At 36.5% G+C, this 137,056-nt stretch overlaps 20 protein-coding genes, 2 long non-coding RNA genes, 1 other non-coding gene and 3 pseudogenes across 33 annotated transcripts in view; 18 read left to right on the top strand and 8 right to left on the bottom strand.

Annotated features, from left to right (window-relative positions):
* Positions 1-7,394, top strand: part of LOC106371701 (indole-3-acetaldehyde oxidase-like) — an 8,748-nt gene extending 1,354 nt beyond the window's left edge. Inside the window, exons 2-10 of the mRNA XM_013811795.3 lie at positions 2,487-4,121; positions 4,339-4,598; positions 4,681-4,890; positions 4,977-5,195; positions 5,331-6,302; positions 6,391-6,486; positions 6,558-6,656; positions 6,740-6,929; positions 7,017-7,394. Coding sequence (XP_013667249.2) covers positions 2,487-4,121; positions 4,339-4,598; positions 4,681-4,890; positions 4,977-5,195; positions 5,331-6,302; positions 6,391-6,486; positions 6,558-6,656; positions 6,740-6,929; positions 7,017-7,246 — 3,911 coding nt within the window. The 3' untranslated portion in view covers positions 7,247-7,394. The remainder of the gene's footprint in view (positions 1-2,486; positions 4,122-4,338; positions 4,599-4,680; positions 4,891-4,976; positions 5,196-5,330; positions 6,303-6,390; positions 6,487-6,557; positions 6,657-6,739; positions 6,930-7,016) is intronic.
* Positions 7,395-7,551: 157 nt separating this feature from the next.
* LOC106371698 (5-methyltetrahydropteroyltriglutamate--homocysteine methyltransferase 3, chloroplastic-like) lies at positions 7,552-13,491 on the bottom strand. Of its 2 annotated transcripts, XM_048743082.1 has the most exons (17): positions 13,332-13,491; positions 13,149-13,258; positions 12,947-13,006; positions 12,618-12,859; positions 12,167-12,364; positions 11,736-12,089; positions 11,574-11,661; positions 11,350-11,477; positions 10,849-11,240; positions 10,613-10,776; positions 10,464-10,544; positions 10,230-10,396; positions 10,041-10,146; positions 9,711-9,961; positions 9,431-9,632; positions 8,969-9,349; positions 7,552-7,958 (listed from the first exon to the last, which is right to left on the bottom strand). In XM_048743082.1, the coding sequence occupies exons 5-16, from the start codon at positions 12,292-12,294 to the stop codon at positions 8,984-8,986; spliced, it is 2,427 nt and encodes an 808-aa protein (XP_048599039.1). In that variant the 5' UTR covers positions 12,295-12,364; positions 12,618-12,859; positions 12,947-13,006; positions 13,149-13,258; positions 13,332-13,491; the 3' UTR covers positions 7,552-7,958; positions 8,969-8,983. The 2 variants fall into 2 exon arrangements, with proteins under 2 accessions (XP_048599039.1, XP_048599038.1); XM_048743081.1 differs by lacking the exons at positions 12,947-13,006; positions 13,149-13,258; positions 13,332-13,491 and having other exon boundaries at positions 12,167-12,896.
* LOC106371699 (inactive protein RESTRICTED TEV MOVEMENT 2-like) lies at positions 7,666-8,796 on the top strand. Its single transcript, XM_013811793.3, has 2 exons — positions 7,666-7,904; positions 8,036-8,796. The coding sequence occupies exons 1-2, from the start codon at positions 7,814-7,816 to the stop codon at positions 8,728-8,730; spliced, it is 786 nt and encodes a 261-aa protein (XP_013667247.2). The 5' UTR covers positions 7,666-7,813; the 3' UTR covers positions 8,731-8,796.
* A 2,555-nt stretch (positions 13,492-16,046) lies between the features above and the next one.
* On the top strand, positions 16,047-18,891 carry LOC106421269 (annotated as a pseudogene).
* Positions 18,892-19,411: 520 nt separating this feature from the next.
* LOC106369766 (protein argonaute 9-like) lies at positions 19,412-24,639 on the bottom strand. The gene is made up of 22 exons (XM_048743080.1): positions 24,488-24,639; positions 24,004-24,143; positions 23,519-23,925; positions 23,268-23,404; positions 23,092-23,189; positions 22,927-23,024; positions 22,680-22,842; positions 22,475-22,591; positions 22,291-22,398; positions 22,128-22,190; positions 21,937-22,050; positions 21,638-21,821; positions 21,421-21,536; positions 21,190-21,333; positions 20,954-21,096; positions 20,799-20,864; positions 20,652-20,715; positions 20,463-20,574; positions 20,301-20,374; positions 20,061-20,155; positions 19,949-19,980; positions 19,412-19,808 (listed from the first exon to the last, which is right to left on the bottom strand). The coding sequence occupies exons 2-22, from the start codon at positions 24,139-24,141 to the stop codon at positions 19,633-19,635; spliced, it is 2,649 nt and encodes an 882-aa protein (XP_048599037.1). The 5' UTR covers positions 24,142-24,143; positions 24,488-24,639; the 3' UTR covers positions 19,412-19,632.
* Positions 24,640-26,965: 2,326 nt separating this feature from the next.
* LOC106371696 (F-box/WD-40 repeat-containing protein At5g21040-like) lies at positions 26,966-29,178 on the bottom strand. Of its 2 annotated transcripts, none has more exons than XM_013811789.3 (2): positions 29,045-29,178; positions 26,966-28,876 (listed from the first exon to the last, which is right to left on the bottom strand). In XM_013811789.3, the coding sequence occupies exon 2, from the start codon at positions 28,793-28,795 to the stop codon at positions 27,194-27,196; it is 1,602 nt and encodes a 533-aa protein (XP_013667243.2). In that variant the 5' UTR covers positions 28,796-28,876; positions 29,045-29,178; the 3' UTR covers positions 26,966-27,193. The 2 variants fall into 2 exon arrangements, with proteins under 2 accessions (XP_013667243.2, XP_013667244.2); XM_013811790.3 differs by having other exon boundaries at positions 26,966-28,871.
* A 41-nt stretch (positions 29,179-29,219) lies between these two features.
* Positions 29,220-30,603, top strand: LOC106371697. Its single transcript, XM_013811791.3, has one exon. It carries the CDS (start codon positions 29,358-29,360, stop codon positions 30,399-30,401), a length of 1,044 nt encoding a protein of 347 aa, XP_013667245.2. The 5' UTR covers positions 29,220-29,357; the 3' UTR covers positions 30,402-30,603.
* LOC106371695 (bifunctional aspartokinase/homoserine dehydrogenase 1) lies at positions 30,468-33,817 on the bottom strand. Its single transcript, XM_013811787.3, has 12 exons — positions 33,572-33,817; positions 33,303-33,453; positions 33,153-33,236; positions 32,937-33,052; positions 32,616-32,669; positions 32,356-32,443; positions 32,133-32,225; positions 31,816-31,856; positions 31,560-31,613; positions 31,121-31,284; positions 30,936-31,005; positions 30,468-30,732 (listed from the first exon to the last, which is right to left on the bottom strand). The coding sequence occupies exons 1-12, from the start codon at positions 33,665-33,667 to the stop codon at positions 30,607-30,609; spliced, it is 1,137 nt and encodes a 378-aa protein (XP_013667241.2). The 5' UTR covers positions 33,668-33,817; the 3' UTR covers positions 30,468-30,606.
* Positions 33,818-34,976: 1,159 nt separating this feature from the next.
* LOC106370428 lies at positions 34,977-36,241 on the top strand. The gene is made up of 3 exons (XM_013810435.2): positions 34,977-35,250; positions 35,423-35,750; positions 35,874-36,241. Exons 1-3 carry the CDS (start codon positions 34,992-34,994, stop codon positions 36,076-36,078), a joined length of 792 nt encoding a protein of 263 aa, XP_013665889.1. The 5' UTR covers positions 34,977-34,991; the 3' UTR covers positions 36,079-36,241.
* A 1,127-nt stretch (positions 36,242-37,368) lies between these two features.
* LOC106371694 lies at positions 37,369-40,148 on the top strand (annotated as a pseudogene). The gene is made up of 6 exons (XR_007317225.1): positions 37,369-37,801; positions 38,707-38,778; positions 39,004-39,148; positions 39,315-39,386; positions 39,489-39,560; positions 39,729-40,148. The product of XR_007317225.1 is annotated as a leucine-rich repeat protein 1-like (transcript).
* Positions 40,149-41,240: 1,092 nt separating this feature from the next.
* On the top strand, positions 41,241-42,565 carry LOC125579227. The gene is made up of 3 exons (XR_007317224.1): positions 41,241-41,705; positions 41,943-42,208; positions 42,289-42,565. It is a non-coding gene; the product is annotated as an uncharacterized LOC125579227 (long non-coding RNA).
* A 1,696-nt stretch (positions 42,566-44,261) lies between these two features.
* On the top strand, positions 44,262-46,837 carry LOC106371691 (L-ascorbate oxidase). The gene is made up of 4 exons (XM_048743079.1): positions 44,262-44,591; positions 44,688-44,780; positions 44,859-45,257; positions 45,723-46,837. Exons 1-4 carry the CDS (start codon positions 44,334-44,336, stop codon positions 46,692-46,694), a joined length of 1,722 nt encoding a protein of 573 aa, XP_048599036.1. The 5' UTR covers positions 44,262-44,333; the 3' UTR covers positions 46,695-46,837.
* Positions 46,838-53,187: 6,350 nt separating this feature from the next.
* Positions 53,188-56,436, top strand: LOC106369763 (L-ascorbate oxidase-like). The gene is made up of 4 exons (XM_048742182.1): positions 53,188-53,523; positions 53,907-53,999; positions 54,075-54,470; positions 55,801-56,436. Exons 1-4 carry the CDS (start codon positions 53,257-53,259, stop codon positions 56,434-56,436), a joined length of 1,392 nt encoding a protein of 463 aa, XP_048598139.1. The 5' UTR covers positions 53,188-53,256.
* Positions 56,437-62,816: 6,380 nt separating this feature from the next.
* Positions 62,817-68,458, top strand: LOC106421223 (L-ascorbate oxidase-like). Its single transcript, XM_048743078.1, has 5 exons — positions 62,817-63,345; positions 64,036-64,128; positions 64,208-64,420; positions 64,810-65,025; positions 67,196-68,458. Exons 1-5 carry the CDS (start codon positions 63,097-63,099, stop codon positions 68,156-68,158), a joined length of 1,734 nt encoding a protein of 577 aa, XP_048599035.1. The 5' UTR covers positions 62,817-63,096; the 3' UTR covers positions 68,159-68,458.
* A 202-nt stretch (positions 68,459-68,660) lies between these two features.
* Positions 68,661-73,526, top strand: LOC106371689 (ETHYLENE INSENSITIVE 3-like 2 protein). The gene is made up of 2 exons (XM_013811782.3): positions 68,661-71,509; positions 71,855-73,526. Exon 2 carries the CDS (start codon positions 71,883-71,885, stop codon positions 73,416-73,418), a length of 1,536 nt encoding a protein of 511 aa, XP_013667236.1. The 5' UTR covers positions 68,661-71,509; positions 71,855-71,882; the 3' UTR covers positions 73,419-73,526.
* LOC106371690 (non-structural maintenance of chromosomes element 1 homolog) lies at positions 73,518-75,569 on the bottom strand. Its single transcript, XM_013811783.3, has 6 exons — positions 75,189-75,569; positions 74,814-75,010; positions 74,505-74,585; positions 74,122-74,352; positions 73,965-74,039; positions 73,518-73,876 (listed from the first exon to the last, which is right to left on the bottom strand). Exons 1-6 carry the CDS (start codon positions 75,301-75,303, stop codon positions 73,625-73,627), a joined length of 951 nt encoding a protein of 316 aa, XP_013667237.2. The 5' UTR covers positions 75,304-75,569; the 3' UTR covers positions 73,518-73,624.
* Positions 75,570-77,834: 2,265 nt separating this feature from the next.
* LOC106370427 lies at positions 77,835-85,453 on the top strand (annotated as a pseudogene).
* An 8,363-nt stretch (positions 85,454-93,816) lies between these two features.
* On the top strand, positions 93,817-99,728 carry LOC106370426 (protein argonaute 9-like). The gene is made up of 21 exons (XM_048743077.1): positions 93,817-95,159; positions 95,280-95,485; positions 95,582-95,937; positions 96,041-96,138; positions 96,206-96,303; positions 96,393-96,555; positions 96,654-96,770; positions 96,846-96,953; positions 97,055-97,117; positions 97,195-97,308; positions 97,411-97,594; positions 97,692-97,807; positions 97,896-98,039; positions 98,144-98,286; positions 98,365-98,430; positions 98,515-98,578; positions 98,655-98,766; positions 98,855-98,928; positions 99,073-99,167; positions 99,252-99,283; positions 99,483-99,728. Exons 1-21 carry the CDS (start codon positions 94,947-94,949, stop codon positions 99,662-99,664), a joined length of 2,748 nt encoding a protein of 915 aa, XP_048599034.1. The 5' UTR covers positions 93,817-94,946; the 3' UTR covers positions 99,665-99,728.
* Positions 99,729-100,192: 464 nt separating this feature from the next.
* On the bottom strand, positions 100,193-105,197 carry LOC106371688 (la-related protein 1A). 2 transcript variants are annotated; one of them, XM_048743075.1, is made up of 15 exons: positions 104,812-105,197; positions 104,121-104,592; positions 103,851-104,007; positions 103,585-103,678; positions 103,397-103,468; positions 103,140-103,316; positions 102,874-103,055; positions 102,237-102,312; positions 102,049-102,153; positions 101,674-101,966; positions 101,436-101,579; positions 101,255-101,318; positions 101,022-101,167; positions 100,808-100,912; positions 100,193-100,664 (listed from the first exon to the last, which is right to left on the bottom strand). In XM_048743075.1, exons 1-15 carry the CDS (start codon positions 105,043-105,045, stop codon positions 100,520-100,522), a joined length of 2,466 nt encoding a protein of 821 aa, XP_048599032.1. In that variant the 5' UTR covers positions 105,046-105,197; the 3' UTR covers positions 100,193-100,519. The 2 variants fall into 2 exon arrangements, with proteins under 2 accessions (XP_048599032.1, XP_048599033.1); XM_048743076.1 differs by having other exon boundaries at positions 102,874-103,049.
* Positions 105,198-114,796: 9,599 nt separating this feature from the next.
* LOC125579226 lies at positions 114,797-117,117 on the top strand. 4 transcript variants are annotated; one of them, XR_007317223.1, is made up of 6 exons: positions 114,797-115,415; positions 115,510-115,789; positions 115,881-115,939; positions 116,054-116,442; positions 116,528-116,632; positions 116,875-117,117. It is a non-coding gene; the product is annotated as an uncharacterized LOC125579226 (long non-coding RNA). The 4 variants fall into 4 exon arrangements; XR_007317222.1 differs by having other exon boundaries at positions 114,803-115,415; positions 115,881-115,945; XR_007317220.1 differs by having other exon boundaries at positions 114,804-115,415; positions 115,881-115,945; positions 116,044-116,442.
* A 3,908-nt stretch (positions 117,118-121,025) lies between these two features.
* On the top strand, positions 121,026-123,501 carry LOC106371687 (SNF1-related protein kinase regulatory subunit beta-1-like). Of its 2 annotated transcripts, XM_048743074.1 has the most exons (5): positions 121,045-121,329; positions 122,226-122,336; positions 122,424-122,602; positions 122,701-122,863; positions 122,950-123,501. In XM_048743074.1, exons 1-5 carry the CDS (start codon positions 121,129-121,131, stop codon positions 123,262-123,264), a joined length of 969 nt encoding a protein of 322 aa, XP_048599031.1. In that variant the 5' UTR covers positions 121,045-121,128; the 3' UTR covers positions 123,265-123,501. The 2 variants fall into 2 exon arrangements, with proteins under 2 accessions (XP_013667233.2, XP_048599031.1); XM_013811779.3 differs by lacking the exon at positions 122,226-122,336 and having other exon boundaries at positions 121,026-121,329.
* Positions 123,502-123,695: 194 nt separating this feature from the next.
* LOC106371684 (pentatricopeptide repeat-containing protein At5g21222-like) lies at positions 123,696-128,558 on the top strand. The gene is made up of 11 exons (XM_048743073.1): positions 123,696-124,009; positions 124,225-124,413; positions 124,560-124,622; positions 124,714-124,785; positions 124,930-125,037; positions 125,143-125,223; positions 125,404-125,457; positions 125,535-125,660; positions 125,732-125,821; positions 126,325-126,447; positions 126,724-128,558. The coding sequence occupies exons 2-11, from the start codon at positions 124,243-124,245 to the stop codon at positions 128,347-128,349; spliced, it is 2,514 nt and encodes an 837-aa protein (XP_048599030.1). The 5' UTR covers positions 123,696-124,009; positions 124,225-124,242; the 3' UTR covers positions 128,350-128,558.
* A 144-nt stretch (positions 128,559-128,702) lies between these two features.
* LOC106421303 (calmodulin) lies at positions 128,703-129,904 on the bottom strand. Its single transcript, XM_013862145.3, has 2 exons — positions 129,719-129,904; positions 128,703-129,301 (listed from the first exon to the last, which is right to left on the bottom strand). Exons 1-2 carry the CDS (start codon positions 129,792-129,794, stop codon positions 128,928-128,930), a joined length of 450 nt encoding a protein of 149 aa, XP_013717599.1. The 5' UTR covers positions 129,795-129,904; the 3' UTR covers positions 128,703-128,927.
* An 802-nt stretch (positions 129,905-130,706) lies between these two features.
* Positions 130,707-134,536, top strand: LOC106371685 (CBL-interacting serine/threonine-protein kinase 26-like). Of its 3 annotated transcripts, none has more exons than XM_013811775.3 (15): positions 130,707-130,928; positions 131,254-131,440; positions 131,569-131,631; positions 131,709-131,780; positions 131,893-132,000; positions 132,090-132,164; positions 132,458-132,511; positions 132,597-132,722; positions 132,811-132,900; positions 133,135-133,257; positions 133,339-133,452; positions 133,568-133,681; positions 133,968-134,024; positions 134,135-134,209; positions 134,283-134,536. In XM_013811775.3, the coding sequence occupies exons 2-15, from the start codon at positions 131,270-131,272 to the stop codon at positions 134,358-134,360; spliced, it is 1,320 nt and encodes a 439-aa protein (XP_013667229.2). In that variant the 5' UTR covers positions 130,707-130,928; positions 131,254-131,269; the 3' UTR covers positions 134,361-134,536.
* Positions 134,537-134,650: 114 nt separating this feature from the next.
* On the top strand, positions 134,651-136,214 carry LOC106371683 (NAD(P)H-quinone oxidoreductase subunit U, chloroplastic). The gene is made up of 5 exons (XM_013811772.3): positions 134,651-135,172; positions 135,262-135,323; positions 135,505-135,594; positions 135,685-135,825; positions 135,915-136,214. Exons 1-5 carry the CDS (start codon positions 134,908-134,910, stop codon positions 136,008-136,010), a joined length of 654 nt encoding a protein of 217 aa, XP_013667226.2. The 5' UTR covers positions 134,651-134,907; the 3' UTR covers positions 136,011-136,214.
* Positions 134,680-134,751, bottom strand: TRNAD-GUC. The gene has a single exon. It is a non-coding gene; the product is annotated as a tRNA-Asp (tRNA).
* Positions 136,215-137,056: the final 842 nt, after the last annotated feature.

Here is a 137,056-nt window from a genome sequence, read left to right as displayed (position 1 = left end):
CCGTAATTCAAATCGCTAGATTTTTTAGTAATTTTTTAATGTTTATTAATTTTGAATAATAAATTACTGTATTTTAAAAAGTTTAAGATAAGTTAAATTTTATACATGTATTATATAGTTTACTAATATTAACCCGTTCTACCAACATATTATATTTTTAGCATAAATATTTCATATTTATGAAAGTAAAATATGTTAACTTATCAATTTAAAATAATTTTATCATATTTTGTTCAATATAACATTTTTATTTTAAAATGATAGATATTATTATAAAATTGATAAAATAGGATATAATTTTATTCTTTTAGTAACATTTCATTATTAATTACAAAATTAGTTGAAAATATTTATATTCAATTTATGACAATTAAGATCTTATTATAATCTTTTTCAAGAGATTTGTTAGAATTTTTTTTTTAATTAAAAGATATAAAAGATATTATGATTAAAGTAGTTAAAAATATTATGTATATTAGCATTAGTGATATACATTTAATATAAAATTTAAATGATGGTCCAAATAAAAATATCACTCATCAAAAAATCATGATTTTTATTTTATTAGAAATTGTTTTTGAAAAAATTAAAATAAATATAAATATAAATATTTATTTCTAACAAAATCTTTTAAAATTATTAATAAATGTATTTGTGAAATTAATTAATTTCATTTTATTTAAATTTTCATTTATAAACCAAAACTATATTCAATTTTAATTTATAATTATATTTTATGATAATTTAAATTAAAACTAACTAATTTTTGAAAGTAAATTTAAGAAGATTTTAAGAAGATTTTAAAAAGATTTTGTTAGAATATTTTAAATATATTCATTTGTATTTCAAATAAAAAGATAAAGATATTTAAAGATATAATAATGAATTTATGTTAAATATGATATTTTCTAGGAATGGTCCAAACTAAAAAAATCACACATGAAAATAAGTTATGACTTCTGTTTTAATATATAAGATTCAGATTCTAGAGGACTCTTATATAAGGACCCTGATTAGGACTTTGATTTAAGAAACGACAAAATCAAAGCAGATAAACGGCTATTCCAAGTCCACAAATAATAGACATTTTTAGAATTTTTTTTTTAAAATTGCTCGTAAAAGTATTTATGCAAAGTGTACAGTTTTATTTTGGCGTCACTTAGGAGCGACTGGTTTTCCCGTTACCACCCGTAAACGCAGCTTTTGCGGTTGGTAGCGATTGTCGGCGGTTTGCAACAATCACTCAAATCGCTCTAAATCGTTTCAAACTGTTCTGAATCTCATAAATTCAAAAGCTGACTCCAGCTAGCGTTTGCGGTTGCGGACAGTTGCGGAAGGATAAATTTTTTCTTTTTTTAAAACAATATATATACAAAAGTAAAAATATTTAATAAAAAATTTAAAATTGAAATTATGAAAATATTAAAATATATATATTATATTTTAATTAATATTATAAAATTTTATAATAAAAACAATTTCAATAAATTTTCAGAAATTAAAATTATAACTTTCTAAAGATAAATTTTATATTTATTATAATTTTATGATTTTTGATATTTTTATAATTATATTAAATGTAAATATTGTTAATTTATTATTTGACTGTTACTGCATTTGGTAGTTAATCACTGATAAGTCATCCGCAAACACACCAATTTTTAACCGCAGTACCAGTCGTACAAATCTCTTAAAACCGTTAGAAATCGCAACCGCCCGCATCCACAAACTTTCGCAACCACAACCGTTGCCTTTGAACTAGTCAGACCCTTAATCGACAAGGAGGTTTGAACATTTAGGATTTAATAATCCGTTTTCAACTAAGGTCGTGTGAATTTATATGTGTGGATAAAAATCTTTTGAATATACTATTCTTTTTTTTTTGAAAAATCATAGTCTTATACATAAAAAGTTCAACCCGATTTCAAACGAATTCAGGCTGTTGCAAGTCCACAAATAATAAATATTTTTAGATAATTTCCTTTAAAAGTTTTGCTCGTAAAAGTAATTATGCAAATGTAAACTGCAATGCCAAATTATCTACTTGATTTAGCGTTGCTTTTTCAATTAACAAGGAAATTTTGATTTGCATATTGGATTTAATTACCCTGATCGAATAAGGTCGTGTGAATTTATGTGTGGATAAAAATCATTTGAATCGACTATTCTTTTTCGTTAAAAAAACACTATCCCTTTTTAATCTCAAACAACACATAATATAATGAATTATTAATCTTTTAATTGAATAAACATCAAAAATTAAATTTTCATGGCCATGATTTACATATATTAAATCCCACAACAAATTTAATATAACTGAAAAATTGAAGTTAACCTTAAAATGTTGTATCTATATTTGGCAAAGAGACTCTATACATACTTAATAGTTTGTAACGCAAGCAATCCATCTGAGAAGTATAATCTGTTCATGTCTCTTTCCGTTTGGCTTATGTGTTCTTAACTTAACGTATCTTCTCTGGACACAGGGGGTTGTGGCGCTTGTGTTGTTCTTCTCTCAAAGTACGATCCCCTCCTCGACAAAGTCGATGACTTCACAGTCAGCTCGTGTCTCACACTCCTCTGCAGCATCGACGGCTGCTCCATAACCACCTCAGAAGGCCTAGGCAACAGCAGAACCGGGTTCCACGCGGTTCACGAGCGTATCGCCGGTTTCCACGCTACACAATGCGGTTTCTGCACACCCGGCATGAGCGTTTCCATGTTCTCCGCTCTCTTGAACGCCGACAAGTCTTCTTCTCACGACCCTCCTCCTAGGAACGGCTCCTCAAACCTCACTGCTGCTGAAGCAGAGAAGGCTGTGTCGGGTAACCTATGCAGGTGTACTGGTTATAGACCGCTCGTGGACGCTTGTAAGAGCTTTGCAAAGGATGTGGATATAGAGGATCTTGGGTTCAACTCCTTTTGCAAGAAGGGAGGGGACAGAGATGATGCTTTGAAGAACTTGCCGTGTTATGACCATACAAAGTCAACTACGTTTCCGGAGTTCTTGAAAAAGGAACTCAAGATGGATATGAGTCTTGAATCTGATCGAAGAAAGTACAGATGGTCAAGCCCTGGAAGTATCTCTGAGCTTCAAGGTTTATTACAGCTTGATAACAGTATGTCTGTTAAGTTAGTAGCTGGTAACACAAGCACTGGTTACTACAAAGAAGAGAAGGAGAGGAAGTACTCAAGATTTATCGATATTCGGCGGCTTCCTGAGCTCACTGTGGTAAGAAGAGATGAGAAAGGAGTTGAGCTAGGAGCTGCTGTTACCATATCAAAAGCTATTGAGGTTCTAAGAGAGAAAGAAAATGTCTCTATGTTGGCGAAACTCGCTAATCACATGGAGAAGATAGCGAGCAGATTCGTTAGAAACACTGGAACGTTAGGTGGAAACATCATGATGGCGCAGAGGAAACAGTTTCCTTCAGATCTCACAACCATACTTGTTGCTGCTCGAGCTACTGTTAAGATCATGAGTATAGGTTCCAATGTTCAAGAACAGTTTACGCTTGAAGAGTTTCTACAACAGCCTCCTCTTGATGCCAAGTCTCTTCTTGTGAGCCTGGTGATCCCATCTTGGAGGCCATTGAAGAACGGTTCTTCATCTTCAGATACTCATCTCCTCTTTGAAACTTACAGAGCAGCTCCACGTCCTCTAGGAAACGCATTGGCGTTTCTCAACGCAGCTTTCTCAGCTGAAGTTTCTTTGAATGCAACACGTGATGGCGTTGTTGTGAATGATTGCTTGTTAGCTTTTGGTGCTTATGGAACCAAACATGCGCACAGGGCGAGGAAGGTTGAAGACTTCCTTGTGGGGAAAGTTATCTCTGATGAGGTTTTGATGGACGCTATTGGCTTGCTTAAAGATGAGATAGTACCTGATAAGGGTACTTTGAATCCTGGTTATAGATCAAGCTTGGCTGTTACTTTCCTCTTTGAGTTCTTTGGATCTTTAACTACAAACGGTTTGCTCAACGGATGTAGTAAAGAGAACGGTTTTGAATCTTTGAAACGTGAAGCTATGTTGTCATCTGCACAGCAGATAGTTGAAACTCAAGAACATAGTCCGGTCGGTAAAGGCATTGTAAAGTCTGGAGCTAAGCTTCAAGCATCTGGTGAGTTCTATATAATACTCTTCAGAACCGGTCCTAAGATTTTGGAGAGTAATGATTTATATAATTTTTGCTTTTACAATTTTTTTCTAAAATTTTGGGAGCCGTAAGCCAATGCTTCACATGCCTATGCTGAAGAATGGTCCTGATACTCTTTAATGACTTTCTAGATGAAAATGGCTAACGTTGATTCTCTGTTACTGTTTAAATGATTCTACAGGTGAGGCTGTTTATGTAGACGACATTCCTTCACCGGAGAACTGTCTATACGGTGCATTTATCTACAGTACAATGCCGTTGGCTCGGATCAAGAGTATAAGGTTCAAGGAGAACATAGTTCCAGAGGGAGTTCTCGGCATAATAACGTACAAAGATATTCCCAAAGGTGGACAAAATGTTGGTAACAAAGGTTTCTTTGCCTCGGATCTTTTGTTTGCTGAAGAGATCACCCATGGTGCTGGTGAGATCATCGCCTTCTTGGTAAGTCTGGTGAAGGGTGGTTACATTATCGCTCTATGAAGAAGAAACTAGTTGGATTAGATTCAACTTGTGTTATGTGCAGGTTGCAGAGAGTCAAAAGCTTGCAGATACTGCAGTAAACCTTGTTGTGATTGATTATGACACTGAGGGTTTAGAACCGCCCATACTGTCCGTAGAAGAAGCTGTTGAGAAGTCTAGTCTTTTCGAGATCCCTCCATTTCTGAAGAGTAAACCGGTCGGTGATATCACCAAGGGAATGGCTGAAGCTGAGCATAAGATTCTTGGATCAAAGGTTGGTTCTGGTTCCCTTTTTTTTCTTCTCTCTCTCTCTCAAGCCCTACTCTTGTCTTAATATTTGTGATTGCTGTTGATATATAGATAAGTCTGGGGTCACAGTACTTCTTCTATATGGAGACACAAACAGCTCTTGCAGTGCCTGATGAAGACAACTGTATGTTGGTTTATAGCTCAGCTCAAGCCCCTGAGTATGTACACCGGACCATCGCTGGATGTCTTGGTGTTCCTGAGCATAATGTCCGTGTCATTACTAGACGAGTTGGTGGCGGGTTCGGTGGCAAAGTCATGAAATCAATGCCTGTAAGTTCATACTCTCTCAGGTGTACTTTGAGTATATCATGTTTGTTTTAATTAAAATTATATTAAAATAACCCTGTTTAAACGGGAATTCGGAACCGATTACAAACCCGATTTGAACAAAATTTTTGCTATTAGGTTGCTGCAGCGTGTGCACTTGCAGCAACCAAAATGCAGCGTCCAGTGAGGACATATGTGAACCGGAAAACAGATATGATAACAACCGGAGGAAGACATCCTATGAAAATCACATATAGCGTTGGATTCAAATCCAATGGGAAGGTCACTGCTCTAGACTTAGAGCTGCTACTTGATGCAGGGCTAAGCGAAGACATAAGCCCCCTTATGCCGTCAGGGATCCAAGGAGCATTGATGAAGTATGACTGGGGTGCTCTCTCTTTTGATGTGAAAGTATGCAAAACAAACACGGTGAGCAGAACTGCTGTTAGAGCTCCTGGTGATGTACAAGGATCTTATATAGCTGAAGCCATCATTGAGAAAGTAGCTTCGTATCTTTCTATTGATGTGGATGAGATCAGGAAGGTTAACCTCCATGCTTATGAGAGCTTGAAGTTGTTTTATAACAAGAAAGCTGGTGAGGCCACTGAGTACACGTTGCCACAGCTTTGGGAGAAGCTAGAGGAGTTCTCAGGGTTTAGCCAGAGGAGGAAGGTGGTTGATGAGTTTAATGCCTCAAGCAAGTGGAGAAAGAGAGGGATCTCTCGTGTGCCTGCGGTTTATGGAGTGTCTTTGCGGTTAACACCCGGAAGAGTAAGCGTGTTGAGCGATGGGTCTATAGTGGTTGAGGTTCCAGGGATTGAGATAGGACAAGGGCTATGGACAAAGGTGAAACAGATGGCTGCATTCTCACTTGGGCTGATTCAGTGCAGTACTACAAGCGATGAGCTTCTCGAGAAGATCCGTGTCATCCAGACCGATACTTTGAGTATGGTGCAAGGCTCAGTAACTGGTGGTAGCACAACCTCTGAGGCTAGTAGTGAAGCGGTTAGGATTTGCTGCGATGGTTTAGTTGAGAGGCTGTTACCTGTCAAGGCTGCTTTGGAGGAGAAAACAGGAGGACCTGTGACTTGGGATAGCCTCATCAGTCAGGTTTACTCATTGTAACTTTTGGTGTTCTCTGGTTATTATTATGAGTGGACTTATGAAACATTCTTTTTTCTTGGATGGTCTGGTGTAGGCTTATATGCGATCGGTGAACATGTCTGTTAGTAACACTTACTCGCCGGACTTCTACAATAAGCAGTACCTTAACTATGGAGTTGCAGCGAGCGAGGTATAGCTCCTCTTAGCTTACTTAACAGTTTGTGAAACAATGTTTAGATTTGTTTGGCTGTAATCAAACAGGTTGAAGTAAACATTTTGACTGGTGAATCAACGGTTCTGCGCACTGATATCATCTATGATTGTGGGAAAAGTCTCAACCCCGCTGTGGATTTAGGACAGGTTTAAACAGACTCTATGTGTTGTATGTTTCTGCTATGGTTCTCTTGGTGTGGATTTGTAATGTTTCATTGTAAATTTTGCAGATTGAAGGAGCGTTTGTTCAAGGACTTGGGTTCTTCATGCTTGAAGAGTACCTAATGAACTCAGACGGTCTCATAGTAACAGACAGCACATGGACTTACAAGATCCCAACGGTCGATACAATTCCAAGACAGTTTAATGTCGAGATTCTCAACACTGGACACCACAAGAACCGTGTTCTTTCATCCAAAGGTGACTTAACTTATTTTATATCCACTTATACCTTCATTGGTTGAGAATCTTTGTGTTAAAAACTTTTGTTTTGGGGGTTTGATACAGCTTCTGGTGAACCACCATTGCTTTTAGCGGCTTCTGTTCACTGTGCGGTCCGAGCAGCTGTTAAAGAAGCAAATAAACAGGTTCATACATGGAGTAATAACCAACAAGGGGTTGATCTGAGCTTTGATTTGCCTGTTCCAGCAACAATGCCTGTTGTGAAGGAGCTTTGTGGACTCGATGTTGTTGAGAAATACTTGGACTGGAAAATCAAGCAGAGGAAGAACATTTGATAGCTTGTGTTTGTGTTGTGAATGTAATTGATCTGTTTATTTTAAGTGCTTGCAACATTGCTATGTTTGCATAATAATGTTTATGTGATAAACCAGTTTTTGTAATAAGCTGCAACTTAGAAAATCTATTCCACTTTTGTTTTAGGCATATCTATGTTATATAAGAAAATATTATCAGTTAAAAGATATTTAAATCAAGTGTATAATGCAAGGATGGTGAGCATAACAATGGGGGTGTTTGGATTCATCTTCATGCAACGTTGCATGTGTATAAGAAAATATTATTCTCATACGTACATGAAAATAAAAAAATATGAATATAACAAATAATAAAGGTATACTTAATATTGAACTCAATCCAAAGAATCATTAAAAGCTTCAAGACAAAGAAAACCAAAAGAACTAAGCCTTCGTTTCTTCAAACTAAAACCAAATCAAACAAAACTCTTTTGCTGTCTAATAATCTTCGTTGCCTATAAATTCATTTGATGTTTCTCTGCTTTCTCACATCACATAAACATTAACTTCTATTTAAACCAAAGATTATAAAAGAGAGTGAGAGAGAGAATGGCTGCAACTAGAATCTACCAAGAATTTGAGCCTGCAACTAGATGGACCTTTGAACCAGACGCTGAGATCCTTGTCGTTGATCTTCCAGGTTCTTTGTCTTCTTCTTCTTCTTCTCAATCTTGTTTATTCATGTTTCATTTCTCTACAACAGAAAGAAGAGAGATAAGTAGTTTGGTAAGAACCAAGCAAAGCTCATAATGCATTGTTTTGTGTGATTAGGATTCAAGAAAGAACAAGTTAAGGTGGCGGTAACCACAACAAGGAAGCTAAGACTAACAGGAGAACGTCCAACTGGTGGAAACAAATGGATTCGTTTCCGCCACGAAATTAACATTCCCATGACCGTTGATATTGACTCGGTTTCAGCTATGTTCAAGGATAACAAACTCTACATCCGACATTCCAAAGTCAAGACAGGGAGCCCTCATACTAAGCCACCGTCACAGGTGGTCAAGAAACCACATGATCAACAAGAGACAAAACAAGGACAGGGTGCTAAAGCAGCAACGGTCGAGAAGCCGGATGGTGCCAAGACAGGAATCCCTCAATCACCTGTCAAACCACCGGTGATGACGCAACCACGTGATCAACATGAGGCCAAACAAGGCCTGGGATTTAAACCCGAAGAGCTGAAGCATGATGCACATAAAAAAGCAGGGGAAGTACAGAATGACAACAAGGAACTAATTGGTGAGCCAAAAGGACCTTTGAGTTCCAAAGATGAAGAGAAGGACAAAGTTGGAGCGAAGTTGTTCGAGAAGTACAAAGAGGCAACTGGAAATGTGGTACAGAAAGCTAAAAGCCAAAGGCAGCTACTCTGCAATATGGCTGCTTCGATTACATTGGTTCTGCTAATCTTACTCTATGCTAGAAATGCAGTACGTTCATCCCTTGTGTGGAACTCAGAGGAATGAGTGACCCTTCACACAATGTATATGTTTGCTCATGCAGAAAATAAATAATATTTGATAATTCCCCTCTACATGTCTGTTTACAAATGTGTAACTAGAAAATGAGAAAAAAAAACTCCATTTTATAGATTTCAAATCAGTTTTAGCATAATTCCAGTGCCAGAACAATCATTACAGGTTCATTGATAATAAATAAGGGATTTATAGAGAGAGGAAAGTGGTTATGTATGAACAAACTTACTTGATGAGAAAGGCTTTATGACTTATTTAGCTGAGAGCGGATTAGCTTGGCAGCAGCAACCATGTTGCTAAGTGCAGACTTAACTTCAGAGTACTTCCGCGTCTTTAGGCCACAGTCAGGGTTCACCCAAAGGACTTTACTATCCAGAACTGCAAGCATCTTGTTGATACGCTCAGCTATTTCTTCAGCGGATGGGATACGAGGAGAGTGAATGTCATAAACCCCCGGACCGATTCCAGCACCGTATTTCACTCCTTCATGGAAGACTGATAAGAGCTTCTCATCTGACCGTGAGTTTTCAATAGTGATCACATCAGCATCCATGTTTATAATTGAGTTGATAATGTCGTTGAAATTTGAGTAGCACATGTGGGTGTGAATCTGCATGAAGGTACAAGGAGAGCATGAATAAATTACATCTGTTTCATAATGGAGCAATAAAGTGAGATAAAGATGATCGACCTGAGTAGTGTCTCGCACATCACAGTTTGTGATTCTGAATGCGTGGACGGCCCAGTCAAGGTAAAGTTCTTGCTCGGATCTCCTGAGAGGCAGTCCCTCTCTTAATGCAGCTTCATCAATCTGGATAACAGTGATACCAGCCTTCTCAAGGTCCTTAACCTCATCTTTAATGGCAAGTGCAATTTGGAAACACGTCTCATACCTATAAACAACAGCAACCGTGAGATGGACCACCATATAGAGTGAAAAGAGAATTTGATAGGCTTGGGTTGTCACACACCTGGGCTGGTCATTTCTAACAAAGGACCAATTGAGAATTGTAACAGGACCAGTGAGCATCCCTTTCATAGGACGTTTGGTCATCTTCTGTGCCATAGAAGACCAGAAGACAGTCATTGCCTTTGGTCGGCTGACATCACCGTAGATGATAGGTGGCTTGACACAACGTGATCCATATGACTGGACCCACCCATTCGATGTGAATGCAAAGCCAGACAGCTGCTCGCCAAAAAACTCCACCATATCGTTTCTCTGCAGGACTACGGCATATCAGGGGAATAAACAATGCAATAGTTCGAATAATAAGCTTAGTGTTTTAGTATGTTTTCACCTCTGCCTCCCCATGCACCAATACATCAATGCCAAGCTCTTCCTGAAGCTTAACAACCTTTTCAAATTCGACTTTGATAGCTTGGACATAGTCAATTTCTGATATCCTACAAAATGCAGTGAGTGAATGAGTAATAGAAGAATGTCATGTTACAGTTTTTAGATACATCATCGGATTAGATACGCCTACTTTCTGGCCTTGAATTCCTTGCGTATCCGTCTGAGATCTGGGGTTTGAGGAAAAGATCCAATTGTAGTTGTTGGAAGAGGAGGAAGGTTTAGCTTCTTCTGCTGGGCTTGTAGCCTAGCACTTACTTTTGTAGAACGCCGGTGATCAGATTTAATTACTGCAGCAACCTGAGTAAGAAAGTAATTAAAGATCCAAGTCCAGGGTACAAAATGTATTTGTAAGAAAACCCCTTACATTATGTTGTATAGTGGCATTTGTCACCCTTGGAGATGATCTTCTAGAAGCTTGTCTCATGGAATTAGAAGCAAACAGTGCCTACAAAGAGATAATAGTCCTAGTCCTCAAACGATGTGCGTAATGTAATAAGCAAATATGTACCTTACCTCATCCTTAACACCAGAGAATGATCTGGCAAGTGCATTAACTTCAACGACCTTTTGTGCAGCAAATGCAAGCCATGATTTTAGTTCTTTATCAAGTTTAATTTCATTCACCAAGTCTACAGCCGTATGGAGTAGAGAACAAGAAGTAGAGACAACGACTTTTTCTGCAAAAGAGAAGACAAAGATTTACATCATTCTGAGGCTAACGATCGAATAAAAGGTTGTTTACTGATTACCTTTTCCAACAATGTCTTCAAGAGTCTGTAGTGTCTTGAGTGAAGCAGAAAGATCATTGGCCCAAATGTTCCTTCCATCAACAACTCCAGCGAATAGCAGCTTCCCACGAGGAAAATCCACTTTGATCAAATCAAGAGTCTCTAATCCACGAACGAGGTCAAATCCAAACCCAGTTACACACTTTAAGGACGTTAATGCCTTGTACGCTTCAGCAGGAACATCTGCGAAGTATGTGGCTATAAGAACATTCAACCCCGCCAAAGATGACTCCATGTGAGAGTAGGCATCCGAAAACGCCTGCAATTGGTTGGTATCAAGATCCATCACAAGTATAGGCTCGTCGAACTGAATCCAACGTGCACCAGCAGACTTAAGATCAGTCAAAACTTCTCTGACAAATAAGAAAATGACATAGGAACCATTTAACACCTCTCGAGCACTATATGCTACAAGAACCATTCTTCAAGACAATTTCTAGAAAACCTTAATAAGAGTCTTACTTGTAGACGGGAAGAATCTTGTCAATCAGAGAGAGAAGGCAGAAAGATTTATCAACATCCTTTGCTGGTTTTGAGAGGAGCAAATAGGTCATGGGACCAATGAGCACAGGAACTGTGTCTATGCCAAGCTGTGCCATGAGCAGCCAAAAAGCACAATTTTGAATAAGAACCTTTTAACAGGTCGACTACAAGCTTTTAACTAAGAAAGGTTGCAGTCAACTTACCGCTTTGGCTTCCTTAAACTCCTCCACAGCCTTGTGAGATGCATAGGAGAATTTAACAGAAGGACCCAGCTCAGGAACAATGTAATGGCTGTTAAGGCATTTAATTAGCATTAGAATCTTTCTTTACAAACATTAAAAAAAAAAGAGGATTCGATCACTTACTAGTTTGTATCAAACCACTTGGTCATTTCCATAGCAGGAACAGAATCATTACCCCTAGCCATGGAGAAGTAAACATCGAACCCGACCTCACCACTTTCCCAACCGTACCTAGAGGGAACAGCTCCAAGCATGGCTGTGGTATCCAACATCTGATCATAGTAAGAAAAAGTGTTGCTGGGAATGTACTTGATCCCTACACCAGCCATATGTTTCCATATGGAGCGTCTCAGGTCAGCAGCAACGTTTTGCAAATCCTCAGCACCGGTTTTCCCATCCCAGAAGGACTCTAGTGCAAACTTAAGCTCTCTCTTGGGACCGATGCGGGGATAACCGACAATGTGGGACGACATAGGTCTGTTTCCTCACAAGCAACATGATCAGGGGCTCATGATTGTAATAAATAATACAAGGAAATATCAAGAGAGGAAAACCTGGGACGGAGGGGGCGGCGAGAGGAGGGTGCGCAACGGAGGGAGGGGGAAGAGGAAGACGGTGGTGGAAGAGAAGGAGTGCGGCTTGGAAGCGACGGCGGGACTCTCTGAAGAGCGCGCTGACCCATTCTTATAGTCTTCCCTTTCTTCAAACTGCTCCTATTATTTCTGTTCAGTCTCCGCCGGGGAAGGAGGAGACTCATACACAAACACAACTATTTAATTTAATTTAATTTATTTTCCCAGGTTTTACCTATTTTTAATTCATTTATTGTTATAACCAAAAGATAATTAAACTGGACATAAAACAAAAATACCAACACAATTTTATTTTTTCTCGCACATTTTTACAAGTAGTTCTTATTACAAAAAATGCCTTCTCGCACCATATGTAGTTGGGTTTCATGTAACTCAGTAAACAACAAACATTCTGAAAAGTTTTTACACTCACTTGGGGACTGATTCATTGACCAGAGAAGCTGAGAAGTTTCAGTGAGTACAAGAACAGCCACTATCCTTTGTCTCGTCTTCTCCCATGTGTCAGCCGGTGGTGCAATGGGTTCTTCCAAATGCTTTGGATGTTTCTCTCTCTCTCTTGTCTCCTTTGATCTGCTTCAGAGCGTGCTTCAACGCTGGTAACAGCGCCTTCATACACTCGGCTACTGCGTTTGGGTTCCCAGGTATGTTGATTATCTGAAAAAAGTAAAAAAGACCTGGAAACGTGAGTGATGATGATTAACTTAAGATGATAAGAGCAGTGTGAATTTTGGAGATTTGTACCAATGTTGAGCCTCCCTAATTCCTGCTGCAGAGGTGAGGGCATCGCAAATGGCTCGTGATCTGCTCATAGAGAAAAAGGAAAACGGGATCAGATAACTACCCACCGCCATTCTTTTCCAGGAGTGGAGACGAGTAACTGCTTCGGTTTGGAAAGAAATAGTAACCAAAACCAAGTTGCATACATGACAAGAAAAAGTATCACCTTTAAGCTTTCTCGAATCATAACAAAGAGAAGACCGGGTGTTTCTCTCTCGATCACTTTTTTTTGTTTTGCTTCAGGTGTTACATCTCTTGGAGTGAAGCCAGTACCACCTAGTTGCAAGAAGTAGTTCTCTCAAAATATGATCCTACACCAAATCTGATACGTAACTAGATGTTTATATACCAAGTGTAAGAATGAGGTCTATTTCGTCAACATCGCTCCATTCCTGAAGAATGTCGTTGATTCTTTCAACTTCATCGGGGACAACAGCTAGCTGTTGCAACTACCTTGGCTCCTCCCATTTTTTTCTGAAGAGAAGTTAATCACTGATACAGCCTGTGTCCACTGCAGTAGCACAAGAAAATCAGAAAGGGTCAGTAAACAAATGGAGGAATAAGTAGTTATGTGAGCAAATTTGAACTAATCGAAGCAAAACAAAATTTACACTTGCCATCCCAGTCCTCTGAAGTAGAGGAACAAGGGAGAAGGAAAAAAAGAAACTATGAGGAAAGGGTTTGAGTATTTAAGGAGAAGTAGCATCAGGATGAGATTTAAGCTATAAGATGTAGCAAAGCACTGTGGTGCTTCCTTGTCTCACTCTGACAAGGAGCAATATTTTACGTTGCGTTGTTACTATGGCATCGAATAAGTGACCTCACCAGAATAACGAACTGGAGAGATGTATCTAGATGCACTTTCTTTTATGTAGAGGCGCGCATATATAAACTCAACTCATCCAGGTTTGTAACAGAACAACTCAACTCGATGTGTGCAGCCTTCCTGTGGAAAGGAAATCTCGATGGAAAGTATACAGCTCGTGTGGCGTGGGATTCTGTTACGACTCCTAAGGCAGAAGGGGGATTAGGCATCCGTAGTATTGCATCTTGGAACCGCACTTGCACCTTAAAGCTACTTTGGATGCTCTTCTTCAAAACAGAATCTGTCTGGGTAGCATGGATACATCAGAATGTTATTAAAGATAAATGCTTCTGGTCAATGAAAGAGAACCAGTCGCAAACTTGGTTATTCAAGCAGATACTGAGAATGAGACAAACTGCAACGGAGCGGATCAGAATATTACCGGGAAATGGAAATTCAATCTTCTTCTGGACAACGCCTTGGTCTCCATTTGGACAGCTAATCAAATTTGTTGGTCATAATGGACCGAGACACTACGGTATCCCCCTCTCTTCATCACTAGCATCGCTGTGGGTTGGAGACTCTTGGGCAATAGGGCCGGCAAGATCACAGGAGATGGAGCAAGTTCAAGTCTTTCTATCAACCGTAACTCTCTCAGATCATGAGGACACACCGGAATGGAGCAACGTGGGTTCTGCACCTGTATCGAACAACAAATTTGTGTCAGCTAAAGTCTACAACTCCATGAGGGAATCAAAGCCAAAGGTTCCTTGGCACCAAGTGGTTTGGCTGAAAAAAGGAATCCCAAAATTAAAGACCCTTACTTGGATGTTTGTGCTCAACAGATGCCCTACTCGTGATAGGTTATTGTCCTGGGGTTTGCAGACAGACCCTCTCTGCCTTTTGTGTAATCTACTTCCAGAGAGCAGGAACCACCTCTTCTTCTGCTGCTCCTTCTCCTCTGGAATCTGGAGAAACCTTGCCTCGAAACTCCGATTTGCTATTACCTCAGACGATTGGGATGATAACTTGCATGCTCTGAGCCGTTACACAGGAGACAATCGACTGCGATATCTCACAATTCTAGCTTGGCAAACTCTGATTCACGAACTTTGGCGTGAGCGTAATAACAGGCTCCACCGATCTCACTTCAAGTCGCAGGAAGCAATCCTCTCAACCATCTCTTCTACCATCAAAAACAGACTATCCTCGCTGCGTGAATCTGATCCGATTGAATCAAGTGCGTCCATGCAGCTTTGGTTCTCGCTTGCTTGAGACCATCCCGTTACCCCGTAGAATGGCATTGACGAACTCCACTGGGCCATAATTCATTATGGGCTTTCTCTTACAGCTTGAGCAAAACTCGTGAAGGCCAAGATTCCCGTTGGACTATTCTTCTCAAGGTCATGATCCATATGGGCCTCAGAATGATTTTACTAACTTTCCCCTCTAGAGCTACGTAATATCATAATTATGTATGCTTTTGCCACTTTTATATTATATGCAACAAATTTTAGCAAAAAAAAAAAAAAACAGAACAATCAATAAAGTATTTAACATTAAGCATACCTTCGAGCAGGTCCAGCTGAGACAGTAAGAATAGCCACTTTATACTCACGACCAGGTACTAAGAGCAGATTTTAGATCATAGACAACCAAACAATTAATAGCCAAAGTCGCCAGCTTTCAATGACGTCATGAAAGAATAGTGGGGGGCATTCATCTTGACGAAAGCTGGATATGGTGGTAGAGGATCACGAGCACCAATATCCTCCGCCAACACTTTCCCAAGCGCTTCCTGCAGCGATATGACTACCGGAGGAAGCCGCTTTGGAGATGCCGAGTACTAGAGCTTCCTCCGTAAGTATCATCTCCGTCCCCGCCGCCACAACAACCTTCGCTGTTTGAAAGAGAGAGACGACAGGTCATTTTCATTAACCGCTTTGTAACAGAAAATACAATCCGGTTTATCTTATTTGATTTGGTTTAGCTATTTTGAGTTACGGTTCAGTTGATTTGTCATTTGTGAAACCTTTTATGTAAATCAATTTGAACCGTACCTCAAAATAGCTATAAACCAAAGCAAATAAGATAAACCGGGAAAAAATAAGATAAACCGGATAGTTAAGTTCTTGCTGGTAAAATTAGCAAGGAAAGGAGACGTTGGGAAGCATGTAGCTAGTGATAACTTCACCGTGGGAGGATAACTCCTCATACGTCTCTGTCTTCGTCGCCTTGGCTAGCGAAGGCACTGAAGTCATGGCGCTTTTTGAGCTCGCTCTAGTTCATCAAAGCGGCAAGGGGAACCATAAGGTTCATAGTCATTTCGAGCGGTCGCTTGATACTGGGCCTTATACAAAGGAAGCATGTTAAAAGAAAGATGTCACTTTTAACATTGCTGGCGACAAGTTTCAAGACTCATAAATTAGTTCTGCCTGCTCGATCTCCATTTTTCAAGTCTAAATTTTTCAATGAGCTTGAACCAAATAGTATATACGAGACGTTGATTGCAAAGCTTTTAGCAGCTGCGGACAAGTATTACCTGAATAGGCTCAGGCTGTTGTGTGAATCTCACATCTGCAAAGGCGTATCAGTAAAGTCCGTTGCCAAGATCTTAGCATTGGCTGACATATATATAAAGCTACAGAACTAAAGAGCGTTTGCCTAAAATTTACTGCCGAGAACCTTCCAGGTATGCATGCTTCTAATCTTGATTACTGCTTATTGTGTTTTGGTTTTCTTGGTCTTGTGGAAATGAAAAACAAATAGAATCATTTGTAATTCGGTTTAGTTCAGTTTGGCTTCATGCAATGTTGATTTGGATTTGGTTCAGTTTTCAAATCAGTAATAAACCAATCGGATTATAAACACAGTTCATTTCATTTTATTTATGAAAATCAAGTGTATAATCGATCTTCTGTTGTGTTTGAATTTGGTTGTGGTGTTTCAATATTGCAGCTGTCCTGGAGACAGACGGTTGCCAACAGCAGAAGGATGAATGTCCTTATAACTCTTTGGGCAAGCAACAGAGAACGGATGTGAGGTTAACATGAAAGATGTCTACTTAACGTTCACAGATTCGCATGGAAGGTTGCTAGTTCGTGTGACAAGATCTCCAAACCGTCTCTACAAGACCCCTATGGAGATAAGCTACCCGGAGTGTTTACATGTCAGGGACGAAGATGCTACATGGAGGTGGCATGCTCGACAAGGACATATATGCTATGGAGTGATGAACAACATGGTAAGGAAGGAGATGGTCGTAGGAATGCAGAGTGTAACACACGAAGAAGGCGTGTGTGACACATGTCTCGCAGAGAAGCAAACGAGACACTCATTCCCGAGTGTAACACACAAAGAAGGCGTGTGTGACACATGTCTCGCAGGGAAGCAAGCCAGAGACACATTCCTGACTAAGGCCATGATTTGTACATCAAAGCCAGTGAGATTATTGCTTGGAAATTTGTGTGGATGTATCACACCACCAACACCAGCAGATAATCGTGAGGCATTCTATCGGTTCAAAAGATCTCACACCGATAGAGGAGGAGAGGTTGCCTCAGCTATGTTCAATCTAGGTTGCACCGATAGAGGAGGAGAGGTTGCCTCAGATGTGCTCAATCTAGGATGCACCGATAGAGGAGGAGAGATTGCCTCAGATGAGTTCAACCTATCTTGTGAAGAAGATTGGGTTGAAGCTATGGAAGACGAGTTGGAGTCTATCACAAGAAACAAGATATGGGAGCTTGAAGATAGACCGACTGGTTCTGAGAAGAAAGGAGAAGATGATCGAGTTTGTGTGTTACACAAGACGTTGCATGTGTTACGCCAGGCACCCAGAGCATGGAGTGTAAAACTCGATCAGGTTCTCAAGGAGATGAGATTTGAGAAGTGCACGAAGGAACCATCAGTGTACTGCAAGACTCAAGGAGGAGACGTCTTGATCATAGCCATCTACGTTGATGATCTATTTGTGACAGGAACTTCGCTTAAGGTGATTAGGCAATTCAAGGAGGAGATGTCTAAGAAGTTCGAGATGTCAGATCTAGGTAAGCTAACGTACTACCTTGGCATAGAGGTGATTCAAGGAGCAGACGGAATCAGAATAAAGCAAGAGAGGTATGCTCAAGGAATCCTGTGTGACACAAAGATGGAAGTGTGTAACACGACTCACGTAGGAGTGTGCAACACGACTCACGGAGGAGTGTGTGACACAAAGGTGGAAGCGTGTGACACAACGCATGTACCAATGGAGTCAAGGTTCTCAAAGGATGAAGATGAACCAGAGATAAATCAGTTGGGTGTTGAGCAGAAGGCCGACATCCTTCCCAGAGCTCATGTACGCAAGATGGCGGATGTGACCAGAGTTATCATCGCAGTGAGCTTCAGCCACAAGACTCATCGCAACTTAAGTGAAGAGGTCATGAGAAGGTTATACAAGAACTGGGCCGATTCTAAGAAGAAGCGGTACGGAAGCAAGGAGAGCATCCGGTCTAACCTTGAGAAAGATGTGAATTCAATGGGTGGATTCGCACACCATGGTGTGGTGGAGGATGATTACTTGATGATTAAGTTCAAGCAAATGAGGAGCTTAATCGGAGTTCAAGAAATTGATCTCCCTAATTCAAGTTGGAATTAAGGGGGTGAATGTTGGATAATTCCAAGCTTGTGGAAACTTAACATATTATTAGATGTTTAATATGTTAAGATAAACACAATAAGGAAACCTAGAAATAGGAAAAGGAAGTTTCTATTTAGGTTAGGTTTGTGTTTTCCATATCCCACATGTTAAAGGGAATTGTCTTTCATATAAATATAGGTCTAATGGAGAGGTGTTCCATATGATCTAAGTGAAACATATTGAGAGCTTTAGTTTTGAGTAGTTTCTAAAGCTAATAAGAAAAGTTGTTCTTATAACTCTTTGTGTTTCTAAGAGATCTGATGTCCGTCACTCCAGTCCGAGCTTCTGAAGGCAGTGGCTGGCTACGAAGAAAGCAGCAACAGTATTGGAGGAGCCAAGTCTCTCAGCATGTGGGCTCAACTATCAGACGGCGGTGGCGGTGGGGATACCAGCAGCCGGCATGTTAGACAACGAACCACCTAGAGCCTCAGGCCCTCAATATGCATTTTCTCAGGTTTATAACCATAGAGGGGGTATATAGTTTGCTTTTCTGAATTTTTTCAAGGTTTTGGGGACAGGCTACGTTGAATATGTATCCTAACTCTTTAATATAGTATGTAGGAAAAAATCTTTGTAACATTTCACTTCAGTAATAGTTTCATATGTGTCCTTGTATAATTGTATTGATGTATCTCAGAGTGTAACATGCTATAATTGTTTCAAATCCATAAATTCCAGAGCGTTTTTTATGTAAAAGATAAGTATTTAACCACTAAGCTTTGAGTTTACAGTAATTTTTATAAGAGATCTCTTTTTATAAATTTGTTACTAGAAATTAGAAAGTAATGTTTATCAGAGTTATTTTGTGTCGTGGGACGTGGGTTATAACATCTCTCAGGTTCATGTAGCAACTCATACAATCTTATTCTACAGTGAAATGAAATATTACAAATTCTTAAAAGTAAAATTTGTATTCAGAATATACTTAGAATTTTGGAATATTAAATCAAAATATTTCGTTATTTTACTATAAATTTTCATAAACAACTTTTGTAGGTTTCATTAAGAAAGGACATACTTTAAATTTTGGTAGAATAATATGAAAACCAACGCCAACAAAGGCAGAGTGAAGATGCTAAATATTTTTTAAAACGAAAATCACAACACCGATTATTATTCTGTTGCTTAGGCAGAAAGGGATCTAGAGTCAAATAGTCATATGCTTCAACAGAAGAACATAGAGCTTGCAACATCCACATTCAGCTTTGGCATGGGAGAGACAGGTACTGCTTCAGATGTTGTGATCCCACCATGGCTCGATGAAGTCTCGGAGCTGTCCTCAAACTTCACCGCAGTTGCCATCTGTGCAGCTGCCAAATGAGCATACATTATAGGCGCAACTGCAAAAAAAGAAAGGAATTTGAGATGTGTTATATTACTCATAACACTCGATACTAAAAAGCAAAACTCTAATCTCACATCAAACAAGTTTGTTGTCCATATCATCTAAAAATATACTGATATTGATCAGAAAAATTACCTACAGAGATGGCAGTTGTGCTCCGCTGGTAGCTGCAACCAAACATTTTATAGATTTAATTGACTAATTCAGTACATAGATAATGTAAATAGACAAAGATTGTGATGCTTACACATAGGATAGAGAATGAACAAGTTCTTGGAGGTCATCTGTCGAAAATCCAATCTCATCATAGAGCACATGGTAATGTGTTGGCCTTGTAGTTCCCTAAAACATCAACATCAATTAAAAAAAAATTTCATTCCATACATAAAAAAGATTCATAATGGATTCCAGCAGAAGATTTTTAACAGAAATGAGGCATGTGGTTGTCTCATATAAGCAGCGGTTTTGAAGGAGGCTATTTACTTACAATCATTCCATTATGGGCACAGAGATAGAAGTCATTGTTGCGTGGGTGACAAATCTTGCTATCAATTATCGTTCCTGCAAGTCAAATGGTAAACATTTTTCAAGTCATTATAACCACAATGACCAAAAGAAAATCATTTCTCAGGTCAAATAAGATTTTTACCTGGAGGAACATTGCCAGGGCCTTCAGCCTGGAAGAACTTGGTGTGATGGTTCTTCTGGGCAATGATCACTGTGAACTTGGGTTCCCAATTTTCTTCAACAAACTTGCATGCCTAACCCAAGAAAATAAACCAAGTCCATAAATGTCCAACAACATACACTAAATAAATAAACAAACCATAATCCATACCCGCATCATCTGATCCAATTCAATGCTGAGAACTTGATTGAACTGAGACTCACTCACACCATCCCTACATGTAAACATTAATAATCAAGAGTTAACCAAAATGTATCATAATACTTTCACATGATACCCTAATAAATGTCACTATACCTGAAAATGATAATGTGTTCAGGTCTCTTCTTCCCCGAGCTTATGTAGAAGTCGAACAAGAGCTCCCTGAAAAGCGCATAAAGTCTCTCATTAATATGACAAAGCTTCTGCCACAAGTTATGAACACTACACAAGAGTAGTCCAAGAAGTCAAACCAGAAAATTCCTTCATCTACTTGTTTTCCCTTTTCGTTGGTGACAGGTTTGAAGAGACTATCAATCATTTCCACTTTCCGAGATTGTGTGCGCACACATGCCCTATATTTTGAGATGAGTGGCCATTCTCTGGACCCCACAACCTATGGTTTCAAAACACACAAACATATACAAGACTTTAGACTTAACTCTCTATATATATGGATGACATCATAAGAAACGAGGAACAATGTTACCGCGGCAATTGATGGTATGTCAGACTGGCCAGGGGAACCATGGGATACATCCATGCCAACAATGAAGGTAGGAACTTGCGTTACTAAAGGCATCATTGCTCGTGGTGAGCGCTCCATAGCTAACAGGGAGTTCAGTCCACCAAGCTGCGTATAAGACATAAAGAAATCAGTTCTTGTAATGTCTTTATAATCAATCTTGAAATTCTAAGTGATTGAAATTTCAGTGATCACCTTGGCATTTATCTTGAGGAGAACATTTGTGAGATATTGATCATTTATTTTGGGGGTAGGAGCAATACACTGAGTCACAATTCCTTCTTCAACAAGATTTCTCCTCTTCCAAGGCCCTGGAAAATTCCGAAAAAAAAAAATTCACATTTACATTCATTAGTTTATTAAAAAAAAAAAGAGAGAGAACATATTCAAGAATAGTAGAAAACAGTTATACCATAAACAAGAGAGTTTTTCTTTTCGGCAAGAATACAAAGAATGAATTTTGGCCTTCCTTCTATTCCTTCTTTTCTGAGTTCAGATTGCATCTGCTCGAACATCTTTTCTACTCTGATGTTGGCTGGTGCACCCCTATAATTAGGATCTTCTTGAAATACGACTTTGTATGGAGGATCTACGTTCTGAAAGAAAAAAAAAACAAATAATAAGGGAAGAATTAATTAAAAAGAATGCTGCATTGCATATATGATTTAAGTTTATATAGGCAAGCAATGATCCACATATAAGAGAGCTTACGATTCCTTTCATCCTTCCACATCTAATCAAGTCAGAAATAAGCCTTTTTGTATCACACCGAGCAGAGAAGTTCACAACAGCCCATCTAGTAACAGTAGCTGGCTCAACAAGTTTCTGCAAAAAGAAAGATTCAACTAGTATCAAAGGTTACCATATTCATCAACTGAGGAAAAGATAATCAACCTATGTACCTTATTATTGAAGTTCCAACGCCCATCGCGAGGTTGAAACTCCTCTCCATTGCCTACTTTCAGCTGCTTGGAAACGAGGACAGATAATTAACGTTATTCATCAGGATTTAAAAGGAGTTACTTGATCAATGTTTACTTGCAAGAGAAGCAAGGTAAGCCATACCCTTGGTGTTGGTAAGACGCGGCCTTCCACTTGAGTGAAGTCAGAGTCAATTCTGACACCACAGTCTTGTAACATAGGGTCATTATTATAACCACTGTCCTTAATAGCCTGCCAATGAAACTTGAAAATTAGAATAACAACGGAAAAAAAAAGGAGGAAGAATGAAATTTTTAAAAACCCTTACGTTGTTTAACATATTCATCTTTTCTTGTGGTTTCTGTACTGATTCTTTGACAAGTTTACTCCTCTGAAAAATTGTAGGAGCTTTCGTATAGCGTTGAAGAGAAACAAGATGACATTGCTGAAAATGTTTTAAAAACAACACACAAGTTTTATCACCAAAGAATGAAAATGTGATGAGAACAAAAAAAAAGAAAGCAGAATATTACCTCAATGGGAAAGTAAGTAGGACGTTTTGGCTTACCAACACTGATGCAAGGTAAGCCACCTGAATGACGCAGTTCAATTTCAAGATGTTTAGTGAAGTAATCATACACTGTAACCTCAACCTCCTTAGTTTCCCCGTTTCCTTGCTTTTTCTTCCAAAGAAACCTTAAGCAAAATAAAAAAGGTAACTTATAACCAAATCAAAGCAGTTTAAAGCATATGATCCAAAGATATTAGTTCAGAACATACGTTTGGTCTCTGCAAGGAAGTCTAGTTAGTCCGGTTATCTTGTATTCTCGATTCGAGGGGTCGACTTTAACTCTAAGATTCTTGAGACTACGTTCAGCCTTAACAAGAGAACATAATCAAATAAGTACTTAACCTTAAACATACCACTGAAGTTCTTGTAAGTACCTTTTTCCAGTCGATAGAGGATGGATCTCTCACTTCTTGATTTAAAACAAGGAAATCAATAACAGGACCAGGTGATACTATCAATGTAGAAGAAACATCTGATGAAAAATAACAAAATGTTAGAAAGATGAGTTTGGATTCGACGTTAGAAACTGTACAATGAAAAAAAGAGTTACCAATGTTGAGGGATAAGCCTCCCTGAGTAGCTCTGAAGCTTGAATGGAATCCTCTGCATAGATGAAAACCTCCATGGTTGTTTGAAAAGTATTTTGCGTCATTGTGGAAGAAAGATTGACGGACAAGAAGACAACCTCTGCAAAAAAAAAAAAAAAACAGTTATGTAAGTAACAACATGAAAATATAAATTTTACCATAAAAAAACATTAAGATGTAAAGAAATAAAAAAATCAAGAAAATGTATACTAACTTGGTAGCTGCATTCTGGCGCAGGATAACATCCAACACTCTTACAGCATCTTGAAGATCATTTGTTTCCTTTCCTTGAAGAGCACCTTGAATAGCTTGCATTGAGATTTTTGCAGCAAAGCTGATTGCAACATTGAATCTTTTGGATTGATTATGAGGCCTTAATCTTTTCGTGTTGGCGTCACTGGTACTGGTGTTGCTTCTGGTACAAGACATGTCTTCAAGAACGACAGAGAAGTCTAGTTTGTTGTTGGGAAGAGGACCAACAGTGAAAAGAGTCTTGTCGCCATCATAAGCAAAGTGTTTGGAACCCAAATCAGTTTGATAAGTTTCTTGAACTTTTGCAAGAATCTTTCTGCCAATACCCTTGGCTTCAACTGGATTCTCATCTTCATATGTGATAGCGACCTGTATCCAACACATCCCACTGTAATAAGTACTTTCAAAAAAAGAGAGAGATGAAAGTAAAGACATTAATAAGCTTACACTGTATTGGAAGAAATGTTGACTTTTTGATGTGGTGAAGTTGACTCCAAAGTGGTTAGTAAGCAGATCGATCTTCTGTCCTCTAGAACCGTTACCACTCCGAGCCATTTGAAGATGAGTACTCTTGTTCGGATCCATTTCTGGAGTCGTTAAACCCACAAGGTCACATTTTAATCATATTTCATTAACTTAAAAGTTTAAAACACATTTGTATAAAACCTAATCAAGAATAAAGCAAGAAAATGGAGATAAGCTTGAAGATATATGACAGAAAAAAAATTGTCAAGATGAAGAGAAAAAACTTGCCAGAGAAAAAGAAAAGAGTTATGTGAGAGGATGCAAACATTTTTAATAGTATTTTAATAAATCAAACGTATTCTGATAAAATCTAATCATGAAAAAATGAAACAGAACAAGCAAGAAGTGGAGACGTGAAGATTTATTACATAACAAACAATAGTCAAAGATGAAGAGAAAATCTTGCCTGAGGAAAAAAAGATACGGAGTATGTAAGAGGAGACGAAGAGTGCGATGACGAAGCCAAACTAGTCGTTGCGCTATCTATGCTTATTTTTAGTGAAGAAGACAGAGATTTGTAACTTCTTCTTTTTTTTTTCTGGAGGAAACGTGTTAGACAAACCTCTTCATTTTCCTCTTTTTATAGACTCTGCCTGAGGAAACGTGTTACTACTCGATATTACTTTTGAATTAACCAAAATTAATATTTGGATAAATAATTCTCCCTTTATTTAAAAATGATCTTTTTTGTCAACATTTCAAAATGATCTATATTCAAAAAAAATTGTTAAAAATCAATTTTTTATATTTCCAATGCATGTAATAATGATACATAGTAATTTTTTTTTTAAAAAAAAATTGTATTTTGATTGACTACATTATAAGAAATAGTGAAACATAAAATAATGCATTTATAATTTAAATTTAAAATATTTTCTTAACATCTGTGATAATTCTAAAACATTAGTCTTATTAAAACAGGGAGAACAATGTTTATCAGAGTCAAATTAGTGTCAAATTTCGTGCGTCGGGTAGCAAAACAGCTAAAGTCAAAATTGTTTTGTTACAGCATAAAAACATGGAAATAGTAACTTTCTTGTACAGCTTCAGCATGGGAGGCATATGAACTGCTCCAGATGTTACGCTACCTCTAGCCATGGCTCGTTGAAGTCTCGGACATGTCCTGAAACTTCATTGCAGTTCCCATCATGCCAAAGATTGTAGTATATCGGCGCAGCTTATTTTGTTTGATTTATTCAAGGTATTTTGATGATTTTGGATCATAAAAAGTTAGTTTACAAACTCTTAAAAGTAAGATTTGTTTTCAAAATACTTAAATTTTGGAAAATTATATCAAAGTATTTCGTTGTTTTACTATGAAATGACCTTTCATAAACAACTTTTTTAGGTTTCATTAATCAGTTCTTATGTCATTTTTGTAAAGTCGTTCAAGAAAGGACAGTAGAATAATTATTTTCCTAGGATAAAATGCAAACTCAAGTTTTAAAAATCAAATTTATTGAAACATAGATTAACCAGCGCTAGCAAAGGCAGAGTCAAGATGCTAAATATGTTAATAAAACGAAAATCATAACACAGATTTTTATTCTGTTGCTTAGGAGTTAGGATCTAGAGTCAATAGTTATATGCTTCAACAGAAGAACATTGACGTGGCAACATCCACATTCAGCTTTGGCATGGGATAGACAGGTACTGCTTCAGATGTTGTGATCCCACCATGGCTCGATGAAGTCTCGGAGCTGTCCTCAAACTTCACCGCAGTTGCCATCTGTGCAGCTGCCAAATGAGCATACATTACAGGCGCAACTGCAAAAAAAGAAAGGAATTTGAGAGGTGTTATTATTATGCATTACTCAATACTAAAAAAAACTATAATTCTCACAGCAAACAATTTTTCCATCTCAGAAATTTTACCTTGAGAGATGGCATATGTGCTCCCCTAGTATTAAAAGCATATTTTGTTAAAATAAAATACTAAACGAGAGTAAAACTGAATAAATATTAGAGATTTCATTTTGCTTTTATGTTATAAGATATTTTAATCTTTAAATGCAAGTTTTAGCGTATTTGATGTTTTCCTAATTACTGGTATTATACAAGCCTATTTTCTGAATGACTGAACTATTTACATTAAACATTAAAGAATGTTTTTAGGTAAATTTTGTTCATTATTCTCTAAACCATTCTATACCTTTTTTTTTAAAGAGAGTAAACATTCATAGGAAATGATCAAAACAACCTCTCTTCTTTCTTTTTCTTTATTTTTTGAGAATTTCTCTTCCTGTATTTTCTTTCTTTTTTGGTACATCCGTCTCTCCCTCACTCTCCTTCAGTTTCTAGTAATTTGTTACTAAATGACGATTAACTTTAAGTGAATTTGATCATTAACGACGAGGATAGTTTTGTATAGTGGACCAACTAAAAGAAAAAGCATTATGAAAAGAAATACAATGAATTCATCGTCATCATTCAAAAGCTACACCATGTAAACAGGAGTATTAAGTAAATTCCAACCTAAACATCATCTTCACCACGCGTTCAAGTTTTAAAGAAACACACCAAATAGAAAATAGACGCATGTGCTACAATTAATTGTTCACAGAAGAAAAGTTAATCCCAACCTAAACGTCAAACTTCACCACATACATGAATTTATGTAAGAGTGTGGCTGTTTCTTATGCTTTAAGACTTAAGAGTATAAATAAAAGCTATATTATTCTGCTGAAAAATAGGGAAAATATGTAGTAAACAGAAGCAAATTTCTAACTATAAAACAAAAATCTGAGTACAAGAATTTGTATAATTTAACTCATGGATTCCTCGTTTTTCAGCAACCATTTACTAGAAAAAATAAATCTGAGATCAATTTTTGTATAAATTAACTTGTTTGTTTAAGATTTGGAAAATCAGTGAATTTTGGTGATATTTTACTTGCAACTTTATTTTTTAAAATATTTTCCTGAACAAACTTCTTAAATTAACGTTCTCCGAAACATAGGAATTGAGAAGAAAAAAAAGAGCTAAAACCGAAAATTTTCAGTTTGCATTCAATCATAAGACACAAGTCTGCTTAGCTCAAAAGCCTAAATGTGCCAACTTTTTAAAACTTGCTTCACCGAGTGGTGTTGGAAGGAAAACGAATCACATATGCTTAGGCCTTCGCCTTGCCACTTGCTCTTCGTTTTGTATGCCACGCTCGATTCCTATCTCCATTAACAGGGTTCTTATGAGCAGCAATCGAGCATTGGTCAGGCCTTCCACTCTTCGCATTCATCTCCATTTGCGTCCTCCTTCGCCTCATCCTGTTCTCAAGCCTCATTCCTTTAAGAGCTCGAGCTCTTCTCTCAATCTCCAACGCTTGTGTGAAGTTCCATATCCGAACTACGCCTTCTTCACCTCCACAAACTATACGGTCACAACCCACGTCCACCGAGAACAGGTTCGAACCGAACCCGTGCAGCATTCTCTGTGGCGGTTCCACAATTCTAGAAGAAACCCTCTTGGGTAAGCCACGACGGTTAGTCTTCAACAACTTCCTAACGTCTATGAGCGCGAGTTTACCGTCACCAGATGCTGATACAAGCCAGGGGAACTCGAAAGAAAGAGAGTAGACAGGACCAGTGTGAGGCATCCATTGAGATATGAGCAGGACGCTTGTTTCATTACCGTGTTTTCTGATCTCAAACATTTTGATCCCTCCATCTTCCCCACCGGTAAACAGGAAATCTCCACTGTGGCTTCTTGCAAGAGAGTAAGTGTTACCCTCATGAGCATCATGGATAATCGCCTCTGGAGTCTCACTGCTAATGTCCCAAATGTACACATCCGAACCAGCAGCACAAGCGATGCTTGTCTCATGAGGCGCTAGTCCCCAAACCCAATCACTATGCCTCAACGTTTTGATACACTTGAATGAAGACCTATCCCATATACGAACAGACATGTCCCACGAACCGCTAAAGATACTCGTCATATCCAGGGCAAGAGATGTAATAGGACCCTCGTGCTCCCAAAGGCGAAACTTTGTCTTCTCTTTCTGAAAACCCGTGAGGTCAAACAAGTCTGTCAGACCATCCACTGCTTTCCAGCAATGTATAAAACCATCAGTACCGCCAGCTACCAAGAGCTTCGTATCAGCCGCAACTGCTCTAATAGTACAACCAAGCGGTTTAGACGCTGCAATAGACAAGCCTTCTTCCATTCCCCACATCCGGACAACGCAGTCATATCCAGAAGTGAAAATGAGCTTAGCAGAAGCTAAAAGAAACACAGTACGAACTGCTTCAGTGTGACCATAAAGGGTGTCAATACTATGACGTCCTAAAAACGTCTTGCTCCTAAACTCCCTCTCAATAAACAGCTCTTTCCATGACCTCTCTTCAGAAGTTTTACCCCCGAATACGACGGGTAGCCCCCATCTCTCGCAGTAGAAGCCTTTCCACGCGTGATGCTCCGAAGCTAACCTATGCAGACAAGTCGAAACACAGGACACAAGGCCCAACTCTTTTGGGTCAAGGCAGTTAAGAATCTCGGATATCAAAGCCTGAGGCAAATCGATAATGGTGTATCGATGAGTATTTGTAGACAAATCCTTGTCCCTGGGCACCACCAAAGTTGCCTTCTTTTGCTGATAACAAAGCTTCACACATGGAACCTCGACAGACCCATCTCCTATTCTCAACTCAGCTCCTTGATTAGACAAACCTTCGCCAACAATCGATACTTCAGCTCTCTCTTGGCACTCAAATTCCATGAAAAATCCAACCAAGCGTCTCAGAAACGACCCAAACCGGATCTGAAAAATCTACAGCTCCAGAGACGAATCCCAGCTAAGCTTAAAGAGAAAAAAACGAGAAAACGATTCAATTCAACAGATTCATAACGAAACGAAACTCAATTTCACGTCAAATGAATATCCCTAATTCGATTAACAATCAAACCCTAGAAAGAGATTTGTAAAATCTTATAGCAACGAACAATGAGAAAGCCATAATCTACGCACCTCAAATAGTCGTAACAGAGAAGAGATTTTTCGCCCAAATCAACGTCGCCCTAATTTCTCAGATCGAATTTGATGAGATGAAGAAGATTGGAGAAGGAGAACCAACCGCTAAGCAAAAGCCTCAGAAAATATTGTCAATAAATCATTTTTTTTCATTTTCAAAATGTTTAATGGTCTAAGAACGGTGGTATTATAACCGTCGGATTAAAAAAATATTCAACGGTCAAGATCTCATCCTATTTTCGCTGCGTTTATTTTTTCAAACTTTTCATATTACGACCTCGTCCTCTCGATCAACCTCAAAGCTCCAAAAATGTCTGATTCATCCCCAACCCACGACTCTCCACCTCCTCCGGCGATCACCGGCGTCTCAGAACCCCCCGTGGCAAACGACTCAGACACCAATGCGAAATGTCAAACAGCGTTACAATCCTTATCCTCAATCGTAACAACCGCCACCATCCCTTCCACAATCTCCCTCCTCCTCGAAGACAACGCCGTCTCCGCCGCGATCTCCTCTCTCCTCCAGCTCCCGGACTCAGGCGCGGGGGACAACAACCTCTGCCGCTGGCTTTACGATACGTTCCAGTCCTCGGAGCCTCAACTTCAGCTCCTCGTCCTCCGCTTCGTCCCTCTGATCGCTGGACTCTACCTCTCACGCGTCCCTCTCCGGCAGCCTCAGGCCGGATTCGAAGCCGTGCTGCTCGCTCTCTACGCGCACGAGACCACCTCGCGCGCGGGCCAGGCCGTAACCGTCAACATCCCCGATCTCTCGCACGCTAGTATTTACCATGAATCCAAAGGTCCAGCGAAGAATAACTCCACGTGTCTAAACATAGCCGTTATCTCCTCGACGCTTGATCCGCACGGTACCGTGAGATCCACGCGACGCGCGCGGATCGTTGGCGTGGCGTTGGAGCTTTACTATGGTAAGATCTCGATGATGCCGCGTGAGTCCAAGCTTAACTTCTGCGAGTCGTGCGAGAAATGGGCGGGGCAGAACGGAGAGAGGGAGGAGGAGGAGCAGCCACGAGGTTTGATCCCTGAGGAAGAGAGTGTTGGCTTGGGAGGAAGGTCTGAGAAAGACAGTGGACGGATTCCTCTGCCGTGGGAGCTTGTGCAGCCGATACTGAGGATCTTGGGGCATTGCTTGATGGGGATGAAAGGGGAAGATAGGGAAGTGTGCGAGGCGGCGAGTAAGGCTTGTCAGAGTTTGTATCTTAGGTCGCTTCATGATATTAACCCTAAGGCGATCTTGGCTACTGGGAGTCTTCTCCGGCTTAGGGAGATGGCTCTTGATCCCAAGAACCAGGTTGATCATACTGAGATATCAAGCGACAACGTTTTGTCCGTCTGAGCACTTCAGTAATGCTGTTCTGTTTTTCAGTCAAAGCTTTTTATGTTAAGATAAAACCATCTTCGATTTGTCAACGTAAACACTCACAAAAGAGAAGCTTTTTATTGCAATGTAAGGAGCGGCCATGGTCTTTTATGATGAATAAAAACAATCCTTGAAAATTAAGGTTTATTATTACTGTGATAAGACCAAACCACATGCTCTCTCAAGGGAAAAGATCCTGCATGTCGATGATGTCTGCAAGAACACCGGCTGCAGTCGTGTCGTTCCCGGCTCCGGCTCCTTGAATCACCAAAGGTTGCTCCTTGTAGCAACGGCTACGTATCTCTACCTGCAGGTTTTCCAATCAATTCAATCACTTAATCCTCGCGAGGCAATATACAGAAGGAAGTATATTGTAATAATGTGAGCTTAAGAGGTCACATTGTTTACAAGGGCACTGGTGAGCCGTTTAAACAAAAGTCTATGTTTATTTCGTCTTCCGCGAGGCAGTTTCATGAAAGATTTAACAAAAGAGTCTTATGACAAACTTACTATATTGTCACTGCCTCTTAGTCGTCCCAGTGGTGAATCTTTTGGAACTTCTCGAATGCCAACTTGAACACTGTTGAGAGACCGTGAAATTCGAAATCAGACAGATTGTACACTAGCATTCTATGGGTGACTTCAGTTGCATGTGTTTACCAATATAATTAGGAAGATACTACTCAGTTATTTACCTTGAGCCCTCAATCATACAAACATAACGAAGCACACAGCCGTTTGATGAAGCTTTTTTAACTCTATCCTCAATGTTCTGATCAAGTTTTGCTATTCCATTTTGGAGGAAATCATCCACAGTCATGACTCCAGGTCTCATCTCTTCAGGGTACAAGCTCTCTATCTACAATTATGTCAGACAAAAATTGATAAAAGAAGTTTTGTTAAGAGCCATTCTTTTCGGAATCAAGAAAGCACAACAAATGTTCAGACACGACTGAGAGCAGCATCTCTAAAGCTCAGTTATAACTTCACAGTTAAAAACAAAGGCGAACAAGATTTCACCAGCCACAATTTCAACTGAAAGTTGACTCGAAAGAGAGTTGTTTCATCAAACATAGATCACAGCATAGGATTCAAAAAGATTGACAATGAAAAGTTTTAAGAAATGGTTCATACCTTTATGCTATCCATAACTATCCTTTTCCCAAGAAGTCGAGCAAGAATCAAAGCCTATCATGACATAAAAAACAACATAGTTGAGATACATAAAATTTTTGTATTAAAAAATCTCTCCTTAACAAAAGTATTTTGCTTGAAATGGTATTTGTGAAATACAATGCTATGCTTTTATGAAAGAAATATCGTCCATAAGGTACACATGCATTTTAACTGTTAGTCTCTCACAAACGATACAATAGCTATATGTCTGTACCTTTCTAGCAACATCCATGCCACTGAGGTCGTCACGTGGATCTGTGACAGAAAAAAAAAATAGATAGAACATGTCAATCAGACATCATATTTAGAACATTCAAACGTGATTTTTTCTTTTCATCGATTATGTGGCAAGGCGAAACCAATTATAAGGACAAAGCAAGTTGGAGCATATTGTCAATCTACAAAACATATTATAGAGTAGAGGAAGGCAGGAAGATAGCTATCTACTTAAATCTAGTGCTGCTAAAAGAAAGCAGTTGACAAAACATGATACTCTCTGTGCCATGATGACTAAATAAAACTGGAACAAACCTGGCTCAGTGTACCCCAGCGTTTTGGCAGCTCGAACAACTTGACTTAGAGGCCTTCCATCTTCAAGCTCACTCATTACATATCCCAAGGTACCTATTACAAATGAATGAAGATACATATATATTCACTAATAAACTGTACATGCCTAAATTCGGATAAAAACAATGAAAAACATCTACAACACTATCACAGTAAAATGAATTGCATCTGTAAGTGTGATTACCGCTCAAACTACCGACAATACTATGAACAGGATCTCCAGATGAAATAATGCGGTTCATGGACGCAATGACAGGAAGCCCAGCACCAACCTGTATATAAAAAAGCAGAGCAAGAACTTTAAGGTTTTTTTCACTACACAACCAGCCATATCATCACACTTATGATTAGGTAGAAAAGTAATAATGTCAGTTTCATTATCAAAGACTAAAAAAATATGATTTTAATAGTGTCAACTCTATATAAAGGCCGTGTTTCACCTACAGTGGATTCATGGCGGATACGTCGAGGATCCAAAACCAACTTGTCATAATGTTCCTGCGGAGAAGACAAGATGAGAAAAATATGTAACACGTGACTATTAGGTTGTGAAGTTAGGAGAATTCGATTGAACAAAGCATCATTTTCTGCTTGAAACAACCAACAAATGTTCAAGACTCTATGCTGTCTCCAGATGAACTTATTCGTCACCACAGCAAAACCAAAAGGGAGAGAAACAACTCAGGTGAACATGTTGATGCATATGCCTCCACATTCATAACAATGCAGAAATGGTAACTAGTAAATTAGTAATAAAGAAGCTACCAGTGTTGAAGTAAGAGGCTTCTTATTTGCAAGGACAGCACAGCAACCCAATTCAACTGCCTTTGTCAATATTTCAACCGTTTCACTGCTCGCTGAGCAATCCACAACAACTAAGCCTATAACAAACAAAAAAAAGACTTTAATCTTAAAAGAACTCCGAAAATAATGTATTGAACCTACATGCATTATATTAAAAGGCCTAACACTAACGCTGACCTGTAGATTTACCCAGAAGTTGTGCAATTCCCTCCGTTTCTCTTCTTGACTCAGAACCATTGAACACGCGATATTCACCTTTTCCTGTGATTGAAAACAGATTTTTATTATTATCATTCCGACCATGATTGGTGAAAGAGTCACTCTCACCTAAAGCACCAAGCGTCGTCAAAGCAGAACCAGCCGATTTGACACTGCAAACTTCAGACAAGAGTTCATCATCAAGCTCCTCTTTGAGCACATCCACTGGAACAACTAAGGATTTACTGTCACTGACTCCAACCACCCGTAAATGAACTCCCTGTCCCCAAAATGAAAAACAAAACAAAAGGAGGATTTTTACTACAGAACTACTTACAGTATTTGTCCATACATTGACATCAGTCAGCTTCGGATTCATTCGAAATAGAGAGAAATACCATTTTGGCGTGAAGCGATCGGAAAGAGACAATGTGTTGAAGAAGTTGTCGGCCAACGCCTCCACATCCCATGAGAATCACCGAGATCTTCTTCATCCTCCCTCCCGTCTTCTGTAACAGTTTTGCCTCCGCTTTGACTGACTAAGAACGCTAATTGTATGTCGCAGCGTTTCGGAAACGCGCGTTTTATGTCTCTTGGTTATATGGACGGACGGTGGTGAATGGTGATTGCGAGTAAGGTTAGAGGTGTACAAGTGGTTAAATATTTATAATGGGCTTGGAAAGCCGAAAACATTAATAATCAGATTGGGCCCTTAGCGTCTGCTTCTTACACCAATCTAGCGTTAAATGTGGTTTATTCCGGTTCGGATGAGTGAGTTATTTGTTGGTTCGATTGAATATTTGTTTTTTTCATTTGTTTTTAATTAAAGAAATGCGAATAAAGACATTTGCGCGGGACAACGATCATTTTTGACCCTTCTAATAAGTAGGCAATTTTATATATATATAAATTTTTGACCCTAGTGAACTCTTTTTTTAGTTCCGTCACTAGAATGACACGATTTTCATTGTAAAACAATCGATGATATAACTACTATATGAATCTGAGTTAAGGAAGTAAGATGTTCTTTGTTCTATGTTAACTAGCTTTTTTTGTCTTAACAATAACAATAATCTATTACTCTTTGTGCAGTACAGTCCATAATCATAATGAAAACAAAATAAAAGAGGAAGTTATTACAACATTACTTCAGTATTTGTCCATGTACAAAACAAACAAGGAAATTGAAGTGAGAAGACGATCTAAAAGCCAAGATTCATAAACCATAGGATTAATATGAAAATCAGCTTTGGATTCATTCAAAATCGAGAGAAACAAGAGATTCATATTCCTTTATTTTAATTTTAGTTGTGTTTTTTTCTATTAATTTAGAACTAAAATGTATAAAAATACATTTAGTTATTTTTATAGTTATTTGGTAAATATCTTAAATCTTAATTAATATATTTGGTAAATATAATTAAAACACTTTGGATTTTTCAGTTCAGTTTAATTTAAAACTGATTCAAACTGAACCGTTTGGATTGATAAAATTTTTGATAAAATGATTTAGGCATGTATTTTAGTTTGGTTTGGGTTGGTTTTAATTCGGCTAGATCAATTTGGTTTGATTCTGTTTTTTTTTTTTTTTTTCCCAGAGAACACTAATTTATTGTTGCAGTGTTTCAGAAGACGGTGGCGAATATTGCGAGTGGTCTTACACGTGGCCAGATATTTATAATTGGGCTCGATAAGCTGAAAACAAAAATAATTGTATTGGGCCCTTAGCGTAGCCTTTTACATAAGAAATGGTTCACTTCGGTTCGGTTGAGTTTTTCTTTTCTGTTGGTTCGATTGGATACATAATTCGAATCCTCAATGATCCGATTACCCGGACTGCTTCGGTTATTACGGTTATCTGAGCTTCGTCTTCCTCAGTCAGATCTTGCTGCTGTTCCTCAATTTGACGGAAGAAGAAGAAGACTCAGAATGGATACGTTCAGCGCGGAGGATCTGTCGACGATCGGCGGAATCGCGACAGTGTCGCTCCTTCATTCGTTCATTCCGACGCATTGGTTACCTTTCTCCATCGTCGGACGCGCTCAGAAATGGACGCTTTCCAGAACCCTCTTCGTCAGTACGTTTCCCTTTCTGCATTTTGATGAGTCATATCTAATCCTAAGGCATTGTTTGATTTGAGTTAGATATAGAGATCGTTAGGGATACAGGGCATGCATGGTTCAACTCCGTTAGCTTTCTGTTTTGCTGTGTATGTTCACCCATACGTTTTGTTTTCTGATTTTTGTCAGCTGCATTTGGAGCAGTCTTGCATGTCATATCCACTGCCCTTCTTGGTATTACAGCCATCACAATGGCTGACACCATTGCCGGTGAAGAGACTGTTCACAAGCTGGCTTCCCTTTTGCTTGTGTTTCTCGGTGGAAGCTACATCTTGCTCTTTTTGGCTGGTAAAGGAGGTCACAATCATTCTCATAACCAGCCCATGGAGAAGATGGCTGTTGCTGGCCTTGTCCTTGTTCCCGCGTTATCTCCTTGTGCAACCACTCTCCCTGTTTTCCTCGCTGTTGGAAACTCAAAGCCCATGATGATTCTCGCCATCATAGTTCTGCTCATCAGGTGAGACTAAAACTACTGCTCTGTCACATGTTTTGTGCTTCAGTAAAACACAATGTTCTAAAATGGTTTTACAAGGGAAAGAACATAGTATGTCTGAAATGATTTGATATTTTCTTTGGGCAGCACCATTTTGGTGATGACATCGCTGGTAGCTCTATCGTTCTATGGTGCAAGCCAGCTGAAGTTTCACTGGGTGGAGCGATACGACAAACTACTGGTTGGTTCGGTCCTGTGTCTGGTAGGTGTTTTAACCCTTCTCTTCCATGATCATGACCACCACCATGGTCATGAAGCACATCAACTCCACAGGAAAATCATTACTCTCTAGAGACCACTTCTGTTTTTCCTGTTTCGTCTGTTTGTTGTAGAGCGGCTTAATGTTTTCTCACCTTGTATGTCTATAACTAGTTGTAACGCACTCTGTTGCACGTGAAGAATTCTTATGCCAGTGTTGAATTCCTATAACATAATAACATTAGTTGTGAATGTGATTTTCGTAAGCAGTATATCAAATCCATATGTATGCTACACTATAATAATAATGCTAGTGGTGTGTGACCAATCGAAGTTGCAGACTAAGAATATATTGCATTCTGAAAATCTTGTAGTGGTCGGCTTTGTCTACAAATACGATTGAAGAAAAGGAGGAAGGTTTTGATACTCTGTGAATTGACAATTTCTACCATTTATTTAGTCATCTAGCCTCCTTTTCTTTATTTAATAGTGTAGGAAGAAGTGGAGTTGGTGATTATTCCGACATTTAAGTGTTAAGTATGTGTTGGTCGGATCAGATTCCATATTAAGAATCGAATACCATTGACTTTGATTAAATCCTAATTCTTAAGTTTGCACTCAGTTCCTCTCTTTTTGTTCGTTAGTGCACAGAACTCACATTCCATCGAATGAATGATAGAGCGTTTGTACCAAACTATACGCAAAAAGCGAATATCATACACAAAGAATAGTGTGTGTGCACAAAGGAGAAGCACTGTTTGTTTCCGTGTGAACTCTAGTTTCCAATTTTGACCAACGCAACACCTCTTTTACTGCTTTTTTTTTTTTTTTTTTTTTTTGTCAACACCTCTTTTACTGCTTTACTCAACGAATTTACTAGAAGACTTTTAAACCCAAAAATAAAGTCACAAGACTTTTCCTTTTTCTTCTTCTTCTTAAAATTAACGCTCAACTGTTAAAACTCAAATAAATCCGAAGAAAAAAAAATCACTTTTTAAAAATTGTAACTAAGTTTATTATATACAATTGACTGAGTTTATTATCTAAAAATTGTATAATATTAAAAATGGATTAAAGTTCAAGCCAAAGTAATTCATATTCTCGACATATTCTCATATATCGTGGAGAATACAGCTCCACTTAAAGTACAATTGTATTTAAATATACTCTTCTTTATTTGTTTCACATTTTTTCAAATGAAGAATTGTTTCAGTGCGTTTATTTGATTATTATTTTTCCAACAGTATTCATTAAAATATAGATTTAAATATCGATGGTAAGACAGCATTGTGTTATTATCACAAATCACTACAAGACAGTGTTCAAATAAACAGCTTGATTAATAAAAAAAAAAGATTAAAGAAAATAAAGAAAGACAAGAATATTAAAAGTAAAGGAAACAAAAAAGACAGGAAGTAGAGAAGTCTTTCTTCTCTCCGTCGTTCCCAACACCAAATCGCATAATCAATCAATTTTCTTCAACTTCAACAAATAGAGAGAGAGAGCAAAAGGGAGAGGTGCGACGAAACCCTAATTTCTCCGATCATAAAAAAGAAACTAGCTTTACTCAATTCCCCTTTCCGATAAGCTCACATGGCGTTCCGAAACTGTCGGTGGGAGCTCCTCGCGGCTTCTCTAACCCTAACCTTAGCTCTGATTCACCTGGTGGAGGCGAACTCGGAAGGAGATGCTCTTTACGCGCTTCGCCGGAGCTTATCGGATCCAGACCATGTGCTACAGAGCTGGGATCCGACTCTTGTTAACCCTTGTACCTGGTTCCATGTCACCTGTAACCAAGACAACCGCGTCACTCGTGTGTAAGATCCTCTCTCTCCTCTCTCTCTCTCTCTCTTTAGTTCCTGTTCTGAGAAGTTGATTCGTCTGAGAATCTATGGTAGATTCCTGTTGATACAAAGTCTCTATTTTTAGGTTTTAGTTTCTAATTTTGGATTGCTTCTATAAAGCTTTCCTTTAGTCGAATCTGTTATGTTTTGTTGTATTTTGTCACTGGGGAAGATGTAAAGATAAAGCTTGACCATAATTGATTTGTTGTTACTTTGTTAGAGATTGTTAAATTGAGAAAGAGCAAACAATATTTCTTATGGGCAATTCTGTAAAACTAATAAGAAGATTTCATGAACATGTATGATAGAAAGTTGGGTTTGATTAGTTCACCAGGCTTGGCTTTTTGTTTGTTTTCTCTTTTTAACTATTGTCAAATCAAATGGGGGGGTGGGGAATTGTGGATTTAGTTGATTTGATGATGATTCAGCCTTCCTTTTGTCTTTGGAAACACTTCTTCTTCAAAATGGGGTGACTTTAAGGTTCATGATTTTGTCCTTTCCGAAGCTTCATATGCAGAGAGTACGATTTTTTTTTAAAGAAAAAAGGAAATTTTTCTAGCTCAGTATTCCATTATGAAAAGGGGGAAATCTAAAGCTCTCTCAGGTTTTGCACAGTGTATATCTCTCTCTCTAGTCATTGGATTCCTTAAAAGGCTCGAAAGAATCCCCAATAGTTGTTCCATCTATTAATTTTGCTTGTACTTCATGATTTTTTTCTGTGCTTTGTTACTTATTTATATTACTCTTTAGTACCTACTCTGTGAGTTTCTTACGCTTTTAGAATAATCTTGGATTCGTTGTAACTGATTACATCTCCTTATCTCTTAGCTCTTAAAAGTGTATCTCTGATTCAACGTTTTTTTTTTAATTTTTGGCAGGGATTTAGGCAATTCAAACCTTTCAGGACATCTTGCACCTGAGCTTGGGAAGCTCGAACATTTACAGTATTTGTATGTCATCACTCTTTTGGCTTTGCACTTTTCCATAAAAAATTTAACTTTTTTTTCCACTACCAGCTAGGATAAAATTAGATAGTGAAAATAAAGTTACGTACCATAAAGCGCAAGCTAAAGCACCCACTATGAGATTGATTTTTTTTTTTTTTGAAACTGTGAGATTGATTTTGTAACAATGTAAACTAACTTTATTACTTGTGTTATAATTGATCGACTCAGGGAGCTGTACAAAAAACAACATCGAAGGGACTATACCTTCTGAACTTGACAATCTGAAGAACCTCATCAGCTTGGATCTCTACAACAACAATCTTACTGGAAAAATCCCTTCTTCTTTGGGAAAATTGAAGTCTCTGGTCTTTTTGTAAGTTGTTCTAAGATCCTGAAACAGATACACTTTGGAAATTGCAAATTATAGGGCTGATTAAAGTAACTTGTTTTACACTCTATAATTCACAAAACTACTTGATTCTCTTCTTACGCTTTCTCTTCTTACCTCGCCTCTCTTAAGGAACTGTTTAATGTTGCAGACGGCTCAACGACAACAAATTGACTGGTCCAATCCCTAAAGAGCTCACCAAAATCGCAAGCCTTAAAGTTGTGTAAGTTCAGCTTTCTCATTTTGTGCTTGTTTTGCTAAACTCTCTGCTGCTGTCTCTCCAACCTACTGACTCATTCCTCTTGATTTGTCATCATTTCATCAGTGATGTATCAAACAATGATTTGTGTGGAACTATCCCAACGGAAGGACCCTTTGCACACATTCCTTTGCAGAAGTAAGTTACTTTTGTCTTGCACTTGCCCAAGAAGTTTCTTGATACTGTTTCCTCTTCCATTTTCCATCTTCTCACCCATATTACAAAGCTTCTTTGATATTCTATATAAACTGATAAAAGTTGCATATGAGCATTTTGATCCTAATAACTCAAAAACAATTGTTGCAGCTTTGAGAACAACTCGAGGTTGGAGGGACCGGAACTAATCGGTCTTGCAAGCTACGACACCAACTGCAACTGAACCAACTGGCAACACCTGAAAAACAAGAAATGAGGGGGTGACCTTGGAAGAACACTTCACCACTTTATCAAATATCACTTCTATTATGTAATAAGTATATATATGTCCTAGTTGAGAAAAAAAAAAAAGAGTTGGAATCAGTAATCATCTGTCTCAATTGAGACTGAGGTCTGTCTGTGTGTATTGTAAAATCTATATACATGCGCCTTTGGCGTAGTGTAATGTTCGTTGTGCGACACTGAGATGTAACATTTGTATTGGTAGCAAGTTCTTTATCTTGTCTGCATTAACACTTGCTTGTATGGATCTGTCGTGTTAAAACAAAAACTATGGGTTTGGGTGTTTTATTTTATTTAGCATTATACATTCAGTTCGATTCCACCACAATTGATGTTTGGTTTGTAACCACTCATGTCCAGTCGACTACGCGATTCGTCATCTAGGCCCATGCTAGTTTGCGGACAAATCATATAAATTGCAAAAATACAGAGTCCTTTATTAGTCACGTGGAGGTGGACACAATTTCAAAAATAAGAAGTAACAGAATGGAAAATGTGCGTTGTATACTTTATTGTGTCATTACTTTTCGCAAGTAGGGTTGTGTTCATGTTTAAAAAATAATAATTTGGGGTATTCCAAAGACCATGAATTGATACAAACTAATCTAAAATGTAACTTACGGATTGACCCTCTCCCTGAATATTCAAATGGGTTGTAGTCCTTTGGTTATATCTATGTAGCCACACAATGGAGTATAGTGGAATGTCTTTGAACCTAGGTTAGTTAACAACCCAAAGCTCCCATGCCACTAGACTACTATGCTTGGTTTTGTGTTCATATTCAAAATTATTATTTGTAACTGTAGTAAGTTGAGATGATTATTATTTGATCCGTATTGCATACTGGTTAATCTTCGTGGCTGCATTTTCGTACGTCAATGTAGGCTCTTGATGCTTACTAATTATCAATGGATTATTATAAAATCTATAAGTAACAAAAAGACAAGGAAGTAAAAGTTTTGTTATCAGAAAAATGAATTGAACTATGATAAAACAAATTTAAATTTAACTTGGAAACAAACACTTGGAACCACACTGCATTCAGGAATTGGCCGAGTCTCTTGAGGTGATCCTGAAGATCGATTATTGATTTGCATTTATTGAAGTATAAATTTTATCGACTTATTAAACCATTATAATTGTATACATCATACTTAAAGTTGCGATGTTGACTGAGCCTAACCAAATTGCATTAATAGTAAATACAACCTATATTTGGGGATTCTGTTTACACCACTCGATGAGTCATGTGGCTTATATAAAGAAGCACGTGCCCAATATCTCCAATAATTGGGTTTACTCACCAGCCATGCTTAGTTTTAGAGGCCAGTGACTTGTAAGCATATTTTTTTGTAGGGTAGTGAAGTGTACCGGCTAAGACCATCTTTATCGCTAGGTCCTAAGTGAGTTTTTAAACAAAATAGTCTATTTATTTAAATCAAAACAAGATAAAAATGGGCTTACCGATCCTTAACTAAGGTTTTCTGGAACCGGTTTTGAAGTGGGTTTTTCCACCACGTGTCAGCAAAAAAAGACACAAGACTTTTTTTTCTTTTTTCTTTTCTTTTCTCTTTTGTTTCCTCGTCTTCTCCGTCGAAACTTCTCAACTCTTCCCATACAGAAGACGAGGAAGTTGGCTGGAGCTAGCTCTTTCAAGACGTTGAAGGAGATCGAGATCTCGTGGATGTTTTGTTGTGGGGTTATGGTGAAGGTCGCGTAGTGGACGATGGCTTGGAGCTGGATCGGTGTCGCTGAGTAATCAGCCGCTGCGGCCACCGATCGGCTTTTGGCGCTTGCGATGGAGCAGATGAAAAAACGCGTCGTCGGCTTCACCAATTCTTAAAGGTAACATTTTAAACCGAAATATCTAAGAACTGATTCAGGTATTTGATTGGTTTAGGTGCATATGATATGTTTGGAAGTGTTCCTGTTAAAGTAAAATGTAGACATATATATATATATATATATATATATATATATATATATATATATATATATATATATATATATATATAACTTTACGTACTCATGGCTGAGAACCTTGAAGTTGCTAGAACATTCCGTATATGATTTTATATGCAGAGAAATTGAAGCTTAAAGCAGCAAGTGAATACAATTATTTGAACCAGAGCAACTGCTTAACAATTGATCGCATTGATGATTCTCAGAAATTTCACAAATTGATGGTAGAGATGGCTTTGTTATTGTAGGAAGCTTTCAACACTGTTCAGATTCCTCAAGAATATCAAGAACGTGCATTAGCACTGCTTGCAGCTGTATTATGGTAGGGAATGTATCTTTTGAAGTCATTGACAATGAAAACCATGTGGACGTGGTAGCAGATGAAGGTAGAATACATTGTCTTGTCCTCTATCATTTTGAATTACTGGACTAATGATGCTTATTATTTTCCTCTTGCTTATTGCAGCTGTCACTAACGTAGCTATGTTAATGGGATGCGACTGAAAAGAGCTTATGGTGGTTTTGTCTACATGCAAGCTCCAAGCTGGTAGAGATTGCATTGTTAAAAGACTGACACTGCCACAGGCGACTGATATGAGGGATTCCCTAGCAAAATCATCTATGCTAGCCTCTTCAACTGGCTTGTTGAGCAAATAAACACTTCACTAGCTGTGAGTTGTCCATCTTTCCATCTACCATCTGCGTTGACTTGCTTGTAAGTTGCTCCTTCTGATCACCACTTAACCTTGTTGGAAACAGCTGATTAGTCAGTCTTAATAGTTTTAGTAAAAGCTTTTTTGTTGAGATATCAACTTTCTTCGGGTTATTGATGTTTATTGTATTGTAGCAAGGTGAAGTTAATCACAAATAGATCGATATAATCAAATAGTATAATCAGTTGACCAAAACACTTCTCTTCATTCTTGAATCATTCCCCTTTAATGTGTTTTTCTTTCTCTAATTCTATTTTTAATTTTTTTAAGAAACCCTTTATTAAGAAACTCCCATTGGAGCAAGAAAATTAGGTGACTCTTAGCTAAATTCCTTAACTAAAATTTAATATTTAAATAGTCATTAAGAAACTTAATGGGTTTCTAGGGATAATCATGCTCTAAGAGTCTAGTTTGTTGCGTACTGATACGTAATTAGGCTGCATTTTCGTATCTCAAAGTAGGCAATTGATGCACATTATTTATCTATGAATTATTACAATCTACGAGTGAGAAAACATAGAATGTAAAACTTTTGTCATTTGAAAAATGAATTGAACTAGGATTGTTGTTAGAAACAAATTCAGATGTATACATTGTAAACAACATTTTGCACCACACTACATTCACGTCTTGATTGAGCGTGTTTTCTTGAGGTAATTGTAAGGTTTATTAGTGACTTGCATTATTAAACTACTACTAGTATTATTTTTGGCGACTTATTATAAACTACTGTATACGTCTTCTCATCATTCTTCAACTTGCGATATTTACTAAGCTTAAAACACATTTCATATGTGGTTAAAGACAATCTATTCTATCGAAAACTTGAAGAGTCTTGGCTTCTATAAAGAAATACGTGCTCCATATCTTCAATAATTTGGTTACTCACGGGTCATGTTCAACCTTTTGGTGGCCAATGATTTCCTATAAGCATGTTTAAAATGTTGTGTAATTGGAAACGAAATCACATTACATGATCAATTGTTATATTTTGTTTTGGAAGCAAACCGACGAACAAAATTGAATAAATGTTATATAGGGAGGGAAAATAGCTTATATCAAATAATGATGTGAATTACACATTGTTGCCTTGTTAGATGAGGGCATGTAACTCCATTATGCCGTTGCCTTTTACTGACCTCGACTGCAGCAGCTTATCTCTGTGACTAAGCAAATTATGTGATTATTTGTTGAAAGATAGTATTTGTAAATAAACAAAAACTTTGTTGTCAGTATATATTTAGAACTTCATATCCAATAATAGCTAAACTGAACTAAACAAATAATCACATAATTTTTCTCAAAAAAAAATCACATAATAGACTACATAATTACAGAATATACATTCTTTTGTGCATGACAGAAGGCCACATAGCTAATTTACGTGCTCTCATAATTCAACGTGAATAATTCTTAGTTCTATATTTCGAAATAATTCCAACCTTTAGATCTTCATTGTTGGAGACTACACGTTTCTTCCAAGTAAACAATGTGAACATGCCGAAACTAATTGTATAACTCCAGTGTCTTCCATTGCCAAACTGCCAAGATGCTAATGGTCCATTGATCTTGTCGTCTTTCTTTTTTCGTTTGTAATTATATCAAATTTTCAAATTCAATCAGTAACATCCACACAAAAAATAATGAATATATAATTATTTGGATTTTTTTCGTTTGATTATTGAAATTTAAATGAAAACAACCATTCCCTTTCTATATATACAACCAGGAACCCTCTTTCATAACAAAGCAACACAATATATTTTATATAATTATATCCAGCCACACCACCAATTCAATGTCGGTAGTTGTGTGGTGGCTAGTAACGGTGGTTATGGTGGCGGTTCACTCGGCCTCCGCCGGAGTTGTAGAATTAAACTGGGAGGTTGAGTATAAGCTCCGGTGGCCGGACTGTAAAGAAGGCATCGTTATTGCCATCAACGGCGAGTTCCCGGGGCCAACGATTGATGCTACCGCCGGAGACACATTCATCATCCACGTTACCAACAAACTCTCTACGGAAGGTGTTGTCATCCATTGGCACGGCATACGTCAGGTTGCTTAGTTTCTATAATTTATCAAAAGTTTATATATAAAGTTAGTATAATAAAAATAACTAGAACGGGACTAATGAAATGTGATTCTGGAATAGAATGGGACTCCATGGGCAGATGGAGCAGCGGGGGTAACTCAATGTCCCATTAATCCTGGCGAGACTTTCACTTACAATTTCATTGTTGATAAGGTAAAATAAAATACTTTTTTCTTCTTTTTGATAACTTTTACAAGAAGAGATATCGATAACGTTTTTGATATGGTACAGGCGGGAACACATTTCTACCACGGGCACTACGGGATGCAGAGATCGGCGGGACTGTACGGGATGATGATAGTGAGATCGCCCAAAGAGACACTACAGTACGATGGAGAGTTTAACCTGTTGCTCAGTGATTGGTGGCACCAAGGTAGTCACGCGCAAGAACTCTATCTTTCATCAAGGCCTATGCGTTGGATTGGGGAGCCTCAGAGTCTGTTGATCAACGGGAGAGGACAGTTCAATTGTTCACTAGCTGCGTATTTTAACGAGGGAGGATTGAAAGAGTGTAAGTTTAAAGATAATGATGACTGTGCACCTACAATTCTGAGGGTCGAGCCTTTGAAAGTTTATCGTCTTCGGATCGCTAGCACCACCGCTCTTGCTTCCCTCAACTTAGCCGTTGAAGTAAGTTACACTCTGACTAAACCTTTTTAAATTAGAAATACGTAGAACTTTGTAACATAATTTCTTTATAAACTGGAACCATTCAGGGACTTCTATGAAATAAACAATTTATTAAAATAATTAATAATTTTTAATAAAACTAAAATCATATAGTCTACTCATCGTATTAACTCAAAATTTTGGATTCAGTTCAATATTTTCTTTGGACCGGTTCTGGTGGGCTAGTCACCAAATTTTTTTGTAGATGTATTCATGTTTGTATCAAGAAGTATAATAACCAAACTGAAATATTAAATCATAAACTTAATTTTGGTTTGAATTTAACTTTCATAAACCATATGAATGTTATCATTATTTTTGATATATGTTGAGAAGTTTAAGTTCAATATATTTTTGCAAAATTTACTTTTGTACTTGAATACGTTATTTATTCATAGTTGTGAGGCTGATTGTGCACATGTGCAGGGACACAACCTAGAAGTCGTTGAAGCCGACGGCAACTACGTCGCTCCGTTCACCGTCAACGACATTGACATCTACTCCGGCGAGACCTATTCCGTTCTCCTCCGAACACATAATCCAACTCCTTCCAGAAAATACTGGATCTCCGTCGGCGTTCGTGGCCGTAAACCCAACACTACACAAGCCCTCACCCTGCTACACTACGCCGACGCTCCCGAATACGAACACCTACCTTATCCTCCCCCGGTGACTCCCAGGTGGGACGACTACGACCGGAGCAAAACCTTCTCGAAGAAAATCTTCGCCGCGAAAGGATACCCGCCGCCGCCGGAGAAGTCAGACGAACAGCTCTTCCTCCTCAACACACAGAACCTCATGGATAAGTACACAAAATGGGCGATCAACAACGTCTCGTTATCAGTTCCGGCGACGCCGTACATCGGAACGATCAGATACGGGCTCAAGACTTTGAACTACCAAAAACCTCCGGGGAAGAAGATCGTGGAGGACTACGACATAACCAAACCTCCGGTGAATCCAAACACGACGAAAGGTAGCGGAATCTATAACTTCCAGCTCGGCCGCGTCGTGGACGTGATTCTCCAGAACTCGAACGTTTTGAACGGTAGAGGCAGCGAGATACATCCGTGGCATCTCCACGGTCATGATTTTTGGGTTTTGGGTTACGGCGAAGGGAAGTTTCGGTTAGGAGTCGACGAGAAGACGTATAATTTGAATAACCCGCCGTTACGGAATACGGTGGCGTTGTATCCGTACGGATGGACGGCGTTGAGATTTGTAACGGACAATCCTGGGGTTTGGTTTTTTCATTGTCACATTGAACCGCATTTGCATATGGGTATGGGTGTGGTTTTCGCCGAGGGAGTAGACCAGATCGCTAAGATGGATATACCGAACGCGGTGCTCGGTTGTGGTTTAACCAGAGAATTTCTCATGAACCGGGGACGCCATTGAGAACCGGAGCTATAACCGGTGTTTTCCTGTTACTAGTATTAGTGGTTATTATTTGTGTGCGCTTTTAGTATTTTTTCAACCTTTCTTTGTTGTTATTTGTTAGCTCAAAACTAAAAATGTTAAACAACAAACACCAATTTCTAGAGCAGCGCCTTCGTAACTAACTCCGTTGACCGACGCGTGGTGGCTCCGTAAGTGCCCCCCTTTTTGATTATCTGTAACTTGTACTGTGTGATATTTCTTTTTAAGTTTCGATGGGATGAGGGGCTTTGACACTCTAGCTGGTTCATGAGAGTGTGTTAGGTTTTAGCCATATCTCGACTGGTTTGTTTCCTGAGTATTCTGAAGCCGCTCGCGTCTATTAGATTGTTACTCGGTTGTGGCAGTGTACAGCGATGGATGCTCATAAGTGGATCCAATTCTAGATTTGGTGGTTCAATAGCTCGTATGGCTGGTCCTAGTTTTGGGTTTTGAGGTGACGGCTAGTTGAAGTTCTGGTGGTGGAGAAGCTCTACGGTTGCAAATTGTTTGTGTCTACTTTGCTCTTCAGCTTCAGGCTTTCGTTTCAGCTAGGTTTGTGTTAAAGCCTTCCCTTGCTTTGGTATGTGTTAGTCAAGATGGTGGTGCTTTGTGTTGGTATTGCTGGTAACTGCAAACTGTGTTTGACGTGTTTGATTGATGGGTCTCTATACGGTTTAATGCTCTATTGAGTTGCTTCAGTGTGCTAGCTTTGGTACTTATGTGGATCATATGCTTTGGTGGCTGCTGGTGTCAGATCTTATCTGGTTTCTGGTTTGCGGTAGAAGTACTTAGCCGGTTCAGATGTGGGGTCTTTATTTATTCGGGTTTGGGCAGACAGCCTTTCAAGTGTGGTGTCAGAGGTCTTATGGCTCTACCCTCTAGTCACACTCCATTATCTTCGGTATCTGGATGATTTTTAGGAATATCGTAGGCTTTTCTCGGGTTTAAGGTTCCAAGGAGTGGTTGATGTATTGGTGTTATCAGGTTTTCATCCAGTCTCTGTTGAAGATCTATTTGAGCTTTCTTGTGCTATGATGTGGTTGGACTGATGTAAGTGTACCAGCTTTTAGCTGCATGAACTTTGAGAATCCCACACCTTTGTGTTTTGGCTCTTTGGATAGAAGTCTCTTTCAGGACCTCTACAATGTTCTTTGAAGGCTCTTCGTCATGATTCTATCCTTGTTTTAGAGATCGAAGTGCTCTATTCTCTCGATGCAATCATAGGGCCACTTTATATCTTATGTCTCGGCTGTGAGCTTATGTTTTAGCATTCCTTTTCATCCTTCTGTCTTAACTTTAGTTTAGTTATATATCATGGCTCTGGAATGATTTTGATCTTTGCCGGCTTCTCGCTCTGGAAAGAATGTGTTTCTTGTTGGCTTATGGATGTATGAATGCATTTCACATGTGTTAATATATTCTTTTGATGACAAAAAAAAATTAAAAATATTTTTTTTCATGATAAAATTTATTATTATTTTTGTTTCGAGCAGTAACGGCCCAGAGTTTTGTTGTGCCGGTTGCACAAAAAACATTTTGGGCCACTATATATGAAAATAGAAAATGTCCAACATGGACATCGACTCATGACCTCTTATGATAAGAAAGTTTGCTCATACTGTTGGACTAAGTGTAACTTGCATTACAAAAATTGGCCGAAATCATCTATAAACTTTTAATGGCCGGAGCACATGCTTCATTCGCTTCTTCCCTGGGCCGGCACTGGTTTCGAGTTAATCGATGGAATTTATTTAACAAAGAAATCAGTCGGGAAGAGACCGATTCATAAGATTGAAAAAAATCTTTGTAATATGTGTTTGATTTGAATGAGATCTTTGTGTTTCTTGATGAGGTTGTTTATCTGCTAAATACAATCAGAAATCACACTTTATTCTTCCTAAATGATATCGTGCATGCAAACTTTTTCTAGCTAACTAAGATTATTATAGGTAGTCAAAAATATATTAATATACGAACGAAGTAAAATGAACATTATCAGAGATACAAAAACTATTAAGCATAAGTGTTTACACCATCAATCTTCAAGTTGCCATGTTTTAAGCTCAAAACACATTACATTTGTAAATGACAACCTATTTTAGGGTTACTGTAACAAAAACTTAAAGAGTGCCAGGCTTCTAAAATGAAACAAATGCTCAATATGACAATATCTCCATTAATTGGTTACTCAAGTCACGATAATTTCTTGCTGCCCAATAATTTCTAGCAATAAGCATGTATTAAGCATTGTGTAATTGGAAACAATAAATGATCAATCGTTCTATTTTCTTTCTCTCTTGCTTGATAGAGTATACCCTTTAAGTTGTGTGCAACTTTCCATAAGCATGTATCATGCTTGATCGTAATCATTGTCTTTTGTAGAATGAAATGGAATGGAATGGAACGTAATGAAATGAAAAAGATATCCTTATGCATTCTCTTTAATAGTTTGATGTATCCACATGTGTACTAGCTCTGAAATTAACCACACAGTTTGCATGCATAAAGCATGATTAACCCGGACTCTTAATTTGGGTTTTTAACTCATGATTTGACACTTTTTTAAAACACTTTTCGGCTAAGAACCGGCTCTTATATATCTTATTTAAGAGACGGTTTTTAACTTTCCTTAGTTAAAAGCTAATAAACAGTTCTTAGCCGAAGCTAAGAACTCCACCATAAGAACTCGGGTTAATCATAGTCTTAGTAGATTCATAGTAAACTAGGGTTTGCCCATTGACAAGCTGCAAAAAGGATTTTGAAATATTTAAAGGAAACAAAAAAAAAGTACATGTTGACATATCAAGACCAACACATCAACAAATGGTTGAACTTTCAGACTCAGATTTTGGTGGATGTAAGTAATTTAGACACTATACTCTCGGCTATGTGTATCTCCCTGGTGGAATTGTCATTTCATGTAAAAGCTAGAAATCAAAGTTGATTTAAACATCTATTATGGAAGCTGAGTATGTTGCATGTTATGTGGCTTCTATTCAAGAAACATGGTTGTGGTATTTCGTGTCAAAGTTTGGGGTTTTGAGTTATGTTGACAAGCCTCTTATTCTTTAGTGTAACAAGCAAGCTGCAATTTTTTTCTTTAAACATGATAGGAAATCAAAAGTAGCTAAACATATGGATTTCAAACATTTATCACTGAAGCAAAGTGTCAAAAAAGAAAAAAATTGTCATTGAACATATAGACACTTAACTTATGGTTGCAAACATATTTACAAAAGTTTTATCTCCAAAGACTTTCATGAAGCATGTTGAAAGAATGGGTCTTGAAGATAGCACTTTATTGTGTTGTTTGTTTGTGATTAGTTTATATATGGCAATTATTTAGGATTTTGAGTGACTTTTACATATTTTATACATATTGTTTTCAATGGGCACACATTATTGTTTGTTGGATTTATGATAACAAAATATGTCTTTATTTAAAGACATTAAGTGGACCACTACAATACTCATGCTTATGTTTATGATCTAATTATGAAGGTGATCAATGTGGTAGTATATGGAAGAGATCATGTTGCAGAATGATATGTGACCGTTGTGACTCTCGTTGATTACTGGATTAGTCAAGACAATTATGATGACTAATTTAAAAATAAAAGGATAGCATATTATGTTGACCTTATGATTCAAGAAAAAAACTAATAGTGGATCTTACTAGACTAAGTAGAAGGCTGTAAGGAATATTTTATTTCCACTATTATTTGGTATTATATAGATATCTAATTTATATTGGAATATTGATGTTCTTTAATATATTTGGTGACCAATTAAATTAAAAATAAAGGAGTAATTCTTAATATATTTCTATTTCAACGGACGATTGAGATTAATTAAAAAAAAACTCTTAACGAGGAATTAAGTTTTTTCTCCACCTATAAATAAATATCTGTAGACCATTCATAAAAATATACGAAAGCAACACATAACATTTATAGATAAGGAAAGAAAAACCTAAAAGTTCATACTCCGAAATTAAGTTATTTTGTCTTTCAATCAAGATATAATCCATTGAAAAAAATATCTTATGCACAATGAATGTAGATAAATCTATAAACTTTCATATGATTTTTTTTTTTAACATTGAATTGTATTATTAAGCATTCTAGGCAAAGAGTTCTAAACGATGAGAATTAGTAAAACAAAAGTAGAAAAATGATACACTAGTAGGGATCCGAAGTAAACTAACACACATCTATTTTGCGTATGGATGACTAAATATTTTTCATATAAGAACTCGTATCTACTTCATGAAGAGTTGAACCTCAAAGAAGATAATCTTGATATTAATCTAAAACATCATGCTTCAGACTGAATTGAGAATGATTTCATTATCTTTTTAATATTTCAGTATGAGTCACCAAGACAGGACAACTCTTTATATTGCTCTATTGATAATAACCATGGGCGGATCTAGAATTTAATATAAGACACAATATATAAAATTATTTAATATGATTTAATAATTAAATTGTATTATATTACTAATAAATTATTTAATAAATTAAATTATATATTTTAATAAATTACATCATATTATATTTTAAATGAATCAAATAAAAAATAAGTAATTTTATAGTGTTAAATATTCATTTAAGTAATATTGTTAAATTATATATTACACATAATAGTTTGACTATAAAATCTTAATTCATTTTAGTTTTTCTTTTAATCTAAATTTTTTTAAAAAACTTAATGAAACTAATTGTTAGAGTAAAATTCATGTAAATATTGTTTATTATATATTTATGTTTGGACAAAATAAATTATATATTTTGGAAGAAAATGATAGTAGACAAAAGAAAACAATTGGGTATTACATCTCTCCATTACAAGGCCGATCATAAGTTTGCATGACTAATGCAAAGATGGTTTGAGGTTTCAACATGATGTTTTTTATTTCCACACTTGGTTCATGCACAGATTAGTTTCTCTATTCTTAATGTAAATGCCTATTTTTTTAGTGATGATCAATAGATTTCACATTTCATCAAAAAACAAATTGTAGTAATAAAGAATAAGTTTTAGGTAGCAAAAACAAAACAAAAAGAAAGAAAATATATTTATGAACAGATGATTCAAAGTGTTTAAAGAAAATGAAGGAACAAAGGATAGTTAGTGGGCTCGAACGTGATTAGGTGTGGAGCACAAGGGCATGTTTTAGCCGAATGAGCTAAACAATTTCATCTCAGTAAGCATTAGCTTACTGGTTTTATATCAATGAGTGGCACGTGCCACACCCTCTCAGTATGTGTGTTTGCCCTAATAATAACAAAGTTAAAGAGATTATTGTTCCATAAAATTTCATGTTAATGTCTTTTCGAAATAGCCATAGTTTGTAGTAAGAACTCCACTACCATCAAATAAAGAACCATCAACGATTGAAGTTGGTAAGAACTGTCACCACTATTAGAGTTGATTTGTCAATTACCTTTCTTAAACGGTTCAATTGAACCGAATATTTTTTTTCTCTTACCAAATCCATTAGAAAAAACATATAAAACAACAATAAAAAGCTTTGCAATATTTAAAATAAATTGGCAATCTAACAAACCAAATGACAGAAAGTAAGCAAATCAAAAAAAAAAAAACAAAACGAATCAAACAAGAGCTATACCAGCCTCTGGCCATCAACTTGAAAGTATAAAAAATCTCTTTCTTTCTCTCTTCATCATATGATTTATTATATTTATTAATATATTTTGCATATCTAATGTACATGTGTACGTATGCTATTAAAAATCATAAAAAACATTACATAAACGATATTACAACCAATAACTATATCTACTTTATGATAATTTACGTCTAATTGCATCATCTTAAACCGCTCTATGAAATTCTTTGATGGCGGTATTCATTACTTCATGCCTGAAAATCTTTAGTTGCATAAATGTGTGCCAGTATTTATACGTGAATAATTATTTTTTCTGAATAGTATAAATCCTTTAGACCTTCGTTGTTTGAACTTTGACTACACGTTTCTTCCAAGGAAACAATGTCAAAATGATATAAGTTGTAACCAATTGCATAGTCTTCCAAATTTCCAATACCAAACTGCTAAAATTACTAATATGGTCACATTGATCTTGTCGTCTTTCTTTTTCATTTGTTAATATGTCAAAATTTTCAAACTCAGTCAGAAACAGTCACACAAGAAAAAGATTGCCCTTTAAAACACAAAGGAAAAAGACAAAATAATTATAGAAAATTATTTGGATTTTTCGGTTAATTTTTATTTAAAAACAAGAAATTAAAAGCGAAGCAACAAATTCTTTATGATCAATCTTTCTTTTTTCATTATTATGTACCTTCATCTATTACTTTGGAGCTCCATAATGATTATGTAAACTCTTAAAGATCAATAAGAAAAAAGTTACAAAAAAAAAACAAGAAATTAAAAGCAGCCATTCCCTTTCTATATATACTACAACTACGAAAGATGTCATAAAAAGCAAGACAGTCTATTTAATATAACCCACACAATATATCCAGCTTACATAACCAAATAATAATAATTTCAATGTCGGTAATTGTGTGGTGGCTAGTAACGGCGGTTATGGTGGCGGCTCACTCGGCCTCTGCCGGATCCGCCGGAGTTGTAGAATCGTACTGGGAGGTCGAGAATCAATTCCGGTCTCCGGATTGTACAGAAGGCGTCGTTATTGCCATCAACGGTACGTTTCCAGGGCCAACGATTTATGCTAACGCCGGAGACACAGTCATCATTCACGTCAAAAATAAACTCTCCACCGAAAATGTTGTCATCCATTGGCACGGCATACGTCAAGTTGCCTATATAATTACCATTCCGTATGTCATATAATATAAGATATGTTGTCTAAAATCACAAAAAGTAATAATTTTTAAAAAAATATAGATCTAATATAAATTAAAAATTAACTATTCGTATTAAATAACGATACAAATATATTTGGTTAAAAAACTCAATAAATCTAAAGTTAATATATAAATGTCAAAACATATATATGTGTACTTTTGAAACACCAAAATTTTTCTAAAACATTATATATTATTACGGAAGGGAGAGAATATATTTTTATAAAAAGTTATACTAGAATGGAGATTAGTTGTATTATATACATAAATCTTAGTATAATCAAATTGTCAAAAAAAGGGACATAACAACAATGAATTATGATTATGGAATAGAATGGCACTCCATGGTCAGATGGAGCAGCGGGGGTGACGCAATGTCCCATTAATCCTGGAGAGACTTTCACTTATAAATTCACTGTTGATAAGGTAAATAAAAGACATTTATTTCTCTTAAATAACTTTTACAAAAAGAGATATCGATAACGTTTTGTAATGGTGCAGGCAGGAACACATTTCTACCACGGACACTACGGGATGCAGAGATCGGCTGGACTGTACGGGATGATGGTAGTGAGATCGCCCAAAGAGACTTTGCATTACGATGAGTTTAATCTGTTGCTCAGTGATTGGTGGCATCTAAGTAGTACCTTGCAAGAACTCTCTCTTTCTTCGAAGCCTATGCGTTGGATTGGGGAGCCTCAGAGTCTGTTGATCAACGGAAGAGGACAGTTCGATTGCTCACAAGCGGGGTATTTTAACGAGGGAGGCTTGAAAGAGTGTAATTTTACAAAAGATGATCCTTGCGCACCTACAACTCTAAGGGTCGAGCCTAATAAAGTATATCGCCTTCGGATCGCTAGCACCACTTCTCTTGCTTCCCTCAACTTAGCCGTTGAAGTAAGTTATTTTCTAACTAATTTATTTAGACATTTTTAAAATATAAATACTTCTAACAAATTTTGTAGCATACATGTTTATAAAACGAACTAATTAGCATGTTTGTTCATTTGGATTAAAGGCAGTTCGAATATCCAAACAAATATTATATTAATTTTTATCAATAAAAATTTAAATAAATTAAAAACTGGTTATATTTTTAGTTTTAAAAATGAGATATGTATAGCCTTTTCAGTATTTTGAATATTTTTGTTTATACTGGTTAGATATTATTTTAGAAACGCCTAAACAAAATTGTTTTATAAAATTCTATAGGAGTGGACAAATAAACCAAATCTGAAAACTCGAAATGAACCTGGCTTTGATAAAAAAGAGTCTGAATCGAACCGAGTCTAACAAAAATACTGAATAAAACTTGTTTTATGGTATTTCAGGTTATGGAATTTATCCAAACTGAACTCGACCTTGAATGGTCATCCGAAAAAAAAAAACAAAAATTTCAAAGTTCCAAAAAATATTCATACTAAAACTGAACGCAATTTCAAATAAGTACCCAAAATATTCTAAGATTTAATTGAGTACCTAAAATAAGTATTCATTACATGAATAATTAATTCAAATACTTAGTTTAATATATTTTGGTATTTGGTGCTTTTTCTTCTTCTATAAAGTCGAGTTTATCGGGTTTGATGTATTTTTCACTTCGGTTTATTTGATATGATGTGTTTGCACATAATTTTTAAGTTTTGTCTCTAATTTTATTGTCTTTACTCTCTAATTTTACTTGTCAAAAATTATATTAGAACCAAAAATAATCGTGACAAGAGCATTTTTTCATTTCCAATTTTTGATTTTAGGTCTTTGTTTCTCATGATCTGTATTTGACTTTCGGGTTTAATTAAGTATAAAACAATATTTTGGAACCAAAAACTCGATTAAGATCTGAAGTCCAAAATTATATTGGGTTCAACTGATTTTTAAAAATGTTATTAAACCCAACTAAATCCGAACCAAACTTTTATAATATCCAAATAGGGATTAAATTCATAAACTCGAAAATCCGATTGAACCCGACAAATGCCAAGAACTTTTGCTCTGCAAATCATTTAAAAAAATATATGTTAAAACTAAGTAAGAGTTTCTATCAATGATATAAAATTATGTAGAATAAAGCATTTCACTTTTATAAACTATTTTTCATGCCATTTTGTATCATTTAGTATGAAGATTTGCCTTTGTAGTTAAATAATTATTTAAATTTGTGTGCAATATTTATCGATTTATACATGTATTAGAGATCACACGTGTGACATCAAATGTTCCCATGCAGGGACACCAACTAGAGGTCGTCGAAGCCGACGGCAACTACGTCGCTCCGTTCACCGTCGGCGACATTGATATCTATTCCGGCGAAACCTATTCCGTTCTTCTCCGAACACATAATCCATCTCCTCCAAGAAAGTACTGGATCTCAGTCGGCGTTCGTGGCCGGAAACCCAACACTCCTCAAGCACTCACCGTGTTGCACTACGCCGGTGCTTCCGAATCCGAACGCTTACCTTTTCCGCCGCGGGAGACTCCCAGGTGGGACGACTTCAACCGGAGCAAAGACTTCTCCAAGAAAATCTTCGCCGCAAAAGGATATCCACCGCCACCTGAGAAATCAAACGCGCAGCTCTTCCTCCTCAACACTCAGAATCTCATGGAAGGCTACACAAAGTGGGCTATCAACAACCTCTCCTTATCCGTCCCGGCGACGCCGTACATCGGATCCATCAGATACGGGCTACCGTTGGAGTATTTAAAATTTCCGGGCCCAGAGATCATAGAGAACTACGATATCAATCATCCTCCGGTGAATCCCAACACAACCGTGAGTAGCGGTATCTACAATCTCACGATGGGGATGGTCGTGGACGTGATCCTCCAGAACTCGAACGTTTTAAAGGGTGAAATGATAGAATAAGGAAACCAGATTACACAGATCAAGCAAATCACCTAAATCATTGTCCATTAACTTCCGCATCTTCTCTGTATATTGTAGATTAACTTCTGTATATTCTCCCTTGTACATCACGTTCATTCTCTGTATATAAACAGAGCTTGTATCATCAATAAGAATCATCCTTTCATACCAATTCAATATGGTATCAGAGCTCTAGGCTCAACGCCTTCCAAAACTATCTTTCTCTTTCTTTATTCTTTTTCTTCCTCTGCAATTCTTCATCTCTCGTCTCTGATTTTCCTCTTTTCTGGGTTTATAATCATGTCTGAATCAACTGCAGAGAGAACATCTGTGTTCAATACTCAAGATCCACAGAGCACACTCCTCTCCGTTAACATGTCGAGCGTTACTAAACTCACGAATCTCAATTACTTGATGTGGAGTCGACAGGTCCGTGCTTTGCTTGAAGGCCATGAACTCCAACACTTCATCGAGGAGACAAACGTAGCACCACCGATGACAGTCATGATTGATGGAGTCTCTTCTCCGAATCCTGCGTATGCTCCATGGCGACGTCAGGATCGTCTTCTCTACAGCTCAATGATTGGATCTATCTCTCTCCCGATTCAGTCAGTGGTCTCCAGCGCTAATACGACCAAAGAAGTCTGGTCCACTCTCGCCACAACCTTCGGTAATGCATCTCGTGGCCATATCAGACAGTTGAAACTTCAAATTGAACGATGTACCAAGGGAACACAAACCATCAGCGATTATCTCCGACAAATCAAATCTAAAGCTGATGATCTTGCACTTCTGGGAAAACCTATGGATCATGAAGATCTCACTGAACGGATCCTTGCAGGTCTTAGTGAAGACTACAAGCCCGAGATCGACGCTATTCACGGGAGAGACACTCCTATCCCATACACTGAGTTGTATGAACGTTTGGTTAACAGAGAAGCAATGATCCTCTGCACTGATACTGCTGCTGCAACTCCAATTGTGGCCAATGCTACTGACGCTCGCCCTCGACATCAGAATCGCAATAACAACTTTACTTCACACCGCTCCAACAACAACACTTCGTCTCAGACACGTCAATATGGTAACAACAACACAAATCAAGCTCGTTTTTCTAAACCATATCTCGGCAAGTGTCAAGCATGTGGAGTCCAAGGACATAGTGCCAGATTTTGTCCTGAGTTTCGTATGGTCAGAGGCACTGCTTCACCCACATCGTGGTCACACCAACCACAACCACAAATGCAAACTTCTCAGGCTTGGCAACAACCCACGCACTTTCAATCATGGAGACCTCGTGCCAATGCTGCAATGATGTCTGATTCATCAACATGGCTTCTAGACTCAGGTGCTTCTCACCATATGACGTCTGATCTGGGAAACCTCGCTGCTCATAATCCGTATGCTGGTAGTGATGATGTGCTCCTTGGTGATGGCTCGGCCTTACCAATTACGCACTCTGGTTCTTTTTCTGTTCCTTCTTCAACGAAACCTTTTTTCTTTAATAATGTTTTATGTGTTCCTTCTCTTGATAAGAATTTAATCTCTGTTTTTCAATTGTGTAAGACTAATGGTGTTGCGGTTACCTTTACACCGACATACTTTCAGGTCAGGGATTTGGAAACGGGGGCTCTTCGTTTGGAGGGCACACCTAAAGCCGGCACGTATGAATGGCCTAAGTCGCAGTCTTCTACACCTCCATCTCTTGCTTTTGCTTCCACAGTAAAAGCTACCTTAACAGATTGGCATTCTCGTTTAGGCCATCCGGCATCATCTATCTTATCTAAAATCATTTCTCAGTTTAGTTTACCTGTTTCTTCGAATGCTTTAATGGCTCAGCCTTGCTATGCTTGCTCTAATAATAAAATGCATAAGTTACCTTTCACAACTTCATCTTTAAAATCATCGCAACCACTAGAATTTGTTTTCTCTGATGTGTGGACTTCACCGATTATTTCAGTAGATAGTTTTAAATATTATGTAATTTTTGTTGATCACTTTACTCGATACACTTGGTTGTATCCATTAAAGCAGAAATCACAGGTTTCTGAAGTGTTTACAAGGTTTAAAAGCTTGGTTGAAAATCGATTTCAATGCAAGCTAAGAACCTTATATACCGACAATGGGGGTGAATACATTGGTCTAAAGACGTTCCTCTCTAGTCATGGTATATCTCATATGACCAGTCCACCGCATACACCCGAGCATAATGGCATTGCTGAGAGACGTCATCGACATATTGTCGAGACTGGTCTAGCACTTTTGTCTCATGCTTCAATGCCACGGTCATATTGGACCTATGCCTTTGGTGTGGCTGTGTATCTAATAAATAGAATGCCAACACCTAATCTGAATTTTAATAACCCTTTTCAAAGTCTCTATGGTTATCCTCCGAATTTTGAAAAATTAAGAGTCTATGGGTGCCTTTGTTTTCCTTGGTTAAAGCCTTACAACTCACATAAACTAGAAGCTCGATCCACACCTTGTGTGTTTCTAGGTTATTCTCCTTCGCAGAGTGCGTATTTCTGTTTAGATAGAAGTACTAACAGAGTTTATACCTCACGGCATGTCATGTTTCATGAGAATGTATTTCCTTTTGCTATTTCATCACCAATTACAGTGCAGGATGATACTCTTGGCGTGGATCATGGCACCTCCTCTTCTTCTCCCTTAGTTACTCTTATTCCGCAGATAAATGGTCATCACTCTCCGAAGATCACTCCTGCACCAGTGGCACTATCACAACCTCCAGAACAGACCTCCTCTGCTTCTGAGAACCCATCGTCATCAACAATACCTCCGGTTGCAGATCTTCAACCACAGCCATCAACTAATGACGTAACTTCTACTCCAACACAGCCGGAAGTTACAGAAACAGTAACAGTAACAGAACAACCTCCTCCACCACCAGCTCAGCCAGTTCGCACCAGCAATCGCATCAAGAAACCTGTCCAGAAGCTCAATCTCCACACAAAGATTTCACCAGCCTCAGAAACAATTCCTAGAACAGTGGCAGAGGCTTTAAAAAGCGAAAAGTGGCGTAAAGCCATGCTTGAAGAAATAAATTCTCATATTCGAAATCATACATGGGATTTAACTAACTCTGTTGCTGCTGCTAATGTTGTAGGATGTCGATGGGTGTTCACAATCAAGCGACGACCTGATGGCACAGTAGAGAGATACAAGGCCCGACTCGTAGCAAAAGGATACACCCAAAGGCCCGGCATTGATTATCAAGACACGTTCAGCCCGGTTGTGAAACCAGCTACTATTCGCATAGTCCTCAGCACCGCTGTTACTCGTCAATGGCCTCTGCGTCAACTTGACGTTAACAACGCATTCTTACAAGGCAATCTCGATGAGGAGGTATATATGATGCAACCACAAGGATTTCAAGACAAAGACAATCCTGGAGCAGTTTGCAGACTTCGTAAAGCTATTTATGGCCTTAAACAAGCGCCACGGGCATGGTATAATGAGTTACGGAGCTTCCTGTTACAATCCGGTTTCAAAAACTCTGTCGCTGATGCCTCTCTTTTCATCTATAACCGGGATGGAATTCTGCTCTATATGCTCGTCTATGTTGACGACATAATCATCACGGGCAACAGTCCTACACAAATATCACGGTTTATTCAATCCTTATCTACTCGTTTTTCATTAAAAGATTTGGGTGATCTCACCTTTTTCTTAGGTATTGAAGTCAGTAGAACTTCTGCAGGCTTACACTTAACACAAAGTCGGTATATTGCAGATTTATTACATAAGGCGAACATGACTAATGCTAAAGCAGTTGCAACACCAATGGAGTCTAATTCTTCGCTGACCCTACTCTCTGGCCATCAATTGGACGATGCTACAGAATACCGCACCATTGTTGGGAGCTTACAATATCTTTCCCTCACCCGACCTGATATCTCTTTCTCCGTCAACAAATTATCTCAGTTCATGCATAGACCCACGACTGAACACTGGTCTGCTGTGAAACGAGTACTTCGTTATCTGTCTGGAACTCAGTCTCGTGGAATCTACTTCCCTGCCAGCAACCAGAATGATTTACATGCTTTTACTGATGCCGACTGGGCAGGAAACAAAGACGATTACACATCCACAAGTGCGTACATTGTCTACTTTGGAAGCCATCCCATAGCCTGGTCATCCAAGAAGCAAACAGGGGTCGCTCGTTCTTCCACCGAGGCGGAGTATCGAGCTATCGCATCCACCACTTCAGAGCTTTGCTGGATATCATCGCTCTTAACTGAACTTGGGATCTCTGTCTCTACCAAACCGGTACTTTACTGTGACAATATTGGTGCAACGTATCTTGCTGCAAACCCGGTTTTTCATTCGCGAATGAAACACATTGCTTTGGATTATCATTTTGTTCGGCAGTTTGTTCAGAGTGGTCAACTTAGAATAACTCATGTCAGCTCCACTGATCAGTTAGCTGATGCCCTCACAAAGCCTCTCCCACGCGCACGTTTCAACACATTGGCTATCAAGATCGGACTCTCTCATGGCCGTCCGTCTTGAGGGGGTGTGATAGAATAAGGAAACCAGATTACACAGATCAAGCAAATCACCTAAATCATTGTCCATTAACTTCCGCATCTTCTCTGTATATTGTAGATTAACTTCTGTATATTCTCCCTTGTACATCACGTTCATTCTCTGTATATAAACAGAGCTTGTATCATCAATAAGAATCATCCTTTCATACCAATTCAATATGAAATCAGCGAGGTTCATCCGTGGCATCTCCACGGCCACGACTTTTGGGTTTTGGGTTACGGTGAAGGGAAGTTTCAGCCAGGAGTCGACGACAAGAGGTATAATCTGACGAACGCGCCTTTAAGGAATACAGTGGCGTTGTATCCGTACGGATGGACGGCGTTGAGATTTGTAACGGACAATCCTGGGGTTTGGTTTTTTCATTGTCACATTGAACCGCATTTGCATATGGGCATGGGTGTGGTTTTTGCCGAGGGAGTAGACCAGATCGCTAAGATGAATATACCGCGCGAGGCGCTAGGTTGTGGGTCAACCAGAGAAATGTTTATGAACCAGGGACGCCATTAAAAACAGGAGCTATAACGGTGTTTTTCTAATACTCGTACTAGTAGTATGCTTTTATGTGTTGTGTGAGTGTGTGTTTTACCTTTGTATTGTTGTTAAATTATTTGGAGACAAAACTACAAATGTTTTGATTCATGATTTATCAACTCAAAAGGAATTAGTTACTTTTTTTTGTCAACTCAAAAGGAATTAGTTACTTATTAGTAATATTATTTTTCTTTCGAGTTAAACGATGGAATGTATTTAAAGAAGAAACCAGACGTAAAGAGACCAACTGATAGGATCAAACAAAATATGTTGTTCTCTTTATCTCTTGTCGGTGGTATATACTTATCATCGACCAAAGACCACTTGAATAGCTCTTAAACACACAAGTTTTCAGGGTTTGTAAATTGAAATATGCGTTTAAATGAGATGTTTGTGTTCTTGATGGGGTTCTTTCTCTGCTTAATATAATCAGAATTGGAGAGAAACAAAAATCAAACGTTATTCATCCGAAATTATTTCTTCACGAATACTATTACTAGCTCTTTATGCGCATGCAAACTTTCCAGCCAATTAAGATTATTGTAGGTCGCCAAAAGTACACTAATACACGAAATAAATGAACATTATTATAGATACAATAATACAGTGTCTTAAAGATGGTCTTAAGTGTTTAGTATTAATCGTTGTGGTGTCCCAATGTGGAATGGAGCATCCAAATTCCATATTCGTAGTGGTAACCATTACTTCCTAGTCACCAAAGAAAAAGCTACTCCAAAGGGAAAATGTATTATAGTTTTATTTTATTTGTTAGTAGGTTTCATAAGTTTTTCACCTATCCTTTTTGGTTACATCCTTTCATATACACTTATAAGGATTGAGTTTCAATCTAGACATGATAATGATATTAATATAAACCATTACTACAACATTTTGTGGTTAATGTTTTGCAGACTTTTATTCAAACGTATAAATCTTTTCAGAAAATATACTTTTATGCCGGCATTTTCAACGAGCTGAGATTGGGGAAATGGGAAAGACAATTGGCATTGTAAACAAGTTATACACACGATGCGTGGATGTAAAGTACTGTACAAAATCTAAAAGTTTTAATTGGCATTGTACACAAGACAGACGGAGAATTAATTTTGACGTTTACCTAAATTAAAAAGCTTTTATGATAGTTAACTCCTTTTGTTTTTTGTGGTTTGGATTAACTTTGCTTTGCATTACATGTCAAAACCTACCAAACGGTGAGACTGCTAGGTAAAGTTGCGTTATAAAGATTGTGAACATGATCTAATCTTCAAAGACAAATTCAACCGGTCACCCCTAAAAACATGTATCATGAGATCACCTACCATTCCGAATCTTCTTGAGATATTTTGATTGTTTACACGATCATAATTACATCCATAAATCTTGTGCCCAAACTAAAATACCCAAAAGTAAAGAAAATTTTAATATACTTTTTTGACAAAAAACCCAAATTAATCAATGGTTTTGCTACCCACTATCTCTCCCCTCTTTCATACTCATTTCCCACTATATATACATCTATGATCAGCATACATCCTCATTCACATACATAAGCCATTAATGGGTGTGTGGTGGATAGTGGTGGTGGCTCTCTTGGCTCACACGGCGTCTGCCGCCGTGAGAGAGTATCATTGGGAGGTTGAGTACAAGTTCGGATTTCCCGACTGCAAAGAAGGTATGGTCATGGCCGTCAACGGCCAGTTTCCCGGTCCCACCATACACGCCCTCGCTGGAGACACCATCGTCGTCCATCTCACCAACAAACTCGCCACCGAAGGCCTTGTCATTCATTGGCATGGAATTCGTCAGGTTCTCTACTTTATTTTTTTAAATAATAACTAGGAGATCCGAAACCATATTGAACTTTGAGGTTTAAACGTTATTAACAAATATAATTTTAGTTGAAAAAAGAAGCGTCCCGAATGGTTTTCTATATTTCTTTTTTCTTTGTTAAAGGGTTTGTTTTCTATATTTCATTTTCGAAATTCTGAAAGAAACGGATATTAAACAGTATATGAATGGAGATGGCACTGAGTGACCATCAGTCACCATTTAAACTAGTTCTAATCTTAAATTCCTTCTGTTTTTTTCATACTCTAAGCATCAAATAATTGTTTCCATTGCTTTGTCGTTAGATGAGTAAAGAATAAATGAATAGGTAAAGTTGCCGAAATAATTGTTAAGAAGCACATGCCATGCATGACTCCGTCTCTTCTTTATAGTATCACTACTTTTCCGACTCTTCCTTCGGATGTTGGTTTCTTCTTTGGACTCTATTTATTGCCTTAAAATTATCACAGCAGTTACTAATTAAGTTTTGTACATTTTCCTAAGAGATTCGGTTTAAAATTATTTTTATTCCGGCTTTTATGACACTAGTCAATTTCTTGTGATCTTTTCCATGCAAAATCTTAAATCCATATTAAAAAAAAAACGTGAACTAGACTAAGATAATACAGTATATGCTAAAAAGTTGAATAACTTTTTTTTTGTAAACAGTTGGGAAGTCCATGGGCAGATGGAGCAGCTGGAGTTACTCAGTGTGCCATTACCCCTGGCGAGACTTTCACCTACAAATTCACTGTTGATAAGGTAACTTTTTTTAATTTCAATAAAATATAAATAAGAATAAAGAATGTAGTTTTATTTTGGGTAAAATGGCATGGTGCAGCCGGGAACACATTTCTACCATGGGCACTACGGCATGCAGAGATCAGCTGGGCTATACGGATCATTGATTATAGACGCAGCGAAAGGGAAGAGAGAGCCACTGAGATATGACGGAGAGTTTAATCTCTTGCTAAGCGATTGGTGGCATGAGAGTGTTCTCTCCCAGGAACTCGGTCTTTCTGCCAAACCTATGCGCTGGATCGGTGAAGCTCAGGTTACTTTATTTCTTCACTACTACTAGTCTTGTTTTTCATTGACTAAAAACGTTTTTAACTTTTAATTTAATTTTCTGAACTAAAAGAAAAAAGATAGGTCCATATTCTTTTTTTTAACTGTTTCTTTTTAGTAGTGGAGATTTGATTCAGACTTATTAAACCAATAGGGGACGAGCAATAATAATTGCTTTTCTTGATTTCATTTTTTCTAAAGCGAATTTTAGCTACTTTTATAATATCACAATCATTTTACGTATATTGAATGTGGCCACTAAAAAAAGAGAGAAGGAATTATATGTTTCGTAGTCAAAAGTGAAATTATACTTTTTATCGGTTCTTTTTCTTAATAGAATAATTTTTGTTTTCTTATTTTTTGGGAAAATTGAAGAGCATATTGATCAATGGGAGAGGACAATTTAATTGTTCATTGGCGGCGCAATTCAGCAACGCGACGGCACAGTTCAGCAATACGTCGCTACCTATGTGCAAGTTTAAAAAAGGAGATCAATGCGCACCACAGAGACTACACGTGGAGCCTAACAAGACTTACCGAATCAGACTCGCCAGCACCACCGGTCTTGCCTCCCTCAACTTTGCTGTTCAGGTTTTGATTATTTTTTTCTGTTTTACATTGAAAAGTTCTTTTAAAAACAACCAAACATACTACATATTTTTTTCTAAATATTTGACGTAATATTAAAGTGAATGGTAGAACATCTTTAAATTCTTATGAAGTATCTGACTACTTTTAACATTCATACCAAAAAAAAAAGTGATATTTTTTAAATTCATTTTTTGGTTTCCTGAGCCCACGGTGGTGCATGCCTGTATGGTGACCACAAGTATAATATTAATATAGTATAACATAATCAATACTATTAAATTAGGATCATGACCTATTAATATATGTTGAGTCCAACATAAAAATATACTGCATTTAAAATATAACTGTAAAACATATAATATAATTGCATCGACAAAAACATAACTACCTTCATGTTAAAGGGAAAAAACGTAACCACCCCTATAACCACTTAAACTCCTATTTTATAGGATATGTATATATCAATACATATCAATACGGCAACAAACAACAAATATCAAACTCCTATTTCATACCTAATTATATGGCCAATATACTAAATTTAAATTTATGATCTACAAAATATATTTCTAGAAGTAAATTTAAGATTACTAAAACTATTTAAGTCAATATATTATTATGGAAGTATTATTTATAAAAATATATACTTATGAACAAATCAATTATAAGAAAAGATCTTATGATAGTCAATATGAGGCTTCGGCATCCATCCATGCATGGTGTTCTTCGCTTAATTTTTAGTCTAAACTCTAAAGATGACATGTTTATAATTTAACAGGTTTTAAATAGATTATTCTATTAAATTTTTTTTATTAAATGTGATTTTACTTAAAGTTAGTGAAAAACATATTAAACCATATGTATATAGATAAATATATATATATATATATATTTAACAGAATATTTTAAAAATTATTTTTATCAAACATTTTTCAAAAACTTTCTTCAAATTTTGGTGCTGGTTGGATTTGATATTGGTTTTCAAATTTAACACTTTAAAACCGTTCGAATATATATATATATATGTAATGTTTAATAGAATATAATATTTTGATTTTCAAGTTGATTACGAAATATTCTTGACTGATTATATTAGGTAACTAATATGAAAATACAATATGTTGCATACTTCAGGAATAAAGTTTACAAATTATTTTTGATATGCATATAGCATAAATATATAGTTATGCAATTTAACATATTTAATATAGTTACTAAATTAAACTAAACTAAATTAATATAAAACACAAATATGATTACAAAAATATCATAAATATAAAAATTAATAGAAACAAAAAAACAAAAAAAATTACAAACCAACAATATACTGCGGATCAAGATCTAAACCAGAAAAATATGATTACAAAGAAACATGTATATGTTGGTTAACTTTTAAATTGCTATTATTTTATAAAATTGATTTTGTCGAAAATTTATACACAAATTTGATTACAAATAAAAACACAAATACAAATACAGAAAAACCCAAATTATAAAGCTGAAATTTCTAAAAAAGATAATTAAAACAAAAATATACCCGCCTTTTCAAAGGCGGGTCAAAATCTAGTTTACAATTATATTTAGTTGTGCCCGTGTTGATAGTTCCGTAGAGCTAGAGATTCTTGGTAAGAGTGGTCTCAATCAATGAGTAGGTAGATTGATTGACTTTTAGATTCAGACCCGACTCGTGTTCCATTCAGCTTTTGCTAAACTGACAAAAGCTGTCATTCTGCCTTTTCCGTATATAGATATTTTATTCTTTTTTCAAAGTTATTTTTAAATCTATTATATTAAAATAGGACCATATATGTGTAGTTATTTTAATATAATTATTAAAACTTTTTATTAATCATTTAAGAAAACATTATAAAAAAACAAAAATATAACTAAAAATACAAATATAAAAATTAAATTTCTAAAAAAAATGTAAAACAAAAAACATATTCTCTTTTTTTTATTTAATGGCGGATCAGAATGAATCTAATTATAATTAATCGTAAGTGTCTTACGTTCCTTTGGACTTTTAAAATTAAATAATTTTAAACAATGAGCCTAATTACAAGTATTTTTACGGAATGGGCCTAAGTATCGCTTCAAGAGTTTACTGTATTTTTTTTATTTAGATGAATACGTTTCCGATCACACGAGTGTTGATTTTTCACACGTGCAGGGACACAAGCTAGTGGTGGTGGAGGCTGACGGCAGCTACATCACACCGTTCGCCACCAGCGATGTCGATATATATTCCGGCGAGAGCTACTCCGTCCTTCTCACCACCGATCAAGACCCTTCCCAAAATTACTGGATCTCCGTCGGCGTTCGCGGCCGGAAACCAAAGACACCTCCAGCACTCACTGTCTTACACTACGTAACCGCCCCTTCTTCTCAACCCCCATCTTCTCCGCCGCCGGAGACTCCGCGATGGAACGATTTCGATCGGAGCAGGAACTTCTCAAAGAGGATCTTCTCCGCGATGGGATCGCCACCCCCGCCGAGGAAATTCAAAAAACGGCTGATCCTCCTCAACACTCAGAACATGATCGACGGTGCAACAAAATGGGCTCTCAACAACGTCTCCCTCGTGGTTCCGGCGACGCCGTATCTCGGATCCGTCAAGTACAAACTGAGACGCGGATTCGATCGGAAGTCGCCGCCGACGACTTTCCCGATGGATTATGACATCATGAATCCACCGCGAAACCGTAACACCACGAAAGGAAACGGGATCTACGTTTTTCCGTTTAACGTAACCGTCGACGTGATTCTCCAAAACGCTAACGGCTTAGACGCAAACGCTAGCGAGATCCATCCGTGGCATCTTCATGGGCACGATTTTTGGGTTTTGGGTTACGGCGAAGGGAAGTTCCGGCCAGAGATTGATGAGAAGACGTATAATCTCAAGAATCCGCCGTTACGGAACACAGTGGCGTTGTATCCGTATGGATGGACGGCGTTAAGATTTGTAACGGACAATCCTGGAGTTTGGTTTTTTCATTGTCACATTGAGCCGCATTTGCATATGGGTATGGGTGTGGTTTTCGCTGAGGGATTAAACCGGATTGGTAAGGTACCTGATGAGGCGTTAGGTTGCGGTTTAACCAAGCAATTTCTGATGAACCGGAATAACCCTTAGTACATTGCAATCAGTAATTTGTATTGTGGCGGCATTTGAGTCTGCTTTTTGTTTTGCTTTGCTTTGTGTACCGTGGTGTAAACCTGCTATTGGTTCTTGTTATTGGTATAGTTGTTGTTGAGACTAACCGGATCGATGAGGCGGTTGAACCAAACAATTTTTTATAAACCGGAACAGTCTTCTATAGGTTGTAATCAATGTATTGTGGTGGCCTTTGAGCTGCTTTGGTTTTGCTTGTGTGTACTGTGTTGTAAACCGAAGATTGGTTGATGCTATTGGTATTAGTTGGCTAGTTTGTTATGGGGAATGTTATTGATTGTCAGCTGTCACAAAAAAAAAAAGAGTTATTGATTGTCATTATCATTCTGAAACTTTCAGTGAGTAAGATGTAATTTGTTTCATTATTGAACTTCACAAATTTTGGAACTTTTGAAGTATACTGGGCCTAAGTAAGGAAACACTACTCGGCTTGGCCCATCGGTGTCAGCCGTTTTTTTACATTAACATCCATATACGTAAATGATTGTTCACTTCTGTTCGGGTTAGTTTTTTTGTTGATTCGGTTGGATACGTAGTTCGACCTTTCAATGATCCAATTACTCGGTCTGATTCGGTTCTTGAGGCTATGGTGGCGTACAGTTCACTGACTTGCTTCTAGTTTCTATACATTGACAACCATCGGTTGAGTCCTTTTAGAGTTTTTATTGTTTCCGATACAAGGACACAACAAACATGTACTTTTATAAAGGTGAAAGTGTTGAGTGGACAGTAAAAAGAGACAGTAAGAAAACCTTTATATCATTTGGATAATTTTGGTGACCGTTTGAAACATTTTGCGTCAAGGCATGTAAGGCCAAAGCAAGTAGGTTAAAAAACAATTTTCGAGTGGTCGTTAGTTGGTTAAGTTGTACGACAGATAGTTGCAAGAGGCACATTACTCTATAATAAACTCTGCTTAGTTAATGTACATATCAGAAGAAGAAAACGACGACGAGGGTTCCAATAGTTGTGAGAGTAGCCGACAGGAAAATCCCGGGAAACACGTTTCAGACAGTTTATAGAATCACTGCTGGCGATTAAACGTGCTTCCGTGGCACTGGTGTACTTGCCTATTGGTTCTATACATTGCACCTCTCACCTTTTCTTCAATCAAACATTATTCTATTTATGTTACAGATAAAAGAAATTAATAACATCATGCTGGTATTGTTTTCTTTGATTTGAAATAAGGTCATACCTTATAGTTTATTATTGTACGATATACAGTATTTCCTTTGAACTTAAATATTAGATGATATTACGATATTTAGTTGACCTCTCTAATGGATAACCATAAAATAAATGAAATTATTTCCTGTTTCATTACCGACTCTCTCTAATCTAGCACTTTGACCGTTATACAAACAATAGTATGTGATATGTATATCATATATCATCAATAACTGAGGGTGGTCAACCTTTCATAATTTATTAACTACTTTATACAGAAATTATATTTTGCAATGAGAAACCGACACTTGATAGATATCATCACTTGTCATCAATTTTTCAAAAATAGATTTTTTTCAAAAAATTAAACATAAAATCTATTCTATTAAAACAGCAACGTGACCTATTGATATAGGTATGATCCAACTATTTAATACAATTATTAAAATCTTTTATTAATCATTTAAGAAAAATAATATACAAAGAAAAACACAAATATAACTAAAAATTATAAATATAAAAACTAAATATCTAAAAAAATGTAAAACAAAAAATATACCTGCTTTTTTGGAAAATGATGGGTCAGAATCTAGTAAAAGTATATAAATCTAATAGTTAATCTTTTACCCTTTTTAGATTATATGCTTTTACATGTTTAGAAAGGAATCAGGTTGTCAATTTAGATTTTGTAATAGAACTGAAATCTGACCATAAACTTGGGTTCTTTTAAGGAATTCTCAAGTATTAATAATGAGTATATAAATTTAGTCAATGCTGCCAAATTTTATTTTCCCTTTTACTCTGCCAGCCTTTTCTGGTTTTTAATCTACCAAGAAAATGAATAAAAATGTACTAAAAAAATATCAGTATTATTATTGAAATTTTACTGTACATAAGAAATTTGTTAGTTATTATTTGCAACCCATGAAAATAAGTAAATATTAGCAACTGATCGCAAGCCGCATAAACATGCAAATTCGCAGAAACATGCAAATGAATAGCGGCATTTTACAAAAAAAAATATCATTATTATTATCAAAATTTTATGCTGGATGTAATTATGTATTTGGTTAAGCATACCAATTTACCAGAGATTAAAGACAACATTGCAATCATTTTTGAAAATAAATAAATAAATCTTATAGTATATATTAGTGACTTTTTAGTTATTATTTACAAACCATAAAAAATGAGTGTATAATAATGACTGATCGTAACCCGTGGCGACATGCAAACGAATATGGAATATTATGAATTATACAATAATATTCCATATTCGTTATTGCTTAAGAAATGTTAATTCTTGAAAGACAAAAACCTCATAAACAAAATTTTGGACATAACAATAGATTAAATAATTGTGTTAGCTGCTATATTTATTTAGTCCAAAATTATTTTTACATATTATATATAACTTATATTCTAAAAACATATTGAAGACACTACAATTTTACAGTGATGATTGTTTTTAGTTTTTGCACTTTTAAGACAATGTCAACATTTAACACAAAAATTCTAAAATACATGTGCATATTTATAAAAATACCGTTTAAAATATTTTCCCGCGTAAAATTGTTGCAATTTTATTTTCAAAACACTGCTATATTTATTTTCATAAAGTGTCCGTTAAACATAGATAAATTAATTATGAAAAACCGTCAGTTATTTTCGCTTTGAAAATGATATATATCTTTGATTAGCTAAATGATTTTCTTATAGCCGACATAAAATTATCTAAATTTTAGGACAATAAGTTCTGGTGAAATTATCATTTTATGGACTTGTTTTTTTTTAATAATAAACAAAATTAATTTTAGTTAAAAACAAAATCTAAATTATAAATGGAATGAAACTCAAAGAAGATATTGAAAACTTTATAAATATCACACAAGGTTTGTGCCTCTTAAACTCTTATCATGACTCTTAAGGTTCTATTAGTACCCATTCATAGTCTAAATTAATGCTCATTATTTATAGAGATACACATCTTTATATATATCTCTCGTCTGTCTCTCTCTCTCTCTCTCTCTCTCTCTCTCTCTCTCTCTCTTTCTCTCTGTCTCCGGGGTCAAGTGGCTTCTTTGTTTTGAATTAAGAGGCTGAAGCAACAACAACAACCAAAAGGTCTCAAGAGATTTCTAGGTAACTCATGTTCTTCCATTCAATTCTGTTTTTTCATTTTTAATTTTCCTTGATGCCTTTACGTATAGTTTGTCTGCTTTTTATCAAAACAAAAAAAGTGTGTCTGCCTCTTTTGTTCTAGCTTGCGTTACTCACTTTAAAAATCTATCCAAAAAAGGTTTTATATTGCTTCATAAATCCTAATAACTAATTGAAACTGATCCTTTGACCTTTGAATTCATATAAATCTTATTTCACATGATCGATATCTTCATATTTCAATGAGTTTTTGTATGGCTTTATTTGATGGATTATGTAATTTTTATTCTTGAAATGAAACAATGCTGACGTCATTTCGTTTTGTAGGGTGAGATCATCTTCTCTCCTCTGAAAAATGTATAACACCAATATAGGGATGTTCCCCACTTTAGTAACAAGCCCAGTGCCTCGTTTCCCCGAAGGAGAGACGTGTTTCGCATCGCCTAACGCTACGTGCAACGACCCGACTGAAGAAGAAATGGAGATAGAGGAGCTTGAGAAGAAGATCTGGAAAGACAAGCAGCGTTTAAAGAAACTCAAGGAGATGTCCAAGAACGGGTTAGGTAGAGCATCGTTGAAGCAGCCTCCTGACGATGAACATTCGAGAAAGAGAATGATGTACCAGGCACAGGACGGGATCTTAAAGTACATGTCCAAGACAATGGAGCGTTGCAAAGCTAAAGGCTTCGTGTACGGCGTCGTTTTCGAGAACGGGAGAACCGTAACGGGGTCTTCTGACAATCTCCGTGGATGGTGGAGAGACCAAGTGAGGTTTGATAGGAACGGACCAGCTGCTATACTGAAGCACCAGAGAGAGATCAATCTCTCCTCCACTGATGGAAATGAGTTAGGATCCTCTGAGGATGGAGGAGATTGTACTGCGCATAAGTTGCTTGAGCTGCAAGATACAACTCTAGGAGCTCTTTTATCTGCTCTGATGCCTAACTGCAAGCCTCCTCAGAGGCGATACCCTTTGGAGAAAGGCGTGCCGCCGCCTTGGTGGCCGACGGGGAAAGAAGACTGGTGGGGTGATCTGCCTTTACCCGATGGTTGTAGAGGACATCCTCCTGCTTACAGGAAGCCTCATGGCCTCAAGAAGATGTGGAAGGTTGGTATTTTGATTGGTGTGATCAGACATATGATGGCTTCAGACATTACCGACATAGTGAAGCTGGTGGGACGGTCTAGGACTCTGCAGGAGAAGATGACTTCAAGAGAAGGCTCTTTATGGCTAGCTGCTTTGAACCGAGAGAAGGCCATTGCTGTTCAGAGTCAGAAGCAGCCTTTAACCTTCTCGGAAGAGGATGGAACTGGTGGGGAGATGGATGCTCTATTCCCTGAACCTGCAGATTATGATGTTGAAGGAAGTGTTGGGTCTCATCATCGTCTCAACCAGCATTTTCCTGGATTTGACAACAACAACAACTTCAATAGTGGTTATAACAACAAGAGGAGGTTTGAAGGAGAGTCACTTCATCCAGGAACGAACCTAACTTGTGAGAACAGTCCCTGTCCTTATAGCAGACCAGAGATGGGATTCAATGACAGGGTCTTAAGAGAGAATCACCAAATGACTTGTCCTTATAAACAACCCACACCCTTTTACCAACCCGCTGAACCTTTTGGTATGCCTTATCCGGATTATAACCGGAGTTTTTATGGAAACAGACCGGAGAGCCAAGTGGGAATGCAGCAGCAGCAGCAGCAAGTTCAGAGCATTCCAGACTATTTTACTCAATCCAACAATCTCTACAGACCAAAAGCAGCAGAAAGAGGAGGTAATACTTCGGTGATGAATCATAATACCAACAATGGCTATGCGCAAACAGTAGGGATGGAGAACTATCATCAGAATCAAGATCAAGACTTGTCCATGCCTTGGATTCAGTGAAGATAAAGCTTCATTAGTTTATCTTGCTTTCCTTTGTAGCTTTGTTTCTTGCTTCTTTTTTTTTTTTTTTTTGTCATTGAACCTCATTTTTGATCTCTCTCCATTGAACCATAAATATATAAAACTAACCATATTAAAACAAGAGTTTTCATCTCTCAAGTGATGTTTGGACACAGAAACATGCATCAAAGTATACATTTTCTTTTCTAATTTAAGTGTGCAGCGCTACGAGTTACTCTTCTCCTAGTGGCACCACTACTAGAGGCTAAAGAAGCCTGGGAAGAAAAGTTTTCAGCTGAGTCTCTTTGGCTCCTTCCTTTTCTTTTCTTGGACCTTAAAGCTGTTGTGGCTTGAGTCTCGTTTTCCTCCTCATCATCCACTGCTGCTTCAACAGCTTCTTCTTTTGTAACTTTACCCAAAGGCCATGGCTTCCCGCAGCCTGAGCAAACTTTATCATCCTGCAAATTTTATGTGATCAGAAAGTTAAATACTAATGATGTCAAACTCAAAGGCGTGTGAAAATGTAAAGAAGCTGTGTGTGTGTACCCTTTGAGATAACAAGTTTTTGAGGCAGTACTTGTGTATCCGGACTGTACAACCTTCATTTGGACACAAATCCGCCTGAAAACAAAGAATCATGAGATCAGCAGCAAAAATGTCATATCACAATGTGAATTCTATAAATTTTCTTCAGAAGGCAGACCTTAACACCAGCTTCATTGCAAACCTCGCAGGAGGGAACATCATTGTTCCTGAACCAACTGCGCAGGTCAAGAAGAGATCGTATACCAAGTCCGATGTTACCCTCACTTGTGCGGCACAGCCATTTGTCCCTTACAAGCTCATCGAGAGTTTTGTCCTTCTGCGACATTGAGAAGTTCTTGAATGCAGCTGGGGCTTGCTGCTGTTGACTGCTGCTGGCTTCACTTGGTAACTGAGATATCAACACAAGATCTGTCAACCGTAACTAATAGACTAAAACTATATAGCAAAGCCATACGAACAGCAGTGATAGAAATTTGATTGAGTGGTTCATTTTGTCACTAGATGAAGGGATACAGAAGTCAGGGACTATGATGGATTAACCTGATTCTCCAATCGGATATTGAGGGCATCAAAGCCAGATATGCAACCTTGAGCAGCTTCATCCTGTGCAATTGCTTCTATCTGCCACAAAGTTAAAAAAAGTCATCAGTTTCATAGTAGCACAACTATTCACTCTACACACAACACATAATCACCTCACTGCAAATTTAGTAAGAAAAGAGAATGAAATAGGAGACTCCAATCTTTGTAATGAGTTGAGGGCTACATTCATTATACAGAAGACAAGGAAACTTGTTGAACTAGGAACAAAAGACAAGACAGACAAGAAAATGTCCAAGTGAAACTTACAATGCCTTTAAAGAAGGCAATCTGCGGAACAGAATACTTAGTCCCGAGTTTGGATTGATCATCAGAGACAGTGTTAACAACTCCGTAACAAACTTGACCATCATACTGATCTCTACAAGCCCTCAGCTCAAAGTGAACATACGAGAGCTCTTTGTTGATCTCAAGAAGGTACTTATCAAATATCTTCTTAGCAGCTCCTGCAACAACAACAACACAAAAAGGAAGAAACTTTGTCATCACTATAATGTTCAATTCAGAAAAAAAAAAAAACAGTTCTTTAACATTTAAACATTGCTGTAAAGTAGAGATTTTGATTGGATGAATATACATCCGCGGAGAAAAACCCAACAAAAGTCATAGGCGGAGAGAACGGACCAGGGTTTCTGCCGGTGACGGCGGTGAAGATGGATTGAAACTCTTTCTCCTTGAGAGGGCCTCGCGAAATCAGAGCTTGAATTAGCGTGTGGTGCTTCCAGCTTAGCGATACCATCTTCAATTTCACCTTAGCATAAAGTTTCGGGATTTAGAATCGGGTGAACCCTAGGGTTCTTATTTGGGGAAAAATAGACGACGGCGGGTGGGGGAGAGATGGCGGGAAGTGGGATTCGACACGATGACGTAATTAGACAGCTCTTTTTCTTTTTTTTTGTTATTAATTTGTTTCAAAAATATTTACACTCGTTTGTTGATGTAATCTCATTTTGGATCAAATCATTATATAAAATGACAACAAATATCGAAAGATAATATACACAAATGAAACTAAACAAGAAATCATGAACATCACATGACAAATAGTCTTTTTTTTTGTGTTTCTAAATTAGAATCGCCAGTTCTAAAATGAAATCGCGAGTTTTTATTATGTTTCTAAAATGAAAATTTCAAAAATAGCATTCCTAATGCGTTCCCATAAATTTCCAAAAGATTTCTATTCTGAAACGTTTCCGAAACGAAAAACGGAGATTTAATTAAATTTTCATGCAACCTAGATCAGAACTATTGGTAATTTTAATTTTAGTCACTATTTAAGGGAAGCACACACATAAACAAAAATACTATTAAAATTGCATAAATATATAACTTTATGGCACGGTTGCCCGAGAATGAGAACAAAGGAATAAAAAGAAATTGCTTAAGATTCAAGACTTTATATTTTAATCGAATAAAAAAATTATTCAGATAAATAACTTTTATTGATTTGGTATGGTTTATATGAAAAAGGAAGTTTGCTTATACATTTTAAAACATGAAAAAATAACATTATCCTTGGATTTTTCTTGGTGTTCCAATTCAGTCTGTTTTATATTTGTTAATGTTTTGTTTATGTCTGTGTCCCTTATATAGATTTAGTTTCCAATAATTTCTCGGTTTAGTTCACCGGAAATAGTATACTGTTCATCAGTTAAATATCTCATAATGTATTCTTTTTCATCTTATTAATAAAGCCAGATTTACTGCAAACGCTAAGTTTTAAATTTATACAATTTTCAAATTTATAATAATTTTAAAATACTAAAAATACAATTTAATGCAAGCAATAAGTTTTAAAATAACTTACTTATCTAAGCATTTAACATTACGTTAAAAAATTTTAATTGTGCATTTTTAGAAAGTGATTTCACATGAATATTATTAAAAAAAAATAGAAGCTATAGATTTAGACTAATTAAAAAAATTTATGAAAAAATTATTGTCGCATGTTTTTAATAAAAGAGTCTGTACAAACATTAAAGATGGAAATTAAATGTAAACAACATATATACTTACATGAGATTTTAAGATTTATTGGAAAAGTTTGGATTATACATTTTTGGAAAGAGGTTTCGTACGAATATTTAAAACAAAAATAAATACATATTAAAATTTTATAATAGTTTTTTTGGAAAAATTATCACTGCATGTTTTTAATAAAAGAGTCAGTACAAACAAAAACATACAAGTTAAAACTTTTAAAATTTACGGAACAAAACTTTATCTGCATGTTTCTAATAAAAAGAGTCCATAAAACATCAAAATAGAAATTGAATGAAAACGATTTACTTGCATGAGCTTTTAAACTCAACTGGGAAAATATCATTTATGCATTTTTTATGGAAATCAACTTCACGTTAATATTACAAACAAAACTAGAATACAAATTACAAACTTCGTATTAGTTTTAAATTTATGAAAAAATTGTTGCATGTTTCTAATAAAAGAGTCCGCACAAACACTAAAGTTAGAAATTAAATGCACCTACATGTTCTAAAATTACTTACTTACCTAATCTTTTAAGACCTGCTAGGGGTGGGCGTTCGGGTACCCGTTCGGGTTCGGATCGGGTATTTTGGATTTTCGGGTAATTTGGTATAGAGGTCTAGAACCCGTTCGGGTATTTCTGTACTTCGGGTCGGGTTCGGGTATTTTTAGTTCGGATTCGGTTATTTTGGATCGGGTTCGGATATTTAGATTTTGAAAAAAAATATTAAAATTTTCATTTCTCAAGTTTATTGTATTTTAAAATATAACTTTTAGTTAACTAATTTTTTATTTTTAATAGATTGAATGGTTAATAGATTTGGACATAACATTTTAAAACTAAAAAGGCACTAATTTAGTTTTTTTTTTTTAATTTTGGATATAACTTTTTGTTAATTTTTGAAATAAAAAACTTGACATGCATTTTAAGTGAGTAGCAAATCATTTTTTCCGGAATTGTATGTATATCATATGAACTTAAATTATGTGTAGTATCAATATAAATATTTTATATAAAATGAGAGATATAAACTAGAAACATAAGGTTAATTATACATATGTTCGGTTATCTTCGGATATCCATTCGGGTTTGGGTATTATCCGTTCGGGTTCGGGTATCCAATCTCTCCTTATTCAATACCCGTTCGGGTATTTTGCTACTTCGGTTCGGATTTCGGTTCGGTTTTTTCGGATCGGGTTCGGGTGCCACTTCGGATATCGGGTAAAGTGCCCACCCCTAAGACCTGCATAGAAAAATTCCCATTATACATTTTTGGAATGTAAAATCACACAAATATTATAAAACGAAATATAAATACAAGTTAGAAATTTTCTAACAGTTTTAAAATTTATGAAAAAAATCGTTGTTTCATGTTTCTAATAAAATTATCCGTACAAACATTCAAGATAGAAAGTAAATTCAAACGACTTACTTACTGAGCTTTTAAGATTTACAAGAAAAATATTTCACTACTAATTTTTTGAAAAATGAATTTACATGACTATTATAAAACAAAAAATAATTAAATCACAAGTTAGACATTTTTAATAGTTTGAAATTTATGGAAAATATTATTTCTTGTGTCTATTTTAAAAAGTCTGTATAAACACCAAAGATAGAAATTAAATGCCAACAACATGTTTTAAATAACTTAATTATATGGGTCTTTAAGATTTACATGAAAAAATCATTATTGCATTTGGAATGCAATTTTGCAAAATTTTATCAAACAAAAATAAATACATGTTACAGATTTTATAATAGTTTTAAAATTGATGGATGATTTTGTGTTGCATATCTATAATAATAGAGTCTGTACATTGAAGATAAAAACTAAATGCAAATGACTTACTTACCTGAGCTTTTAAGATTTACATGGCTTAATTTTGTTTTACATTTTTGAAAAGTGACTTAGGAAAAATATTATATAACAAAAATAAATATAATTTATGAATTTTATAGTAGCTTTAAAATTTATGGGAAAAAAATGTTGCATATTTCTAAAAAAGCGTCCGCATAAACGCTAAAGATAGAAATTAAATATAAACGACAAATTCGAAAATAACTTACTTACCTGGTCTTTAAGATTTACATGGAAAGTTTCATTATACATTTTTGGAAAGCGACTTTTCACAAATATTATTAAAAAAAAACTAAATATAAATTATAGATTTAATAATAGTTAAAATTTATGGATTTTTGGGGTGAAGTTTTCTAATAAAAGAGTGTGTACAAACACCATAAATTGAAACTAAATGCAAACTACAAGTTTTAAAATAACTTGCTAGATTTACATCGGAAAAATAGCATTATGCATTTTTGGAACGTGACTTTGCAGAAATATCTTAAAAATAAATAAATAGAAATTGCATATTTATAATAATTTAAATATTTATGGATTTTATTTTTTTTTGCATTTACAAACTGCTTGGGTATAGTGGGTTTGAATAATAATAGTGATTGTCAGTTTTATATGTAAAAACAAACCTTAAGAGCAGAAGTTATACATGAAAATGATGGATTGCTGTTCATATAGAGAAGATCGTAGGAAAGGCAAACGATAAAATGATGGCTTGTAAAAAATTTACTCTAAACTCTAAAGTTGTTATCCAATCACAATCATTATTTTGTTTTCTTTATATACAGATATGTCATTTGCAGCAGAATATAGAAATTGCGGATTTGTGAACTTTTTTCAACGTTTTGATTTGACCATTTTCAAAGTAAAGTAATAGTAATATATGTGGCAAAAATAAAAAAGGAAATCCAAAGGAGGAAACACCTAATTTTTGTTTTTTCTTTTATTTTTTGATTAAGAACACATGATTTTCTTCTATTTGAGTCTGCATATATATAGGGTAGGAAGCGTGAGACTGCACCGCCCATAAACCTTTCGTTTCCAAACACCCCTCTCTTTATCCGTTGCTCTAGGGGCTTCTTCGTCGTCATTTCCTCTCTTAATCTCAGTGAAGCAGGTATACTTTTCTCCCTTTAAATCGTTCAATGCATAGTATGATTCCATGCATAAATAAATTAATGTTGGCGTGTTTTTTTTTTCAATTATAAAAAAAAATATTTAAATGATGACAAAAAAATATTTAAATTTTCCAAGAAAAAAGGGTTTAGTTCTAGGAAAGTAGAATTTGTCTGAACAAATTGTCTGACTTGCGGGAATGATATACTCCCTCTGTTTCATTAAGTTAGAGGTTTTAGAAAGAAAAAAATTGCTTCACAAAGATAATTTTTTGTATTTTTTATGAAAAAATTGTGATCTTCAAAAAAAAATTGTATTAATTGAATTATTACTGGTTAAAAATTATTAAAAATTAAAAATAAGAGAAAACAATATATTTATTATAGTGATTTAATGTATTTTTTAATAGATATGAAATTGTGAAATGGAGAGAGTATGTTATTAGAGTGGTAAAATATCTATATCCGAAGAATTTAACGGAATTCAATCTAAAAAGTTATACCAAACCAAAATGGTATAATACTCAGAATGAATCCAAAATTTTAATATCTACAGAAACATAACAAAATCCGATCCAAACCAAAATATTGATATCCAAAAATATACATGCTAAAAATATATTAATTAGTTAAATATAATATACACAAATATTCAAAATATCTAAAATACTTGGAGTTATCCAAAAAATCTTGAAAATATCCAAAATTATTCAAAATAGCCAAAAATAAATATTCGAAAATAATCAAAAAATACTTAAAACACTTGAAATACGTACCGGAGAGTTCTCCGGTAAAATATCCAAATCAAACCAATTTTCATGTCAATTTAGGTATTTAGTAATACATATTCAAACTTACTTGTTGTATATTACTTTAGTTTTGGATTTTAAAGATTCGAAGTACATTTGATTTGTTTTTAGTTACATAATGGATACCTTAACCTGAACCAAACACGCAAAAGTTAGAACGAATACAAACCGAACCCGAATCGATACCCAAAAAGGCTTAAATTTATAATCATTGAAGATCTAAAACATGAATATACTGAACCGAACCTGAACAGCTGAACTGATACCGAACTCCTAAAAGTACATGTTGTGTGCATGCTTTTACCATTACCATAAAAAAATGTACTTTGATTCTGTCGTCATTTCTTCTGACCTTCTGATTATTTTCATTAAGATATGGATTCTCATGAAGCAAAACGGCTACCACCTCCCCCACCGGTAGTTCCACCAAACCTTGTGCCTGAACGAGAGGCTATCAAAAAGACCACCCTTCTTCCAATGGCTCGGCGTGGCATCGGGTCCGAAGGAGTGAGGACACCTCTTCTTACCAATCACTTCAGAGTCAACTTCAACAACGCAAATGGCCACTTCTATCATTACAGTGTATGTGCACGTTTTCCTCTAGTATTCTATTTGTACCACTGTTTTTTTTTCTGCTTATAAATGTTCATTGCTTTAAAGTACTTGCTTGGTATGATCCTTGGATACAGGTTATTATTACATACGAAGATGGGAGTCCAATGGAGGCTATAGGTGTTTTTAGGAAGATTCTTAAAAAGGTTCAGGAAACGTATCGAACAGATTTAGGATCCAAATACTTTGCTTATGATGGCCATAAGAATCTGTTCACCATTGGTGCTCTCCCTAGCAACAAAATGGATTTCTTAGTCGTTCTTGAAAACACACCTTCTAGCAGGTCCAGTTTGGTTTTAAAACATATTTACCATGTTGTTATCAAGTTTAAGATGAGTTGATAATATTCTCTTTATCTACAGAAACAACACTGGAAATGCTAGCCCAAATGAAACAAATGACGCGGACAGGAAAAGATCAAGGCTGCCACACCGATCCAAGAAGTTCATGGTTGAGATAAGCTATGCTGCAAGGATCCCCATGCAAGCTATTGCAAGCGCTATTCGAGGAAAGGAAACAGATAATATTCAAGATGCTACAAGAGTGTTGGATGTCATTTTGCGTCAGAATGCAGCTAGGCAGTAAGTTGATTTGTGGAATGTCTTTCAGAAACATTCATTCTCTGCCTGGTCTTTTATACATGTTCTAACTTCTCTCTGCAGAGGTTGCCTACTTGTTCGCCAATCATTTTTTCATAACGATGCTCGGAACTATATAAACATTGGTGGAGGTGTATTTGGTGCTAGAGGGTTCCACACAAGCTTCAAAACTACTCAAAGAGGCTTATCCTTGAACATCGGTAATTCGTTTTTTAAACTTAATGTGTAATTAGACTCTTCTATATAACATTTTGGCTATTAATTAACACTTGTTTTTTTCGATTTTTCTTTTCTTTAGACACTTCAACTACAATGGTAGTACAACCAGGCCCTGTTATTGATTTTCTTCTTGCAAATCAGAATGTGAATGACCCAAAGTATCTCGACTGGAATAAGGTACACCATCTTATTCTGTGCTGTAACATTTAACCGATGTTTTACTACTATCTTTGGGAAGTGGAATTATCTGATTTTTCCCTCATCAGGCTAGGCGTGCTCTTAAGAATCTGAGAGTTAAGGTTGTCCCCTCAAATAGAGAGTGCAAGATAACTGGACTAAGTGAAGAGCGCTGCAAATATCAAATGTATGTAGTGATTTGATGTTTTTTTTTATTACATGTTTACATCTCTTTGAGTTCTTTCCAACATATCTTTCTTTAATTGATATAGGTTTACTATGAATTCTAAAAACGAGAAGGGGGATGTTCAGATTACGGTGTACAATTACTTCACCGAGATTCGCGGTCTCAAACTGCGATATTCAGGTGACTTTCCTTGCATCAATGTTGGTAAGGCAAATCGCCCAAATTACATCCCCATTGAGGTAACTTTAGTGCATTGTTGTTTTCTTTTTTTTTGTACTCATGAAATTTTCATGCACACTCTTATGCTTTTTGTTAAAAAAAAAATACTTTTAGCACTGTGAACTAGTGAGTCTACAGCGTTACACCAAATCGCTTAGTAGTTTTCAGAAAGCTTCTCTGGTAGAAAATTCTAGGCAGAGTCCACCTGAAAGAATGGCTTCACTAACCAATGTAGGTCTTCTTTTCATCCATTATCCATGAGACTTCGAATTTTTCTGTCTAGTTTAATTTGGTTTATGTTATTCATCTTGAAGAGTATGAAGAAGAGCAACTATAACGCTGACCTTGTGTTGCAAGAAAGTGGTGTCAGCATTGGCTCTAGCTTCATCCAAGTGGAGGGTCGCGTTTTACCAGCGCCAAGGGTATGGCTTACCTTGCTTCTCTTGCAAGTATCATTTCCTTTTTGAGTCTTGAAGGTTAAATGTTAATTATTAGTTCTTGTTTTCAAACAGCTGAGAATAGGCAATGGAGAGGAGTTTCAACCTCGCAATGGGCGTTGGAACTTCAATAAAAAGGTGCATAGATAATTCATCTTTTCTGATTACTATTTCAAGCTATGATACTAATTGTATTTCTTTTTTTCAGAAACTTGTTGAGCCAGTCACGGTTACTAGATGGGTTGTTGTGAACTTCTCTGCTGGATGTGATACAGATAGGATAATTTCTGACTTGATTAGATGTGGACAGATGAAAGGAATGGTAGGCTTTCTTTTGAATCATTACTTGACTATTCAGAAACTCAATCATATGCACTACTATTCTTTATCATCCTTCCCTTATTATTTGTTTTTTTTTCTTTCAGAACGTAGAACCTCCATACAAAGTTGTATTTCAAGAAGATCCTAATTATAGGGGTGCACCAGCCAACATCAGAGTAGAAAAGATGTTTGAGCAGATCCAATCTGAACTCAGAAAAGAAGGAAAGCCAAAATTCATTCTTTGCATTCTTGCCGAAAAGAAAAACTCTCTTGTTTATGGTATAACTGTATTCTACTATTCTTGAATATGGTCTCTCTCTTTTTTTCTTTTGATAAACTAATGAATGTAAATGTGAAACTTGTCTCTGAATGTTCCAGGGCCTTGGAAGAAGAAGAATCTTATTGAACATGGAATTGTTACTCAGTGTATTGCTCCTCCAAAAAACGTAAAAGATCAGTATATCACCAATGTTCTTCTCAAGATAAATGCCAAGGTGGTTTCTGAACATTGAAGTTTCAGTCATTTAAAATTTCAAGATTGGTTATAAAGACTTTACAAACTCTATTTCGTATATGCGCAGCTTGGTGGACTGAACTCCCTGTTAGCTATGGAACGCTCACAAGCAATGATGCCTTTAGTAACGCAAGTTCCTACTTTCATTGTTGGGATGGATGTATCCCATGGTTCCCCTAACCAGGCTGACATACCATCAATTGCTGCGGTAACATTGTTCCTCGTTTCTTATGATGTCATCCATATATAGAGAGTTTAAGTCTAAAGTCTTGTACATGTTTGTGTGTTTTGAAACCATAGGTTGTGGGCTCCAGAGAATGGCCACTCATCTCAAAATATAGGGCATGTGTGCGCACACAATCTCGGAAAACGGAAATGATTGATAATCTCTTCAAACTTGTTCCCAACGAAAAGGGAAAACAAGTAGATGAAGGAATTTTCTGGTTTGACTTCTTGGACTACTCTTGTGTTGTGTTCATAACTTGTGGCAGAAGCTTTGTCATATTAATGAGAGACTTTATGCGCTTTTCAGGGAGCTCTTGTTCGACTTCTACATAAGCTCGGGGAAGAAGAGACCTGAACACATTATCATTTTCAGGTATATATACATTTACTAAGGTATCATGTGAAAGTAGTATAATACATTTTGGTTAACTTTTGGTTATTAATGTTACATGTAGGGATGGTGTGAGTGATTCACAGTTCAATCAAGTTCTCAACATTGAATTGGATCAGATTATGCAGGTATGGATAATGGTTTGTTTATTTAATGTATGGTCGACATTTTATGGACTTGATTTATTTTCTTGGGGTTACATTATTAGGCATGCAAGTTTGTTGAAGAAAATTGGGAACCCAAGTTCACAGTAATCATTGCCCAGAAGAACCATCACACCAAGTTCTTCCAGGATAGAGGCACTGAAAATGTTCTTCCAGGTAAGAATACATTTGACCTGAGCATGATTTTCTTTTGGCCATTGTGGTTTAAAATGAGTTGAAACATGTTGCAGGAACAATAGTTGACAGCAGGATCTGTCACCCACACAACAATGACTTCTATCTCTGTGCCCATGCTGGATTGATTGTAAGTAAATAGTTCCTTGTAGTGGAAGTCTTCTGCTCAAATCCATTATGAATGGAATGAAAAAAATTCTATTGATTTTGATGTTTTAGGGAACTACCAGGCCAACGCATTACCATGTGCTTTATGATGAGATTAGATTTTCGACAGATGACCTTCAAGAACTTGTGCATTCTCTATCATATGTGTAAGGATTACATCACTTTTTGTGTTCTTTATGTGAAACATTTGTTTATGTAATGTCTACTAAACTTGTCTGCTTTGGTAATTGTAGCTACCAGAGGAGCACCACTGCTATCTCTGTCGGTAAATTCTCATATCTTTTTAACGTTACTTGTTGTTTTGACTAATATTGTTTTCTTCTTAGCATATGGTGGATTACTAGTGACTTCGCTGCTTTCACTATGTGCAATAATCTTAATGCATGATGGTTGCAATATGTGCAAATATCTCAAGTTTCGTTATTGTTTTTTTATTGTTGTTGCAGTTGCACCTATTTGTTATGCTCATTTGGCGGCTGCACAGATGGGAACTGTGATGAAATTTGAGGATATGTCTCTGTCTGAGAGATCATCAATCCATGATGGGATCACGAGATCTGGAGAACCCCCTGTGCCACCCATGCCAATGTTGAACTCGGATGTTGCAAGCTCCATGTTCTTCTGCTAAAGGAAACATGCAGCCCGCCTCTTTTAAATTTTCTTTGCTTATGAGTAACAAAACTTTAAATTCCCCTTAAGACTCTTCTTTTATTATATGACTAGGATAAGACCCGCGCCTTGCGCGGGATTAAGTTATTATTTTTATTATATTTTGGAGAATGAAACAATAGTTTGGCTTCATTTGTATTACGGGTGTTCAATCCGAATATCGGGTTGGTTTCGGTTTGGTTCAGTTTTTTTCGGTATTTGGTTAGTAAAATATAACTACTATTCTAAATCCATATTTACTTTGACTTTAGTCTTTCACATACTTTTGAAAGATTTCAACTGGACGACTAAATTGATCAGCCAATCTTATTGCTTTAAATCATTAGTGTTTATATATATATATATATATATATATATATATATATATATATATTATTTAGTTTGAATATTTATTAAATAAAAATTCATATGCGTTATATTTAATGATCATTTGTAACTTATTATAAAAAAAAATAATCTATTGATCACAAAATTTTCAGAGTGAGAATATTCAAATTTCTAATAATATATAGACGTTTTCAAAAATTCAAATATAACATATAAGAAAAAATATAAATGTTTTTATTATATATTTAATGTGATTTTTTAATATCTTTCAATAATATAAAATTAAAAAAAAGAACTAAGATACCAAAATTGTTATCAAATATTTATTATTCATAATAATTAATTTTCATATATACGTTAATCATATTAGGTAATTTCGTAGCTTCTAATTAAGGAAAGTGCAAAAAAAATTTTGGTAGATTATTTATCAATTCGATAGTTAGTTTAATAAAAAATATAATGTAAGTCAAGATGGACCAACCTATTTTTCTAAGAATAGTATATTTTATATAGTCATTTATTAAATGGGAATTTATAATCATACAGTTCTATGATCATTCATATCATTTTATAACTGAATATTTAAATCATCGATAACAAAATTTTCAATGTGAAATCTTTAATAAGTTTATAATTTATAAATGTTTTTGAAAATTCATTGAAAGTTTTAATATTAAACTATTTATGTAATCTTATGGTATATAGTATAATCTATATATATATATATATAAATATATATGTTTTATTATTAAATAATATTTTTTACTCATATGGTTTTAAAATAATGTGTAGCTTCTTATAATATTAAATAAAAGTTCATATTAATACAATTTTATGATCATTTGTAACTTATTATGACAAAAAAATAATCTATTGATCACAAAATTTTCAGAGTGGGGATCTTCAAATTTCTAATAATTTATAGACGTTTTGAAAAATTCAAAATATAACATATAAGAAAAATTATAAATGTTTTTATTATATATTTAATGTGATTTTAAATATATTTTAATAAAATAAAATTAAAAAAAGAACTAAGATACAAAAATTGCTATCAAATATTTATTATTCATTATAATTAATTTTCACATATACGTTAATCATATTAGGTAATTTCGTAGCTTTTATTTAAGGAAAGTGCAAAACATTTTTTGGTACGTTATTTATCAATTCGATAGTTAGTTTAATAAAAAGTGTAATATAAGTTAAGATGGACCAACCTATTTTTCTAGGAATAATATATTTTGTATAGTTATTTATTAAATAAGAATTTATAATCATACGGTTCTATGATCGTTCATATCGTTTTATAACAAAATATTTAAATCATCGATAACAAAATTTTCAATCTGAAATCTTTATTAAGTTTATAATTTATAAATGTTCTTGAAAATTCATTGAAAGTTTAAATATTAAAATATTTATGTAATCTTATGGTATATAGTGTTTAATATATATATATATATATATATATATATATATATATATTTATTTATTTTATTATTAAATGATATTTTTTACTCATATGGTTTTAAAATCATGTGTATCTTCTTATAATAAAAATGTTAAACCATTGATCATTAATTTTTAACATAATAATTTTAATAGTTTTAGTCATTTATTGTCGTTTTTAAAAATTCAAAATATAACATATACGAAAAAATCTAAATTTTATTTTTATAGCTAATTTGATTGTTTAATTTATTTTAATAATATAAAATTAAACAAAAAATGATGGAGGAGATATACATTGTTATCAAATCTTTATTATTAAACTCATTAATTGTCATATATATATTAGTCATTTATGGTAATTCTGTAGGTTTTATTTAAGGAAAGAAAATATCATATCATATCATCATATCATATAGTTTGACCAACTTATATATCTAAGCACATATAAAAATCGAATGTGGACCTACTTATTTTTTAATTGAATGTAATTGACTACCTAATTGAGTGTCACCTATGCATTGGGGCCTCTTTTAATTAATACAAAATTGAGGTTACATCATTTCAAATGTTCCTCAATTAATATATAAGGGATAAAAGTTCATATTAATACAATTTTATGATCATTTGTAACTTATTATGACAAAAAAAAAATCTATTGATCACAAAATTTTCAGAGTGGGGATCTTCAAATTTCTAATAGTTTATAGACGTTTTGAAAAATTCAAAATATAACATATAAGAAAAATTATAAATGTTTTTATTATATATATAATGTGATTTTTAAATATATTTTAATAATATAAAATTAAAAAAAAAAGAACTAAGATACCAAAATTGTTATCAAATATTTATTATTCATTATAATTAATTTTCACATATACGTTAATCATATTAGGTAATTTCGTAGTTTTTATTTAAGGAAAGTGCAAAACATTTTTTGGTACGTTATTTATCAATTCGGTAGTTAGTTTAATAAAAAGTGTAATATAAGTTAAGATGGACCAACCTATTTTTCTAGGAATAGTATATTTTGTATAGTTATTTATTAAATAAGAATTTATAATCATACGGTTCTATGATCGTTCATATCGTTTTATAACAAAATATTTAAATCATCGAAAACAAAATTTTCAATCTGAAATCTTTAATAAGTTTATAATTTATAAATGTTCTTGAAAATTCATTGAAAGTTTTAATATTAAAATATTTATGTAATCTTATGGTATATAGTGTTTAAAATATATATATATTATTAAATGATATTTTTTACTCATGGTTTTAAAATCATGTGTATCTTCTTATAATAAAAATGTTAAACCATTGATCATTAATTTTTAACATAATAATTTTAATAGTTTTAGTCATTTATTGTCGTTTTTAAAAATTCAAAATATAACATATACGAAAAAATCTAAATTTTATTTTTATAGCTAATTTGATTGTTTAATTTATTTTAATAATATAAAATTAAACAAAAAAATGATGGAGGAGATATACATTGTTATCAAATCTTTATTATTAAAATTATTAATTGTCATATATATATTAGTCATTTATGGTAATTCCGTAGGTTTTATTTAAGGAAAGAAAATATCATATCATATCATTATATCATATAGTTTGACCAACTTATGTATCTAACAACATATAAAAATCGAATGTGGACCTACTTATTTTTCAATTGAATGTAATTGACTACCTAATTGAGTGCCACCTATGCATTGGGGCCTCTTTTAATTAATACAAAATTGAGGTTACATCTTTTCAAATGTTTCTCAATTAATATATAAGGGATACTCTTGACGCTTCTTTGAGAGTTTTGCTGGGCTTTGTTGGAGTGAATGATTTGATCAAAGCGGTATTTTGAGACATTATTAGTGTTGTTTCATCTATTCTACTGTTTAACTTTGTTTTTGGTACTCTCCTCAGCGATAGAAATTATTCTGGACTAACAATTAATTTAAAATAATTAAACAAATAAGTTGCAGCTATGGTGAAATTGGTAGAGACCCTACTCTTAGGAAGCAGTGCTAGAGCATTTTCACATTAAAAAAATAAATTAAATAACTTTTAGGATTATCTTTTTTTATTTCCTTTTACATTGGGTATGCTAGTATACTCAAGTTTCCGAAAACCTTGTAGTGCAGTTCCCTACATACCACTCCTGGCATATGGTGTTCGATGCCCACCTCCTCCTTCAATGAGGCTAGTGGGCCAACTGGGCTGATCCGTTGTGACCCAGTAAATCAATAAAAATTGCTTTACTGTTTTTGTGCAGAGCTTAAAATATTTTCCTCACAAACAAAATATGAGTTGTCATCAAAATTTCACTACTTTTAATATTTGTTTTCGTTGATAAAAGAATTTCTACCATACCAATCTAGTCAAATTACAAACGTAAAATCAGTTTTGGTATGGTGGGGTTTTGAATAATAAGGCCAGTGTAAATTTTAAAATAAAAACGAACATTTAGAGCAGAAGACGTTACGCATGAAAATGATGGCTTCACTTTTCATCAAAAAATCAGAGATAATGATAGTGATTGATTCGGATGTATGAAATGTCTTAAAATTATTTTCTATCTACGGCTATAAACTTAGAGACAATTAGCTAAATATATCTAACATGAGCCTATATTTGCTAATTACACACTAATTGATGTTAATGGTCTAATATATAACATTTAAGCCATGAGTAGACGATTTTGCCTTTCTGTAATGATGAAAGCTTTGGCGGCTAATTCTGACTCTGCAGAAAGTAAAAATGTGTCAGCTGAATAGTATGGTGTTTGAAGTCATAAATTTACAACTGGAATATTTCTAACCACATAATTTATATCCATATTTACAAGTATATTATTCAGATAAATGTAATTTATAAAGAAAAACTAATGGAGGAAACTAATTAACAATATGGTTATAACAATATAAAAAAGATAAGTAAGACAAATTATCTCTTTACACAACAACCAAACAAACTATCTCTATATCACGATACAAAAATATGGCTAACTCATTTTATATGATATTTATAGTTTCGCTAAAAAGATATATGTCATGCAAATTGCTCTTCATTAATCTCAATTTAGAAAAACTACGAGAATATGAAAAGGAATATATTTGGGAATCTTCTAATTCGTTTTACAACAATGACAACACGTAAAAGTTTCAGCTAATGTAATTTGTAACAACTAAGACATTGTTTTATATATGATCTAACATAACATGTATCAGATAATAAATTTTATATTAGCTAACATAACATGTACTAGGTAACAAAATCATCTATCAATTTTTATATCAAATTATATATCCGGTAACAAAACATGTACCATGTAACATATATTTTATCAGATAACAAGTCTATGTAGCATACCAACCATTTATTAATAATTTGATATCAAACTATGTATAAGTTAAAATAACATGTACCATGTAACAAACTAATTTATCAGATAATAACCAATTTATCAAAAAAATGTATCAATTCTCAAACCATATATATCTACAAATTTATTAAGTAACAAACGATGTTTGGAACAATGTATAAGTCGACAAACTATTTACCAAAATATTTTTCAGTTAGTTAAATACCTATGATCTTTCCAAAAGTTAATTAAATTCATAATTTGAAAATTATTAATCAAATTTGAAAATATCCATAATCTTCTCAAAAGTTAATTAAACTTAGGGAACATAAACTAAGAACAATATAGATTATATGATTACGTCTTGTCGAAAGGACACCATCAATGCAGAAAACTCGTTTGTATTCACGTTCACGAGTCTATCATATTCTCTCTCATTTATTTTATTTTATTTACTCTCAATTACTCTACTGCTTACTAATCACATTTGTAGTTGGATTGGTTATTTTGTTCGGTGTTTGATTTGACTGATTTCAAATTTTAAAATAAAATGGTAATATAATCTATGTAATTAATCAGTACCAGATATGATGATATAGTGCCATTCGTTTTCTTGTAACTTAAAATTTAAAATCTGTAAACAAAATTTAAAATATTTATGAGATATAATTTTTTAAGTTAAAATAATAAACGAGAAAATATTTATGATTTATAAAAGTGATGTCAGATTGTAGGGACCAAAATGCAAACAAAAATATGAAACTTCAAATTTAAAGTTTTGATTAGTGAAATTTCAAATATAGAGTTTCACTCCTCAAAATTTCAAATTTGAAATTTTAAAGTTTTTTTTGGAAAGCAAAAAACTTCATATTTGAAGTTATAGAGTGTTTTTTCTAACGGTGAAGATACTAATGAAAGGTTTTTTTATTAATAAAGTATACATATTTTTAATTTAAATTCGTTATGTATTTAAAATTTCAAAAAAAAGAACAATGACCAATAACTTATAGACATGTGGAGTGTACTTGTTCTCATTCGGTCCTTGCAGAAGTGTGTTTTGGAATTTTTTTCAATTTCTCTTTCCTATTTTTCTTTAAGTTTTTATTTTTTTTGTGTCAGAGAAATTTAGCTAAAAATCTCCGTTAGAAGTACTCTTAGAGCATGTGCAACAAAGAATCCTTAGCTCGAATCCATAAAAAAGAAATATTAAAATATTGGTGTGGGGCACAAATTTTGTAAGAATCAATCCAAAAAATCCTAACATAAGGATTGATCCTAGTTACTTTTCGTTGCTGTGTTGTGGGTCCTACGATACATGGCGACCCACGATTGGTCTGTTTTTAATTTTTTTTTTAATTAAACGAAAAAGAAAAAAAACTAATAAAATATTTAAAATTTAACATTGGAAATCGAGCTCTCCAGATCCACCATTGCAGGTGCCCTTATAGACTTTGTCATTATTAATGCATCATGGCTTTTTTTTTTTATCAACTTTTTTTTTTGATCAACGAGAGCAATGAAGACTCTCAATAGATGCATTGAAGACTCTCAACTTTTTTTTGTTGATCAATTTAGCTAAAAATGCATCATGGCTTAAATTGTAGTTTCATAAATGAGAGCAATGAAGACTCTCAACCGACGCATTGTGGAAGATGAGAAGAATATTCAATTATTCATACCACCTCTTCCAAAAGAATATTCATACTGTCACTAAATACCAGTCATTTTAATACTATACTAGATTTTGACCCGCGCTTAGAAAACGCGAATTTGTTTTTGAAATTAAATAATTTTTTTAATGAATTTCAATATAAAATAATGTATAGGTCTACGTACATTTACATGGAACTGTGAACCGAACTATATCAAACAAAAAAAAACACAAAATCAAAATTGAAATTAATTTCATAAATAACCCATCAGATATGATATCTCTGAAGCCGAAAATTGAAACCGAACGTAGAATCAAATGGGTACCTGAGTTTTAAAATACAAATTATATACCAATAAATAATAATTATATTTGATTTCTAAATAACCAAATATCTAAAAACTACTGTTTATAAACCAAATTACCCAAAATTGAGTTACCCTAATATTTTTATTCAAAATATCAGATATTTTTATTCGATATTACACAACATTGAAATACCCAAAATATCAGATATTTTTTTATTTTAAATTATCCAAATAATTTAATATTTTTATTCGAACAAATTTAATTTCTTGATATTTAAATTGAAAACCCAAAATTATCCCTATGTTTTATCTATCATTATGAAATTAACCGAAAACCCCAGAATTGAACTGAAACATAATTGGACCTGGATAAAATCCACAAATCCACCATTAACATTTGAATTGGTACTGGTTACCCCAGTAAAAACCCAGTAAAACATGATAACACTTTTAAAAAAAAAATTGTTTAGAGTTTTTATGTATTTTATAATAATACAAAAAACTAAATAAACTATTTAATTTGTCCCGGTAAAATCCAGAAAACTCTGATAACACTTTTTATAAAATTGCTAAACTTCTCCTGTATTTTATAACAATAAATAAAATTAAATAACCTATTAGACTTGTCAATTCGTGATTTGCAAGTAGATATTTTTGTTATTAATGTGATAGCATTAATTTAGGGGCTAGTTATTCAAAGTTTTTTGGAATATTTAATGGATCTATTAACAGCTTCAAAATTATTTAAGTAAATCTGAAATTCTTATTTTGTATTACAAATGGTTTTTCTATTTTTATAAAATAAATTTCAAAATCATATACAACTAAACCGGTTAAAATTTCAAAAATTGTATGTGTCACATTACACATATAATCCGGTTTAGTGGTGTTCTTCTCGATTACACTATTACAGTTATTTGGCAGTGAATTTCTAATGTTAATAATTGTAAAATGGATAGTGGAAATTTTGGCACTTGATTTTACACTCTTGGTTGACATTTTTATATAGACCAAATTATGCAGAGATTGGTAATGTTGCCGAAAGATGAAACGTGTTTTATTGGTTAAATTGGTTTGAGAGCTACAAATACAATTAATGGATAAATAAACTTTAATGGGCTTTTATTCCCTTTGGTTATATGCGGAAGACCATTAAAAATTTAAAATTTTAAACATCTCAATTTTTCCTTTATTTGGTAAGATAAGTCATTAGCATATTCTCCGTATATTTTCTATGGACATGTGTTTGTTTTTTATTTTAAAATTTTAATGCTGGTCACATGTTATTATAATATATAAGAGAAGATCCAAATATAATAAAAGGAAATGGTCCAAACAACTTTTATAAGTAGATTTTTTGGGACTCCTTCCTTTTTAATAGTATTGATGCATACTTTGCAATTGAACCAAGGTCATAGATTTCATATCCAATAACCGGAGCTAAACCAATTCGTCACACAGAGAGAAAATAACTACATAAGGGTGGTATGTGTAACGTTGCAAATGTGCATATATTTAACGAATAATGATAGGACACTGAAACGAAAAGAACGATCATAATATATAGGAGCGATAAGAAAAGGAAATATAACCCTTTAACAAAGAAAAAAAGGAGCTGTCCTTCTAATCTTTCCTTAAACACCTCTCCTCTCTAGCTCTCTCTGCGTTGCTCTAGGGTTTCGTCGTGCTCTCGGTTTCCTCTTTCCATCTCTGTGCAGAAGTAGGTATACTTTTCTTCCTCAAAATAGCTCAATGTATGATCGTATTTAATTATCTTTCTGCCATGCATATTAACTGTTGAATCCTTCGATTTACTTGCTTGCAACTATATTATTTTGTCTATCGTGTTTGTTCTTCGTTTATCGCTGAGAACTAGTGATTATCTCAACGTTTTTAGCAGATTACATCATCGTCTTTCTCGGAGCAGCTCTGGCTTGTTTCTACCACTATTTGATCTATCTGTTAAATTAAAAAAAAAAAGTAAACGTTGTCGTGTGTTCTTGTTCTATGAAAATTTTGATTTGTATTTACCGAGAAAGACTTTCTGTTTTTTTTTTTGTTCCTTGGCTGCTCTGTGATTTTTGTCTTTTTGGTTTTAAGAGGTCTCTCTCTTTTGCTTCACGCACACTCGCTTTTTACTAGTGGCCTTTCTTATTTCATAAATCTTCATGTGCACGTAGATCTCTTCATTATTCTCCATAATGTTTTATGTCTTGATTCTGCCTGTATGAGGTGTTTTGATACATTCTGATGGTTTATATATATATCATTATTCTCCATCTTTTAACGCTAATGGGTTTTACTTTCTAAACAAACTATTTTGCTTGAAGAATCTTGCGTTCATTCTTTTATCATTGCCATAAACAAATTGTACACTGGGTGCTGTCTTTTTCTGCTCTTTCTGAGTTTTTTTTGCTTCCCTGCAGATTATGGGTTTTGATAAAGGAAAAGGGCTACCACCTCCTTCCCCACCTGTCGTTCCATCGAACCTTGTACCTGAAATACTGGAGCCTATCAAAAAGAACACTCTTCTTCCAATGGCCCGGAGAGGCAGCGGGACCAAAGGAGTAAAGACACATCTTCTTACCAATCACTTCAGAGTCAATTTCAACAACTCAAACGGCCATTTTTTTCATTACAGTGTATGTACTTGCTTCCTCATCTTGTGTCCTATTTGTATCCTGCGTTTCCTTTATTATATAATTTTTAAATACTTGTTTGGTGTGAATGCTTTTTTTTGTCTCTCTGATTATTGGATGCAGGTTGCGATTACATATGAAGATGGTCGTCCAGTGGAGGCTAAAGGAATTGGCAGGAAAATTCTTGAAAAGGTTCAGGAGACGTATCGAACTGATCTAGGATCCAAATACTTTGCTTATGATGGCGAGAAGACTTTGTTCACCGTTGGTGCTCTTCCCAGCAACAAACTGGATTTCTCTATCGTTCTTGAAGACACACCTTCTAGCAGGTGCAACATTTCAGTTTCTTTCCTCTTGCTTTTTAAAATATCTTTACCTGTTGATTGTTCCAAAATTTATGATGAACTTGATACTCTATTTTACAGAAATAACACTGGAAATGCTAGCCCGAATGAATCAAATGACGCAGACAGGAAAAGATCGAGGCGACCAAATCAATCCAAGAAGTTCATGGTTGAGATAAGCTATGCTGCAAGGATCCCCATGCAAGCTATTGCAAGCGCTCTTCAAGGAAAGGAAACGGATTATCTTCAAGATGCTATAAGAGTGCTCGATGTTATTCTGCGCCAGAGTGCAGCTAGGCAGGGATGCCTACTTGTTCGCCAGTCATTTTTTCACAATGACGTCCAGAACTTTGTACACATCGGTGGAGGCGTCACTGGTGTGAGAGGCTTCCACTCAAGCTTCAGAACTACTCAGGGAGGCTTGTCCTTGAATATCGGTAAATTCTCTTTTTCTGAATTTAATGTGTATTATTAGACTCTTCTTTGTAACATTTTGGCTATTAAAACACTTGATTTTATTCGGTTTCGATTTTCTTTTAGACACTTCAACTACGATGGTAGTACAACCAGGCCATGTCGTTGATTTCCTTCTTGTAAATCAGAATGTGAAAGACCCAAAGTATCTTGACTGGAATAAGGTACATCATGATCTTCTTATTTTGTACTGATATTTGAGAAGTACTAATCTGATTTTTCTCTCATCAGGATAGACGTGCTCTCAAGAATCTTAGAGTACAGGTTACCCCCTCAAATAGAGAATACAAGATAACTGGACTAAGTGAAGAGCGCTGCAAAGATCAAATGTATGTAATGATTTGATGTTTATTTTTTAATTATATGTTTACATCTCTTTGAGTTTTTTTTCTAACATATATTTCTTTGATTGACATAGGTTTACTCGGAATTCTAAAAACGAGAAGGGGGAAGTTGAGGAAGTTCAGACTACAGTATACAAGTACTTCACCGAGTTTCGCGGTATTCCACTGCGATATTCAGGTGACTTTCCTTGCATCAATGTTGGTAAGCCAAAACGCCCAACATTCATTCCTATTGAGGTAAATTTTAGTGCATTATTGTTATCTTCTTTTGTATTCTTGAAATATTTATGCACAGGTTATGCTAATACTAGTTGTTTTTTTTTATATATTTTCAGCACTGTGAACTTGTGAGTCTACAGCGTTACACAAAATCGCTTAATAGTCTTCAGAGGGCTTCACTGGTAGAAAAGTCTAGGCAGAGGCCACCTGAAAGGATGGCTTCACTAACCAATGTAGGTCTTCTTTCTATTATCCTTGAGACTGAATATTTTCTGTTTAATTTTGGTTTTATGTTATTCATCTTGAAGGGTCTGAAGAAGAGCAACTATAATGCTGACCTGGTGTTGCAAGAAAGTGGTGTCAGCATTGGCTCTAGCTTCACTCAAGTGGAGGGACGTGTTTTACCAGCACCAAGGGTATGGCTTACCTTGCTTCTCTTGCAAGTAAACATTGATCAAGTAACTCCTTTTGAATCTTGAAGGTTAAACGTTAGTTATCTGTCCTTGTCTCTAAACAGCTGAAAGTAGGCAATGGAGAGGAGTTTCAACCTCGCGATGGGCGTTGGAACTTCAATTATAAGGTACATAGGTTGTTTATCTTTTCCTCAGTTGATGAATATTTAAACCTTTGATACTAGTTGAATCTTTCTTTTTGCAGAAACTTGTTGAGCCAGTCACCGTTACTAAATGGGCTGTTGTGAACTTCTCTGCTCGGTGTGATACAAATAGGCTTATTTCTGACTTGATTAGATGTGGAAGGATGAAAGGAATCGTAAGCTCTCTTATGGATTATTGCTTGCCTATAAACTTAATCATATATGCAATGCACCAGTCTTTTTAATTAATTATTCCCTTGTTTTTTTTTTTCTTTCAGAACGTAGATCCTCCATACAAAGTCGTATTTCAAGAAGATCCTAATTATAGGGGTGCACCAGCCAATATCAGAGTAGAAAAGATGTTCGAGCAGATGCAATCTGAACTCAGAAAAGAAGGAATAGAAGGAAAGCCAAAATTCATTCTTTGCATTCTTGCCGAAAAGAAAAACTCTCTTGTTTATGGTATAACTGTATTCTACTATTCTTGAATATATTCTCTCTCTTTCTTTTTATAAACTAATGAATGTAAATGTAAAAAAAAATTCTTGGAATTTTCCAGGGCCTTGGAAGAGGAGAAATCTTGTTGAAGAAGGAATTGTGACGCAGTGTATTGCTCCTACCCCCAAAATAAATGATCAGTATCTCACCAATGTTCTCCTCAAGATAAATGCCAAGGTGATCACTGAAATTTCAGTCACTTAGAATTTCAAGATTGATTATAAAGACATTACAAGAACTGATTTCTTTATGTTTGTATGCGCAGCTTGGTGGACTGAACTCCCTGTTAGCTATGGAGCGCTCACCACGAGCAATGATGCCTTTAGTAACGCAAGTTCCTACCTTCATTGTTGGCATGGATGTATCCCATGGTTCCCCTGGCCAGTCTGACATACCATCAGTTGCTGCTGTAATATTGATTCTCTTTTCTTATGATGTCATCCATATATAGAGAGTTTAAGTCTAACTCTTATCTATTTCTGGTAACTTGATGTTTTTGTTTTGAAACCATAGGTTGTGGGATCCATAGAATGGCCACTTATCTCAAAATATAGGGCGTGTGTGCGCACACAATCTCGGAAAGTGGAAATGATTGATAATCTCTTCAAACCCGCCACTAACGAAAAGGGAGAACCCGTTGATGATGGAATTTTCAGGTTAACTTCCTCGACTTTTAAGTTGCATTCGCAGTGGCAGAGCTTTGTCATTTTCATGTAACTTTATGCCCTTTTCAGTGAGCTCTTGTGGGACTTTTACTTAAGCTCGAAGAAGAGAAAACCTGAGCACATTATCATTTTCAGGTATATTTACATTTATTAAGTTATCATGTGAAAGTAGTATAATGAATTTTTGTTAACTCTTGGTTTATTAATGTTTACATGTAGGGATGGTGTGAGTGAGTCTCAGTTCAATCAAGTTCTTAACATTGAATTGGATCAGATGATGCAGGTATGGATTCTTAGGATAAAATTTATTAAGTGTATGTTGTTGGACATTTATGAACTTGGTTATTTTCTTGGGTTAGGCATGCAAGTTTGTTGAAGAAAATTGGGAACCCAAGTTCACAGTGATCATTGCCCAAAAGAACCACCACACCAAGTTCTTCCAGGCTGAAGGCCCTGGCAATGTTCCTCCAGGTAAAAATCTTATTTGACCTGAGAAATGATTTTCTTTTGGTCATTGTAGTTATAATGACTTGAAAAATGTTTACCATTTGACTTGCAGGAACGATAATTGATAGCAAGATTTGTCACCCACGCAACAATGACTTCTATCTCTGTGCCCATAATGGAATGATTGTAAGTAAATAGCCTCCTTCAAAACCGCTGCTTATATGAGACAACCACATGCCTCATTTCTGTTAAAAATCTTCTGCTGGAATCCATTATGAATCTTGTTTATGTATGGAATGAAAATTTTATTTATTGATGTTGATGTTTTAGGGAACTACAAGGCCAACACATTACCATGTGCTCTATGATGAGATTGGATTTTCGACAGATGACCTCCAAGAACTTGTTCATTCTCTATCCTATGTGTAAGCATTACATCACCTTTTAGCTCTTCATCTGTTTATGGTGCTAGTAATGTCTACTAAACTTGTCTGATTTGATAACTGTAGCTACCAGAGGAGCACCACTGCCATCTCAGTCGGTAAAATTCTCATAACTTTTCAACATAGCTACTGGTGTTAGTTCAGATGCATCGCTATACTTGTTTGTTGCGACTATCATTATTATTTTTTTTTCTGAAAATATGTTTGACTACTACTGAGTTTGCTGCTTTTCACTATGTGCAATAATCTCAATGCATGGTGGTTGCATTATCTCAAATACCGTTTTGTTTCTCGCAGTTGCACCTGTTTGTTATGCTCATTTGGCGGCTGCACAGATGGGAACCGTGATGAAGTTTGAGGACATGTCTTTGTCTGAGACATCATTGACCCATGGCGGGATCACAATACCTGGAGCAGTCCCTGTGCCACCAATGCCAAAGTTGAACGTGAATGTTGCAAGCTCCATGTTCTTCTGCTAAAGGAAACGTCAAGCCCAAGGCATTTTAGTTTATTTTGGTTATGACTGACAAAACTTTTAAATGCCCTTAAGAGTCGATACCTCATCTGTGTTTTTTTTTTCATCAACCCTTTTATCTCTGATACTCTTGGCGTTGTTGGTGTATATATTTTATCTATGTTATAATCAAATCGGTATTTTCTGGACTAATTCAATTATATACAAGAAAGATGTTTGGGAACGTCTAAAACTAGTACTACTAATGTTTCAGTGAATTAAAACCATCAACAGAAAGTATTAAACTGTTCATTGTAAAACGTTAAAAATCTACAATCATACATTCATACTAAAGTGTTGACGAAAAAAAATATACTTCAGGTTTGAGCTACTTTCACGATGCATTGGAATTTACTCAAACGTATCGCTCTAAAACCAATAAAATTAGTTAACCACTTATTTGGATTCATTTTGAGATGTAGTCAACAGATGAAATAATGCAGGAGTATACTGTATACATATGCCAACAATAATAAGCTACAAGAAAACAAAATTTACAAAAACAAAAAATGTACCATAATCTCAAGTAAAACAAACATCTCTTATTGTTTCTACAGACTACAACCACCTCTCTTTTTTCTTGTTCTTTTTTTTTCAAAATTGAGCAATTAGAAAATGAAATCCCTATATGTACAAAAAAGAGATTACACCAACAAGGAAAAATATCCTTGAAAACTCAAGAGTTATGGCTTCACTTGGTTGGTCTCTTCCCCCAGAAGAAGAGATGCACAAAAATTGTAGGTCAAGGTTTAAGGATCATTTGCTTAGTGATAAGCAGTAGCCTATGATATGTCTCTGCTTTTCTGTCTCTTTCAAGTCATCAGTGAGACTTGTTTTCTTTTTGGCTGGTGGCTGAATCCTTGGCTCGGAAATCATCTAAGCTGCGGTATTCTTCCTTCAGTAGCTTCTCTAGCTCAGGGTGCTTCTTTATCGGTTCTTTTTGCCCTCGGTAATGGTGGAAAGCCCTGCACAAGAGAGGAACATGGTCTTTAGAGACACCACCAAGAATCAACCAAGCGTTTTCTATAAATTAAAACGAGTATTTAATCTTTAGAGACGTCAACAGGAATCGCATTATATTTATCTCAGAGGAGGGAAGAGCCCTTACCAATATTTCTCCAAGCCATATAGGTTTCCCTTGTGGTAGAAGTCAAGTGTTAGCTGCTCAAAGTCCTTGTAAAGGTCTTCATCGAATTGCTTCTCCAGGCCATAGCTGTAGACATTGTACAGAGCAAAATATTGGTGGCCTGAGTTTCAACTAGAAAGCTTATCCGCAGTGAAATAGACAGAAGAGAGATTCAATTCAAAGATGCAGATATTACCTATAGAACCTAAAGAGACACTCCAACCCATAGTAGTAATTGCCAGCTGCATCCTCAAGAGCAAACTTCCGGAAATCTTCATACATAGACGGAACAAACGTTTCTCTGAGGAAATACGACCAGAATCGGTACAAATGATTCATTTCCTGAAGACAGAACATCCAGGATTCAGACGCATTTCCAGAAAACAGGTTTCGGATATCTAATCGATAGGAGGTTGACATAAAATTTACCTCACTGCATCCGCTGCCCAGCTTCTTTCTTTCGTTTAAGCACCGCTTGCGATACTTCAAGTACCTATGGGCAGCATCAAAAAGGAGTGAGATTAGAAGAACTCAAGCTACAAACTTATCCTTCCAAAAGTAATGCTCCATACAATAAAGTCAGGTTGCATAACCAAATAAATATACTCACTTTTCTTGCTTAAACCCATTCTCTTCAAGCAGTTGGTGGCTCGGATGTTGAAAATGTGGAAATGATTTTGGTAAAGACCCCACAGGTGGACTGCTGCCAGAGAGAGAGTACTGTGGTGATGAACTCAATTTTGAAAGCCTGTGGCTGCGAAACGTCAGACAAACACAATTATTAAAAACATGAAAGGCAAAAAAATTAGAATGAGTTGGGAATATCATGGAACTGCTAGGATACTGACCCATGACTGTCTGGTGGTGTAGAACCAAAGAAAAATCCAATGGAGCTACTAGGCGGACTTTCAGAAACAGCCCCATGGTTCCTTGTGTTGCCGGAAAAGAACCTCCGTACATGGGCCATTTGATTTTTGTGGGTTCCCTTATTTTGCTTCCTCCTAATACTATGCTCTTCACCTCCATTCGCTGCGGAATTTTCACCTAGTTTAATGTTCAGTCCTCCGCCTTTCACTTTTCCATCTCTGCTATCTAAATGGGAATTGTTCTTCTTACGACCAGGTCGATTCTTTTTCAGCTCCTGTTTCACCACGTTGGTGTATAGATATCAGACTCCATAAAGGGTAGAATCATATGATTCTGTCGGGGAAAAAAAACCTAACCTGCTCAAAGTAGTAAAGACCGTCGTTTATAGTGGAGGCAAGCTCCTTAGGAATGTTTTTTGCTTTTGTCCCACTGATTCCAGTGCCATCACTTCTCCCACTATTCTGTCCAGCATACAACGTAATATGAATACTTAACTCCACCAAGAAAGAGTTTAAGCAAATATATAACAAGTTCCATGTAATACCTGGGTGACAATTACAAGTTTCTGAATATCATGATCATGATCATCAACAGCAATATCATCGTCTTCATCCTCAATTCTACAGAATTTCAAATTAACAAAGCGTCAACTCCAATCTGTGTTTAATTAGCACAAGACCTCATAAGCGAAGAAGTTTATGTATATTTAAAAAGAGTCAGTTTTTGGAGTTTCTCGGAAAACATTCTCAAAGGAGATGTCAATGAGTGGAATGAAATACTATGTATATGAGCGAAGATAATCTCAGTAATCGAGGCCCTAAGTGGGAACTTAGAAGATAGAATTAGATTAGTTGTTTCATGATTCTAAGTTTTTATAAGTTATAAAAGAAAAGTTTCGAAGAGTTTGTTAGGGTTTCGAAGAGTTCATCAAAGTCTCAATAAAAAGGAAACAAACCCTCGCCATAAGGTCTAAAGGGCTTTGTGGATTGCACCACACCTTAGAGACTAAGGCGTTCTAGGCTGCGCCACAAACGCCTGCGCCACAAGGCGCTTAAATAGAGCGCTCTTTAAAACACATACTCCAATACTTTATATGCAGTTTAAGGTTCATATCCAAAATGGAATAATGAAAAAAAAAGAGGGATGAAACCGATATCAAGAGTAATCAACTCGTGCACTACCTTTTGCACACGGAAAGTCCACTCCTTCTAGGGCTTTTATGCTCCAGATCTATTTCCTCATCAAGCAAGAAAGTATTTGAAAAATCGGTTGACAAGTCATCCATATTTCTTTGTTCGCTTGATGATGATTTCAGGATATCACTTCCATTAGCATCGGTTCTTGATGGCTGAGCTCCCTGTACCTTAGCACAAAAAAAAGCTATAAACTGGAACAAAATTTGGCAGTTTTACAGAATCTCTCTACTCAAAAGGAAACAAGCCTCTACCTCTGAAGAGCACGCAGTAGGCTTTGAAGTATCATTTGACTGTTTTTCAGAGTTATCTCTGCTTGTTGTACTCTCTGGGGAATCTCCGTCATTGTCTCCAACTTTTTCCTCAGAGTCTGACCTTTTAGATGCAGGAACCCACTTAGCCCACTCGTCTCGCCTGCGTATCTTCTCACCCTATAAAAGTACCAGAACTTCATGTTATGATCAATAAGATAAGTGAGAACAAAGAAACAAGGTGGTTATGGTAGTCTTACCTGCACTTCAACAGAACTAGAATATCCCAACGCATAGACAATAAACTCTACATCCATCGTCATCATCTTAACCTGTAGTTCAAGAGTAAAAACAAATAAATTAAAAGTAGCACATTAGGGTAAAACGCAGATGAAAAAAACAGACTAATGCAAAAGAAAGCAAGTCAAGCTCATGATATGAGTTTTACCCTTTTGAAGTCAGCTATAATTTTTATGGGAACCCATCCTTCTTGTTTATCCATCAAGGATATGAGGTACTTATCATTCTGAAGGTTTTCATCACTGAAAAAAGGAAGAAATACACATATGGTGAGCATGGCAAGATGAGGTGCCACCCAATTAACTAGCAAAGATGGACTCAACGCAGAGAAATATTCCAAGAAATTCCCAGAGGAGTCAGCTGAACATAAAAGCACAAAATATATATATGACTTGATGTAGAAGCAAAACTTGCCTGAAATAGTATTCAATTTGTTTTATGACTCTATCCTTCAAGTCGAGTTTTTCTGGAGACTGTCCTGGAGGACCCTGGTTAACAGGGTATGGAGCATAACGTAGAGGATAACCTCTAATAGCTCCAGGGGGTGGAACCGGCAAATAGTATACAGGCCCTGTGTCAGAACAAGGAACAAAAAACAGCAATCATGTTAAATCAAGAATAAGAAAATTGAATTCTATCAGCCAACTCTTTCCAAAACACTTTGACAAAGAATCAACATCTTACCGGGAAATCCTGAACCTGGACCAACCATGAACCCAGGAGCTTGTCCCATAAACGGAGGTCTCACGAAATTCCTCGGTCCAGCAGCGCCATGTGGCATGTTCCTGGGGCCAAACCCCCTCTGATCCTGCCAAGGCTGTCCAGGGTGGTCTCCCTGAGGAGCTGGCAAAACAGGTGGAAGAGGGGAAGCTTGAGCTTTCTTCTCATTGCCAGACTCTGCAACAGGAGCTCCGGGAACCGGGTAAGGAGGATAAGGAGCATACGGAAAATCTGGACCAGTAGCATGCGGGGGAGGCACCATTGGTGGAAAAGGAGAGGGATGATAAGGTACACCGTGCATCACGTAAGGAGGAGGGGGAGGAGGAGGACCACTTTGGTTGCTCTTCGGGCCTGGCTTTGAATGACGGCCAGATAGATTCTTGTGCGCAGGGTTGCCCTTTCCACCACCCTTAGACTTCCCTTGACCAGCTACACCCTAAACAACAAACATAGAAACTCCTCAGTGGCAAATTATATGCTACAAATCTAATTCCAAAGAGAACTCACATAAACAGCTACATGTCATAACCATCATCAATCTAATTCGATCAACAATCAAAGCTAAGAAGTAGCCTAATCTACCAATTCAACGCACCACTAACACTCAGTAAACACACAATCTAGTGACATTAGCAGTAATAGATTATTAACTAACCTGAGCAGGAGCTGGGATTGAGGCCGGAATGGCTTTAGACAGCGGAGCCGCCGTCGGAAGATTCTTAGGACGCGGTTGCTGCGCGTCGGCGAGGGCAGGCCACGAGTGAGCACCCATTACCGGAGCGTCGACGGTTTCCACAGGAGAAGCAGTTGTTTTCCATGGAGACTTAGTCTCGAAACCGCCGATCACTTCTCGATCATCGGCCAATGATCCCTCAGTCTCCGCCATCATCAATTGAAAGGGATCAGAAGCAGAGAAGAGATTGCAGGATCGGGAGGAGGAGAAGACGCAATGTGATTAAAAGTATGGAAGAGGAAGGAAGTGTGTGTGCGTGTGTGTGTGTATTGGTGGCGGTTTTTAAGTGCAAGCGATGAACACTTAACAAAAACCCTAGTTCTACCTTCTTCTTTTTTTAATTAATATTTATTTTTCCTTTTTTTCGGAAACATACAATTTAATTTCTCCTTTTATGAGAAGGAGACCAATTTAATTGTGTATTTAAAAGAGAAAAAGACAAAAATAGCACTAAATGAAGTTTTTGTTCTCAAACTAGTATTCAAGGTCAAAAGTCACAAAAATAGCACTTAATGTTTTATCAAAAGAAATAAATAAATGTTTATACCACTATGGTAAATTAGTGTAGACATTAGGGTTTAGAGTTAAGGGGTGGGGTTTAGGATTTAGGGTTTAGGGTTTAGAGTTTAGGGTTTATAGTTTAGAGTTTAGGTTTTAGGATTTAGAGTTGGGAATTAAGATTTTGGGGATAAGATTTCAAATTTTAAAAAATAAAAAAAATTTAAATTTTTCAAAAGATAAAATGCTATTTTGGTCATTTTAGTTTATGAGTGCTATTTTTGTGATATAAACTTAGAAATGTGCTATTTTGGAGATTTGCCCTATTTAAAATCGGATTTTTTTTGGGATAATTTGCAAAATACCCCTATTTAGGATTTGAAATTTGATAACTATATTTTCTATTGAGCAAATTAGCTCAATATACTTAAAAGGGTGGGATACCATATAAATGGAGGAAAATGGTAATGATGAGGGGAAGAAAATTGGAGGGATTTAAGGTATGGAGTGCAAATATAGGATATTTGGTGTGTAGGGAGTACAAATTCTCTTTTCTATTTTACTTTTTGAAAAATACACTTCTTTAATTATGAACTGACTTTTTTACCCAAGATATTTCAATAATTAAGATATTAATTCGAAATTAATATATAAATTCGTAATCAGTAAAAATAATATCATTAAAATTATTTTGTTTAAGACAAATATGTTATACATATTTTCTTTTATTTTATTTTCTCCAACTTATATAAACAAGTCATGTTGTTAAAAAAAAATTCCTCGAATTTCCATGATTCTTTTTTCATCTTCCTCTCTCTCTTAAAAGTTAAAACTCTAGCCAAATGCAGCATGATATTCCTAAAAAAAGATAAAACAAAATTATTGTCAGAATAAAATAGAATCAGAATTAGAAACTAAAATATGATTCATGAATCAACAAACCTCTAAGAGGAAGAATCTGTGAAACTAAGAGAAAAAAGGAAAAAATCAGAAATGGAAAGGATACGAGAGAAGGAGACGAGAAGATGATACACATCTTGATTTCTTTATTTTTAAAAATAATAAAAAATTAAGATATTATTAAAAAGATATGGAAATGATAATGTGTAGATATATTAAAAAGATATTAGATAGATTCTCTAACGATTTTTTAACAAAAAAAAAACAAAATTTAAACAATATATTAGAAATTACGATTAAAAAACAATTTTTAAACAATATATCAGAAATATTAAGATTGGACAATTAGGTAAATTTATGTATTATCCAAAAAAAATAAATAAGGGTGTAGTTTTCAAATTATAATCTTATTTGAGTGCATTTCTCCAAATTTTCCCAATTTTGTATATCTACATTTTATTAAGCAACATTCTTCTAAGTTATTTTTTCCTTAATACATCTCTTTAATAAAATAGATATATTGAAATCTAAAAAAATATGTTACTTTTGCATTATCTTTATATATAAAAGACACTTTTTGTCATGTCCCCGATCCTAGATAGGATCGGCCGGACGGGCCATGGTGCGGGAAGACGCACCAGTCAGGTCATTAGACCTTGAGACAAGCGTATCATGGCCCTGAATGAAGGTTAAGGGCATCAGTCAGCTGAGACTTAACCAGGATATGATAGAAACAAGGGTAAAGGAGCTGGGTGAGTGTTTAGGCAGCTGGACGAGTGTTGGTTTGAGTTCAATCAGCTCGGTTCAGCTGGTATTCAGTTCACCATGATCTGTCCAGCTCACAGGAGCTGGTGGACTAGCTCACTCAGCTGGGAACAGCTGGAGGTCAGCTCCATCCGGTGAACGGTGCGTTTTGGTTCGGATCAGTGTGGGCGAGTCCGGGACGGTTACTGGGCGAGCCGATGGTCCGGGTGCAGGACGGTTCGACCAAGTGGGTCTTAGGCTTGGGACAGGGAGTGGGCAAGCTTCCAGAGTGTGAGCTGAGGCTCAGTGATCGATTTGCCAAAGGAAGAAAAGGGGAGAAACCGCCAATGGGCGGTTATGGGGCGGTTATGGGACGGTTTTGGGAAGAAGGGTTGTGATTGGTTGGTAACTGTTCGCCCAGGCGGTTGGGGACAGTTTAAATCGTCTTCTCCCTCTCATTTCTGCCATTCTGGTCGATTTTTACTCAACTTGACACAGAGAGAAACACAGAGAAAATTCAAGAGAGAAAGAGAGACACAAACCTTGGATTGGCCGATTGGATCCAAGAGATTGCTCTTGAGTGTTCCTGGTGTGTTTGGGCGTGTGATCAAGAGAATGGATTTGAGACAGAAAGACAAGGAGAAGGCAAAGGAGAAAGAGAAGGAAGTCGCCCCTGGAGACCGAACTCCTAAGGACCAGAAATGGACCGTGGTAAGGGAAAAGCACCATGAGGACCGCGGCCATGGGAAGATGTGTGGTGATTGGGTTGATTCTGAAAATTGTGTGATTATTGTAGCCTATTGTGCAACTTGTGAACTTATGCGATTCTAGTGTGTATTATATTTAATAGGATGATGAATGATGTATGAACCTTGGTTAATATCTATGAAATATCTATTTGCACTAGTTGTTGCTTGATAGTTTAAGTGTGAATGTTGGAACCTCCAAAACTCTGAAAAAGACTTAGAATTATTTAACACTTGAACTTGAATATGAATGATGGAACTGGTTGTGTTGTTTAGTGAGGCCGCGGTCTGGTTGGATTGAGGAATCCAGGATCGGGTCTTACAAGTTGGTATCAGAGCATTCTTGATTCTAGGATTTGTTGGGTTATTGGTTCACCACACACTTGGCCGTATGGACTCATGGTGAGATAGTTGGGTTGTAAGTAATCTTTTGTACTGATTAACTTAGGAGTGATTGAGGTTTGTGTGTTCAGTTTTGGACTAACCTTTTGTTTGTGTTTGTAACTCCTAAGGGTACAAGAAGGTACAAATCTCGGAAAGGAAAGGAGGCAACTGGAGTGTCTGGAGCAGTGGGGCAGGATGGTGCTGAACAGACCGGGGTGTTACCAGCTGGAACCATTCCAACCACGGTGCTACCCGCTCTGGTGGAGCAGGTGGACAATGCAACCGGACTTCCAGTGGGTCCAACTCTTCCTACTGAGGTTAATGAAACTAATGTGGACGAGCAGCAAGAGCAAGTCCATGGAGACGATACTGGGTCGTCCAATGTTGGTGCTGGGAGTGGCCAGAATGTTGATGCAAACAATGTTCGGGTCACTGGTGCCGAGGAGGTCATTGAGCCGACCATAAGGGGCTTGGTGGAGGCTATGCAGATCATGGGAGCTCAGATAGCCTCCTTGACACAGGCTTTCACACCCTTGGTGAACTCGTCCGTGGGACAGGCTAATCCCCCGGTTCGGGTTGCTGCTGGAGTGGCTGATGTTGGTGCTGGCCGTGTGGCTGAGGTGATTGAGATAGACCCACCGGTCAGGCCAGTGCGTGGTATGGACTACCTGAAGGTGCTGGAGCATATCTCCAAGTTGGGAACCAAACACTTTGCTGGAAGTGTTGATCCTATGGAGGCGGACGAGTGGAGAACCAGGTTGGTTCGAAACTTCAAGTCCACACGATGTCCTGAGGATTACCAGAAGGACATAGCAGTACACTTCCTGGAGGGAGATGCACATAACTGGTGGTTAGCTTTGGACAAGCGTACCAATGGTACCATTGAGCACTTTGCTGACTTTGAGGTTGAGTTCAACCATAAGTACTTTCCTGCTGAGGCGTGGGATCGTTTGGAGTCCAAGTTCCTGGACTTGACTCAGGGACGGAGGACTGTTCGTGAGTATGAAGAAGAGTTCAACCGACTCAGGAGGTATGTGGGAAGAGAACTGGAGGATGAGAAGGTTCAAGTCCGAAGGTTCATCCGAGGCCTAAGGGTGGAACTTCGAACCTACTGTTCTGTTTGTAAGTTCCACACGGTTTCTGAGTTGGTTGAGAGGATGGCCTTGCTGGAGACCAACCTCACCGAGGAGGGTAAGCAGAAGATGAAGAGTGTGGTGGTATCCTCGGGTCAGAGTGGTGACAAGAAGAGGAAGAGGGACTCGACCGAGGAGGGTAAAACCTCAAGTGGTAGGTCAGAGTGCCCTAAGTGTGGACGATACCACGGTGGAGAGTGCTGGAAGGCCATGGGTGCCTGTACTCGATGTGGTAAGATGGATCACTCAGCCAAGGATTGTCCAAGTCCGTTGGGTGAGTCCAGGACCTGTCACCACTGCGGCCAGAAGGGCCACTACCGCAGGGACTGCCCTAAGCTGCAAGGCAACCAAAGTAAGGGACGTGGGGAGGCTAGCAGGCCAGTCCAGGGAAGAGGCCAGACCTCAACACCTCGTGTGTATGAGCTATCCAAGGAGGTGGTTGGGACTCAGCCTTTCCAAGCGATCACTGGTAACATTCTAGACTACTACTTTTACAATTCCAGTAGAATTGCATGGTATGGAATCTAGGATGGATAGATATACTTTGATGGGTCTTGTGTAGGGACCTTAAGTATTGGTGGTGTGGAAACACACACATTATTTGATACTGGAGCTACACATAGTTTTGTGAGTCCAAGTATGATAGGAAAAGGTTTGTTCCAGTATGGAACATGGGATGGTCCTGAACGAGTGAGTGCGGCCGGAGGACAGGTTATGAACTCACTCGGTCTGGTTAGGGACATCCCTGTGGTGATCTTGGATAGGCCGATGCCTATAGATCTGATTGTTGTCCCCCTCAAGCATCACGAAGTGATCTTGGGCATGGACTGGTTGGGAAAGTATCGGGCAACTCTAGATTGTCACCGGGGAAGGGTGCAACTTGAGAACGAGTTTGGACCCCCGATCAAGTACCAAGGAATCAAGCCAACCTCTTGTAGTTTGGTGGTTTCAGCAGTCCAAGTAGAACGGATGCTTGGAAATGGTTGTGAGGCCTTTTTGGCTACCATTTACACTGATGAGGTTGTAGGGGCCTGTGACCCAGAGGGTATACCGTTGGTTCGGGAATTTCAGGATGTGTTTGGGGCACTACAGGGCATTCCCTCTGATAGGGCTGACCCATTCATCATTGAATTGGAACCTGGAACGGCCCCATTATCAAAAAGTCCATATAGAATGGCACCAGCTGAGATGGCAGAGCTGAAGAAGCAACTTGAGGAGTTGCTTGAGAAGGGGTTCATACGCCCTAGTGTATCACCTTGGGGAGCACCAGTCCTATTTGTAAAGAAAAAGGATGGTAGCTTTAGGTTGTGCATTGATTATAGGGGTTTGAACAGGGTGACTGTGAAGAACAAGTACCCTTTACCCAGGATTGATGAGTTGTTAGATCAACTCCGTGGAGCCAAGTGGTTCTCCAAGATCGACCTGGCCTCTGGGTATCATCAGATCCCCATTGCACCAGATGATGTGAGAAAGACAGCGTTCCGGACCAGGTATGGCCACTATGAGTTTGTGGTTATGCCGTTCGGACTGACCAATGCACCTGCTGCATTCATGAAGATGATGAACGGCATCTTCAGGGAATACTTGGACGAGTTTGTGATCATCTTCATTGATGATATACTCGTGTATTCCAAGACAAAGGAGGACCATGAAAGACACCTTAGGGCGGTGTTGGGCCGCCTGAGAGAACAGAAGCTCTTTGCTAAGCTAAGCAAGTGTAGCTTCTGGCAGAAGAGCATTGGGTTCCTTGGACATGTGGTGTCTGATAAAGGAGTCTCAGTGGATCAAGATAAGATCAAATGTATTCAGGAATGGCCACAGCCAAAGAATGCTACGGAAGTTAGAAGCTTCTTGGGGTTGGCTGGATATTATAGGAAATATGTCAAGGGGTTCTCGAGCATAGCTCAACCTATGACTAAGCTGACAGGCAAGGACGTGAGGTTCACATGGTCTGAGGAGTGTGAGGAAAGTTTTGCAGCACTCAAGAACATGTTGACTAATGCACCTGTCCTGGTATTGCCTGAGGCTGATCAGCCTTATGTGGTGTATACGGATGCATCCATAACTGGTCTTGGTTGTGTTTTGACACAACATGGGAAGGTGATAGCCTATGCTTCCAGACAGCTAAGGAAGCATGAGGGTAACTATCCGACTCATGATTTGGAGATGGCTGCTGTAGTATTTGCATTAAAGATATGGAGATCATATCTTTATGGTGCCAAGGTGCAAATACTCACAGACCATAAGAGCTTGAAGTACATATTCACTCAGCCTGAGTTAAACTTAAGGCAGAGGCGATGGATGGAGTTTGTTGCAGATTATGATCTGGACATAGCTTATCATCCTGGGAAAGCTAACCTAGTGGCTGATGCTTTGAGCCGCAGAAGGGCTGAAGTGTCATCTGAGAGGGAGGCGGATGAACTGGAAGGGATGATCAGGTCCTTGAACCTCAACACCTTGGTTGGTTCAGAAGAGCCATTGGGGTTGGAGGCAGTGAACCAGGCCGATCTCCTGACCAGGATCAGGCAAGCACAGGGCCTGGATGAAAACCTAAAGAAGGTAGCCGCCAATGACAAGACTGAGTACCAGACAACTGAGAATGGTACCATCTTGGTCAATGGGAGGGTCAGTGTTCCTAATGATAAGGAACTCAAAGAAGAGATTATGAGACAGGCTCATAAGTCTAAGTTTTCAGTTCATCCTGGACTGAACAAGATGTATAGGGATCTGAAAAGGTACTACCATTGGGTGAGGATGAAATCTGATGTTGCAGAGTGGGTGGCTAAGTGTCCCACTTGTCAACTGGTGAAGGCAGAACATCAGGTTCCCAGTGGTCTACTCCAGAACCTACCCATACCAGAATGGAAATGGGATCACATCACAATGGATTTTGTGACTGGGTTTCCCACAACCAGGAATAAGAAAGATGCGGTATGGGTTGTGGTTGATCGGCTGACCAAGTCGGCTCATTTCCTGCCCATCAAGAAAGGGGATGGGGTCGACAGGATTGTGCAAGTGTACATAGACGAGATAGTGAGGTTGCATGGTGTTCCAGCAAGCATTGTCTCGGATAGGGATCCAAGATTTACATCTTATTTCTGGCAGGCTTTCCAAAAGGCCTTGGGAACAAGAGTGAATATGAGCACATCTTATCATCCTCAAACAGACGGGCAGTCTGAAAGGACAATCCAAACCTTGGAGGATATGCTAAGGGCGTGTGTGTTAGACTGGGGAGAGTCTTGGGAAAAACACTTACCCTTAGTGGAGTTTGCTTACAACAACAGCTTCCATACAAGCATTGGTATGTCGCCATATGAGGCTTTGTATGGTAGGCCGTGCAGGACACCCCTATGCTGGACCCAAGTGATTGAGCGTAGCATGTTGGGTCCTGAGATTGTAGAACAGACCACTGAGAAAATCAGGATGGTCAAAGAGAAGATGAAAGAGGCGCAGGACCGCCAAAAGAGCTATGCAGACAAGCGTAGAAAACATCTTGAGTTTGAGGTCAATGACCTGGTGTATCTCAAGATGATTACCTTTAAGGGTAGGACCAGGGTTTCTGGACGAAAGAAACTGGATCCTAGGTACTTGGGTCCATTCAGAATCATAGAGAGAGTGGGTGCAGTGGCATACAAGTTGGACTTGCCATCAGCAATGGATGCATACCACAATGTGTTCCATGTATCCCAACTCCGGAAATGCTTGTCTGAACAAGACATTGTCTTGCCTGAGGTTCCTGCTGACCTTGGTAAGAACTTGACTTTGGAAACTTTGCCGGTTCGGATTGTGGATCGGTCAGAGAAAGCTATGAGAAAGAAGACAGTTCCCATGATCAAAGTGGTGTGGGATTACAATGGTAAAGACCTCATCACTTGGGAAACGGAAGCAAAAATGAAAAGTATGTATCCGGATTGGTACAGACAATTTCTTCCTGATGAAACACTTAACATGGATTCGAGGACGAATCCCAAGTTAGTGGGGGAGACTTGTCATGTCCCCGATCCTAGATAGGATCGGCCGGACGGGCCATGGTGCGGGAAGACGCACCAGTCAGGTCATTAGACCTTGAGACAAGCGTATCATGGCCCTGAATGAAGGTTAAGGGCATCAGTCAGCTGAGACTTAACCAGGATATGATGGAAACAAGGGTAAAGGAGCTGGGTGAGTGTTTAGGCAGCTGGACGAGTGTTGGTTTGAGTTCAATCAGCTCGGTTCAGCTGGTATTCAGTTCACCATGATCTGTCCAGCTCACAGGAGCTGGTGGACTAGCTCACTCAGCTGGGAACAGCTGGAGGTCAGCTCCATCCGGTGAACGGTGCGTTTTGGTTCGGATCAGTGTGGGCGAGTCCGGGACGGTTACTGGGCGAGCCGATGGTCCGGGTGCAGGACGGTTCGACCAAGTGGGTCTTAGGCTTGGGACAGGGAGTGGGCAAGCTTCCAGAGTGTGAGCTGAGGCTCAGTGATCGATTTGCCAAAGGAAGAAAAGGGGAGAAACCGCCAATGGGCGGTTATGGGGCGGTTATGGGACGGTTTTGGGAAGAAGGGTTGTGATTGGTTGGTAACTGTTCGCCCAGGCGGTTGGGAACAGTTTAAATCGTCTTCTCCCTCTCATTTCTGCCATTCTGGTCGATTTTTACTCAACTTGACACAGAGAGAAACACAGAGAAAATTCAAGAGAGAAAGAGAGACACAAACCTTGGATTGGCCGATTGGATCCAAGAGATTGCTCTTGAGTGTTCCTGGTGTGTTTGGGCGTGTGATCAAGAGAATGGATTTGAGACAGAAAGACAAGGAGAAGGCAAAGGAGAAAGAGAAGGAAGTCGCCCCTGGAGACCGAACTCCTAAGGACCAGAAATGGACCGTGGTAAGGGAAAAGCACCATGAGGACCGCGGCCATGGGAAGATGTGTGGTGATTGGGTTGATTCTGAAAATTGTGTGATTATTGTAGCCTATTGTGCAACTTGTGAACTTATGCGATTCTAGTGTGTATTATATTTAATAGGATGATGAATGATGTATGAACCTTGGTTAATATCTATGAAATATCTATTTGCACTAGTTGTTGCTTGATAGTTTAAGTGTGAATGTTGGAACCTCCAAAACTCTGAAAAAGACTTAGAATTATTTAACACTTGAACTTGAATATGAATGATGGAACTGGTTGTGTTGTTTAGTGAGGCCGCGGTCTGGTTGGATTGAGGAATCCAGGATCGGGTCTTACACTTTTAATCTCTCCCAGGATGTCCACGTCGTCTGCCACTTCACTAATTCGAGTTTTCTGCTGGTGACACGTGTCCGGCCTCTTCAAAACGCAGCGGTTCATTAAGTCGGATGTTTTTGTTGTTTGATGGGCTTCATCCAATAATGGGCTGCTCTTCTATTATATGTTTTTGTCGTGTCAATTTTCAGGCTCCGTATACCTCTTTCGCGAGAGACAATAGAGAGAATTAAGGTTAGTCATCTTCTTCCATCTGTGAAATTAGTCTCATGTAATAGTGACACGTGTCCATTTAAAATCTCTCTTTTTCAATCGTTGATGATTTGAAAATATTGGGCTTTCATATTTACTGCATTCGATGCTTTGGACTTACGAGAATTGGTCAACTGGGCCTATAATACAATTTATTGAAATGCATTATAATTGCCTTCTTCTTCCCAACGTTGATGAAAGAAACAGCCGTCGAGGGTTTCTGCCATTGATGAGTTTGAGCTCATGTTTATCCAACTGAGTATGGAGCTTTGACTTGGTTATGAGGGTCGTTTCCGAGCAATCTCTGGTGGCAGCCGCCTATTGTGTTGACTCGCATTCCGATATTATATTCTCACCTGCTATGGAAACCAGAACGTTATGTAACTCGGATGCATTTAACGTTTCAATTAATTCCATCTCCCCCACTCCTTACATGATTTCTCATTCATTGCGTCTCTCTTTCTCCCAGTCGTTGAGTCTGTAGCTATAAATAGGTGATTTTGTATACCTAAAATTCATCATTTCATTCCTCACTAAGATGGATTTTTTTCTCTGTTCATGTGACTGATAACGCTCCGCCTTGGGAAGAACATAAATTCACCGCATCTATGCGTTTCAAGATATCCATCGATGCCTCTATGACTTATCATGTAAGTTGTTGATGAAAAAGAGTGGAACTTGGATTGAGATTTGTCGATTTTCTCAAATAATTGCAAAGAATCATTTCTACTCCGTCTCCTCCAGGGTCAGCTTCCGTATCAACTAGACGTGAGTCGCATAAGGATTGTCTGTGAGCAGAAGTACTCAATCCTGAGGACACAGAAGTTTCTTCTATGAACTTCCCATATTTCTTAAGATCAGCTGTGGATTATTTTAGATGATTTTTCTCTCTTGGTTTCTGAAGATATGTTCGTATTCTTTGTGTGTTTTATCTCTCACTAGGTCCCCGATCTTGATGTCTATTGCTACCTTGAGCCTTTCTACAGTGACCACAGAAAAGTTACGCTAAAGCTATCTGATGGGAGTAAGTTTCACTTTGATTCAATGGATCCATTGTATTAAACTCTCGATTGATTTGTTCACTAACGAGTTCTATCTCCTTTGGATTTGAGTAGGGTTTTTGTTGACGAAATCATTGAGGAACTTTAACAAGGACTGCAATACCACGCTTTAAGTAAAGGTTTTTTTTTTTTTTTGCATTTAAGATGGACAATTTAAATTATGGTCTTCCAAGTATTGATAAACAGCTTTCTAAACTGTCATGGTTGCACGACTAAGGATGTTTTAGTAACATCAACTTATGTCCATATAAATTGTGGAAGCAAGTTTGCAAAGAATGCATCATATCTGTCTACAATGGGGGTGATTGGTTGGGTTGTAATTGTAGAAAATTTACTTTAATATTTTGTCTGTAGGATTTTTGATTTAGCTTTAAATGATGTAGCTTTAAAATTTCCTACAGCTAAAAAAATGGGGCTTTAGAAAATAAGATGTTTACAGCCATTTTTTGTGTGTTTTTGCTGTAGTTTTAATTTTTTGGTTGTAGCTTTAAAAACCAAGATAAAGCATGATTGGTAGTATTTAAGGTTGTAGATGAAAATTAAAGCTAAAGTCACTTTCTACAGCCCAACCAATCACCCCCAATGTGTCCCCGTATCTTGCTCTCTGGACCAGCTGGTAAGAAGAAAACTATCTCTGATTATTGTCTTTAATTAGTATTTTGTTTGTCATTACTATATTGCTAACAAAAAAATCCATACAGATTATTTTACGGCTTTGAAATTTATCAGAAAATATTAGCAAAAGCACTTGCGAAATATATATTGGGGACAAATTGATTATTCTTGACAGCCTCATATTACTTGGGGTAAACTTCCAGTAACCCTCTATATTCTTCTTATCATTCCAATGTTTGCTTTTATGGGTTGTTTTCGTAACAAATCTTATTTTCTAATTTAGAATTGTTAACATACTAGCATTAAAATGGTACTCTCAAGTATTGGTTCAAAATGCCATAGTAGATATACATGTCCCGGCAGTATCTTAACTTACTTGGGATTGAGACAGTATTACTATATTGATCCTCAACTTTATCATGGATGTCTTCAGGGATCAACAGCCAAGGAAGCAAATTTTACCAAAGGAAGTTCGTGGCGTGGAAGATTGCATGTGCATGTTAAACGAGCGGTACATCTGGATGATATAACAGGTGGATCAAGATTGACTTCTCAGACTGTTAAGAAGTACCAACTACAACCTCTAAAAGTTACACCTTTAAAACAAGTATGGTCATTTAGTTTTCATTTCTTTGTCGCTTTCTATTTTACATTATAAAGATACTTATTTTACCAACCATGTGTCACTCGGTATATCAGAAATTGGATTTCTAAATTAAGAGAAGTCAGTCCCAACATGTTGATTATAGATTATATTTGGCACCTGAAAAGAAGTTATACTTCTTAACTTGAAGATGAAAAATATTTAATTGAGCATCATGACTCATGAGTATGAATTTAACTCATTGTTACATTAGTCCAAGTTCATGAATATATAGCAGATTCTAAGGAAGGGATCCTCAACCGTGAAAGTAAGCGGACATGATTTCCTCAAGTCAAACAAGCGCTGAATATGAGTTAAATATGGAAGATTTTATATTTATCATTTTCATAAACAAGCCCAGAGATAGAAAATCAGCCAGATCCTCCATTTAACCATACAAAAGGGGCTTCTTTTGATTTGCTCTCAGATTTAATTTAGGAGAACAATTGATCTTCCTCTGCCTCACCAACACCAGTGTACCTGATATGGTTTAACTACAAAACTAAGAACAAAGAGCCAGAGATTATAAGGGAAATATGAAGAAGAAGATAAGCATGCTGAATCAACAAAGCAGAAGCGCTCAAATGACCTGTTTCCTTTTTATGGAATTTTTGAGTGTCATAACAAAATATCTTCAAAGAAATAGGCGTTGACCCAAAAAGATCGAATCTTTTCAGTTAGGTACTGGTTTAACCATATAAACCGACATATAGCCACATTTAAACTCAAAAATTAAATTTGTGAAGCTAAGTAATTATATATAAATAAATGTGTAATTTTAAAAAAATATTATGTCACATATTTAAAGAAAACATACCCAATATTGATATGAAAAAAAAAGTTGTTGGCAAAATCTAAAAGAGTAATGTAATACTCCCTCCGTTTCACATTAAGTGTCGTTGTAGAGAATTTTTTTAGTTACAAAATAAGTGTTGTTTTCGATTTTTAATGCAAAATTTATTAATTTTATGTAGTAATTTATTTTTCTATTGGTTGAAATATGATTAGGTGTATAGGTAATTGTGTTTTTATATAGGAAATATACAAAATTAATTGTTTTCTTAATTTGTGTGCACAAGGTTACAATGACACTTAATATAAAACAGAGGGAGTATAAAATAACCTGACACCGACAATAATATTAGAAATTGAACTAGATGATCTAAATAAAATAAACATATCAAAATATTCGCACCACCAAAAAAAACTCATTAAATTTTAACATTATATTATGAAATTTAGTAAAACGTAACGAAATTAAATTTGAATATCATAGTATCAAACAATTTTAACTGTAAAAGTTAATAAACATAATAATAAGAATCAATGAAATAAAATATAGTAAAAAATTAATAATAAAAACATAAATTTTTAAAATATCTAATGTTTCATAGTGTTTTGTAATTAAAAAAAAAATCTATGTATCTTACTGGTATATATTTAAACTAAAATAAACATTGAGAGAAAGTAAATAATTACATTTTTTTATCATAACTAGACAAGTTTATAATTTCTAAAATGAATAATAAAATACATCTGACAAAAAAAGAATACTAAAATACATAAATAAAATTGTTGTAAAACAATTATGAACCTTAATAGTGGTTCAAAGTAAATTAAAGATTTTAAATAAATTTGTGTTATTAATTTATTTATTCGATCACCCGCCCGTAGGGCGGGTTTACCCTAGTATATACAAAAGATTCAACATAAACTCTGTCGTTTGTTATTAAAGAAAACCCGGCTGTTTAAAGTTGAAAATTACAAATTATAAACCAAATTTTGAGAGGAATAATTAAAAGATCTTTTACATCAAGATGACCCTGGAATTCTCCTCTGCCCACTTTCCCCCTAAATCCCGACATGCTAAATACATACTTCTTGAATTGATATGAGTCAGAAGCTTAAGATGGTGAGTGAATTATATGAACAGCATGTAACAAGACATCATCGGATTGTAAGGATCTTGTAGAAGTCTTTCCGCACAACAAATAAAGCTGAGCATGATTTTATGAACAATGCCATGTTTAATTAAGAGATTGTCAATTAGATTCGAAATATGCTTTATAGTTCATTAAAAATGATTTGAAAATCAGTAAATTGGCCATTTAATTTAGAAGTATACTATTTTGCTAGTTAGGAGACGTTTTGAGGTCTTTATCTTGGTTTTAGTTTCACGTAGTTCTAAAAGTATGTAACGACTTTCTGCAACAAAAAATAATATGCGAGCATGAGACTATTTATTTTCTCATGTAAGTCATATTTATTCGGTATGATTTGTCTTCAAATATGCAGGAACGCACGGCTGCATAGTTATAAGAAAAGAATATATAAACTAGTAAATGCTGCAAATTAGAAAGAAAAAGCATGTGATAGGAGGAAAGCGTTGAACTAAACAGAAATGATTGAGAAATTCACAATGTGGGAGAAATCGAATGCAATTCATTTGGTTTTGAATTTTTGAAATCAGAATGAACTAGTTGGCAGAAATATTTAGGAAAATGATGAAGGGTTCAGATAATGAAGCCGGCAATGAATAACATAATGCTATTGAATAAGATGATAAATAAATGGGAATTTGGAAGAGTTGTTTGGAATCGTTGCAAATGATATGGGTTGAGGAAAAAAATACTAGTAATATCTTAATTCTCTCGTATAAAACAGAATCGATACTTTCTTCTCTGAAAATGACACTTCATACTGCGTCAAAAGCCAAAGTCTATGAAGTATTCATTGTTCACTTGATGAAGCAAATGAAGAAGTCTTACAACTTGAAAGTGGCTGAAAAGCAAATCGAGAAGGCAAAATGAAATGTTTAAAAAAATAGAAAAAATAAATAAAATCGGAATATATTTTAGTTTTGTCAGCAGTGACCAATCATCCATTGTAAAAGAGAAAGACTTAAAAAATTGTGCGAGGCTAACATTTGCGGCCATTGTAGGCTTTTTAAAATGCTAGTGTGTCCATAATTATTTCCCCTGAACTGAAAATAATCATGTCACAGAGATTAGTCATATTTGGGAGTTGGGACTAATAATGAGCAAGAAATTCTTGGAAATATCGTTTACCTTTTCACGTTCGAAAACGGTCTTATTTGGGTTTTCAAGTTGTTTTGTTCAAGCTCAAGCTTCCCTTTGAGTCAGTATCCTACTTGAGTTTGGAATTTATACCGTGATACCACCAAAATAACTATAGCAAATAACTGAAAACAAATCTCACTGCACACCAAATCTATTATCACACACTAATAATAATAATGAGCTTCACAAAATACACATAATTTTGTTGTATATAGTAGCTCTAGCTAAAGTACAATATTAGAAATTGTTTCGTTTTTCTTTAATCTGTAGAGAACACCATGTCACCACACTATATTGATCTGCCTTAACACTTGTATTTAGAATCTTTTATAATGTAACTCACATAACTCAGTAGTATACGTTTAGTAAAAACTAGCGATTAATAAGTTGGATTAACCACGTGGACTAGTGGTACTGATAGAGTTAAGCGTCAAGCTGTTTTGCTGCGCGTCTTTGGGTTCGATTCGCCCCTAAACCTTACGTGGCCACGGAGTACTTTACGCCACTTAGAGATATTAACATCGACAGGCTCCGGATTAGAGGTTACTACGGATTGTGGAAAGCTCATAAGAGCGATTAGGAGCTGCGGAACATCCCTATTAAAAAAAAGAAAAAAAACTAACAACAACGTTGGAACTCATGTATTCTTTACTCAAAATACACTGTTTAGGCCTAACTATGTTGATAGCAATTTAATTTGCAAATCTGATATGAGAATTTTTTTAGAAAAGAAAGAAAACAAAAAATAAATGGATCATTCATTATCTACTTTTGGGACGCCACGTCACACGTTTATCCATATTGGTACGGATTTTAATGATATCTCTCAGAAGAGCCCTTAAAATGGCATTCCTCGTAATTAAACCCTAACTCCAGGGTTAATAACCTTCTCCTCTTCCTCCTCCCTCCATTTTTCTTCACGTCTGCTTCTCTCTCTCTCTCTCTCTCTCTCTCTCGCTTTCAGATGGGGAATGCGAACGGCAAAGAAGACGACGCCGTCTCTGGCGTGGAGGCAGATGCCACATCATCTTCAACGGCGAGATCTAACGGCGGGGATCCTTCAGTCCATAGTCGTCAACGTCGTCCTCCTTCCACAGACTCTATGAGCAGTTCTCCTCCCGGAAGCCCCGCTCGATCTCCTTCTCCTTTCCTATTCGCTCCTCAGGTATATATAGTCTGTGTTGATCGTTGAATTTGATGCTTGGTTTGGGATGATCCGCTCGAAACATTGTTGAACTATCGTTGAAGGTGAAATAGAGTTTACTCGTAGAATAAGAGAAAGCTGACTTGACTTTTTCTTGCGTTTCACTCACTGAGAGGTTTATGAGTGAACGAACTCATTTCGTATAGCGGAATTGCACTTGATTTGTTTTTGTATGCTGGTTCTTGAGAGATTAGAGATTCTGTGCTAGATAATCTTCTTTGCTATCATTGTGAAGAGCGGCAAGCATGAGATACTTCATACTTGGCATTTGTTTTGAGTGATAAAAAGGAACTGGACTTTTTACTCTTCTTAATCTTTTCGTTTTAGCATAGGGAGATGATTAGCTTACCTTGTTGTTGCTATGCCTTTTCTTTTCTTGGGTTTACAACCTAGTGAATCATGCTACAGAATCTGCTTTACAGAAGCTCTTATTTGGTGTTTTGTTTATGCCATGCCTAGTGTGGAACAAGTTTATACTAGTCAAATAGTATGTTAGTTCTTGTTGCTCTATGTTTCAATGCTGATTCTGTATTTTCTTTCTGCTTTATGATCATTACCTGTTGCTGATGCTCTTTGTGTTGATTTGTAACTGTGAACTGTGAAATGTGATGTCCCATCTTGAGTCTTTTGTGTAGTGTTTCTTTGATTTCATTTTGATTGGGTAGACAAGTTGTTCATTTCTGAGCCTTTGAACTGAAAACACACAGAGCTTGAATTAACTTGAGAGAATTGATTGGCTTATCATGGTTTGGTAGGAACACTAAGATATCTTTTGCTAGTAAAGGTTTGTGTATATTACAGTAATTTTCTCATTCTATTGTTTCCTACGTTCATTATTCCGCTCCTTTTCTTTTCAGCTCTCATTGTTATGTCACCTTACATCTAACGCCATTGGCTCAACTATGCGTCACTTCTTCCATTGTTTAGGCTTAACATGTGTACATAATGGCTGCATTTCGTGCCAGATGGTACTACATTCGCAAATTCTTCTCGCACTTGGTTACAAAGATCTCACGTCTCAGTTTTTTTTTTTTTTTTGTGTGTGCATGTATCAGGTTCCAGTGGCTCCGTTGCAGAGGGCAAACGCCCCTCCTTCGCCTAACAAGATCCAATGGAACCAATCTCAAAGAGTTTTTGATCATCTCGAAGAGCCAGGAATCCCTATTATCATTACATGGAACCAGGGAGGCAATGATGTGGCAGTGGAAGGATCATGGGACAGTTGGAGATCAAGGTAGAAATTGATTTTTTTCTCTGGAACTTTCTCTCGAGCATTCCATAAAATAGGTATGTATACATGCTAAACATATAGATATTTTTGAAATTCCACAGGAAGAAGCTGCAGAAATCTGGAAAAGACCACTCAATTCTCTTGGTCCTTCCATCTGGAATATACCACTACAAGGTGATCGTCGATGGTGAATGCAAACACATCCCAGATTTGCCCTTTGTATCAGACGAAATGGGGAATGTCTGTAACATTCTCGATGTTCATGTAAGTAATTTTCCAACACCCTCTTTTTCATGTTAAACCTATTAGTCATTCTGCACTGTGTGTGATCTCCTCAAATCATTACGCAGAACTTTGTGCCGGAAAACCCAGAAAGCATAGTGGAGTTCGAGGCGCCACCGTCACCTGATCATAGCTACGGCCAAGCCCTCCCAACCGCAGAAGATTACACAAAAGATCCACTCGCGGTGCCACCTCAGCTGCATCTAACACTTCTTGGCAAAAGTGAAGAAACAGCCGTGGCCAAAAAGCCACAGCATGTGGTGCTAAACCACGTGTTCATAGAGCAAGGATGGACTCCTCAATCCATTGTAGCTTTGGGATTAACACACAGGTTCGAGTCTAAGTACATAACTGTTGTCCTCTACAAACCCCTCACACGGTAAACTGAAATGACGAAATCAAATGCCACGTTGTCTTCTTGTTCTTCTCTCTTCATCTCTCAAAAATTGTGTGAGAACTTTGTTCATAGTGAGTGAGTGGCCCAACAGTTACCGAGTTTTATCAAAACCTTCTTCTTGCCTTGTTTGGGTGGCTTTATGTACAAAGCTTCTCAGTTATCACTGTAACAAAGAACAGACTGTGAAATGCATTCCCCAATAATGACGCTATTATAAGCTTTATTTGCTAGCAACCAGACACGCATATAGTTCGTGTTTCCTTAAAGAAAAAGAGACCGAGTGAGGTTAAGCAAGACAGAGTTATAATTTACTTCTTAGGGACAAAAGAAATTTAACCAATCAGCAAAGAAAGTGTTATACTCGCTCATCATTAATCCACGTCATCGCATTTTGTTGCATCTATTGGTCCATTGTAAAATTGAGATTTTGGATAAGAGAGAGATAAAAGAAAAAAAGGGGAGCGTGTGATAAAGTGAGCCACACGATGGAGTATGGAGGAAGAAGGCACTGGCCTGACTAATTGAGAAACTGATCAAGTTTTATTTTAAGCGATGAGAGTCTGTTATCCATGCGACGCTCGAGCTTCTTTGCTCTGCATTGCCGCACAATAACCAAACTTTGCGGCATTAATTTTCGATTTCTTCAGCAAACTTTGAGTTCTGGAAAGGCTGCATGCGGTTTCAACTCTAGTTGCTTCCTTTTTCCTCTCGCCACTCCGGCCAATTCGCAGGTGTGTTTCCATGTTTTGCTTCGATTCGAAGAATCATTCGGTATAATTAAAGAGTTTGATCACTTGTTCACGCGTTTACCATGCGTATAAAATGTAAACAATCTCATATGTATGAGGATGATGATGATGAATTTTGTAGATTAGTTGTAATTGTATACACATGCGCATACGGTTATTGGTTTGCTGAGATAACCTGATACATTTCCCTGTAACAGCTTGTGAACTCTTGAGTGATGAGTGATCCAAAAGTCAAGCGTTGGGTTGGTAAATATGAGGTTGGCAAAATGATTGTACAAGGCACTTTCGCTAAAGTGAGGTACGCTAAGGATATTGAGACAGGAGAATCTTTTGCTCTCAAAATCCTTGATAAAGACAAGCTTCTCAAAACTAACATGTCTGAACAGGTAAAATTCACTTTCCTAATCAGCATCTGACATTTTTCATGCCTCCTCTCTTGTAGATTACCTGGAAGTACTGAGATTCACAGATAGATAGTTCTGTCTTAATCCCGGAAATGTGATGTGTGTACTTTTTGCGTTTGCTTTTGCAGATAAAGATAGAAATTTGTACAATGATGCTGATAAATCATCCGAATGTAGTGCAGCTGTATGAGGTCCATCTCCATACCCCCAACTTTTCTCTACGTGTCTCTGTGTTTTCTGGAGTAGAAGCAAATCTGTTAAAAAAATTTGATATCATTCTAGGTTCTGGCGAGCAAGACGAAGATATATATTGTCCTAGAGTTCATCAGTGGTGGAAGGCTTTTTGACAAAATTGTGAGTCTTTTCTTTCCCTCCAAAGTTGTATCCTTTGGTGTTTGAATCATGCATCAAATGGCTCATGCTCCTCCTGTATTTTCACATATGAAGATAATATTATTTTTGGTTTTTAAGCAATGCATTAAATTTAAACTTGTGAAGAAAAATGATGGACGCATGGAAGAAGAGGAAGCACGTAGATATTTCCAGCAGCTTATCAATGCAGTTCATTACTGCCATAGCAGGGGACTGTACCACAGAGACTTAAAAGTACAGTAATGTTTTCGTACCTCTTGGGACCAAGTTTGCAAGTGTTGGTTTCTTTTAAGTGCAGCTAATTGACATGCCTAAGTTTTCTTGTTTCTCTCAATGCAGCCGGAAAACTTGCTTCTTGATGCTCATGGAAATCTGAAAGTCTCTGGTTTTGGATTCAGTGCTTTGTCCCAACAAGTCATGGTAGGTAACTACTAAATTTGATTCTATTACCATCATTTTATTTGCCAGAGTTTTTCCTTGTCTTATTCTAATGAATTGTCTAAAGTTCAGTAATGATGTTTCCATTGATTATATTAATATATATATAATAAGATCTGTAACACTGATTCTTAGCTTATTGGAATTACTTGGTTTTGGCAGGGGGATGCTCTTCTTCACACAGCATGCGGACCTCCAAACTATGCTGCTCCTGAGGTATGCTTAGTCATACGGCTTCTCATGCGCTTTTTGCACCATGTTTTTAAAAGTTTGCTTGTTGCTCGCGTCCCAAGGTTCTTAATGGACATGGCTACGACCAGGCAACCGCAGACTTGTGGTCCTGTGGAGTGATACTCTTTGTACTACTTGCTGGGTACTCGCCGTTCGAGGATTCTGATCTCAAGACGCTAAACAAAATGGTAAGAAGTTTTGTAATGTATTTACAGGATTCTTCCTCTACCATTATCTGTTGAACTTTTGTTGTTTTCAGATCTCATCTGCTGAATTCAGTTGTCCTTCCTGGCTGTCTTCTGGTGCTAAGAACTTGATAGTCCGAATCTTGGATCCAAATCCGATGACTGTAAGATATTTCGGTTTTACCATTGCTTTCAAGATTTAGGCATCTCAACTTGCTATTTTTTCCTCTCTAAGATTATTAGGCAGGGTAGGGGTTACCGGGAATCTGTTAGAAATGTTATGCCTAAACGCTAATGGAAAACTTGAGAAATCATTCAACATGTACAGTGGCAGTTTATTATTCTGTTTCGGAAAATTTATTCGTTATGGACACTTAAAATGCCGCAAGTAATCTTGTGGACAGACTAGAACCCTTTCAATGTTTCCCTTCTTGCTGGTTCTGCCTGAAATGAGCTACTCCCTAGTAGATATATCATTATCTAAAATGTTCAGAAGTGTATGGTCGTCCTGCAATGGTTAATCCAATTATTATGTGCATCTTACTAAGCGAATTTTTGACATATGTCTTGCATGTAGAACTTGATCATTCAAAACATCTGGGGGTAAAATAACACCACTTGTCCTTGATTTCAGTGGTGGAACTAATTGACTGTGTTAACATGTCAGCGTATCACAATTCCAGAGATCTTAGACGATGCCTGGTTCAAGAAAGATTACAAGCCAGCCGTGTTTGAAGAGAAGAAAGAAGCAAATTTGTCTGATGTGGAAGCTGTTTTTAAAGATTCCGAAGTGAGTCATTCATCCATCTGATTATATGTAGAATGATTTGAGTTGAAGGGTTTAATCATCTGATCTGAACATAGTCACCTAGATTCTAGACTTGTTTTGCTAAAAATAAAAAGATTCTAGACTTGTTTATGTTTAGAAGTTCTCTTCCACTTACAGAGTGGTCCTGTTGGATTGTAGAAAATCAGATTCAAGTAATCCTAAAAATCTAGATCCAATAAGAAATGTATATCATATTATGAAGAGAGGTTTGAGATAACGTATCCTTTTCTTTCACAGGCTGTGACAGTGCAATTGAGATCATATCCTTGTGTGATATGTTCAAGCGGTACAACTTGTGGCGATGTTCGTTCAAGGACCAAGCTGATGAACGGCTTGATAGAACGAGGGAGACCACAAGAAGCTCATTCCATTTTCAACACACTTATCGAAGAAGGCCACAAGCCAAGCATCATCACATACACCACACTCGTAACCGCCTTGACCCGCCAAAAGCATTTCCACTCTCTCCTCTCCCTCATCTCCAAAGTCGAGAAAAACGGCCTCAAACCGGACACCATCCTCTTCAACGCCATCATCAACGCCTCTTCCGAGTCCGGAAACCTCGACCAAGCGATGAAGATCTTCGAGAAAATGAAGGAGAGTGGGTGTAAACCCACAGCGAGCACGTTCAACACTCTCATCAAAGGATATGGCAAAATCGGTAAGCTGGAGGAATCTTCAAGACTTCTGGAGATGATGTTAAAGGACGAGATGCTCCAACCGAATGACAGAACATGTAACATACTTGTTCAGGCTTGGTGTAACCAGAGGAGGATCGAAGAAGCGTGGAGCATTGTGTACAAAATGCAATCTTATGGGGTGAAGCCTGATGTAGTCACGTTTAACACATTGGCAAGAGCCTATGCGAGGATCGGTTCAACGTGCACAGCTGAGGATATGATCATACCGAGGATGTTACACAGCAAAGTTAAACCGAATGTGCGTACCTGCGGTACAATTATGAATGGCTACTGTGAAGAAGGCAAGATGGAGGAAGCGTTGAGGTTTTTCTATAGGATGAAAGAACTCGGAGTTCATCCGAATCTCTTCGTTTTCAACTCTCTAGTCAAAGGCTTCCTCGCCAGCAACGACATGGATGGAGTTGGGGAGGTGGTAAACCTGATGGAAGAGTTCGGAGTGAGACCTGACGTGGTTACATTCAGCACGCTAATGAACGCTTGGAGCTCTGTAGGAGATATGAAAAGATGCGAAGAGATCTACGGAGACATGTTGGAAGGAGGGATAGATCCTGACATACATGCGTTCAGCATCCTCGCCAAAGGGTACACTCGAGCCAGAGAGCCGGAGAAGGCAGAGCAAGTCTTGAATCAGATGAAGAAGTTCGGTGTTAGGCCAAACGTTGTGATCTACACGACGATCATAAGCGGCTGGTGCAGCGCGGGCGAGATGAAGAAAGCGATGCAGGTGTATAACAAAATGTGTGGAACGGTTGGTTTGTCTCCTAACTTGACTACTTACGAGACGCTCATGTGGGGGTTTGGGGAAGCGAAGCAGCCGTGGAAGGCGGAAGAGCTTTTGAAAGATATGGAGAAGAAGAATGTTGTTCCCACTAGGAAAACTATGCAACTCATAGCTGATGGATGGAAAGCTATTGGTGTTTCAAACAACAGTGACGGTGCCAATACGTTAGGCTCTTCTTACTCAGCTTCCTCCAAACTAAGTATCCCTAATCATATCGTTTCGACGAGAAGTCCTGTGTTCTTGAAGGGAATGCCTGAGAAACCTAAGCTGTGCATCAAGTCCCAGTTTGGTTTGAGGCGGAATGTTCTGGTGGTGTTGTGCAGAGACCAGATTAGGGAAGCTGGGAGGTTTGCAAATCCATGTAGAGTTGTTTGGCTTTAGAGATGAAGCCAAGTTCATGGGTGTGAAAAGCCAACCAAAGGTTGAGGAAGCAAAACAATACATTTTTCTGTACAACAAAACATTTTTGTACATCTTTGTTATAGTTTTTACTCCCTACAGATCCAATTCACTGTTAACTTTCTTCAACCAGCCTATCACTGGTTAATGAAAGACTGTTCTAAGCATAGATGTTCATGTTCGGGTACCCATTTGAGTTTGAGCTGAGTTTTTGGCGGTTTAGACTTCTAAGTTCGAGTCAGGTTCGATTACAAATGCTCAGGCTACTTTCAACCACCTAGACGTCTCTGGCAGCATTTTTTATAGAACAATTCGTTGAAGAGAAACAACAGAGATTAAAACCAATAAAAAGGAGAGAATATAAATTGTCAAAGGATAAGCAAAACATGAAGTTCATACTTGACATAACACTAAAGAGATAGCTTAGCGGAAGCAGACAAATAAAACAGAAAAGAAGCAAAAACATGTCCTAAAGAACACAACCAGAATCAAAGCCAATGTATCATTCTTTTAGGTTAAGGCTTTTTTTAAACAAGGGATAGTAAGACTCTCTCTCTCTTTTACTTAGCCATCATGACTTTAACGAACTCATCATAGTTGATCTGACCATCACCATCAACATCAGCTTCACGGATCATCTCATCAACTTCCTCATCGGTTAGCTTCTCCCCAAGGTTAGTCATCACATGACGAAGCTCAGCTGCAGAGATGAAACCGTTCTGGTCTTTGTCAAACACCCTGAAGGCTTCCTTGAGCTCTTCCTCTGAGTCAGTGTCCTTCATTTTCCTCGCCATCAGGTTCAGGAACTCGGGGAAATCGATGGTCCCGTTCCCGTCTGCGTCGACCTCGTTGATCATGTCTTGCAGCTCAGCTTCTGTTGGGTTTTGCCCTAGAGACCTCATCACGGTTCCGAGCTCCTTGGTGGTGATGCAACCTGCAAACCACACCAAGTTACAAGCTTTAGAGACAAAACTCAGCAGTTAACAAATACACAACAAAGAGAGAGACTTTAACAAAGAAACTTCATTTATGTTAAAGGAAAATGGAATATTCTGTTTTTATTCCATGTTTCCTTATGTACCACTCAAATCAATAATTGAATCTGAACACATGACGAAGATTCATGAAAAATGTGGAGAATGAGATCTCGATCATTCAATCTTACGAGATCCAGCGAGAAAGCAAACAGACAAACAAACACAAGTCATGAAACGTTGACAGGACAAAAAGCTAGATCGTTAACGAAAACAAACACGAATTGTACAGACAAATACAGATCATGAATCATCACAAAAAAATAAAAATAAAACTAAGATCGACGAGTACACGAAGATCTGTGGAGGTAACGTACCGTCACCATCCTTGTCGAAGAGGCTAAAGGCTTCCTTGAACTCTGAGATCTGGTCATCGGTGAGCTGATCCGCCATTTTCTTTCTTTCTTCTTAGCTTTTTTTTCTTTTCTTTTTGGGGGAAATCCGACAAAAGTTACGAGAGACTGATTCTTTTTCTCGGTCTTCCCTATATGCAAAGAGCTTATAAAGAGAGCACAATGTTTATTGTATTGGGCCTAATGGGCCTTTCAAATTTAATAGTGGGCTAGCCTTAGGCCTTATGATTTTTATCTTTCACCTTTTGTCTGCTAGTAAATAGTACCCTTCTGAAAATAGGATTTTCTAGATTTATTTTTTATTTCAAAATGATAAATTTTCTAAAATTTTAAGGTATTTTTAGTAGTTAATATTGAAAAGTTATATACTTTTAAAAAACATAAATTGAAAATATGTGAATTGGTTGAATAATATTGGTTAATATTTATTAGAAAATATATAGTAAAATAAAAATAAAATTTAATTGTAAAAAATTAGTTGTTTCTTTAATATACGTTAATACTCTAGAAAATTCTTCTTTCGAAAACAAAGAGAGTAAATACTAATAGAACATATTTAGTAGAAGATTTTTGCAATATATAAATTTAAAATTGACATTTTAAACTAGGCATAGATTATGAGATATGAGCATAAGATTTGTCATGATCTCCTTTAAAAAGATGAAAATCAAATAATTTAGATTAATTTACTATCTTAACTAAAAATTCATATTTTATGCACATGTATATAGTAAAAATTAGGAAGAAAAAGATTGTGCACATCTAGTCAAATCTACAAAGAACTGAATCTTTTGGCATTGCATTAATTAACTGAAGATAATTTGACCAAAAAGAAGGGTATTCTTTAGAGAAAAAAAGGTAAGAAAGAAATAAGAATTTCTTAGAAATGATGTATATAGGCTGTGTCCCATACGAAAATGAAAAAAAAAAGAGAGAAGTGTCATATTGTAAAAGGTCCCCACACCACGAAATGAATTAGTTTTTTTTTGTCTGTTAGCTTCAAAACTACAATCATCGTATCTCTCGTCCATCCCCTCCCATCTTTCACCCTCCTCCATATATTATTTTCCTCCTTCTTCTTCTGAGAATCAGCCTACCAACCTTTTGAGCTCCGGCAAGTCCTTTCTCTTCACCTCCACTTGCTCTCTCTCTCTTCTCCGACCAATTTTTGCAGGTTTGTTGCGATTCTTGATCTTCCATCTTCAGCTTTTGAATAGTTGTGATTTAAGTATAGTTTGATCACTTTGTTTAGGCTTTTTAGTTTGTGTTTGAAGTGTGCATAGTCTTCTTATATATATGATGCTGATGCTGAGCTTACTTCAATTATATATACACATATGAATATATTCTAGGCGATGTCGTAAACTCCGAGATCTACTAACAGTTTCATATGTGTGTGGTCTAACAATATTAAGCTTCTGGGGGTTTGGTTTGGACTTTTATTCTGTTGGAATCTTTTTATGGAATATTCTGTTAACATTTTCCTGGAAACAATGAAGTTGAACTCTGGGAGCAATGAATCGGCCCAAGGTACAACGTCGTGTTGGTAAATATGAGGTTGGCAAAACCATTGGACAAGGCTCTTTTGCTAAAGTTAGGTATGCTAAGAACACCGAGACTGGTGAATCTGTGGCTCTCAAGATCCTTGATAAAGAGAAGGTTCTCAAGAACAAGATGTCTGAGCAGGTGAAACACTCAGTTTCCTCCTAATCATTGCCCTGAAGTGAATCTTGGTTTCTAAAACATAAAATTTTATAACTATAGATCCGTCTTTAATGTTGTTGTTGTTCTTTTCTGTTTGATTTTTTATACAGATAAGGAGAGAAATCTCTACTATGAAGCTGATAAACCATCCTAATGTTGTGCGCCTCTATGAGGTCTCTCTCCTCGCCTCCCAACTTTTTCTCTTTGTGTGGAAAGCTAACTTATAAGGAGATGATTGATACTGTTCCAGGTTTTGGCGAGCAAGACAAAGATTTATATTGTCCTAGAATTCGGCGTTGGTGGAGAGCTTTTTGACAAAATTGTGAGATTTCTTTATCCCTATAACTTGCATCTTATCTATATTTTGGTGTTTAGATCATGTATCAAATGTTCATGATGTTTAAGTTTTGCATCTTACGACTAAACTGGTGCAGGTACATGATGGGCGCTTGCAAGAAGATGCAGCACGTAAATATTTTCAGCAGCTTATCAATGCAGTTGATTACTGCCACAGCAGGGGAGTTTACCACCGAGACTTAAAGGTACTTACCACACATCCTTTTTTGGTAAATCTTGAGCCCAAGTTTTTGAAAGTGCAGCTAATTTGTCTTTTTTGCTTCTCTTAATGCAGCCGGAAAACTTGCTTCTTGATGCTCAAGGAAATCTCAAAGTCTCTGATTTTGGATTGAGTGCCTTGTCCAGACAAGTCAGGGTTAATTTCTTCTTCTTCTAACCATCCTTTAGTTTACCTGAACTCTCACTCATTTTTTCATTGTCCTATTCTTGTGCATATGCCTGATGTTCAGTAATGATGTATTTGAATGGTTCTTCTTACAAGTATCTAATAAGATTTGGGATAAAAATACATCGGCACTTTTTCTTTTTCTAGATTCTTGTCAAAAGTATAGCCGAAAACATCTTTTTTATCCTGAATCTTTGCATGTTCTTATATGTGTATGCAATATATTCTGATCCTTGGATTTTATTTGGTTTCGGCAGGGAGATGGTCTTCTTCACACTGCATGCGGAACTCCAAACTATGCTGCTCCTGAGGTATAGATGCTTAGTCATGCAGCTTCTCATGCTTTTTTTTCTGCACCGTGTTTCTAATAGCTTTGCTTGTTGGTCCTGTCCCAAGGTTCTTAATGATCAAGGCTATGATGGGGCAACTGCAGACTTATGGTCCTGTGGAGTGATACTCTTTGTACTACTTGCTGGTTATCTTCCTTTCGATGAGTCTAATCTCATGACGCTGTATAAAAAGGTAAAGGACTTTTGTACATTATTTCAGAAAATTACATCCGTTAGCCATTTTATCTGTGATTCTTCTTTTCCATTCAATTTTTTTCCAGATAACAGCTGCTGAATATACTTGTCCTCCTTGGCTCTCTCCTGGTGCCAAGAAATTGATCGTCCGGATCTTGGATCCAAACCCGGTTACTGTAAGATACATTTACAAATGCTTTCAAGATTCAAACCTATCCTTCATTTTGTTTTCTTCTGTTAAACCCACAAAATCTCTTTTATCCACTTGTCGATCAAAGTATTTATATATTTTATTTTTTTACTCTCAAGTACTCTTAACTGTATCTTTTGCATGTATTAAAACATCTGAGGATTGTCACTCGTCCTTGATTTCAACGGTGGTACTAATTGACTGTGTGTTAACGTGACAGCGTATCTCAATTCAAGAGATTCTGGAAGATGCGTGGTTCAAGAAAAATTACAAGCGACCTGTTTTCGAGGAGAAAGAAGAAGCAAACTTGGATGATGTGGAAGCTGTTTTCAAAGATTCAGAAGTGAGTCATATTTATGGGTGAGCTGTTTTCTGTTTCGTTTCTTGAATAAATGGCCGTAACAATCTGTGATATATGAAACAGGAGCATCATGTCACAGAAAAGAAAGAGGAGCAACCAACTTCAATGAATGCCTTTGAGTTGATATCGATGTCGAGAGCTCTGGATCTCGGGAACTTGTTTGAAGAAGAAGAAGAGGTGTGTCTCTCTTAAGACTAACAATGCTTAGTATGCCATAAAAAGCAGATATTTTAAACGCTTTCAAGTTTTAGTCTTGTCACGTTTTTACTCAAAAGACTGTTTTAACATATAGGGGTACAAGCGAGAAACAAGATTTGCTGCAACGGGCGCTGCTAATGAATTAGTCCAGAAGATTGAAGAAGCTTCTAAGCCTCTTGGTTTCGATATTCAAAAGAAAAACTATAAGGTAAATTGATCGTGTAGTAAATCTTATCAGCTATTGACACATTGTCTCTCCCTTTTGTTCTAAGAATCACAAACACAAGTAGATCCAAAATCTTAAACCAAAAGCACAAATAAAATGACTTCTCCCCCGGTATAAACTGATAAACCCTAACCTTACCAAGTAGACCTCCTCCTTGTTGATAAAAAAACCACTAATAGAAGAATGACTAATTAAAGTAGGTAGTTAAAGTCCTAGTTACTATATTATCAATATCATCAGTTTCACTGAACCACTACTTTGTACACAGATGAGACTTGAAAACGTGAATGCGGGAAGGAAGGGAAACCTAAAAGTGGCGACTGAGGTACATTATGGAATCATTACTCTTTTGACTATACGAAATCGGTATCTGAATCTGAACTGACCTTGGATTTAAAGAAGTTACCTTAATCTAGTATAATGTTTTTTTTGTAGATATTTCAAGTATCACCGTCTCTTCATATGGTAGAAGTCCGGAAAACTAAAGGGGATACATTAGAGTTTCATAAGGTAAATAATAATAACATCCAATTCTCTACTATGTTTTTACATGTGTTCTTCTACTACTTTTTTCCTTTTGCAGTTCTACAAGAAGCTGTCGACCACACTTAACGATGTGGTTTGGAAATCCGGCGAGAGCTCTGGTCTAAAGAACAAATAAGAAAGAACAAAAAAAGATTCTGCTTCAAGTCTGTTTGGTCGTTCTGTATTATCTTCTTTTGTTTCCTGTTTCTTTCATTGGACTCAATTCTTTTGAACAATTTAGAGACATGCAAGACCATGAGCTTTGACTCTGTGCATACCGAAGGATGTGTCGTAAGGTGTTTGTTATATATACGAGTATGCTCTTCGACTGTAGAAAACAGAACATTCATATTGCTGGTTACTGGATGAGTAAATCAAGCAAAGATGTTGAAAATCTAGTAGTGGACAGCGTTTGAAAAACTATTTGATAAGAAAAATAAATTAAAAGAAAAAGACGCCGTTGCCGGGGATCGAACCCGGGTCACCCGCGTGACAGGCGGGAATACTTACCACTATACTACAACGACTTTGGTGTTTATTCATGCTCTAGCATTTATTTATATCTAAAATATATTTATTATCCATATTGAAGAGTTTCTATGGCTGAGACACTTTCGTATTCCGTTATCAAGTAAAATTTGAATGATCGAAATCACTTTCTGAGTGAACATTTTAGCGCCGCCATGGCTTCCTTATCTCCGATGACTCAACCTTCCTTAGTCCACATTCCCGGCGAATCCATCCCCCACCATGTACCAAGCACGTGCTCTTTCCCGCGTAAGCTAACAATCACAAAACGGATTATCTGTTCGCCGGCGAGGAGTTCCGGTGAGACGTCGACCGATGGAGAAACAAACGGTGGATCTAGCACTGCCGTCGATGAAGCGCCGAAAGAGACTCCATCTTTGATCTCTGCTCTTAACGTCGAACGCGCTCTCCGTGGCCTTCGTAATCTCTCTCTCTCTCTGTTTTTTTTTTTTTTTTGAATGTTGGACGTGGAAGAAAAAACATTGATAGCGGTTTGGATTAGTATGCAGCCATTACAGATGTGGATCACTACGGTCGGCTTGGACTTCCCAGAAACTGTTCTTATGATCAGGTTTGTGTGTGTGTGTGTGTGTGTTTCTGTGTCCTAAACTTCAGAAACGTTACTTTGACTATAAAAGGATTTATTTAATTTTATTTATAAAATTAATGACTTGTCATACAAGTTTTCTTTCCTCACATTGATATTAAATATAGAATCTGATTCAATATGAAACTGTTTTTTTGGTTATCAGGTAAGAATTGGTTACCAAGATAGAGTTAAGGAGCTAATGGAACAAGGGTTAGAAGAAGAGCAACTCAAGAACAAGATGGAGCTTGTCAAAGTAAACACAAAAAAACAAACCAAACCTTTTTGAATCTTCTCATATTTTTCTCTGTGAGTGAGATTCATGGGAGTCATATATGTATTTTAGGATTCGTATACAATTTTGTCGTCCATGGAAGAGAGGAGAATGTATGATTGGAGTCTAGCCAGAAGCGAAAAAGTAGAGCGGTACATTTGGCCGTTCGAGGTTGACATCATGGAACCGTCCAGGGAAGAGCCGCCTCCTCAGGTATATGCAGTCCGCTCTCTTTTGAGATTTGAGATCGGCTTTAATATTAATATTAATATACTAATGAGCTTGGGGAGAAATGAGTACAGGAACCAGAAGATGTAGGACCAACGAGGATTCTTGGATACTTCATTGGGGCGTGGCTCGTCCTTGGTGTCGCCCTCTCTGTTGCACTCAATCGTTAGCCTCTTCTTTCACCATCTTCTTCCTTACATTAAAATTAAATCATTTCGAAATATGTATATTTAGTAGTCGTTTATATACCCAAGTGTATTATTAGTTATCTGACGAATGTTAAAGCTACGTAATTGCAATAACGTTATGTGCGTATTATTGCGGATCTTCGAATATTAGGGCTTACAATGCAATCATATGTTTATTGTTTTTAATCTATAATATAGGAGTTCCAGCTTAATCCTAATTAATAGTACTAGAGCTTTTCCCGGGCTACGCCCGGGTTTATTTTCATTAATTTTAAAATAGTATGTTAGTATATTTAAAGATATAGTATATACTGAAAACTGTGATAAATATAAATTATTAAAATAAAATTTAATTATAATGCAAACAAAAATAATTATAAAATCTATTATATTATCACAGTAGAAAAACAGGTTAAAATCTCAATCATTTTAAATTTTAATTTCGTAACTCCTCTGTTCATTATATCTTTCTGATTCGTATTGTATAATTAGTGGCTAAAAAGTTTAAGTTCTTACCAAGAAAACTAAACTTTCTAGAAGTATGCATGAAAAATAAAATGGGGTTGCTGAAATTTTCTTCTAAATTCAAAAAAGTTAGATACAATAAATATTTTATTTTGTAAATACCTTGATAATAGGTAAAAAGATAATTTCTTATTGAGTATTTTTCTGAAATTTCATAAATGTTGAAAAAATATAATAGTTTTCGAAGGTGATTGGTAAGTACTCTGAATGCTTTCCACACTTTTTCACAACTAATCTAATTTACCAATCATGCTTTAAAAAAATAATTTAAAGGTACAATTCAAAAGTTAAACTGAAAATAGATTGGCTATGAAAATCATTTTCTTAAGAACTTATATTTAGTGCTTTGAAAGTTATTGATATAAATCTATTTCAATAGATTAAGTTTACAGCTACAACATTTTTTTTTTACAAATTTACAGCTTATATTCTAAAGCAAATAATTAAGTTTACAGCTACAAAGACTAAATATCTCTACCAAATATTATTTTATTTTTGTCGTT

The sequence above is a fragment of the Brassica napus genome, chromosome A10 (genome assembly GCF_020379485.1).
Source record: "Brassica napus cultivar Da-Ae chromosome A10, Da-Ae, whole genome shotgun sequence".
NCBI lineage: Eukaryota > Viridiplantae > Streptophyta > Magnoliopsida > Brassicales > Brassicaceae > Brassica > Brassica napus.
Note: the sequence above shows the minus strand (reverse complement) of the source record. Positions and strands in the feature narration are given on the sequence as shown.

Bases quoted from the DNA above. Each gene is read 5' to 3' on its own strand.
- LOC106371684 (XM_048743073.1), top strand. From the start codon at position 124,243: ATGAGTGATCCAAAAGTCAAGCGTTGGGTTGGTAAATATGAGGTTGGC. The intron at 124,786-124,929 runs GTGAGTCTTTTC...AAACTTGTGAAG, and splicing joins GAAGGCTTTTTGACAAAATT to AAAAATGATGGACGCATGGA. The intron at 125,458-125,534 runs GTATGCTTAGTC...TCGCGTCCCAAG, and splicing joins CAAACTATGCTGCTCCTGAG to GTTCTTAATGGACATGGCTA.
- LOC106370428 (XM_013810435.2), top strand. From the start codon at position 34,992: ATGATCCGATTACCCGGACTGCTTCGGTTATTACGGTTATCTGAGCTT. The intron at 35,251-35,422 runs GTACGTTTCCCT...GATTTTTGTCAG, and splicing joins TTCCAGAACCCTCTTCGTCA to CTGCATTTGGAGCAGTCTTG. The intron at 35,751-35,873 runs GTGAGACTAAAA...TTCTTTGGGCAG, and splicing joins ATCATAGTTCTGCTCATCAG to CACCATTTTGGTGATGACAT.
- LOC106421303 (XM_013862145.3), bottom strand. From the start codon at position 129,794: ATGGCGGATCAGCTCACCGATGACCAGATCTCAGAGTTCAAGGAAGCC. The intron at 129,302-129,718 runs GTACGTTACCTC...TGTGGTTTGCAG, and splicing joins CTTCGACAAGGATGGTGACG to GTTGCATCACCACCAAGGAG.
- LOC106371696 (XM_013811789.3), bottom strand. From the start codon at position 28,795: ATGGAATTTGAGTGCCAAGAGAGAGCTGAAGTATCGATTGTTGGCGAA.
- LOC106371698 (XM_048743081.1), bottom strand. From the start codon at position 12,369: ATGAGTCTCCTCCTTCCCCGGCGGAGACTGAACAGAAATAATAGGAGC. The intron at 10,147-10,229 runs GTAGGCGTATCT...TGCATTTTGTAG, and splicing joins AAGGAATTCAAGGCCAGAAA to GATATCAGAAATTGACTATG. The intron at 9,350-9,430 runs GTCGATCATCTT...ACCTTCATGCAG, and splicing joins ATGTGCGAGACACTACTCAG to ATTCACACCCACATGTGCTA.
- LOC106369763 (XM_048742182.1), top strand. From the start codon at position 53,257: ATGTCGGTAATTGTGTGGTGGCTAGTAACGGCGGTTATGGTGGCGGCT. The intron at 54,000-54,074 runs GTAAATAAAAGA...GTAATGGTGCAG, and splicing joins ATAAATTCACTGTTGATAAG to GCAGGAACACATTTCTACCA. The intron at 54,471-55,800 runs GTAAGTTATTTT...GTTCCCATGCAG, and splicing joins CCCTCAACTTAGCCGTTGAA to GGACACCAACTAGAGGTCGT.
- LOC106371699 (XM_013811793.3), top strand. From the start codon at position 7,814: ATGGCTGCAACTAGAATCTACCAAGAATTTGAGCCTGCAACTAGATGG. The intron at 7,905-8,035 runs GTTCTTTGTCTT...TTGTGTGATTAG, and splicing joins CCTTGTCGTTGATCTTCCAG to GATTCAAGAAAGAACAAGTT.
- LOC106371685 (XM_013811774.3), top strand. From the start codon at position 131,270: ATGAATCGGCCCAAGGTACAACGTCGTGTTGGTAAATATGAGGTTGGC. The intron at 132,512-132,596 runs GTATAGATGCTT...TCCTGTCCCAAG, and splicing joins CAAACTATGCTGCTCCTGAG to GTTCTTAATGATCAAGGCTA. The intron at 133,682-133,967 runs GTAAATTGATCG...CTTTGTACACAG, and splicing joins TTCAAAAGAAAAACTATAAG to ATGAGACTTGAAAACGTGAA.
- LOC106371691 (XM_048743079.1), top strand. From the start codon at position 44,334: ATGTCGGTAGTTGTGTGGTGGCTAGTAACGGTGGTTATGGTGGCGGTT. The intron at 44,592-44,687 runs GTTGCTTAGTTT...ATTCTGGAATAG, and splicing joins ATTGGCACGGCATACGTCAG to AATGGGACTCCATGGGCAGA. The intron at 45,258-45,722 runs GTAAGTTACACT...GCACATGTGCAG, and splicing joins CCCTCAACTTAGCCGTTGAA to GGACACAACCTAGAAGTCGT.
- LOC106369766 (XM_048743080.1), bottom strand. From the start codon at position 24,141: ATGGATCCGAACAAGAGTACTCATCTTCAAATGGCTCGGAGTGGTAAC. The intron at 23,405-23,518 runs GTTAGTATACAT...TTTTTTTTGCAG, and splicing joins CGCCAGAATGCAGCTACCAA to AGGTTGTCTTCTTGTCCGTC. The intron at 20,716-20,798 runs GTATAGTGACAT...GTTTACATGTAG, and splicing joins GAACACATTATCATTTTCAG to GGATGGTGTGAGTGAGTCTC.
- LOC106371690 (XM_013811783.3), bottom strand. From the start codon at position 75,303: ATGGTATCGCTAAGCTGGAAGCACCACACGCTAATTCAAGCTCTGATT. The intron at 74,586-74,813 runs GTAAGTTTCACT...ACTTTGTGGCAG, and splicing joins TTGCCTTCTTTAAAGGCATT to ATAGAAGCAATTGCACAGGA. The intron at 74,040-74,121 runs GTCTGCCTTCTG...CTTTGTTTTCAG, and splicing joins GCAATGAAGCTGGTGTTAAG to GCGGATTTGTGTCCAAATGA.
- LOC106370426 (XM_048743077.1), top strand. From the start codon at position 94,947: ATGGGTTTTGATAAAGGAAAAGGGCTACCACCTCCTTCCCCACCTGTC. The intron at 98,287-98,364 runs GTTAACTTCCTC...TGCCCTTTTCAG, and splicing joins GTTGATGATGGAATTTTCAG to TGAGCTCTTGTGGGACTTTT. The intron at 98,929-99,072 runs GTAAGTAAATAG...TTGATGTTTTAG, and splicing joins GTGCCCATAATGGAATGATT to GGAACTACAAGGCCAACACA.
- LOC106421223 (XM_048743078.1), top strand. From the start codon at position 63,097: ATGGGTGTGTGGTGGATAGTGGTGGTGGCTCTCTTGGCTCACACGGCG. The intron at 63,346-64,035 runs GTTCTCTACTTT...TTTTGTAAACAG, and splicing joins ATTGGCATGGAATTCGTCAG to TTGGGAAGTCCATGGGCAGA. The intron at 64,129-64,207 runs GTAACTTTTTTT...GGCATGGTGCAG, and splicing joins ACAAATTCACTGTTGATAAG to CCGGGAACACATTTCTACCA.
- LOC106371683 (XM_013811772.3), top strand. From the start codon at position 134,908: ATGGCTTCCTTATCTCCGATGACTCAACCTTCCTTAGTCCACATTCCC. The intron at 135,173-135,261 runs GTAATCTCTCTC...ATTAGTATGCAG, and splicing joins ACGCGCTCTCCGTGGCCTTC to CCATTACAGATGTGGATCAC. The intron at 135,826-135,914 runs GTATATGCAGTC...AAATGAGTACAG, and splicing joins GGGAAGAGCCGCCTCCTCAG to GAACCAGAAGATGTAGGACC.
- LOC106371695 (XM_013811787.3), bottom strand. From the start codon at position 33,667: ATGAAGAAGATCTCGGTGATTCTCATGGGATGTGGAGGCGTTGGCCGA. The intron at 33,053-33,152 runs GTCAGCGTTAGT...TGTTTGTTATAG, and splicing joins ACTTCTGGGTAAATCTACAG to GCTTAGTTGTTGTGGATTGC. The intron at 31,614-31,815 runs GTACAGACATAT...ATGTCATGATAG, and splicing joins GCATGGATGTTGCTAGAAAG to GCTTTGATTCTTGCTCGACT.
- LOC106371687 (XM_048743074.1), top strand. From the start codon at position 121,129: ATGGGGAATGCGAACGGCAAAGAAGACGACGCCGTCTCTGGCGTGGAG. The intron at 122,337-122,423 runs GTACTACATTCG...TGCATGTATCAG, and splicing joins GCTGCATTTCGTGCCAGATG to GTTCCAGTGGCTCCGTTGCA. The intron at 122,603-122,700 runs GTAGAAATTGAT...GAAATTCCACAG, and splicing joins TGGGACAGTTGGAGATCAAG to GAAGAAGCTGCAGAAATCTG.
- LOC106371688 (XM_048743075.1), bottom strand. From the start codon at position 105,045: ATGATGGCGGAGACTGAGGGATCATTGGCCGATGATCGAGAAGTGATC. The intron at 103,469-103,584 runs GTAAAACTCATA...CTTGAACTACAG, and splicing joins TTATAGCTGACTTCAAAAGG to GTTAAGATGATGACGATGGA. The intron at 101,319-101,435 runs GTGAGTATATTT...TGCTGCCCATAG, and splicing joins AATGGGTTTAAGCAAGAAAA to GTACTTGAAGTATCGCAAGC.
- LOC106371689 (XM_013811782.3), top strand. From the start codon at position 71,883: ATGTATAACACCAATATAGGGATGTTCCCCACTTTAGTAACAAGCCCA.
- LOC106371697 (XM_013811791.3), top strand. From the start codon at position 29,358: ATGTCTGATTCATCCCCAACCCACGACTCTCCACCTCCTCCGGCGATC.